This window comes from Sus scrofa, chromosome 2, assembly GCF_000003025.6.
Source record: "Sus scrofa isolate TJ Tabasco breed Duroc chromosome 2, Sscrofa11.1, whole genome shotgun sequence".
In the NCBI taxonomy this organism is placed as follows: Eukaryota; Metazoa; Chordata; class Mammalia; order Artiodactyla; family Suidae; genus Sus; species Sus scrofa.
Genome location: NC_010444.4, coordinates 78,010,265 through 78,125,046, shown reverse-complemented (window position 1 = coordinate 78,125,046; position 114,782 = coordinate 78,010,265). Strand labels below are relative to the sequence as shown.

At 47.8% G+C, this 114,782-nt stretch overlaps 2 protein-coding genes across 5 annotated transcripts; one reads left to right on the top strand and one right to left on the bottom strand.

The window, feature by feature from the left end:
- FLT4 (fms related tyrosine kinase 4) lies at nt 9,910–49,039 on the bottom strand. Its single transcript, XM_021084312.1, has 30 exons — nt 48,901–49,039; nt 33,898–33,994; nt 33,006–33,250; nt 32,696–32,808; nt 32,409–32,571; nt 32,069–32,208; nt 31,624–31,792; nt 31,193–31,310; nt 28,898–29,062; nt 28,655–28,816; nt 27,058–27,184; nt 25,937–26,045; nt 24,355–24,717; nt 23,964–24,110; nt 23,741–23,872; nt 23,474–23,580; nt 23,058–23,193; nt 22,493–22,597; nt 22,026–22,139; nt 21,746–21,834; nt 21,451–21,601; nt 20,625–20,719; nt 20,139–20,261; nt 19,041–19,152; nt 17,430–17,529; nt 17,043–17,148; nt 16,276–16,427; nt 15,098–15,218; nt 13,815–13,900; nt 9,910–11,853 (listed from the first exon to the last, which is right to left on the bottom strand). The coding sequence occupies exons 1-30, from the start codon at nt 48,965–48,967 to the stop codon at nt 11,658–11,660; spliced, it is 4,110 nt and encodes a 1,369-aa protein (XP_020939971.1). The 5' UTR covers nt 48,968–49,039; the 3' UTR covers nt 9,910–11,657.
- On the top strand, nt 49,102–105,471 carry LOC102162368 (nuclear envelope pore membrane protein POM 121-like). Of its 4 annotated transcripts, none has more exons than XR_002341719.1 (2): nt 49,102–49,294; nt 105,279–105,471. XR_002341719.1 is itself a non-coding variant. In XM_003123635.3 (2 exons), the coding sequence occupies exons 1-2, from the start codon at nt 97,926–97,928 to the stop codon at nt 105,280–105,282; spliced, it is 942 nt and encodes a 313-aa protein (XP_003123683.2). In that variant the 5' UTR covers nt 97,384–97,925; the 3' UTR covers nt 105,283–105,464. The 4 variants fall into 4 exon arrangements, 1 of the variants encoding a protein (XP_003123683.2); XR_002341718.1 differs by lacking the exon at nt 49,102–49,294 and adding an exon at nt 78,532–78,670; XR_002341720.1 differs by lacking the exon at nt 49,102–49,294 and adding an exon at nt 78,773–78,851.

Sequence of the window (114,782 nt, the reverse complement as noted above, 5' to 3'; positions counted from 1 at the left end):
GCATTCATGTGGTCTCCACGCCTCTCTTATATTTTGCCTTGACTGTTTTATTTGTATGTTTCAGTGATGGTCATTGTGGAAGTTAAGTTCAATAGACAAGGTGTTTTCAACTAGTGAAAATTCACTTTTCCAGGGATTTTCTGGAAGGAGTGCTGCTCAGGAGGCCAGGACAAGAGCAGATGCAGCAGGGCTGGGGAGGCAGCTGGCCACCATGGCAGCCACAGTGCCCCAGGGCCACTGCTCTGACCCGGCCCCTCCTGCAAAGGTGAGATTACAAGTTTCCTTCCTCTTAGCAGTTGGGGTAACTGCCTCTCTGCAGGCAGAGGGTGCCAGAGGAGAAAGCCCGAGGGTTTTCCCGAAACACCCGAGGCCTGTGGACTCCCCAGAGTGGAGACTGGTTCCGGGGCAATCAGGACAAGGAACACGAGCAGATAAGGAAATGTAGACACAGCCGAGAGTTTTCTTCAGTTTCAAAGCAAGGAGATTCTGTCTGCCCACCTTCCTCTTCTCTATGTTGGCATGAGTCTCCTACCATTTTCCCAGGCCAAACTCAGGGACCTGGTGTCCCTTGCACTGTGTCCCCTTCCAGGAGCACCTCCTCCACTTGGGATAGAGAGTATGTGCTCTGGGGAGAAGCTGTTTGGACAGCCGAGAATTGTCAGTAAAGTCGTGTGTGTGTGTGTGTGTGTGTGTGTGTGTGTGTGTGTGTGTGTGTGTGTGTGAGAGAGAGAGAGAGAGAGAGAAAGAGCACACGAGGGCGTGCACGCATGCACATACCTGTGTGTGTGTGTGCGTGTTGGGAGTGCGGTGCTAGTTGGTGCTGGAATGTTCTTATATGCCCTCTTGTCCCTTTGAGACGGGGACACAGGTCTCGAAAGAGCAGGTGTGGTTCATCCCAGCTTGGGGCGGAGGAGAAGTGTTGATTGTTCCCAGGCCCCCAACTGCTCAGGTCCAGCCACAGCTGAAGAGCCCGCCCTGGCAGCCACAGTGGTCTCTGGCGGAGGAGAGGAGTGTGGAAAGACCCGGGGGGCTGGGATCAGATTGCCCTTTGCTGTGGGGACTTGAGTCACAACTCTCTTCCGTTGATGTTTGGTTATGGGGATGGTGCAGGGGGCTGCACTCATACTGCTCACACACTGTTGGCTTCACCCAGACCCCATCGTCATTTGGTGCTCAGAGAGCAGCCCTGTCTGTGGAGCTTGGATAACACGACTCGCATGATTCTCAGTCGGAACTGGAACAAGGTTAGGATTCAGGGTGAGTGGGTCCTCAGAGTCGACATAATTACTGATCTAATTCATGCTTGTGGGGCTGCATCTCGGCAGCATTCCTTAGGACACAAGAAGCCACGGCCAGGGATTAAACCTTTGTCTTCACTGCTATTAGTTGAGTTTGTTAACCACTGAGCTGCAACGGGAACTCCAGGCTATAGATTTTTTATGGAGATGCCCTGGTCAAAACTTCTGTCCTTCTGCCCCATTCTGGTGACAGGGTCCTCATGGCTGCCCTATCCTGGGAATTCCCTTGAATTGTCTGTGCCCTGTTACCCTCTCTTTCCCCAGAGAGTCAACCTCAGACTCCAGGCAGGACATGGTGTTGGTGGTCACCTGGATGTGTGGGATAGGGAGGAATGGGGGCTTCAGCAGCTCCCCTCATAGGACCATCAAGCAGCCAGCTCTTTCCAGCCTTTGCCTGGCCTCTCCCCATTGACCCCCCATGGGGCAGTCCCTGTACAGACTGTGAGCTTCCCTGACCTTGGCCCTGCCAATCCCTCCACCCCAGGAAATGATTATCTTTTTGTTCATCTAATAAAGTTTTTAAGAAATTATTATTGAGATGACATACACATAAAATTTCAAAGCGAACCATTCAGTGGCACAATAAACTTTACTGAGCTTCAAAACATTTAATCACCCTGAAAGAAAACTCCTTACCCATTAAGCAATCCCTTCCTATTCCTGCCTCTACTCTGGCCCCTAGCAGCCAGCTATTGGTTGTATCCCTCTCTATGAATTTGTTTATTTTGGATATCTCATATTAGTGGAATCATACAATATACAAGCTATTAGCTGATTTCTTTCACTTAGCATAATATTTTTGAGGTTTATTAATGCTGTGTAGCATGTGTCAGTGCTTCATTTCTTTTTATGGCTAAATAATATTATATTGCAATTATATGCAATTTGTTTGCCCACTTATCCATTGATGGAAGGTCTTTCCACCTTTTAGCTCTTGTGAATGGTGCTTAGAGCTGCTAGCACTATTCACAATAGCCAAGACATGGAAGCAACCTAAGTATACATTGACAGATGAGTGGGTAAAGAAGATGTGTTTTATATATGTGCTTGTGTTTTAGACACACACACACACACACACACACACACAATGGAATATTACTCAGCCATAAAAAAGAATGAAATAACACCACGTGTAGTGACATGGATGCAACTGGAGATTATTATATTAAGTGAAATAAGTCAGAAAGCAAAAGATAAATACCATATATATCACTTATATGTGCAATCTAAAATATGACACAGGAGTTCCCATCATGGCGCAGCGGAAACGAATCCAACTAGGAACCATGAGGCTGTGGGTTCGATCCCTGGCTTCACTCAGTGGGTTAAGGATCTGGCGTTGCTGTGGCTGTGGTGTAGGCCAGCAGGTGTAGCTCCAATTAGACCCCTAGCCTGGGAACCTCCATATGCCATGGGTGTGGCCCTAAAAAGACAAAAGACAAAAAATAAAATAAAATAAAATAAAATACGACACAAATAGGAGTTCCCATTGTGGCACAGTGGAAACAAATCCGACTAGTATCCACGAGGATGTGGGTTCAATCCCTGGCCTCTCTCAGTGGGTCGGGGATCTGGCATTGCCGTGAGCTATGGTGTAGGTCGCAGATGCGGCTCGGATCCCGCATTGCTGTGGCTCTGGTGGAGGCCGGCAGCTACAGCTCCGATTAGACCCCTAGCCTGGAAACCTCCATATGCCTGGGGTGCAGCCCTAGAAAAGATTTAAAAAAAATGAATATAATCCAGGATGAACCATCATATGTATACATATACACACATATATACTTGTGTGTGTGTGTATTCACTACTATTACTTCTTTTTTGACTTAAAGAGAAATGAAAATGAAAATTTTTCCACAGCCCTAAGTGCAGCGGTGGTCTTCTGTCTGGGCACCTAGCATCTCACGGAGAAGCCATCAGCCCTAAGTAGAAGTAACAGGAGGACACCTAGCACATTGTCACAGAAGCAAGTCCCCTTTATGATCCCACTGTCAAAAACGATGCAGTTAAGTGTTGTTACTCCGAACTGGGGCTGGGTTCAGGGGAATCAGCGGCCCCTCTGCCTCCTTCCTTGGCAGTGATGCTGCTCCTGGCCCAGCACTGCCTGAGCTCATGCAGCACGATCCCTAGGCTTCTGGGGTATAAGGGCAGGTGCTGGGGCTCAGCTTCAGGCCCAGCTCTGCCACTGACATTCAACCAAGGTTTTGGGATTTTTATAAAGTCCAATCTACCCTCTGACATAGAGGGAAGGCTGTCCCAAATTGGTGAGCATCCTGCTCTTTTTCATGCTGGGACAGCTGAGAACAGACACGTGGTCATATTTGTCTTGCTGCCTCTAAGTCCAATCATTACATCATTTCCCACAGAGTAGCTGACCCCAACAGAGTCACCTCCCAGGACTCTCTGCCCTGGAACCCATGAGAGGCTGGCCTTGTTACCCCCGACCCTGTGGGAAAATCTTGGGAGCCCACCTGGGGGCGCATTCCACCACGAAGACAGGATCAAAGAAATCTGCCTGCAGGGAGAGACCAGAATGAAGGCCAGACCAAGAGAAAGCATCAGCAGTTGTCCCTGTGCTGTGACACAGGCATCGAGGTGGCAGCCCCTTCATGTTGGGTGGGGGCCACCTTGCAAGGTACCTCCTGCCCAAGGTCCCAGGAGCACCCTTATTCTCTTCTCATTCTTTCTGTCAGTCCAGCACCTATGTTTCTGAGCTGTCTGAGAGCCTGGTTAAGCAAATTGTTGGGCAAACTGGAGCAGATTGTGGACACCAATTAATTCCACCCCTCAGTGATGAGTGTGGCCACTCTGTGTGCAGCCGGACTCAGCCCATCCCTCATACATGTGAGCAGCTGGAGCCCCAGTTATATCGCAAGAGTTGTCTCTGAGGCTTCTCCATGCCCAACTTTTGCTTTTCTACAGCAACTCACTATTGTAACCAAGAAGAAGCCTGTGAGGCCTTCCCCAGCAGACCCCTACTCATGTCCTCGGACTGCCTTTTTGTCTATAGAAAAACTCCTGAAAATTTCAAATTAATCAGAGAAATGAGAAAATACAGAGAACAAGGAAAACAGATAAGCCTGGCAGAGTAACAATCGTCTAGCCTTTCAACAAAGCCAAGGAGTTCCTGTTATGGCTCAGCAGTGACAAATCCAACTAGTATCCATGAGAACACAGGTTCAATCCCTGGCCTTGCTCAGTGGGTTAAGGATCTGGCGTTGCTGTGAGCTGTGGTGTAGGTCGCAGATGCGGCTTGAAGCTGGCATTGCTATGGCTGTGGCGTAGGCCTACAACTGCAGCTCTGATTCAATCCCTAGCCTGGGAACTTACATATGCTGTGAGTGCAGCCCTAAAAAGAAAAAAAACAAAACAGTCAAGGACCTTTAGTTCTTCCTCAAGGACTATGGATAATATTCTGAGCCCTGTCCTTGGAGGTGTTGTTCAGGTGCCGAAGCCCTCACCAGTGGAAGAAGTCAAATCTATGGGGCCCACAAGCACGAAGACCTCAGACGGGTAGGAATCAGAAGGTTGATGACACTGACTCCCAATTACCTCACCACCAACCAATCAGGAAAGTGTCTACGAGCTGACATCACACCCTGCTCCTCAAACACTCTAAGACTCCTCACCACCCCCTCCAAAGGGGGCCATGGTCCTTGAGGCACTAGCGGGCTGTGTTCCCCTCCTGGCCCTGCAATGAAAGCCACGTTTCTGTTTCCTCCAACTCTGTCTCCACGTTTCTGTTCGGCATCGGTGTACAGAGACGGCTGACATTCCAGCAACACTATGGCATAGTCACCCCGTGTCTGTGAAGTTCCTCAAATATAAACTGCTCCTCTGTCAGTCTCTGAGACGGGTGCACACACAAGCCTGGAAACAGCTCCCTGGTGCCCTTCCTCATTCCCTCTACACTCCTTTCTCGCGGAAACTGGGTGTGGATGGGCCAGGAGCCCATTCCTAGGATCCTGGAGCCCCCCGGCCGTAGCCTGGTCTCAGAGACTCCTCTGCCCATATGGACCCCCGTCCCCTCCCAGGGAAGTCCTCCTGGGCCAGGACGGCCACGACAACCAACTAGGAGATGATCCCTCCCTCTCCTGTCCTGATGGTCTCCACACTCAAGGGAGTATGTCCAGGGAAGGTTTCTGGGCTTCTCCTGTACGGGTTGGCGTGGCTTGAAGCTGTCCTACCCAGGGGTCACGCCACGATCCTCTGCCAACACTCCACTTTGGACCCCTTCCTCTTCCTCATAGCTCGGGCTTCTGGGCCCTGGGGCTCCAGATGGTGTCACCATGGTGTACATTCCTGCCTCCATGGGCCCCTTCCCTTGAGTCAATATTGATCTGGCTCCCTCAGCCTCTTCCTTCTTCCCCTTTCCTATCCAGGGCCCCTTCTCCCCACAGAGCCCTGCCAGGGGGAGGGCAGACAAGGTCAGCTGCCATCCACATGGTTTTGCTACAGTGGCTCCCGGCACTGGTGAAGTGATGGAAAAGCCAAGTCCCCTGGCTTAAGCAAAGACTGAAATTCTGTTTTTTGATAGGTGTCCTCCCTGGGGTGACAAGCTGGTGGCCAGCAGTACCAAACCTCTGACACTGTTTCAGACTCAAGGGACAGGCTGCAGTGGCTATGGCCAAGTCATGTCCCATATAATTAGGTCCAGTTTATCTGTTTCAGCCTGGGCAAGAGTGGGGCCAGTGGACTGAAGGTGTGGCTGCCAGTGGTTCCCTAAATGGAATGGTATCACTGTCAAGAGTCAGAAGAAAGGCAGCTCAGAAAATGTCAGGGATTTCCCAAGGCCCCTGGGCCAGTTCCCCATGTATCTGAATGGCCTCCTTGGTCCCTTCCCATGCCTAATGCCCCTCAGAACTGACTAGCACCCTGTACAGCCTCCACACACTGGGGCTGGAAGCAGCTGCTGCCAGGTTAAGGGGTGGGAGTTGGTGGATCAAACCCCAAGGGATGTCCCAGCCCAGACTCAAGATCAGAACCCAACCCAGGCAGAGGTGTGCTCACTGCCAGCCCAAAGTGAGGGCTCTTTGAAGCTGAGTCAACAGCTTAAAACCTAAGGGTTTAAGAGCAGTCCCTTCTCTCACTACCATCTCTCACAGGCCATGGAGGGAACCATGATTCCTGTCTGTGCCCAAAGGGAGCCAGGCCCTCCATACTTGGGAAAAGGACCTGCCTCCTCCCAGGGGTCCCTTGCTGGCAGCCCTGCTGCACACACACCAGCTCTGTCGAACTTCTTTTTTTTTTTTTGTCTTTTGTCTTTCGAGGGCCACACCTGGGGCATATGGAGGTTCCCAGGCTAGGGGTCGAATTGGAGCTGCAGCTGCCAGCCTACACCACAGCGCGCCAGACCCAAGCCGTATCTGTGACTTACACCACAGCTCACAGCAATGCCAGATCCTTAACCCACTGAGTGAAACCAGGGATTGAACCCTCAACCTCATGGTTCCTAGTCAGATTTGCTTCTGCTGTGCCACGATGGGAACTCCTGTAACTATTTTTGTAGTGTTTCCCACATTTAAAAATAAAAAGAAGAGAGAAAATTTCATAATTCTCCAACACATTTAAAGTGATGCATGGACCTCAGGGTTTCAAGGTTGGCAGAATACATGGGAAAGTGATAAAAGAGATCAGAAGACCCACTTGTGACATTACCTTTGCGATTAGGAAGTAAGTCACACTAGAGACAAAATGATAGAACAGAGATATTAAATGGCCCCATCCTATATTGGGAGGAAAGGGTACATAAAATGGGAGCTTCATAATTTTTATAGGTCATTAAGAAAATATACCATGTCCTAGTCAAGGGTGCCATATCGGAGGTCAGCCTGTACCGGGGTCAGAGTGAAATGCATTGTCAGCGCTGATGAACTTCTGGCCTCAGCCCAGAGCTATGGCCCTGGAGCCATCTTGACTGGCCTAACTGGACCCTGTTTCCCCTGGAGGGCATCCAAGGCCATCAGAGATACTGCCCCACAATTTTGAAGGCCCTCAGTTCTCTGAGATTCTCCCTCAGACACTTTGTGTCACCTCTTCAGTATCTCTCCTACCCCCCACATTTGGTTTAATGGCAAACTTTACCACCTCTGGCTCCAGCAGGAAAGTAAAGGGATTTCCATCTTTCCCTGCTCTAAAGAGACAGCAGTGCACTCAGTCCACTGTGGTCCAGAGAGGAGCCACTCAAATGCACTGCAGCAGTGCCTGTAGTCAGTTGCTCCAGCAGATTCTCAAAAGGTACTCTCAGACTTCCAGAACTCCCCAGTTTGGTCTAATATAAGAGATACATTTTCTTCTATTAAAATCATGCTAATGCTAATCCTTCTAAAAACAGGCTTCCCACCTCCCCTCTCCTCACTGAAGGCTGCACGGATTAGCTGAGAATGACTCTGTCCCCATCTTCCCTGGTTGCAACCCAAAAAGTTTTCTTTGTGATTCCTGAGAGGGGCATTTGTAGGTGGGTGAGTTCTCATTTATTCTGCCACAGATGGATGGATAGGTGGGTAGATGGGTGGGTGGATGGATGGGTGGGTAGATGGATGGAGATGATGGATGGATGGGTGGATGAATGGGACAATAGGTATCTAGGGGATAGATGTGTGGGTGAGTCAGTGGAGGAGAAGGGTTGGGGTTGAACACCACTGCAGACAGTGTCTTTCCCAAATGACTTTTTTTTTTTCCCCGCCTGTGGCATACAGCAGCTTGATGTGGGATCTCATTTCCCAGACCAGGGACTGAACCTGGGCTGCATCTGTGATAGTACCAAGTCCTAATCACTAGACCACCAAGGAACTCTCCCAATTGACTTTTAGTTACTTTTGAAGGACATGACTAGGTGAGGGCAGTGCTTCCTCCTCCATGTGGTCACTCCTAGGAGCATTTCAGTTGACCAGGGCGGCAAGTCACAAATGGTTCCTCCTTCCATGTCCCAGAACCTAGGATGATATGTGTCTCAAAGCAGGGCCCAGGGGTTCTGCCTCCTGGGCCCTGGCCCATTGGCTTGCAGGGCCCGATGCCAAGGGGCAGTGATGACATCAGGACAGAATCAAGGGACACTCAAGTGTGCCCTTGGCCTGATTCCCCCTAAAGGAGGTGACTCATGACTCTCTGGTAGAAATGAATAGGAGTGTGGGGCTGGGGGAGAGGGGAGAGGTATTGGGACAGGGGACAGTGGGCACCCTGTGAAGGACTGGGGCTTAGAGGAGGAGCAGAGAGGGGGAGTTCCTGGGAGGTGGGAGGGGCGGAGGGACCCCGAGGTGGGAACACACTATTGCCTCGATACTCCCAATGCCCTGGCTGGCTGAGTTCCCATTCACACCTGGAGTCTCTGGTGCTCTGGGGAGTAAGGGCAGGATTGGGACCGGGGACACTTGGTGCAGCCAGGCAGGACCAGAGAAGCCCAGAAGTGTCACCCTACAAGAACTGGGCACAGTGGGGGCAGTTGTTCCCACCACACAAGGGCACACTTTGGGCATCCTGATGGCTGACACCTGAGTTAAGATGTTCATCAAGGGAAAGAGGGTAACTCCAACCAACAATATGGTACAGTTCAAATGTCCAAAACCAAGAGGCCTTTTCTTATTCTCAATTAAATTTTTGTAATGGTAACAACAACAAATCCACTACCACCAAAGGCTGCCTTTCTGGGGAGGGGGTCTGCCCAAGAGAGTTGAAAATGAGGCTGGGACAGAGGGTGTGGCAGTGGGGGGTTGGGGGAGGTGTAGCATCCAGCAGGCCCCTGAGTGAGAGAGGCCTCGAAAGGGTAGGCACAGGGCCTGTCCCCAGAGTGGCCTCTGGCCCCTGAACTTTGCTGGGCTCCTATCTACTCTGCTCTGCTATCGGCCCTGCCTGGCCCAAAGTTGGGTCCATGGGACATGGCTCGATTTCCTTCCTGAGTCCTTGGGACTGCTGCTGGGCAAGCCCTTCCCAAGAAGCCTGCTAAGGCTGTGTCCAGGTGGCCAGTGTCACGCTCCAATCTGAGGTCCCCTCTATGCCATCCACACACTTACGAATGGAGGTCATACAAACATTGCAGGGCAGGGCTGTGGAGGGCCCTGCCGCATGCTCCTGGCTGGAGCTCATCCTTTTGGGTGGATATTGGACCCCCTTATCTTAGAGTCCAGGTGGGCACTCAATCATTGAGGTAACTCTGGGCACACGCTGCACCTCTCTTGTCCTGCCCTAGTCCATGGTCTGTGATGGAGGCGGTCCTAGGCTTCTGCTCAGGGTGGTGAAACTTGGGGAGCTGGCAGCAGGGACCCAGCCTGGGCTGCACTCCCAGGCCCATGGGCTACTGGTGCTCAGGGCCTGAGCCAGCATTTGGCTCTAGTGGTGGGGACAAGGTGCTGTCACTTTATCCATAAAGTAAACATTGGGGGAGTGTGTTCCTTGTTCCCTCAGAAGCCAGAGGGGGTGCTTCTCAGTTGGGGAAACCCAAGTCCTGCATCCTGGTCCTTCCGGTGCCATCTGCTGGTGGCTTTGGGGGACTCCACAGCTGATGGGGAGAAAGGGCTGCTGCCCTTTGTGTGCCCTGTCCAGTGGCCTCGTGAGGCTGATCTGGCAAGAGGACGGCTGGAATAAAATCTTCATGGATAGCTGAGACTTAGCCAAGAACTTCATTATAACTCAAGACTGGCATCAAATTTATTATTATCTTTTGTTAAATATTTTATCTTTTCAGAGAACATGTTCTACAGAGGAAGGTAGGGTAGGTTTTCTTCCCAGGACATGTTTGTGTGTGCAGTTATGTGAAAGGAAGAGAGGTGACACAAACAGGTGGTACACATGTGGGGGGAGGGGGCGTCCGAAGCCCCAGGGTCCTGCACCCAAACTGCACACATTGCTCTTCTGATAGATAATGGCTTTTGAACTTCCACCAGGTAAACCTGCAACCCAAGCCTTACAGTCAGATGACATCAGAGGAGGAGGATCACTGGGGACACACCTGCATTCAATGTATCCTAAAGGAACAATACACAATGGTGTGGGGGGGAGGGGTCCGCTGGGCCAGCCCCTGCTCTCTTCACAGCGCCTGTCCTGCAAGCGTCTCATGGAGTAGGGGTCGGTGTCAATCTCTGTGGTGCTAACTGGGACAAGGGGCCTCCCAGGTCGGGGGTTGCGGGTGGAGAGGCAGTACGAACTAGGATGGAGCACCCTGAGGAAAACAGCTCCAGCCTCCAGAGGATCCTGTGAGGGCAGAGGCTTGACCTTCCAGGGCACGGATGTCAGGTACAGACTAGGGGGCAGAAGACACGGCCTCCCTGGGGTTATAGGAACATCTGACGATTGCCTCCTGGCACAGAGCAATGCTGGTGGGTCCTCTGGGCCAGCCCCAAAGCCTTCTTCAGTGGAACCCATGGTGTTTGCTTCTCATAAGGCTCTTCACAGCTTGGGAGGTGCCTCAGGTGACAGATCCAGGCCCCAGAGGGAAGAACCTGGTGTTTCTCAAATGGGACATTCTGGACCTTCAGGTGATTCTTCCAATTCTGGGCTAGGAGGTGGGGCTGGGGACCATCTCGAAAGAGGTGGCCACAGTAGGGTCTATTATGATAGCACTTGACTTGACTCGGGATGGTGGGGATCAGAGGCAAGAATCATCCAGATTCAGGAAGACCTTCCCTGGGCTCCCTTCAGGCTGAAGCTTTAAAAAGTAAATCCCTTTAGGCTGAAGTTCTAATGTAAAAAGCCAATGATGCAAAGTTCTCAACACTCAGGAGAAGAAGGCAGACTGTAACTCATGGCTTGGCACTGCAGAGACGCCTGCTCTGGGCTCTGGCCAGGTTCAGGAGAGGACCTCCCCTTCTTGCCCCACACAAATTCCTCATTCATTACTTTGAGCTGGAAATACAAGTGCCCTCTCTTCAGCCCTGGAGAAGCGAGTGAAGAAAGCTGATCCCAAGGGAAGGGAGGGCTGCGTGGAGGGGGCTGAATTTGGGGTGGAGGCTGGGAGACACAGTTCAACCTCCATCACCATACGACCCTCAGACCCTTGTATTTCTCATAAGAAATTAGGGATCACACCACCCATCATGGTGGGAGGAGGCATCCAAAGAGACTGCCTAGGAGCGTGACCAGCTCAGGGTCAGCCCCTGTGGACTTTGAGCTAAGTGGAGTCGGAATCTGAAGGGGAGAAGGGCCCCAGGGGTCTGCAGGGTGGCCTGGGCAGGCATGGTGATGGAGTGCAGGGCAGCCCTGGTGCCTAGATTTTGCTCTTCCCAGCTAAGGAGGAGGAAATGCCTCCTGGCTCGAACTAAAGAAGATGAGTTCCCAGCCTGGGCCTCTGGCCCTCTGCTCCCTTGCCAGGCATGGCCCCCACCGACTGTCAAGAGCCCAGGGTCCAGGGGGGCCTTGCCCAGAGCTGATTTAGTAGCTGTTGTCTGTGAAGAAGGGCACATGGGTGGATGGGGTGCTGTCGCCCTCCTCTTGTGGCCCTGCCAGCTCCCCGTACTCGCTGTTGTAGAACACCTGACCCCGGGCTCCCCGGTCTGGCCGCCGCCACCGCCCTTGGGGGTCAGGGTGCACTGCAGTCACATCCGCATTCCTGCCAGGTCCTTTACAGCTGCCAAGACAAGGAAGGTGGTGTCAGTAAGAAAAGAAGAGAGCTTGGAGCTGGGTCAGGGTTTGATCCGTATCACGAAGGACACAACCAGAGCCTCGAGTGGGCGCAAAGCCAATGGGAACACATACAGACTTGACTTAAACAGAAAAACAAACCCATGTGACTATTGGCAAACACCAGAGCTTTCTCTGTCCCAAGCCTGGGCGTGGGACAATGGAGAAGCCCAACTTCATCCCACTAAACCTACTTCTCTTCCAGTCTTGGCACGAAGCGCATCAACATGGTTCAATGGCTTAAGTGCCTGGGTGTCATCCTTTCTTCCCTTTCCCGCATCCCTCATATCCAGCCCATCCAGGAGTCCTGTCCTTTCTACTCTGCAATACATCCCGGCACTTCTCTCCATGCTTTGCCCCTGCCTTAGAGTGAGAGGCCCATCACTGCACATTCCTCACGGCTCTAGCTCATCTTCCTTCTCCCACTCATGCCTCCCTGTAGGCCAGTCTTCAGAGAACCTTCAAGTTTGACGATGTCCTTAGTCCCCTGGCTGACTTTCCAATGGGTTCCAGTCACTCTCAGAATAAAACCTGGAGTTCCCTTTGTGGCACAGTGGAAATAAATCCAACTAGGGAACATGTGGTTGTGGGTTCAATCCCTGGCCTCGCTATGTGGGTTAAGGATCCGGGCGTTACGATTCGACCCCTAGCCTGGGAAACTCCATGTGCCGTGGGTGCAGCCCTAAAAAGACAAAAACAAACAAACAAACAGAAAGAAGCATTAGCCAGAAACAATTTCTGCCAATGCAATTAGCATTCATTTTCCAAAACTAGTTTACTATTAGAGATCACCCAATAGAATCAATAAAAACACAACTGGAGGCCAAGATGCATGATATGTATGTGGTAACTGTCCCCAGGCATATGACCCCACAACCACCTGTGTTCACGTGCTGCAAACATGCCCTTCACAGCCTGCTGGGAAAATAACAGATAGTTGGTTTAAGGTGCAGAGGTCTTCAATCCCCTCACCCGAAAGGTAAAAAATGACATCAACTATCCTAACATGATACCAAGTCACACCTGTGGTCTAGGGCGCACTATTCAGTGACATCTTCACATACCAATTCCCAAACAACCCATGCAGAAGTCAAGATTTGCTCTGGAGAAACTATGTCAAAGGCACAGGTATCAAAGGTGGAGCTGAATGATCTGAACACGTGTCTTAAGAAAGTGGAAAAGCATTTTATATGATAGTGTAGGTCCTGTCATGTAAACAGCTATGAGCCAGTCAACTGATCAAATGAATGAGTAGACTTTTAACTATTTTATATATACCCTTCAAAGTTTAAATATTCAGAAATATTCAGATTTTGTGTTCTTGTGGGGTTGGTTTTTTTTTTTTGGTTTTTTTTTTTTTGGTTTTTTGGGTTTTTGGGTTTTGTCTGTTTTGTTAAGAGGAGGAAGCTATCTTCTTGGGCAAATAGAGCTCACTATCTATTCAGGTCGCCCTCTGTGCAGGTGCACAGGAGGATTTCTCTGGAACCACATTCCTATCAAAGTAGGGTGCAAGTCAGCTCTGGGTCACGTGATCTGCTGGCTCCTGTGGCCACCAGGCTAAGGGCTGGGGATCAGGGATGGTGCTGGGCTCCCCTGGCTGGGAGAGGGGTGGTAGGTGCCATTGGCATACTGCATCATTCTTGGTTTCACAAAGAGACGTCTTCTGAGCAACTGTCAAATGGAAGAGAGGGTTGGGAACCAGCCCCAGGTGCACTGGGTCAGGACGGTGATGGGGGAGGGAGGTCCTCTGGGGAGGCTGGTGGACTAAGGCCTCAAGTCTCAGGGCCTTGGACGCACAAAAAGGCAACACGGAACTGTGTAAGTGTCAAGTAAGAGAGCGACAGGTACATGCCAGCCTGGCCTCCTTCCCCTGGTCTCTGGCAGGGGAGGAGGCTCCAGACGCCTTACCTGAGCTTGCCTTCTTGTCTGTGTCTGTTCTCCAGCCGCTCAAACTCCTCAGAGGCCAGCACCATCCCACTGTCCGTCTGGTTATCCTGTGCAGAGAGAATAAGCCAAGGCTGTGGGATCCACTGAGGCATAAACCTTCATCGCACCCGACCTAACACTCATCCAGTGGGAAGTGTGGGGGAAATGGGTGTCCACTTGCTCACCAGAGCCTGCAGGTAAGGGTCACACGCCCTCACCTTGGAAGGAGAAACTGAGGCTTGCAGGGGCTGTGTATTGCTACTCAGGAGGGCAGCAAAACTGGGAGGACCCCCACCCCCACCCCTGTAGGGGGACATATAAGGCAGCCATGCAAACGGCACAGGCAGAGCAGGAGCACCAGGAGAAACAAGGAAAGTATCAAAAGAACCTGGCAGCTCACAGTATAGAAAAATGATCCTCAGACTCATGTAGTGGGGCTCTGGCACCCTTAGTGTGCATGGCATGGTTTTCATTTTGATTTACATGGAAGGGAACGGCACTCTTGTCAGAGCTGCCCCCGACTCCCCAACGCCTCCATCAGGCCCTGGGGACATGAGACAGGTCCACACAGCTCTGGTCCAGGGCTCTCACTGTGGCCCCTGCCAGCCAGGTGCTCCAGGTCCGGCTGCCCGGCTCTCTGGCGGGAGTCAGATGTCAGGAAGTCCTAAGGCCAGCAGCACTGACCAGCCCCATCTAGGGAGCCTGGGAGGCTGCCTGTGCTTTTATAAAATGGACATGCTGGCTGCAGCCTCAGGGAGCTGTGAGACATCTACTCTGCTTGACCGCATCTGAGGACACGGGTGGTGTTCCCGTGCCTCTTACCCCAGCCTCCTCCTCGAGTGACACCAGCTCCTTCTCTCTGGCCATGGGGCTCAGTGGCCACCCACCCAAGGGGGACCCTGACTCAGACTGATTCCGGGAGAACCATCTGGAAGGAGGAGCCATCTTTCCACTGGGTTTCCACTGAGGCTTCTACCTTGCCGGGAGAAAGTGGGCTGGGGTGCCAGGGAGTGGAGACCCCGTATAAGCGAGGAGGGCACAGGTGGGGGCAGCGGAGAAACGGTGGCACTGCGCAGGGGCTCAGACCCCAATGTGCCTGAGGCACAATGTGGATTTGACGCTTTCAAGGGACAATGGACTCCCTTAGGTGAGCTGGTTTCTGCTGCTGCCTTAGTCCTTCTTAATATCTGACTCCCTGCAGAGAAAGCCCTGGTCCCTGCAGAGGCCTGACCTGGGGTGCATGGCCACCCCCCCACCCCGCTTACTGCCGAGGCCTTATAGGTTGTCGGGGTCATGGGAAATTCTTCAAACGTTTTCATCCTGGAAGGACCCTGGGTCTGAGAACCTCTGGCAAGGCACCCCGGAAAGGACACACAGTTGTAATATCTGTGGAGAGAAAACAGAAAGTACTGGGAAATGTACCCCAGCACCCCTCTTGAAAGCTCTTCCCACCTCTCCTTCTGTGCCCCTCTCTAGGGAAGGATCCTAGGCCTGAGGTGTGAATATGGGGCCTGGACCTGAGTGCTGGTCTGGGCTCCCCCCCCAGCCCCCCCGCCACCCCTCCCTGAGCCATGACTCCTCTCCTGTGCAAGAGGATTGACCCTCCTGAGGCCTCTACTGGGAAGGGTGTGAAAGGTGAGTGTCACACCTAGGCTGAGTGTGACATGGAGCTGGAGAAAGACTAGGGGAGGCCCTTACCCCAGGATGCACCACCCTATGCAAGGGTGGTGGTTCTGGTGCCACAAAGCCATTGCCCGGCCTGCATGCACATGTGTATGCACGTGTGTGTATGTGTGTGCACATTTGGGTGTCTGTGGGGGCTGATGGAAGGAGCCTGGCAAGAACCAGCTGGCTCTACCTGAGTCCCAGGCCTGGCCCTGCTCTACAATGGGGCAGAGGAGGCAGGGAGTCTCGAGTGCTTCTCTCAGTATCACCAATGGGAATGTGGATACGTGACTTTCCTGGAGTATAAATTAGGCCATATGCTAAATCCCAGATACAGGTGAGTGAGTTGCCTGCCCTGCTCCCAGGGGCCCTGACAGTGGCCCTTGGAACCCACTCTTCTCCCTACCCACTTTGTTTTCTTTCCCTGCAGTGTGGAGCTGGCCAGGACACTGTGCCTGAGATGGCCTGCCCTTGAAATTGAAGGGGGCCTCTCAGGGGCTAGGAGTGCAGACCGAGAGAAGAATCCAGGAGGTACAAAGAAAAGCAAAGTCACAAGGCCACGTGGCCTTGGATGGGTCACAAAGCTGAGCAGGCCCACCAGGGCATCACTGATCCCGGCACTGTCATTTAAGGTTACTCTGCTCTTTAAATTAGTATACAATGGCCTCTCAAGTCTTTGGAGTTTGCCTTTCCTTGATGACTGATGGGATAAAACATACCATGTTCAAACTGCTTTCCCCCTGCCCCAGGAACCCTGGACCAGGGGAGGCTAGCTGACCTGGCAGCCAGGCTGTGCCGGTGCAGGCTCGGTGGGCTGTCCTCAGCGTCAGTGTCTGCCTCGGCGACATGCAGGGCGGTGGTGGACGCCTGCAAGAAGCTGCCCTCCTCTGAGCTCTGAGAGTCGCAGGGTGCCAAGCAGTCCTCCTCTTCCTGGCAGGAATGGCAGAGACAGCCAGGATTAGAGGCCCCTGTGTCTCCTTCAGCAACACCCCCCCCCCTCCATGCATGCAGAATGCAGGACTGCTGGAATTCCTGACCCGGAAAGTTCTGTGCTCAAGGAGCCTGGCAAACTGCCCGCACAGCCCTCCCAGGTGCCTCATTTAAAGAGGAGGCAGGCACAACAAGGGCATCCTCTCTCCAGAGCCCCGGCTGGCCCACAGCCTTAAGAACCAGTGCCAGTACTTCCCACTCTCTTCTTGGAGCAGAACGGTACCCCAAGTGCCAGTCTCCAGCCCCTGAGGCTGGGGCAGCAGGCAGCTCTCCCCTCCCTCCATCAGGTCCCAGGGCACCTGGTGTGACCCTGAGCTGGCTTTGTTCCCCACCCCTGTGGGGAGGGAGATACGAGCCAAAAGCGGGTGTGGGGCAGAGATGCAGAGGGAGGCAGGGGAACACATCACTGCTCTGTATAGACGAGGCTCTGCGCAGGCTCCCTGAGGACCAGCCCGGGGCTCCTTCGTGGGCAAAGTTGGGCTCTGACCATCTGTGACAGCCTCTAGGTTGGAGGCCAGAGGTTGCCATCGCAGGACAGGGAGAGTAGGTGCTCACCTGCCGGCTCCCAGCCTGGAGCAGGTCCCCCAGGATCTCCACCAGGTCTGAGAATGCGGGCCTCTCTTTGGGTTCTCCGGCCCAGCAGCTCAGCATGATGCGGCGTCTGCGGGTAGAGCAGGATGCTGGACTGAGGTCTGAGTGCAGCTCACATCCTACACCAGCAGACCCCAGCGCCCCTGCTTAACCTCCATCCCTCACACCCTCTCAGCCTCTCCCTCCCTCCGCAGGGCTTAGGCAGGGCTGTTCGGAGGCGAGCTGTCAATGGACCAGTGGCAGAGTGGCCTCTACTCCCGCCCCTGCCTGCGTGCCCCCTTTTCATGCCCTCTCCCCCAGGCCCACCCACTCATCTGGCCCCCAGATGACTCACGGCTTCCTGGGACTCACATGGCAGGAGTGGCCAGCTCTGGGGCCCTCATCCGGGTGCCCTCTTTCAGCCGCTGGCAGAACTCCTCATTGATCTGCACCCCAGGGTACGGGGAGGCCCCTGATGGCAGGAATAGGATGGGGGTGGGGTGAGTGGGGAGCAGACCACCACTGTTCAGCCCAGACCCCAAATCGCCTCTGTCCTGGCCCCCCCATGGCAGGGGTCTCATCCTGCTTCTCCCATCTCCCAGTGCTAGTTCATTGTTTTTGGCTGAGGACAGTGGCACCCACTTGCTAGGGTTGCCATGAGCATCAAGGGCTTTACAGACACGGCAGGGAAAATCCCAGCCCAGGATCCTCAGGGTCAGCAGAGCTTTGCTGAGCCTGTTGATTGGCCCCGTCACAGTGAGCCTACTTTGGAGAGGCCTGCTCTAGTGCTTCCCTAAGTCCTGTGGCTCGGCCAGCAAATAGGCCCTGGACCTAACCCTCCCAACCCCCCAGCCCCGCAAAGATCTTGTCTCTCCTGAACAGGGAAAAAAACAGCTCCAACAAGCCACGGAGCAGCAGGGCGAACCTTTAAAGACTAGAGCTCTCTCCCTCCCTACCTCCTGGCTGGCCTGTGGGGGATGCACAGGCTACCTCCTTCCTCTCACTGCATCTCCTGACACTGCCTGCTTACACCCTGACCACCTCCAACATGCAGGGCCCGTGGGCCTGGCTCCCCCCTCGTCCTGAACCACTGTCCTCTCAGGCCCACCTGCCTCTACCCCAGCCTGGCCCCTCTTGGCCCCTCTAGCTCACACACAGCACCATCTTTCTCGTGCTCTCCACGCTTTTTTTTTTTGGGTCTTTTTGTCTTTTTGTCTTTTTAGGGCCACAACCACAGCATATGGAAGTTTCCAGGCTAGGGGTCAAATTGAAACTATAGCAGCTGGCCTACACCACAGCCACAGCAATGCCAGATCCTTAACCCAATGAGCGAGGCCAGGGATTGAACCCGCATCCTCATGGACACCAGTCGGATTCACTAACTGCTGAGCCACGACAGGAACTCCTCCATGCTCTTTTATGTGTTGTGACAGCATTGGCCATGGTTGCCATTCAGTGTTTCCACTTTTCCACTTGTTCACTGCCTCACCCCTACCCTGGTGGCTGGGTGGTGGGGGAGGTGGGGAGGCGGAGGACTTCATCTTGGTCCCAACAAGAGCCCAGATTCCCATGGGGCTCGCACAGGTGTGGTCACTGGTCTCCTCCCAGCCGCTCCCCAGCCCCGAGAAGGCAGGGGCAGCGTCCCTAACAGCAGGTGAGGAAGGGGCCAGGCCACGGAGGGGGCAACCTGCAGGAACTCATATGGCCTTTCTCTCCAGGACCTATGGTGAGCCCAGGGGCTGCTGAGTGAATACAGGCCTCTGCCCTGGCCCTGGCTGGAGTGCCCTGCTTTGCAGCGGTGGTGCCAGGATGGCCCATGCTGGAGGTAAAGGGGAGAGGTGGGGGCTCTCCACCCACCTGCCTGGGAATGACCTGGGCTACCTGTTCCAGGTGCGCACCTCCAGGCTGTGCAGCGGGGCAAGGGATGTGACCCGGAGCCTGTCCTCCTGCCTTCCCCTCCCTGGGACCCTGCCTTGCACTCACCCAGGGAGAAGATCTCCCAGAGGAGCACCCCGAAGGACCACACATCGCTCTGCGTGGTGTACACCTTGTCGAAGATGCTCTCAGGGGCCATCCACTTCAGGGGCAGCCGGGCCTGTGGGAGGGATGGGTGTCCCCAGTGGGGGAGGGAAGAGAGGGAAGAAGCCAAACCTTCCGGCATCTCCCTCCTGCCCCCAGTCTCCCCAGGACTCTGGAGTCACGCCCCAAGAAAGTCTTCTGGTCACGTCCACCCTGTGTGTGTTCAGATAGCTCCTGTGTTCAGACTTGCCCTGTTCCCTCTCCTGCATCCCTCAGGTGCCTCGTGTCTTCCTTGAGGGCTTCTGTCCTGCTACTCTTCTCCTGGGTCCCTCTGGGCCCTCCTTCCCCTGTGCTCTCCCAGGGATAACTTGTAGCCCCTCCTCCAGCTCCAGACCCCTGGCGCCGGCACCCTGAAGAACCTGCTTCCCTGCACATTCTCACAAGCTCCACCTCTCTCCACTCACTCAAGTCCCCTCACTGGAACGCTGGCATCATCCCTGACCCCTCCTGTGGCTCCTGATGTGCCTTCTTCCGTCCTATGGCCTCTACCTGGGAGCCCTGAGGGCCATGGCCCTTCCTGACTAGCCTCTGCCTCCACCCCAGCACCCCCGCTCCCCTCTCCTCATAGCGGGGACCCACCTCCCCCATCACCCTCCCTCCAAACCTCTTCCTTCCCCCAGGGCAAACCCCTAGCCAGCTTTGGATGCTCAGATGCCTGACTGGCCACCTCTGAGCACCACCAACAAGACACGTTGCATCTAGTACCCAGGTTCTTTTCTGTGACCCTGCTACACCACATCTGTCTGCCTCTAAGAAAACACCACATGGGGTCCGCCTCTGCATGCCCAGCCCCCGTGGGCCAGGCAAGGAGAGTCAGTGCTCAGTTAATGGGCCAAGGTGCAGGGCCAAACACAAGCTCCAAATTGGAGCTTGTCCTGCTCCAGGTCCCTCAGTAGGGTCACTAGCGTCCCTGTAGCAGAAGCCCTCAGACCTTCCATGTGGACAGCAGTGAGTCCCCCACCCTGCTCCATCCCCCACCTTCCCTCCACGGCCTGCACTCACACTGCCCTTGCGCACGTAGTCAGGGTCTTTGTAGATGTCCCGAGCCAGGCCAAAGTCACAGATCTTCACCACATCACTTTCTGACAGCAAGATGTTCCGAGCGGCCAGGTCTCTGTGGATGCACTAGGAGTGCGAGGAGGTGCCATGGAGGGATCAGGGCAAGCCTCTGAGGCCACACCCACACCTGGAGCTCCAGGGTGCCCCACCTGAGCCCTGCTCTTTGGGGGCAGATTCCATCTGCCCCCATGACCCGCCACGGACAGAGCACGTGGAACTGTGGGGACAGCAGAGGAGGCTGCGGGGTGGGAAAGATCGATGCTATAGCCAACTCCCTCTGACTCGAGATCTTGGGAAGCCAATTCTACCCTTTGGACTCAGTTTTCCTCCTCTGCAAAGTGGGAGAGATGCGCCTTGACCACAGCTAGCTTGGCATGCTGGTGGGCATGCTGGTGGCTGAAGAGGCCTTTCTCCCCTCTGAAGAGTCACCTTGCGGGAGGCCAGGAACTCCATCCCTCGGGCCACCTGGAAGCTGTAGCAGACAAGGTCCTCCATGGTCAGTGGGCTCAGCCACAGGTCCTCCGCTGCACAAAGGAGTGAGGCTGGCTCAGGAGGGGTCCCTCCATGTGATTCCCATCTTCCACCCAGTTCCAAAGGGAGTGCTTGTTCACTGGGCCTGGCTGCGTCCTTCTTGGCTGCACAACAACCATGCTGCCTTCTCTCCTGCCCCTCAGCCTCCATTATCTCCGTGACACCCACTAACTACTCCCAGAGCAGGAATACTGTTGCTACACTGGACCTTCACCCCCACTACTTTTTTTTGTTTGTCTTTTTAGGGCCGCACCTATGGCATATGGAAGTTCCCAGGCTAAGAGTCAAATCAGAGCTGTGGCTGCTGGCCTACACCACAGCCACAGCAATGTGGGATCTGAGCCGTATCTGCAACCTGCACCACAACCTGGATCCTTAACCCACTGAGCAAGGCCAGAGATGGAATCTGCGCCCTCATGGATACTAGCTGGGTTCCTTACGGCTGAGCCAGGACGGGACCTCCCACCCGTGTTTCTTCTGCCCAGACTGCTCCCTGCCCTGTCTGCAAGGCAAATTCCAATTCATCTATAGATGCCCAAAGCAAACATCAAAGGTCTCTGTGAATATTGTCCCTGAGGGGTCCTCCCTTCCTGAGGTAGAGTGCATCACATGCTCTCCCATGCAAGCCCCTTGAGCAGGGCCCCGGGTTGGCTTAGCCCAGGGTCCCTGATCATAAAGTGTGATCCTTCCAACCATCTTGGCCCAGGGGAAGCCAGACTCTTACCTTCTTGGACCAGAGGGGCCCGCCCCGCCCCGCCCTTGCCCGTGAGGAGCTTCGTGAGGAGGGCCCTGTCGCTGGTCCCTGGCCTCCTCCTGTCAGCCTTGGCGCTCTCCACCATGGAGCGGAAGCGCCTTCGCTGCTCAAGGGTCTTCTCCTGCAGATGCACAAAGCGGGTCCGGGGGTGGGACAGGGGGCGCTTCTCATTTAGAGCCGAGGCACAGGCCCTTTTCCCCAGTCCACCTAGGCTCCCTGCCGGCTCATCAGCAGAGCTCTGGCCCCTGGCTGGGTGACCACCTACCGCGTAGGGGTTGAAGGCCTCCCGCTTGGCGCGTAAGAAGTTGGACAGGTTGCCGTACTTGCAGAACTCCACAATCACCATGAGGGGGCCTGGGACAGGACAGGAGCTTGGTGACCGAGGGCGCGCTGTTGGGAAGCACCGAAGCCAAAGCACCGCACTGCCCTCCGGAGTCCAGCCTCGTGCCCGCCCATTCGCAGCCCCACAAGCCCTTCCCACCCGGGAAGCCAGAGCAAGCGGTCTGCGGGCCTCGCCCTCCCCCCTGGGCGCCCGAGCTCTTTACCGTTGGGCTTGGTGCATGCCCCCAGCAGGTTGACCACGTTGAGATGGTTACCGATGTGGATTAAGATTTTGAGCTCTGACATCAGGGCGCGGTGCTCGCTGGCTGTGGCGCCCTCTGGAGGGAACATGGGGGCTTCGCATGGTTCACCGCGCCTAGACCCAGACTCTGCGCTGCTCTCCCTCTGGGTCACTAGCTTAGCTGAGGCTTGGCCAGCGCTCTTGCTGGTGAGGGCAGAGGGTCCCCAGCACGTCCCGCCTGCCCCTCTTGAGGGTTTAGGTGAGTCTGATAAGTACTGCTCAGAGGTGAGCCCCAGGCCTGGTGACTGATTCCCACCAGTTCGCCGAAGAAACTTGGGTAAGACTCTGGCTCTGAACAGGCTTCCCCTCCTGCACCAGGACCCCACCAGCCCACCCAGAGCTGCTGCTCCTCACCAGCTCAGCCGTCCCTTCTACCCACTGACCCCACACCTTTCAGCATCTTCACCGCCACAGTGTCACAGCTGCTGCCTTTGTTGATGCCAAAGGCCGAGGCTTCCACCACCTTCCCAAAGGCTCCATGACCAAGGACTCGCCCTGTGGGGACAGGGAGCGGGTTCCAGGTGAGCTGTATGGGGGTAAGGGTGGAGAGGATTGGGCAGCAGGGACAATCCCTGCAGAGGGCCAGGAAGGAAGGCCCAGGAGGGAGAGGAAAGTTGGGAGCCCCTGTGCCAAACAGGAAGTGCATGGGGAGTGGGAGCGGGAAGAGAGTGAAAGGAGAGGCAGACAGGAAGGCCTGCATCCTCTCCCAGCAGGTGTGAAGGGCCCACCCGGCTTAGAGCAGCAGGAAGTGACCTCCAGGGCCTGGGAATCGGGAGCCCCGATCATGGTTCTGGGAATGTATACCCAGATGGACAGGTGGGGCCAGGTGGGGGCCAGGTGGAACTTTTTGGCATGAGTTCTGAGCATGGAGGAATTTCAGGGCTCCAGCCTGCCCAGCCCCCACAGCAGCTGAAGCTGTCTCTGCCCAGAAGGACAGGGTGGGTGTGGGCCTCACCCAGGTGCAGCCGTTCCCGGGGGAACTCCCACTGGCTGGCATCATAGGACAGGTATTCACACTGCTCCTCCAAAGGTACTTCCCCAGGGTCCATGATGATGGACAGGTAGCCAGTCTTGATGTCTGCATGGGTTGGCTGAGGAGAGGGATGGGGACGGCTTATTGATTCGGCCATGTCACCCTGGCTTGAGTAAAACTTTGCCCAGAACAGATGGAATCGCCTTAGGGACTTTCAATACAGGAGGGGCCAGACGAACAGGCAGCCTCTGGTCCTGTAAGAGCCCAGCATGGAGGGGTCAGAGGCCTTCTGGGACACAGGCTTCCGGGACCATATTCCTTAACTTAAGGGCTGACCAGGGTGGGGAGAGAACCCAGGAGTTGCTGGGGAGAGGCTCAGCGGGGGAAGGAGTGCTCACCCTCCTCATGTTACAGAAGATGAGGAGGAGGAGGACCCAGAAGAAGACGGCGATCACTCCGGTGCCAACAAGGATCACGATCTCCATGCTGCCTTTATCTTCGGAGCCTGAGTGGGCAGAAAGGGGCTAGTGTGTGCGTGCGTGAGAGGGGAGAGGGTGCACCCTGAGGGAAGCACCCCTCCTAGTGGTCATGACTTGCAGTGAGGTGGCCACGAGAAGGTGGTGCCGGCAAAGGGTGGGTGGAGGGGCGTGAGGGGGAGGCCGGACCTTCCACCGCCACGCTGGCGGAGGAGTTAACGCAGCCCTTGGCGTTGCACACGCTGCATAGATAGCGGCCTGCGTCCTCCTCGCGCACGCGCCTGATGCTCAGCTTCTGGTTGGAGTCCGTCAGGTCGATTCCTGCAGGGGATTGGGTGGAGTTCGACTAGGTCTGGAGCCGTGGCCTCGTGAACTTCCGGAACCCGCCCTTTACCCGCGTCCACCCCCCTACCGGACTCTTCCGCCAGCAGCCTCTCATCTTTGTACCACACGATGCTGGGCACGTGCGCCCCGGCCACTGGGCACCGCATCTCCAAGGAATCACTCACGTTCACGAGGAGGTCCGTCAAGTTCTGTGTGAGCCGCGGGGCTTCCAGGGCTGGGGGCGGGGCCGAAAGAGAACTAAGGGGAGCTGCAGAAAGAAGGGCGCTTCGAGGTTTAAGCTGGGGGGGTGGAGGCGGGGGCGAGCAAGAGGTGCACCTCCGCAGCGGGGCTGGGAAGGGGACTCTCCTGCTGGTTCGGGCTTGTGAATGGACCACGCAGGCGCGTGCTGGCTGGGGCAGAAGTCTCCCTGGGAAGTGGCGCCCTGACCGACCCGACCCCCATGGCCTTGCCTGCCTCACCCTGCACTGACAGGTACTTCTTATGGCAGTGCTTGTCGTGGCTGCGCCGGTCCTGCACCTCGCACACGTAGTCGCCTTCGTGCTCAAGCGCCACGCTGGGGATGGTCAGGCTGAGTGTGGCGTGGCGCACCCCAGGTGCAGCCTCTTCCAGGCTGGCGGCCAGCGGCGTGGCGAAGAGGTGCACGTTCTTGCAGTCGAGCAGCAGCGGGTTCCCGTGTGCATCATGCAGCATGGACAGGTTGAGGCGGTACCAGCGCAGATGCTCGTAAGTGTAGTTGTCAGCCCGGCAGCTCAGGCGCACGGTCTGGCCCTCTAGGGGCTCCTCTGATGGCTCGGATTCTATGCTGAAGCCGTCAGGAATGGCTGGGGAGGGAGCAGGAACTGCTGTGACCTCGAATCCCTTGTTGTCTCACCTACCTGCCTGCCCAGGTACTCTCTCTTCCTTTCCCATCGGCGACTCACTCAGCTCTCAACCCAGGGTGTGCATTACGTGTGTGTGCGGGTCAAGAACACCACTCTCTCTGGAGCCTTCTCCCTCTCACTGACATGAGACCAGCTCTCTGAAGTCAGCCCCACCAGAGTCTCTTCCTGCAGTGCCTCCTTCTAGCTCTACAAGCTCCAACACAGGCTGCTTGCTGCCCCCACCTCTCTCAGGAGCCCAGTGTTTTTATTTTTATATTTTTTGTCTTTTTGCCTTTTCTAGGGCCGCTCCCACGGCATATGGAGGTTCCCAGGCTAGGGGTCTAATCGGAGCTGTAGCCGCTGGCAGATGCCACAGCCACAGCAATGCAGGATCTGAGCCCCGTCTGCAACCCACACCACAGCTCACGGCAACGCCGGATCCTTAACCCACTGAGCAAGGCCAGGGATCGAACCCACAACCTCATGGTTCTTAGTTGGATTTGTTAACCACTGAGCCATGAAAGGAACTCCAAGGAGCCCAGTTCGTCAATGAGTTTCTTGCTACCAGACCCAGTGGGGTCCCAAATCCACTTTCTCCCTCGCTGCTGACTACACTGCCCACCACTCTCCACTCCTTGAAACAATCTGGTTTCATTAGTTTTTGGCAAAGCCTCCCACTTTCCTCTTGTCCCTCTGGCTGTGCACTGTCAAGCTCCTGTGGGCTCCTCTCCCCTCCAAAGTGTTCTCTCTGGCTCCATCTCTCTTCTGGGTGCCCTCATCCACACCTCTGGGCCCCATGATTGTCTTCTTAGCATTCTGAGGTCACTAACATATTTGAAGATCTGAGGTAACTATGGACCTTCTCCCCAGTTTTCGTGCGGGATCTTGGGCTTGGGAAGGCCCAGGAGAAGTGGAGTTAGGTGGAGCTGTGGGGAACAAGAGGGTACCCCTGGGGGAGACACCTCCATCCAGACCTCCAGATGGTACCAGGCCATCCCAGTGGATTACCACCTCTGTCCATAGGCCTATAACCTCCAAATCTATCCCTCCTGCCCAGATGTCTCTCTTGGGTGCCTCAAGGTCTCCAGAAACTTAATGGGCAACATAATTTTCTCCCAGGCCTGTTCTCCTCCTGTGCCCTGGTTCCTGACCTCCCTCCAGGCCTGCCCAAGTCACTCACTGGTCACGTAGAAGTAGATGAGCCGCTCATCCTGGCCCACTTTGTTGAAGACCACGCACTTGTACATGGCAGACACGTTGGCATCCTGGATAACCAGCTTGCTCACCGTCTGGACAGGACATGTGTCAGGCATGAGGATCCATTTCCTTCCTGAGTTCCCCCACCCTGACCTCCTTGTTCTGCATGGAGGTTGCTGTGCCCACCAGAGTAATCGGGGAAAGTGAGGCTCTGGGCTGGAAATGACCTCAAAGACAGGACAAGGAATGGTGAGGCAGGGAGCAGATGGTGAGGCAGCATTAGGCAAAACCAGAGAGACCTCTGGCTGTGGATGAGCTCAGGCTGTGGCCATGCTGAAGTGGGGATAGGGGCCTGGTAGCACTGGGTCGGTCCAAGGCAGAGTTAGAATTCATGCTCTGGTCACATCAAGGGTCAGCCTCTGGTCCAAGGGGAGCAGCTGGTCACAGTGTGAGATCCTTGGGATGTGCCCACAATTGCCCCAGGGCTGCCCACAGCACTCTCCCAGTGCCCTGGGTAGTGTTGCAAGGAGAGGGGTTCCATTCCAGGGCTTCAGGCGGACCCTGGCCTGGGGGAGTAGGAAGCTTAGAAACAGAGAAGAAGAGGGCCATAGGCCCTGCCTACCATCCAAAGAGTCCACCCCCCCATCCCAAGCTGGGCACTTCCTGGCCAGCCTGGAACAGGAAGAGGCTCTGGAGGTGTGTAGGAAAACAGGAAGTGACTGTAGGAAGTGGGTGCCTTTGTTCAGTCCTTCCCCTGCCTGGCCTCTTCTAGGCATTGCCCCCAGGCCGGGCCAGCAGCTCAGCAGCCTTTGGTGGGGATGGAGCTGGGGCCCCAGTCCTAACCCTCCCAGCCCCGGGCAGCTGGGGCCCATGGCCTTGAATTACAGCTTCCCTGTTTGGGAAGCAGCTGGAGGTCCCCCCCACCCCCATCCCTGTCTGCATGCAGGCAGGGAAAGTGATGCCCAGAGACACTGCAGAAAGGTTACAGCCTCTCAGCTGCTATCCCCAGAGCTCTGCCAACCCCATGAAGGTCAGGAGAGGGCCCCACTCTGCCTGGCCTCCCTCCTTCTCCCGCAGCCACTCCGTGGCAAGGCTGGCCCGTACCTTATTCTTGCCCTCCACAAACTCAGTCCAGGTGTCCAGGCTCTCAATGGGGTTTATGGCATCCTGCGTGGTCACCTCCCTCCAGTCCCGGCACTGTGGCATTCGGTCTCTCTGCTGCCTCCGGTGGCTGCTGAAGACAAGGAGCGGCAAGGGCAGGTCAGGGATACAGACAGGGCAGGTCAGGCTTTTGTCCCACTTGGGGTCATCTTCTCATGTCGTGGTGGGTAGGCTGGCCCTTGGGCCAAAGTGAGCAAAGGAGATGGGGCTTTGTTTCTGAAACACTCTTCCGGGCCCAGCAACCTATCCTGCACAGGCTGCCAGACACAGCCTGCCCCAGTAGTCCAGGGCCTGTGCCTACAGTGCGCCACACCCCCAACTCTGTGGCTCTCCTCCAGTCTGCTGTGCCCCTGCCCCCACCTGTGTGTATCCCTTCCTGCAAAGTCCACCTGTATCTCCTGGGGCGACAAAGTCACACCACTCCTGCTCCAGGAAGCTCTTCCCCGCCCTCCCTCTTTCAGAGCTGCAGCCCTATCATGGGCTGGCTATGCATCCTGGCACCTTTGGTCTCCTGCTAGGATGGGGGTTGGGGGGAAGGGGCAGGCCTTGTCTCTCCTTAGTGGAGCAGAGCGGCAGCCAGGGCTCCGAGCAGAGCAAACCGTTAGAATATCAGAGAGAAGCACGTTGGGAGGTGCCAGCAGTGGCCTGCAGCCTCGTGGTCAGGAAGAATCTCTTAGGAGCCTTGAAGGCTGTGGCTTGGCTCAGGCCCACAGGCCACCCCTACTGAACCTCTCCAACTGACATGTCAGGGCCACAACCTTGCTGGTATGGCTGCCCTGTTCCCCTTGGGCCCCCAGCACCTGTTCCTACCCAGCCTGTGACCCTGCATCGTGCCCATTAGGATCTCTTGCTAGATGGCAAATGTGACTTGTCACATCCCTGCGCCATTCACAGGCTCTCTTGTGACTTCCAGACCACTGACCACCTTGGCGCCCTCCATTCCTGGCCCCTGCTTGTCCAGGTTGTCTCTGCCTTGAGTATTCTCTGTGCTCCTCTGTCCTCCTGTTGGTGCCCAAGGGCAGCACGGCCCAGCAGTTGGACAGGATTTGCTTCTTTTGCCCATGTCCTTAGGAACGTCACATCCCTTCTGTGTCCTCACTTTCCTCCTCTCTAAGGGGCCGGTCGTTGTGAGCATGGCACAGAGGAGCTGATGAGTTTGGTGTGCCTCGGGGCTCAGTACAAGTCTCACAAAACTAGCCCGAGTCTGCCTGTTTGTTGAGAGGTGTCCTCCTGGGGGCCCCGAGACATGTCCTTTGGTCCTCTCTAGATGGTGCAGTTGTGTGTCAGAGGGGAGGGGGCTTTGCTTTCAGGGAAGGTTGGTGGGGGCTGGACATCCCCAGTGTCCAGCCTGGCCTGACTGATATAAGGGAGGAATTGAGCCTTGCTCAGCTGAGATGAGATCAGGGATTGGCTACAGTTGAATCGTGTTAGCATTCAAGTTTAGAGGAGGGCTCTGGGGACAGGTGGAGGCAGTAAGTGGGGTTGGGAATGGGGGGTGGGGGATGGGAGGTAGGGGCGGACAGGGTAGAGCCACACTCACAGGCTGCGTTGGGTGAAGGTCTTGCAGGGCGTCCACGGCCGCCAGTGCCACTGGATCCCTAGTGGAGGGGGCACCCCGTAGGCAGTACAGGTGAGGGCCTGGCGACTGTGGCGGGAGTAGATGCTGGGGGAGGAGGCCTCCTTCTCGTGGATGTGGGGGGCACTGGGGACACAGGGAGCCAGCCAGTCAGCCAGCCTCCGCCACCACACCCCCCGTCCACCCACCAGCCCCTCTCCTGTCTACCCACCCATACCATTCACCACCAGCTCCAGGCTGATGTTGCGCCTCAGGCCGGCCGCGGAGTTCCACAGGGCAAGGGTGTAGATGCCCGCACTGGCCTCTGTCACCTCCTTGAGCACCAGAGCATGCGGGCTGTGGCGTCCGGACAGTGCCTTTCTGTCCTTATACCTGGCCCAGGAAGGGAGTTCAGGGGTCCGTGCACTCCTTCCCTGTGGCACCCTAGCCCCAGAATATATTGTCTGGAGGCGGGAGAGGCCAGGAGCAAGAGGCACCTCCTGCATTAGACCGGGAGGCTGCTGGGAAGCGAGGCAGGGGTATGCGCTGAGGCAGCTGACTGGAGTGGGGAGCAGATGGCCTTCAGGCCATGTGCATGGTCTCCAGGCTTGACCTGTTGGGTCTCACAACACCTACAGGCTCAGGACCAACTGAAGTCCCCATGGGGGCCTTGTCTCTTTCTCATAGGCTTCAGAGGTGTGTGCTGTGAAGGGGTAGAGGGGCAGTCCCTTGGGTGCCTTCCCCTGGTTTTCCAAGGAGAGACTCTGCGAGAAGCATAGCCCATGGGCACAGAGTGACACTGAAGGGGAGGCAGGGGAATGGCTCTCGGCTGCAATGCCAGAGCCCTACTGAAAGAGACATCACTTGCCTAGGATCACACTGCAGGGCAAGGCAGGGCAGGGCAGGGCAGGACCCAGGCCATGAGGCCTGCTGGGCTCTGGTGCAGAATCCTGTCTGCCATCTGCTGCATTTGTGATCCTAGGCAAAGGGCTTCACTGTCCTTAAGCCCCCATGTCCTCATCTGAAAACCAGGGAACCTATTTGCAGGTGCTCTCAGGTCTACCCAAGATAGAGACTTTAGTGTCAGACACACAGAGGCTGCTTTGGGAGCCAGGACTGGCCTGTCTACCCATGGATCTCCATCCATTACTTACTCATAATCATTCTATGATGACTGAGACAAGTGGGCCCCTTTGGGGCTATGGTCGTCACTAGTGCCCGGGGACAGGTGTCTCAGTGGACAGTGGGCCCAGCTAAGCACTCGTTGGAGGCAGATGTTGGCCAAGTGAGAAAAGAAAGGCCAGATGTGGTGGGAATGGTGAGAGGCAGTCAGTTACCTGAGGACCAGGCCTGGGCTGGATCCTCTATGCAACAGAGCCAGTTACCCTCCCAGACAAAGTCAGTACTGCTGTTCTTAAAGGGCAGGGGACAGGGCCCTGGGTGTCTCCACCCCTGTGAGGGAGGCTGGCAGACTGCATCATGCATCAGTGTCTCTAGAGACAAGTCCTGGTCCCATACCAGGTGCCCCAGTGGACTCCAAAGCCTATGGCCTCAGAGGTAGGGTCATAGCAAGCCCAGGCCCAGGGCATTCTGGGGCCCTCCCAGGAGAAGCCTGCTTCTAGCCTCTGGTCAGTGCAGTGGGTGCTGGCTAGGGGGCTTCTGCTTGCCCTGCTATAGGCTTGCAGAGAAGGTCATCCTGCCTGGCGGGAAGTGCCCCAGACCAGGAAGGCAGGACTTCTCTGGCCAGTTGTGAAAGGGTGGAGTAGACGCCTCTCAGGAGGCTCAGAGGTCAGGTAAGAATGCACTTCCTCCTTCCTGGCCTGTTGTCCTCATGTGTATGATGGGAGTCAGCCTAGTACGTGACTTCCCAGGGTTGGCCCATGTGGACAGCTCAGACGGCCCCAGAGTACATGGTGGGGTGCTGTACTTTCCTGAGCTCTCGGGGAGCACCTGGTGAGGGTGAAGCCACCACTGAAGGACCCCTCACTGACCCTTGGCCTACCCTGCAAGGGACACCTTACTCTGAGGTCAGAGTCTAGAACTCACTGCTGTACACAGCTCAGGCCCAGCCCAGCTCATGACCGTCTGGGAAACCCCTGTAACATCTCCGAAAGTCTGGTTAGAAGCATCCTGGGGTTGGCCAGCTGTTTGGAGAGGAGCCAAAGAAACCTGAAGCCATTCTTCTATGATACCTTCTACCTGCGGCCCTCAGGAGGCTGAGTGGGTGCAGGCAGCGACAGCTAGATAAAGCCCTGTGCTATGCCCACCCACATATAACGGGAGGCCGGTATTTACACCCTTTCAGAGTTTAGCAGTGATCCAGGTCACCCTTCTCTCTGGCCAAAATACGCACTTCCCTTAGAATATTCATCAGGGTTCCCCACGCAGGGCACAGGCCCAGAGGGGTCTCCATCCAGGTCATAGGAAGTGGGCCTTGATGGGGAGAATGCTGCCTGTCCCTCCCTGTGGTTCTTGCTTACACTGGACCTGGTAGGTAGTGATGGGCAGGAGTGAGGGAGGTACCATTGGAACTCCGGCAGGGGGTACGCGGCCAGCTTCACGGGCAGTTTCACCAGCTCGTCTCCTGCTGTGGCCTCCAGGACGGGACCCTTGAGCCACTCGACACTGATGAAGGGCTTTTCTGCCAGACAGGAGGCATCAGGGTAAAGCTGGGGCTGATGTCGCTGACCCGCCACCACGCAGGGATTCAGAGCCACCCTCAGTGGCCAGATGCCTGCAGGCTGGGGCTCACCCTGTCCTCTGGGGCATGGGAGCTGGGCAGTCTGTCCACTCGCGGCCCTCCCTTCCCACTGGCTGGACTCCACACTGCTCAGATGCACCACAGACCTTGACCCTGGGCCCACCCTGTACAAGAACCCTTGTTCCCCAGGCTTGATGACTAACACCCGCCCTAGCCCAGGCTATGCTGGGCACGATGACCTGACAGGCCGTACCATGCACAATGACCTCAGTGCTCTCCTGGAATTGCTGGATGCCATTGTTGGCCTGGCACACGTATGGGCCCAAGTCGTGCTGGCTGACGTTGTGGATGGTGAGGATGCTGGAGAGCTCCGTGTGAGTCTGCTGGGAGCGCCGCTCCGGCACCCACCTACCCCGCTCTGCCTGCCGGGGACCAGGGGAAGTGTAGGGTCAGAGCGGGCTGGCTCTGACAGAACCAGCCATCAGAGGCACACACCCTCATCCAGCCAGAAGTAGCAACAGAAGCCTTGTGCCAGACCCAGAGTTTTCCTTGGGATGGGAAAACTTCCCTATCAGATAGGGCTCCGGGGGCAGGACTGGCTCTGCACCTCCTCTACGTGTGTGCTGGACCAGGGTGGGCAGAGATGGGGATCCTGGGGATGGTTCGGGCACAGCTCCCAGCAGGGCTGCTGACCTCACCTGCTTCCCTGGATAGTCCCAGTCGAAGGTGACGCCTGAGTTGAACTCGGCCCACACGGTGCAGTTCAGAACCAGCTTCTCCCCAACCAGCAGTTCCAGTGATTTCTTGGGGAATAGCTGGATGTCATAGAGCTCGTTGCCTGGTGACACATGCACAGTGACCCCCATGCCTCTCATAGGACAGCACACACAGAGTGCAGGGCACAGGGTGCCCACTGATACTAGGAGCACTAAGGCACCTACAGCCCCATTACTGGGAACTGGGGGATCCTCATCCTCTTCCTGCAGTTCTCCTCCCAGGACATGGGGAGTGGTCCCTGAAGCCCCAGGCAGCCCCTACCTGTGATGTGCACGAGGAAGGGGTTGGATAGGAAGGCCTGGCCACCCCAGGAGGTCTCACACTGCAGGTACAGGGCGTCGCGCAGCAGCGGGGTGGGTACCCGCATGCCTCGGCGGTCATCCCACACCACCTCTTGCCCATCAGGTCGCAGCACTGAACTTTGCTGTAGGGACATGGTGGCTGTCAGGGCCCAGCTGCCCTCTTCCTCTTGGCTAGACCAGCGGCCACTTTCCCGGGGCCAGGGCTGGAGGCCCGGATCCGGGGTGGGGGTGGGGGTGAGCTTGTACCGAGCGCAGCGTGATGTTGAGGCCAGGGATGGACACCCGGCAGGGCACCCACATGGAGTCCTTCCTGTTGACCAGGAGTGTGTCCGGCTTGTTGATGAATGGCTGCTCCGGGTCTGAGGAGAGCAGGCAGGTTGTGGCAGGGGAAGGCAGGGTTCAGAGGGGTCTCTGCCCAGGCCTGGGACTGCAGGGCAGCCCCTGGGGGCCAGAGGATGGGGGGAGGGGAGCGGGCACCAGCCACCTGTCCAGGACCCAGGGCCTACCCCTGCCTCCTGAGTGGTTCTGCGGGGTGGACACTGAGCACCCCCCTCACCTCTCACGAACACGTAGGTGCTGGCTGCAGTGGTGCCCTCGATGCGGGCCTTGATGTACTTGTAGTAGCAGCGGTAGCTGCCTGTGTCATTGGCGTGGGCCTCCTGAAGCAGCAGAACCTTGCAGTAGGGCCGGGTGTCCGTGCCCTCACAGTCTCGCACGATCCCTGTGTCCTCACTATCCTTCTCCCCCATGACTGGTGCATCCTGAGCCCCTGGCCAGGCCCACTCGAGAGGGTGCTGCCCCCTGGCAGAGGATACAGGACATCAAGAGGGGCCCAGGTAACAGCCAGGGGAGACAGTCCCTGTGGAGCTTCCTTAGGGGCCGAGCCTTGCCCGTAGCTTATCTCACCCAGAGGTCAGAGCAGCCCAGCGTTTGGACACACACCATGAACTCAGCCCAGAGCATGGCGGTCCTGAGCTCCCAGGGGCCTCTGCCTGGGTCCCAGGCCTGCATGAGGCAGGCTTGTTCTGCAGAAAGGCCTGGGCCTCAGATCATAACATGTTTGGGACCAGCGAAAGGTGGCTGAGGATAGGTGTAGGCAACCTAGGGTCCATGTAGGATGACCCAGAGGGTGGGGATGGGGTGGCCTGGGATCAGTGTGGGGTGACCCAAGGGTGGATGCAGGGCATTTGATCTGTGGTCCATATGAAATGATGAGGGGTGGGTGTGGATGAGATGGCTGTGGGTGCATGGTGCCTGCGTCTGCAGGGCAGGGAAGGAGCTGGGCCTCTAGGCACCCACACTGAAACCACCGAGGGGCACTGCTAAGCCTAGAAGCCTCTCTGCCCTGGGGAGGAGCCACTTTCTGTGTCCTCTGCCACCATCTGCTTGGCCTTCTATAGTCTCCTTGACCTGCCGGGCTCCTGCTTCCCTGGCTGAGGGCTGAGTACCTGCAGGAGATGGACAGGCTGTCACTGGAGTCGATGATGTGTGTCTCTTCTGTGATGTTCAGGGTTGGGGGCGTCATGGAGTAGCCACTTGCTGGGCCTGGGGTGGGAGACAGGGTCAGAATTAGATTGTGAATTCACATGATGAAGTCGATCGGGCCGCTAAGGGGCCTTCCATGCCCACAGGAGCAGGCCCCTCCCCCAGGGCAGGGGCCACCTAGGCTCCTAGCCCTGAACAGTACCTATAAGGTCCCAAGACAACTGGTAACCTCCACCCAAGGCTGCCCGCTGCCTGTAGACTGGGCCCAGCCCAAGTGAGCCCCAACTGAGGCCTGGGCTGATCTGCATCTCTGGCCCCATGAGCTGAGCTGCCAACATGAAGTTGATGGGGGGACCACAGGCCTCATCCTACTCCAGGAGAGGCCTGGACTGCATCTCCTCGGCACTGTGACCCCCGCAGCTGCCTTCAGCTGCCTCGGCACTGTGCCTCTCCCATCTGCACAGCCACTGCTTGTGAGGGGGTCCTGCACAGTGCAGACCCTCCCCAGTCATGCCCAGAACCAAGGCCTCAGTTTCCCCCAGAATTCTGCCTGTGACTTCATCCCCTCCCATGTTCCACAGGGTCCGCCTCACAAGTCCTTGGTTCCATCAGTTTCTCTTCACCCCTGAGGTGCCCTCTGGTAGTTCCAGCGCCCCCGACCCCCTCCCCTGCAGGGCTGATCCCCAGACAAACAAACGACCGCCACACTTGGTTGAAAACCCTCCTGTGGGCCTCCAGGACCTTAGCCCTGCTGCCCATGCACCCCTTACTCCCCATCCTCCTCCCAGTAGGACAGTGTGTGTGTGTGTGTGTGTGTGTTGTCTCTGTGTGTGCGTCTGTATCTGTGGGTATAGATCTGTGTTGGTGGGACTGGTGAGTGATATGTGTGTGTGTGTGTGTGTCATTGACATGTCAGCATGTGCATGCACATGAACTTGTGTGTGTGATCCTGGGGGCAGGGGCAGGCCCCAGGGGAGGTCTGGACCTGGAACTCTGGCAGATGCATCCTGCCAGGACCATCCTGAGACAACAGGAAGAGAGGACTGCGTGGCTGGAGGCCCAGGGCTGCGTCCTGTCCCTCCCCCCAAGTCCCTGTCCTCCTGGGGGGCACAGCCCACTCTCCTGCCCAAGCCCCCAGTCCCACAGGTCCAGCTTCTCTGCCATCCCCAGTCCAACTCCCTGGGGCTTGGGGTCCTGCCCCGGCAGCTAACTATTGGAGGCAGAGCCCGGGGGGAAATCCCAGCTGTAGTTGGTTCTATACCACCCTAACCCCAAGCTGCCCTAGGAAGTGGCACCAGGATGGCACACCCCACACCAAGATCTCGTTTCAGCATCTTAGGAACAAGATGGCTGCTAGGGCCTGGCTGGCTTCTTCCTTCTATGCCTCCTGCTGGTCAAAGTTTTCTAGGTACCAGACCACCAGAGATCAGAGGCAGGATCCTGGCCCTCACCGAGCATCTGGTTCCACTATAGTCTAGTATAGACAGGGAAACTGTGGCCTTCCAGCTGGGCTACACCGCAGCCGTAAGAAGGTAGCCCCCTCATCTGGCCAGCTGCTGTGACCATTGTGAAGTCTCCTTAGCCTGAACCCAGTGCACCTCCACCTGGCACTCAAGATAGTAGCCCTACCCTGAGACCCCCAGTGGGACAGTGGCCTTGGGCTCTGCCCCAAGGGACCTTCTCCATGTGGGCTCTGCTGCCAGTCCACTCCTCCCCAGGGAAGGTACCAGCCCCCCAATCACACCACCCCATCATGTACCCTCAAGGCTGCTGGAGGCTCCCCTCTGGTGGTGAGGGACCAGGAAGGAATCCAAAAGAATACCTCTAAGATGGGCTTCGAAGGAGAAATAAGATTTTCTAGGCAGTGGAAAGTGAATAAAGCCATGCCAGGCAGATTGGACTCTGAGCTACAGAAGGAGGGATGATGGACTTGGGTTTGGTCCTATGAGGAGATGGATGAATTGGCTCTTCCAGTGGAGCAGTTAGAGCTCAGGCCTGATATGGGCACCAGAGGGGAGAGGTGCAGCAGCCAGGACCCACTTGCCCTGGGTCGTGTATGTCCCATGGTGGGCCTGCAGCATTGCCCTGGGGAGGCTAAGCAAGGGTTCCCTTCTCTGGATGAACTGAGGGCACACACTGGCACTCCTGGCTATGGAGCTGTGGCAGTTGTCAGTCCAGCTACCTCGGGTGGCTCCCCTTTGCTTCCAAGTTAAAGTGGGGGACCCTAGGCCTCCCCCTACCACCCACTCCCCTTCTTTCCAGCTTCAACTCCTGACACATCTGAGAAGCATAGACCTCTCACTATTGTTCCAAAGTGCCAGGCTTTTCATCTCTCTCTCGCTCGCTCTCTCTTTTTTTTTTTTTTTTTTTTTTTTGTCTTTTTAGGGCCGCATCTGTGGCACATGGATGTTCCCAGGCTAGAGGTTGAATTGGACCTGCAGCTGCAGGCCTATGCCACAGCCACAACCATGCCAGATCTGAGCTATGTCTGTGACCTCCACAGCTCACGGCAAGGCCATATCCTTAACCCACTGAGCAAGACCAGGAATTGAACCTGCGGCCTCATGGATACTAGTCAAATTCGTTTCCACTGAGCCATGATGGGAACTCCCAGGCTTTTCAAATCTTGAAGTCTGTCTTTCCACATCTTTTTGCCCTGGACGTTTGCAGCTCCTTCCCTTTTGTGAAGCTCCCTTTCTAGGGTCCAGTTCAGGAGTCCCTTCCCCATGAGACAGTCACTGTTATGCAGGTGGCCTCGGCCTCCTAGGCTCCTGCTATTAGGACCTCATGGGACTGAACTGTGGTTTTTCTGCTCACATCTGAACAGAGGCCGTGTTTTATTCATCTTCCTGACCTCAGTGCACAAGAGGTGCTCCCCAAGATTGAGGGGATAGATTCGAAAGTGATAGGATGGCTAATGGATGATCAGATGAATGAATGGATGGATTTGTGGGAGGGCGTGTGTGTGAGTGGATGGGTGGGGAAATGGAGCCTATAGGAGCTTCCTCCCTAGAGGCCTCTGTAACACCAAAGGAAGCGTCTACATCGCTACTAAAACGTGAGGACCATCCACGGTGTTTGCCAACCCTTTCACCTGCCTGAGGAAGCCTCTCCTTTGTTGCCTTGTGCCCTGAATTTCCCCTGTGTTCCTGTTGCTTCACTCATTTTCACTCACTTTGACTGGGCCCTGTGTGCCTAGCAGACTTCCCTGAAGACCCCCGTGCGCTCCATCCTTCCTGCCTTAGCCTGAGCCCGGCTTTCTGAGGACACCATGGCCCCAGGGCAGTTGTTGCTCCCCATTGCACACTCCTGGCACTGGAGAACTCCTTGTGGCCACTTCCCCTTTTCTGACGGCACCTCCCGCTCTCCCCTAAAGCTGTCATCAGCTGCCATGCTGGTCACTTCCCCTGATTCTCTGCTCCTGGCTCTCCAGGCCCCTCCACCCCAACTCACCCCGTAACTTCAGCATCCACGCAGATGACTCACCAGAGCCCTGGCCTTTGTGGTCCTCACCTCCACTGTCCTCCCTCCTCCCTGAGCCCCTCACTTCGTGGGCACACCTAACTAGAAGCTGCACCATCATCCTCTGGCACTTGTCTCCCTGCCTCCTCCGCCTCCTGCTGGGTGCCCTCGTCCCACCACGGCTAAGTCCTTCAACCTCATCAAAACGCTGAGACCAAGGACCCCTCCCCATGGCTGCCGCCTCCTAGCCTCACCCCTTTGGGCACTGCATGGCCCACAGCCCGTCATTCTGAATGCTCCCCTGCCTCTTGCTCGCCACCCCAACCCTGCGGCACCCGTGTCCCTCAGCAGCTCAGCATGCAGCACAAAGCCACACCCCATATGCTGCCTCCCCTTTCTTTTCCCATTGGCACACCCTAATTGGTCCTCGTGCTGAAGTTCAAGGTGTTCCCTCCTCCCTCACTCTCAGCATTAAGTAAAGCATTTGATGGAGATGCCTCATCTTCGTACATCAATATCTCACCCTTGCCCTGGGCCCTGGAAACTTTCTGACATCCCTGCTCCCGAGGCCAAGCCCTCCATCATGCTGGGGGATCCCAGCCTCCTGGACCAGATTCCCTGCAAATAATTTCTTTCTCTTTTCTTTCTTTTTTTTTTTTTTTTTTCTTTTGTCTTTTTAGGGCCACACCTGTGGCATATGTAGGCTCCCAGGCTAGGGCTCAAATCCAAGCCACAGCTGCCGGCCTACACCACAGCCACAGCAATGTGGGATCTGAGCCGCATCTGCAACCTACACCACAGCTACAGCAACGCCAGACCTGTAACCCACTGTGTGAGGCCAAGGATTGAACCCGCATCCTCATGGATGCTAGTCGGGTTTGTTAACCACTGAGCCACGACAGGAACTCCCAGTTTCTTTCTCTTCTAGTCACTAATTTTTCCCTATAGAATCATCTCCCATCTTATAAACAAACAAATGAACACTCCCAATTCCTTGATCCTATATTCCCTTCCCCTTTTCTATGCCCCTTGGTAGCCAAAGCCATGCTCCCTGTCCACTTCCTCCCATATTTGGTCATCCCCCACCCCCAGAGGTGCAGCCCCCATCCCTGCTTCATGGAGCCACTGGTCAAGGCGCCATGACTTCAGCGCCCCAGAGCAGAGCTGCTCCTTCTGCTGGCTCTGCTGAGCTCACTTTCCCCTTGTCCCCCATCCCCCTTGCCCAACACCAAATGCTGGTTCTTGCCCTCTCTTCACTACTGGTCTCTCACCTAAGTGGCCATGTACCTCCAAAATCTCTAACTCCAGCCCAGACCCTTTTTCTCAACTCCAGGCTTAAGGATCCAGCTGCCACTTCACTTGGCCAGCCCACAGACACCCAGAGCTCCACATTTCTGACACTGACCTCCAGGCTCACATCTTTCCCACTCCTGCCATATGGTTTCTCCGTGATGGTTCCCGTCTTCCCAAATGGGAGTGCCTGTGGATGCCCACCTCTCCCACCCAGCCCATCCATCCACTACCAAAGCATCTCAGAGGCAGCCCTGGCTCTCCTGCTGGGGTCTACCCAACTGCTCTCACACCCAAGTGGCCCCCTGGCCCACTACTGCCCTCCTCCAGTCCTTCACACAGTTGTCGATGATAGTTTAAAAACTCAAAGAAGCCAAGTCATGCTCAGGCTTAAATCTCAACAGTGACTTGCCACCTCCAGTGACTTGTTGGGTTTTGAAGGAAAATCCTAACTCCTCACCATGGCTTGGCCCCCACCCCACACCCTCACGGTTCACTCTTGCACCCTGTTCTCATCCTCCAGCCACCGTGGCCTTTAGGCTGTTCCGTAACATGCTGTAGTCCTGTATACACGCCTCTCCTCTCGACTTGCCTTTGCTCACATGCCTTGCACAACTTCTCACCCTTGGGCCTCACCTTAGACACCTCCTCACCCCCTCCAAAACCTAGGTTTTTCTTTAAGCTCCAACTTAGCCTCCTTCTTGTCACAATGTGTGATTTGTTATTTATTTACTTAAGTTATATTTTTCCATTTCCTCCGCTAGACAGTAAGTTTCAATGGGGTTAAGACCGAAACAGGAGTTTCTGTCATGGCTCGGTGGAAATGAATCTAATATCCATGAGGACGCAGGTTCCATCCCTGGCCTCGCTCAGTGGGTTAAGGATCCAGCATTGCTGTGAGCTGTGGTGTAGGTCGCAAGGTGGCTCAGATCTGGCATTACTGTGGCATAGGCAGGCAGCTACAGCTTCGATGTGATCTCTAGCCTGGGAGCCTCCGTATGCTGTGGGTGAGACCCTAAAAGACAAACAAACAAAAAAGACCACAACAGTCTTTTCTCCTCCACTCCATGCCTAGCACTGCACCTGGCAGAGTCAAGGCTCCATAAATACTTGTCGAATGAATAAACAAATGGATGGAAGAGTCAAAGGATGGTTGGATGGAATGATGGAAGGGCAGATGGATGGACAGATGGATAGAGATGGGTGGATGGAAGGAATGATGAATCAATGGATGGGTGGATGGAAGATGGATGATGAATGGCTCACTGGTTGGCTAAACAAACCTCTGAGGTCTTCCTTTGGATTGGAACTGTGTCAAACCTTGGTGTTCCTTTGGACAAGACATTTCCAGTTTTAAAGGCCAAGCTCCCTGGTGTCCACGTGTACCCCAGGCTGCTCAGCAGCTGGGGCAGATTCTAGCCTGAGGGCTACCATGCCCAGAGGCTCCATGCTGCCCTACCCCCACCTGCAACCCCGAAGAAGGTGCATCCTTCCTGCCTGGCTGTTGTCTGTCCCTGCTGTCCTTCCCTTCCCGAAGCAGGAAGCACTGTCATCCTGGCCTCTGCCGCACTCCCCCTGCCTTCCTGTTCCTGGCCCAGGAACTTGCTTCTTCCTTCCCCTGGCCAGCGGCCCTGGCCCCCTAGCCTGTGCGGAGCAGTCAGGGCAGGCGCCAGGCTGAGGTCAGGGAGGCCAAAGTGCACACCTCCTCTTCTCTGTGCTGTCAGCAGCCTTGGGCAGCAGGGACCTTGGAGTCAGCCACAGGCGCTGGCCGTGGGAGCAGCAAACTGGGATCCTGGGTGAGGACAGGCAGGAAGGGTGGGAAGTCCTGTGGGGGAGACCCGGACCACAGCCCAGCAGTCACTGCCTTGTTTGATCCTCACACAGCCTGGTCGGGGGGGTGGGGGTGGGGGGATGAGGGGCCACAAGTCCCGTTGGCAATGAGGAAACTGAGGCTCTGGGCTCCACATCAGAGGTAACCAGCAGCTGTGCAAGAGCCCAAGTTTGACCAGGTCCAGGCCCATCCCTGCCTGGGACCCAGCCCTCATAACTCCCCATCTCCTCTCCCACTGCCAAGGGTGCCTGCCCCTCTGCCTCCCTGCTCCCCAGCAGTCTCCTTTCTGCCATCCAAAATGTCCCTCAGCCCAAAGGACACCTTCACTGGCCTCTCATGGCCCCCTGGAACTGAGCACACCCTTGGCCTGGCTTCCAGGATGATGCCCCACCCAACAGGCCCCCCTCCCGGCCAGCTTCACACCCCAGTGCTTCTGCCACATGGTCAACACACCGGCCACACCCAGCGTCCAGCTGCTGAGCACACCAGGACCTCGCCCACCACGCAGGGAAGGGTGGTGTCTTTGGGTGACTCCTGGGGACCAGGAGGTCATGGGCGCATGGCCCTGTCCTCAGGTCCAGCACAGCCAACCCATGGATGATGTCAGAATGGTGTGCAAGCTCAGGGGTCCCCCTCCATCCTCTGGCCGAGTGTAGCAGTAGTGGTCATTGCATTTGGCAATTCCTTACTTTAGGCCCTGTCATGGTCATTTGGTGGGTGACAGGGATTATAAGAGCAGTCCTGCCAGTCTGGCTCACGTTCTCCTTAGCAGTTGTGCCCTGGAGGGCAAAGGCAGCCAGGGGCCAGGCTCCCTGAAGACTAGAGGCAAGCCGAGGGGACAGCACTGGGGCAAGTGAGGCCGGGTTGGGTCCCAAGGCTGGGCAGAGTGGGAGAGCTTGCTCCTGGGCCTTCTCCTTTCACTCTTGGGGTGAAGCTGGTGCATAAACCTTGGGGGAGGTGCGGCGATGTTCTATTTCAGAGACCCCACCCCCACCCCACTTGGCTGATAGCCTCTGTGCCTCCAGCGGGCAAGGGTGAGGGTCAAGAAGCCATCAGACCTCCCACCTCCCTCCCTGTAGGACTGAAAGGGCCAGGATGGGAGGGCCTGTTCAGGGAGTGTGCTCAGAGCCCCAGGCCCAGTGGCGTGTCCCACAATGCCACTCTGACTGTTGACCTTGGGCAAGTCAATTCCTCCCTCTGAACTTGTGGAATGAGAATGGCCCACAAGATTATTGGGGACCACAGACTGCAAATAACAATATCACACAAGAACCATCATAAGAAAAAAACTGCTGCTGGCTCAGGCACAAGAGGCCCATCACTATCACTGGCTGCTGAGTGTTTTGCCTGCCACAGCGGTTCCATCTCGCTCTGACTTAAGGCCATGGTCATAGTTCGGGGGTGGGTGGGGGTGGTCGGAGAAAGCCTTGCCAGTCGGGAGGGGTATGTGTGTGAGTTGAAATGGGCTTTAGAGACTAAATAGGAGCTTGATGGCCCAGGAGGAGGGCACAGGATAGAGGGATATGTGCAAATGCCAGGGAGTCCAGGTAACCTTGGGCTGTCAGGTAGGTGGGAACAGGTGGAGCCTGGTGTGGGGCAGTGAGGCCACAGAAAAGGGCCTCGGGTTGCAGGCCCAGCCTTAGGCTCTTGGCTGGCTTACTAACTGGAGCTGGGCTCAAGGTGGGCTTCCTCCTCCTACAGGTGGCACAGGCCCAGGGCTCAAGCCCACCCCTGAGCTCCACCCCCCCTTCCCTGGCAGCTCTCCAGAGCTCCAACCCTAGGGGGCCCTTCTTCCCAGGTGGCTCCTACCAGGCGCCTCCAGCCTTCAGACCGAGACTACACCCACCCTCAGGGAAGACAATGAGCCACAGGGCCCAGAAGTGTCCCCCACGCCAGTTGAGCAAGTGTTAAAAGGATAGAGAATTCCCAGTGTTGGCAAGGATGTGGACAAGCAAACACGCACAGTAATAAAAAAAAAAAAAATGCTCATACACTTTGACCCCAAATTCTGCTTACCCCAATGCATCCTGTTAATGACATGTAAGCAGGTATTTAGCGCTTTGTGCATGCCAGCACAGACTATATGCTTGTGCCCACCACACCCCTCTGTTGCCCCGAGGTGGGTACGATTCTTCTCATTTCGTAAATGAGAAAACGAAGGCATAGACGTTAACTTGCTAGTCAGAGATTATCTTTGGGGGACAGGATTACGGGAAACTACTGTTTACTCTGTACATCCTCAGAACCAGCACCAAAGGCAGGGTGGCTGGAAGCACCGGGCCTGCCCCTCTCCTTTCCCTGCCACCCTGGCCAAGCACTTTGCACTCACAGAGCCCAGACGCTCAGGGGTAGACGCCATCCTGCTTGAGTGCCACCCCTGGACATTCTGGGGCTGCCCTTTCCAGTCTTTCTCCTTGCCACCCCACTGTCTGGCTGGCTTCCCTCCCCTGGCTTGCCATGCCATCGTCTCCCCACTGACCCAGGCTTTTTCCGGTGGTCAGAGGATTCCTCCCCCCCCTTTTTTTTTTTTGCTTTTTAGGGCCACGCTGCCAGCGGCATATGGAGGTTCCCAGGCTAGGGGTCAAATCAGAGCTGCAGGTGCTGGCCTACACCACAGCCACAACAAAGCTGGATCTAAGCCGGGTCTGCAACCCACACTGCAGTTCATGGCAACACCAGATCCCCAATCCACTGAGCGAGGCCAGGGATCCAACCTGCATGCTCATGGATACTGTTGGATTCGTTTCTGCTGTGCCACAAAGGGAACTCCCAGAGGATCCTTTTAGAACACAAACCCCTCTCCTGCTTAAAACTATTTCCTGCCCCTCTGCTGCTTGGGGATGGAATCTGAGCTTCTCGTGTGACTCTCCAGTCACCTTCATCACCTGGTGCCAGCTCCAGTTCCATGTCACAGACTTGGGTCCCCTCCTTTGGGCCCCTCTGCACATTTCCACAGCTTCATGCAGTGGCCAACTCATTGCACTTGACAGTTCCTCAATGCAAGGATAAGAGCTTTTCCAGGGTGGCATCCCCAGCATGGAACTTGGCCCTCGATTGCCCTTGACTGACTTTGAGGATCCCAGGAACACAAGGACAGAACATGCAGTGTGTGGACCAGTGTGGAGGTGCAGGTGTCCAGCATTGAGGCAGCCACATCTGCCAGGGGTAGCCTGGGGAAAGCAGTGTGTCTAGGGACGTGCTGCTTTTGAAAGCTCTCTGAGACATTTGAAAATGTCCATGAGGTGGTCAGAAATATAGGACCCCACATGCCTGCCTATCTAGCGCTTTCTCTGGGGAATGTGGGCAATGCCTGCCATGCCTGCCCCTTCTTACCCCTTGGCTCCTGTGCCCTCTGGCACCAGACACCTGTCACCTCCCTCAAAACTGTGCTAGTATCTAATGAGCCATTTCACCTCTCTGGCGTTCATTTTCTAATCTCCAAAATGGGCACAGTAGCCCATATCACAAGGTTAAAATCATCACACACCCTAGTGTGAAAGAAATTTGATTAACTGCTTTACACCGAGGTGTGGCTCCCTGGTAGACAATCTAAGTGTGTGTGTGTGTGTGTGTGTGTGCGTGTGCGCGCGATGAGTGCTGCTTCATACGAATAAACTTCCATTTGGTGGAATTTAGGGTAGCTTTGAGGATGGTGCTTTAGGTTGGGTGAGGCTAAGAGCTTCCCCTGAACCTACCCAGAAGCCTGTGTTCTGAGCTCCCTGGACATACAGGGAGTGGGAATGAAGCCCACTCTCCTACCTCAGTAGACCCCTCCCACTTGGAGCAGCACCCCCCTCTGCCTGGAGTTCTCAGTAGCTTCCTAAAGGCCAGGTGAAGAGTGTGTATCTGGAGCAGGAAAAAGGTCATATGCTGGGGCTGGGGTATGTGACAAGTGCAGACTGGGTGGATATGGGGCTACAGACACCCTTGGGACCCTAGCAGGAGGGTACCATCAGCCCAAGAGGCTGGGCCTATCCCTGGGGGACCACGGAAGGCTCAGATCTGTGTTTTAGGCAGTTCTGCTGAAGCAGCAGAGAGGCAGTTTGGAGAAGCAGGGAGTGCTGGTGAGGCTGAGTGGGAGCAAGGGCTGTTGAGTAGCCCCTGGGGGTGAGGTGGGGAGGAGGGGGTACCCTGGTAGATGTGGAGCTCCCTATGCAGCACAGCTGTGAGTGTAGCCGGCCATGCCAGGCAGTTGCTCTGGACTTTCTGGGGTCAGGACTCTGCTCTGTGGCGGCAGGACGGGCGGTGTTATCAGACAGCCCAGCTGGCTCGGAGGTGGCCCCCCAGCGCTGCTAAATCGGGGCCATGGGCTCCTGCCGCAGGAAGAGGGAAATGCAGGCAGGATGTCCTCTCCTGTGGCCGACAAGTCCTTTCCCATGAACCCATGCTGACCTCGCCAGCCACGTGGCGGGGCTCCCCAACTTGCCACCCTACCCTGTGCCTGCTCACCAGGCCACCTACGCCCTGGCCAGGCCCAGGGCACCAGAGCCAGGCAGAAGCACGCCTGCTGTCCGCCACCACCGCCCCCAGCCTCAGCTGCAGCCAGCGCCAATGCCCGCACCTTCCTGCTCCTAGACTTCTCCTTTTGGCGTGACCGGAAAACTGAGATCCCAGAGGAAGCCAGTGTCTGAAAAGGATCGAAAGTCAGGAGTCCCTGGCTCCAGCTGGACACGTTGGCCATGTCTTGCTTAGAGCTCGGTGCAGGGAGTGTGACGGGCTCTTCAGGCCCCTCTCTGTACCCATCTCCCTCCCCAGAGTACATCTCACAGGGCTTTGTGGCCTGGGCTGGGCCCTGGTGGAAAGAAATCTGCAACGCAGGGGGAAAATGCCCAAGCAGCAGCAGGAGGGGTGTAAGCTAGACATAGAGAAGAACTTCCCCTCGTGGCTGAGACCCCACTTAATTTCTCTGGGTTCCCTGACTCCCCTTTGCACCATCACTCTGAAGTGCTCCCCACTTTCCTCCCTCCTGCAGTTGCCTCCCCAGCGGAGTGCTGCATCTTTCCCCACATTTGCTCCTCTTCCTAGGGTCCCCCACCCCCTGTAAACAAATTTCAGGACCCATTCTGTTACTTAAGCTAGAGATTGGCACTTGTCCCTCTCTCCCCACTGTGCCCCACCGCCCCTTCCCTGGGGTGCAGCCTCCTTGCCGTGGGCTCACATCTTATCCCTTTGATGATTCCTTCAGGGATCTGACCAAGTGGCTCCTTGCTCAGAGCCTCATCTTTCCAGATGTGCTGCTGGTTCCTGCCACCTCCACTTGTCTGTCTCCTCCATCCCGACTCCCCGTGCTCCCACCTCCTGGAGTCTAGCCTCATCTGATCACCATCTGACTTTTCTGCCTCTGGGCCTTTGAGGGGCTTTGCCCTACTTGGAATTCCCTTCTCTGGAGTCTGCAGACCCTCCAGAAAGCCCCAAGTTGGAAGCAACTCTATGCCCACAGCCACCAGCTGGGTATCAATGGGGCCCCTGAGCACTTTCACCCCTGGGCTACAGACGTCTGATGCCACGTTTGTGCCCCTGATAGTCTGGCCTCAGGAAATTCCGGCAGGATGGACTTGGTCCAAATCCTCTTTGGGCCACCCTGAACAGACACCATAGTTTTCAAGTTGCCCAGAACTGCAGTCCCCTTCCTTGGGTTGGGGTGCCACTGCCCAGGGTGGGGACGGTATAGCAAGGAGCTGGCTAGGCAGTCCCCTTGTTACACCTCATGCCCAGCCTGGTGTCTGGCCATATGGACACTGTGCTCTGGGGAGGCAGAGCACCCTTCAGCCACTCTGACCCAGTGCCTCTGGCATGGCAGGTACATGAGCAGGACCTGCATTCGAGTTCCCAGATCACTGTACTGGGTCAGTGGTCCACAGGCACTCAGTAAGATGGGCCCAGCCCCCACATTCTGCCTGTACTGACTTGCATCCCCACCTAACCCCCACACCTCTGTCCACACCTGGATCTGGCTCAGGGCTGTTCAGCAGGGACATGGAAGAGCTGAGATGGCTGTGTGTGATTCAGCCCCTAGCAGCAGCCTCAGGCCAGGCCAACCAAGCTTCCTAGCAGCTGCCTCCTTCCCCACATGTACCTAAGTTGACTGTCCACTGACCAGAGGTGCAAACGGCCCCTCTCTAGACTAAGCCCCAAGAGACAAAGCCTGTTGAAGATGACATCTGCCACCTGCTTTGTCTACAAGGACACTGTGGGCCAAAAAGTCCAGCCCCAAGCATAGGCCCTCAGCACTTGCCAGCCTATTGTACTGCTGTGCATGGGGAAACTAAGGCACAGAGAAAGGAAGAAAGGGGCCCAGGCCACACAGCAAGGAGTTTAGGAGACAGGACTAGGACAAGTCTGGTTCTGGGACCAACATTAGTTTTTAAGGGTCAGCTGCAGAGTCCCCAGGCTTCTCCCCTGCCAGTGTTTGGCCTCCCACTCTGGCTGCACTGACACCTGGCTGCACTGGAATGTGTGTGCCTCTGCTCCAGCAACCACATCAGGGTGGGAGCTCCTCAGGTCCTCCTCGGCCCAGAAATGGGTGGAGCAAATGCAAAGCTCAGGGAGGGTGGAGATGGACTGTTCTCCATGGGGAATCTCCCCAGCAGCCATGCCCTGGTTCAGCCTGGGCCACCCTCCCTCCATGGGCCCTCTCAGCTAATATTCTCTCTTCCCTTTTACTGCCCAACTTTGGTAAGAACCACGGCACTCACTCTTGGACTGACCTCATCCTCCTTCTACCTCCCGTTCTGCTCCACCCAGGAGCACCAGGATACCAGCCTCTCCTGGTTTCCCTTACACCTCACATGTGGAATGTTTCCCACCCCTCTGGAAGCCTCTCCCTCCTCTGGTTCCCTCCTTGGGGGATGGGAGTCCCATTCTGGAGCCTTTGCTCTGCTCCCTCTCCAGCTCCCCAACCCAGCCTCTCTCCTGAGCCTTGGACACTACACTTAACTCCCTTTTGGATGTTTCCTCCAGGGGTGTCCTCTTGCCCCTCAGCCCCGAAGTCCAACCAGGGACCCATTCACTTCTCTTCCCCTACTCTTTCAGTCATTCAACAAACACATAATGAGCACCTGTGAGAGCCTGGCCCTAGGCAGGGTGCAGGGGAGCGAAGAAGGGCTAAGTGGTAGCCCCTCCACTCAGACCTGCTCTGCTTTGAGCTCAGACAAATTCTACCTCCCTCCTCCTCCCCACACCTCCCTCACCTCCCCTGTGCTCAGCCCTTCAGCCTGTGTAGGCACAAAGAACAGAACTCTGTTACCCCAAAGATCTGAGTTGACCTCTTCTTACTCCCAGCCTCCCGAAGAGCTTGGGGAAATGACACCTGTGCTTGGTCTAAATGTCCCAATTTGTAAAATGAGTCTAACACTCCCTTGTGAGGATTAAAAGAAATGAAGCCAGTATTCAAAGCCCACAGTGTTAAAAAAAAATAGTGAGGTCCCCATCTCTCCCTCAGACCTCCCAAAACTCCTCAACTACTAGGGAACCCATGACCTTTCCTCTACCCTCTGATTTCCAGGGTCACCAGATCTTGCATGGTGACCAGTTCATCTTCCCCTCTTTCCTGATGCTTTAATCCTGACACCTCCATCCAGCCATACCCTTCTGCTCCCTCTCTCATCCTTCACATTCCCTTCCCTCCAGCCCCTTAGTGGTAACCTCGCATCAGAAGCCGGACCTCGCCTCTCCTTGGCCATCCCCACCGTATGATCCAAAATCCTTAGCGCAGCCTTCAAGGCTTCGATCCCCTTAAACAGGGTGAGGGCCGGCCACGCCGATCACTTACCTCGTGATTCGCTTCAAATCCCAACAGGTACCATCTGCACCCAAACCGCCCGACGGCGCCTATCTCCCACGGTCCCCAAGACCCTGCCCCCGCAGTCCCTGGCCTGGGGAAGGTGGACACTAACTGCAAGTTCCCTCTGGGGGACAGCTGGAGCTCCGACAGGAGGCGTCGGGAAGTGCGCACCCAAGTCTGTGACCCCAACGGGACTGCAATCTTCAGTGTGCATGGGTCGGAGGTGCCTAGACTCCGCCGGGAAGCGCGTAAGCAAGAGAAGGATCCAGGCTGAGGATGCAGCACAACGGGGCCCAGCTCCAAGGGAGCTGAGCCATAGACGGTGGAGCGAAGTCTTGGACCCGGAGAGCGATCTCTATGCCCGGCGCCCCGTCCCCGCCCTTTCCTTAAACCGGCGGGCCCCAGCCCGAATCGGATCGTCGAGCTCTGTGCAGGTTCTGGGGCCTGTATCCCTGGCTCCCGACCCTGTCTCCCCTCTTGCCCAAGGGTCCTGGTGGCCCTGTCTCCCGCCTGTCTCCCGTCGGTGCGGTTCCACCGTACGCCCAGGGAAAGCGTCCCCCCTCGAGGCTGGCTGAGCAATGAGGCGGGCGGAAGGCTCACCACGCTTGCTGTCGAGCAGTCCAAGGAAGAGCCACAGGCGCAGGCATAGCGCGGCACCCCGCTGCATCTCCGGCCGCTGTGGCACTGGTCAGATGCGCGAGCGCGGCTCGGGGCTGTGATTGTGGGCTCGCGGCGCGGCGCGGGCGGGGCCGGGGCGGGGCTGCGGCCAGAGCCGGGGCGGGGCCGGGGGGCGGGACTCCAGAGGCGGGGCCAGGGGTCTTGGGCTGCAGTCGTACCTCAGTCCCGCCCCCAACCAATGGAGTGTCCGGCCTAGTTCTGAGGGTGCTGGCAGTGCACCGCGGAGGGAAGGCTGGCTCTTGGCGGCCCCACTTCCGAGTCAATGGCAGTCCTTTAGGCCCGCCCCAGGGCCTCTCCGAGCAGGCAGAGGATGCAGGTAATGTACCAGTTCTTTACTGTGCGTTAAAATGGTTGCACAAAAATGTGGCAGCACGTATTTTTCTGTAATTTTCTTTAGTCAATAAATACTATGTTTAAAGTAAGAAAAAAGAGCAATAAATATAATTTAAAGTAGGAATATGTCAAATCTTTGAGAACATTCCACAAACTTTATACCTTACTGTGTCCGTAGTGTAGATAGAGGCTGTATCCTTGGTCAGGCACCCAGTGAACCAACCTCCATCCTGCAGGCATGGGCTCCTCCTTAGATCTCCAAATAGTTTTGCTCAAAGCTCATTCATAAGTCCTTTTATCAGGTGACACTTTGCTCTCTGACTTGGCAACCTCACAGACGTCCTTTCTCTTTTCAGTTCTGTCTCTAGAATTTTCCTATTTAAAAACAAATCCCATGATGATGGCTATCTCCCTCTTCTGCTTTTCTTGTACTTCACACTTTTATTATCCCCCACCTCCAGGCCCCCACAAAACTCCCTTCATCCTTGCCCAAAACCATTGTTGATAATAACTGTTACCAAATCTCAAGTGCAAGTAAGAATGGAATATATTCAGTAATAATCACAAGTAGGTGGTGATAGTTTAGATGATTTAATAAATAATGTTGGGGAAAGTTAGCAACCAAATAAATGAAATTAAATATTTTCATCAACCTTTTTTTTTTTTTTTTTTGTCTTTTTAGGGCTGCACCCATGGCATATGAAGGTTCCCAGGCTAGGGGTCAAATCAGAGCTGCAGCTGCCAGCCACAGCCACAGCCACAGCCATGCCAGATCCGAGCCACATCTGTGACCTACACCACAGCTCACGGCAATGCCAGATCCTTAACCCAATGAGTGAGGCAAGGGGTCGAACCTGTATCCTCATGGATGCTAGTCAGATTTGTTTCCTCTGAGCCACAACGGGAACTCCTCCTCAACCATTTATTTATTTTCTTTCAATTTTTTGTTCAGTTTTAACATATGGAAAGTATATATCCATATATTATAAATGCAAAATTTAAAGCAAACGCTATGTTTCAACCCTATATACCTTCAGATCAAGGTATATAGACAGACCCTAGCTTTTCAGAAGCCTTCCCTTTCCTATCACTACCCTCTACCTAGCCCTCAAATTCTGGCTCTTCATTTCCCTGCCTTTATCATCTATTGTCCAAAGGTGTTCTGCTTGTTTTTTTTAATTGTATTTAAATGGACTCATTGCACATGTATTCTTTTGCTCAGCATCTTTTGTGAGATTCATGTGTACTGCTATGAAGACCTATTTACTTCATTCATTTTCATGGCTGCATAGTTTTCTGTGTGATACAACATAGTTCATTTGTCCATCTATTGTTGATGGAAATTTGAGTTGTTATCAGCTTCCAACTTTTGCTGCTGCAAACATGCTCTTGTATGTTTTTTGGTGTATATATATATATATATATATATATGCCTTATTCTCCAGTAGAATAAGACATATATATACTTACACTTCTAAGTCATAGTATATGTATCTTCAACTTTGTAGACAGTACCAACTATTTTTTCTTTATCTGTACCATTTTGCATCCCACAGCAGTGTAACTAGTTCCCTGTGCTCCACATCTTCACAGACATGTATTGCCAATTTTAATTTTTTTTTTTTTTTTTTTTGTCTTTTGTTGTTGTTGTTGTTGCTATTTCTTGGGCCGCTCCCGCGGCATATGGAGGTTCCCAGGCTAGGGGTTGAATCGGAGCTGTAGCCACCAGCCTACGCCAGAGCCACAGCAACGCGGGATCCGAGCCGCGTCTGCAACCTACACCACAGCTCACGGCAACGCCGGATTGTTAACCCACTGAGCAAGGGCAGGGACCGAACCCGCAACCTCATGGTTCCTAGTCGGATTCGTTAACCACTGCGCCATGACGGGAACTCCCCAATTTTAATTTTTAAATTTAGCCATTTTGGTTGGTTTAGTGGCATCTCATTATGTTTTTCATTAGCTTTTCCCTAATTAATGTTGAGATTGAGCATATTTTCATTTTTTTCTATGTAAAAAAAAATCGGGGGGGGGGCACAACTGTGGCATGCATTCCCAGGCCAGAGATCAAACCCATATCACAGCTGCAACTCTCATCACAGCTGTGGCAACAATGGATCTATAACCCGCTAAGCCACTAGGGAACTTACATTGAGCGTGTTTTTATGATTGTCCATTTGGATTTCAAGTCTTTTTTGCTCCTTGATACTGCCTATTATCTTTCTCTTCTTGATTTGTAGGAGTTCTTTATATATTCTGGATATGAATCCTTCACCAGTTCTGGCTATTATTGCTGTGTATCTCTTTGTCTTCTGACTTTAGGGTTTATGGTATATATCTGTTAAGTCATAGCAATTTTCCTTCAAGTAATAATATACCCATTCATGTTTAATATAAAAACCTTACAATAGTTTACCACCATTCTTCCTTCTCAGCCTTTATGCTGTTGCTGTCAATTAATTTCAATTTGTGCACATCATAAACCCTATGGTATACTGTCATTACTTTTGTATAAGCAGTCATTTATCTTTTAAAGCCATTAAAAGAAAAATATTATATATTTATCATTTCTGGTCTCATATCTTCATCAGAATCAATTAATTTCCTTTTGCCTAGAGGACTTCTTTTAACATTTCTTTTAGTGTGGGTCTTCTAGTGATTAAGTTTTTCAGCTTTGGTGTGTCTGAAAAGTATTTCTATTAACAACTAGGTACTATCCCAATTTACTAAGACTGTCTTCATTATTTTTTCACCTTTTTATTAAATTTTTTTTTTTTTTTTTAGGGACACACCTGCAGCATTTGGAGGTTCCCAGGCTAGGGGTCTAATCGGAGCTACAGCTGCTGGCCTACACCACAGCCACAGCAATGCCAGATCCTTAACTAATTGAGCGAGGCCAGGGATCGAACCCACAACCTCATGTTTCCTGGTTGGATTTGTTTCCGCTGCGCCATGACAGGAACTCCCTAAAAAAATAATTTTAAAAATATCTTGTGGTCAAATACACAACAGAAAATTTAGAATCTTAACCATTTTTAAGTGTACGGTTTAGTGGCATTAATTCATATTGTTGTGTAACCATCACCACCTTCCATCTCCAGAACTCATTTCATCTTGTAAAACTGAAAGTTGACATCCATTAAACAACAACTTCCCATTCCCTCCACCCTCAGCCCCTGGCCTACCATTCTGTTTTCTGTCCTCATGAATTTGACTGTTGGAGGTACCTCATATAAGTGGAATCATACAGTATTTGTCCTTTTGGAATTGCCTTATTTCACTCAGCATAATGTCCTCAATGATCATCTGTGTGCCATAGTTTCCTTACTTTTCAAGGCTTACTATTCCATTGTGTGTATATAAATATTATATGCTATGTATATATAGCACATTTTGTATATCCTTTCATCTATCAATGTATATACCTGGTTATTGTGAATGACACTGCTATGAACATGAGTGTACATGTATATATCTCTTTTAGTTCTTTATTTCAATCCCTAAAGGAATTGCTGGATCATAGGATAATTCTATTTTAAAATTTTAAAGGAACTTCCATACTGTTTCCACAGCAGCTATACCATTTTACATTCCTACTAACAGTGTACAAGGGTTCCAATTTCTCCACATCCTTGCCAACCCTTATTTCTTTTTTTCCTTGTCGTAGCCATCCTCATTACTGTGAGATAGTATCTTCTTGTGGTTTTGGCTTTCATTTCCCTAATGGTTTGTGATGTTGAGCATGTTTTCTAGTACTTATTGGCCATGTGTTCATCTTTGGAGGAATATCTGTTCAAGTCCTTTGCCCATTTAAAAACTGAATTTTTTCCCTTAAGTTTTTTTCCTAGTGTGTTTCATTTGGATTGTTACTATTGCTGTTTTTCAAATTCTCTGGTTTTTTCTTCTGCCAATCTTCTATTTAACCCTTCCAGTGAATTTTTTATTTCAGATAAAATGTTTAGCTCCAGGATTCCATCTGATCTTTTAAAATATTTTCTGTTTCTATGCTCATTATGTTCATTTATTTTCTCTTAGAGTTCTTCAATGTATTTATAACTTTTAAAGTCACTGTCTGCTGATTCCATCATCTCTCTCATTTATGGGTTTGTTTCTGCTGACTGGTTTTTCTCTTGATTTTGTGTCATATTTTCCTGCTTCTTTGCATGTTTAGCCATTTTTATTGGATGTCATTTTAATATATTTTTTTTTGTCTTTTTGCTGTTTCTTGGGCCGCTCCCGCGGCACATGGAGGTTCCCAGGCTAGGGGTCCAATCGGAGCCGTAACCACTGGCCTACACCAGAGCCACAGCAACGCGGGATCCGAGCTGCGTCTGCAACCTACACCACAGCTCACGGCAACGCCAGATTGTTAACCCACTGAGCAAGGGCAGGGACCGAACCCGCAACCTCATGGTTCCTAGTCAGATTCGTTAACCACTGCGCCACGACGGGAACTCCTCATTTTAATATTTTAATTATGAATGTCTGGGTTTTTTATGTTCCTTCAAATGGTATGAGTATTTGTTCTGGTAGACAGTCAAGTTACTTGTAGATCAGCTTGTTTCTTTTAATTTTTTTTTTTTTTTTTTTTTTTTTTTTTTTTGCTTTTTAGGGCTGCACCCACTGCATATGGAGGTTCCCAGGCTAGGGGTCTAATCAGAGCTACAGCTGCCAGCCTATGCCACAGCCATAGCAATGACAGATCTGAACCACGTCTGCAACCTACACCACAGCTCATGGCAACACTGGATCCTTAACCCACTGAGCGAGACCAGGGATCCAACCTGCAACCTCATAGTTCCTAGTTGGGTTCATTTCCACTGTGCCATGATGGGAACTCCTTAACACTTATTTTTAAGCTTTGTTGTGGAGATGTGGTGCCCTTTTCATAAGGCTTTAATATTCTAAGCTATGTTACCTCAACTCAGTAGGTCTACCATGCTTTATTTGGGTTTCTTCTCATATCATGATCTAGAAAGTTGAAAAATTTATATGACTCATCCAGCCAGAAAGTTGATATATTTGTAGAACTCATCTGGTTATTCAAAATCTGGAAAGCATTGTTTGGTATATTTTGTCCAGTTTTCCAGTTGTTACTGGTAGGATGGAAAATTTGCCATGATGAAAGGGGAAGTCTTCTCATTTTTGTTAAATTTGCATTTATGTGTATATTAGTTATTCAGATATGTTCTGTTCTGAAGTGTCCAGTTCTTTTGTCTGTTTTTTATGTGATGGCTTTTTGCTGTTATCTATATAACTTCCTTCTATATTTTTGAGTACAAATCCTTTGATGGGCATTTACATCACAAAAATTCAGTGACTTGGAGTTACCATGGCACAGTCAGTTAAGAATCTAACTTCAGTGGCTCGGGTCACTGCAGAGGTGTGGGTTCTATCCCCAGCCGAACACAGTGGGTTAAAGCATCCAGTGTTGCTGCAGCTGCAATGTAGGTCACAGCTACAGCTCAAATTCAGTCCCTGGCCTGGGAACTTCCATATGCTGCAAATGCAGCCATAAAATTAAAACAAACAAACAAAAAACTTCAGTGACTTGCCCTTGTATTATTTTAGCACTATCTCTGATAAATGGAAGTTATTACTTTTAATGTAATACATTTTATAATTTTTTCCTTTTGTGCACTTTTTGTGTGTTCTATCATAAATTTTTTCTGCTTATTCCAAAGTCATAAATATATTTTCCTCCACTTTTTTCTCAATGTGTTGATTTTCCTATTCACATTTAGATTGATACATCATCTAGATGTAGGATTGGTATCAATATCTTTCTGTATAGCTATTTAATTGATTTAGTATAATTTATGGAAATAACCAGCCTTTTCTCACTGCAGCACAGAGGCACATTTGTCATAAACCATATCACCTTATATGAATGGACTGTTATGCTTCACTTGTCTACTTGCCAATCTTGTCCCATTACCACACATTTGTAATTACTTTGGCTTTATAATCACTTAATATGTAGTAGTGTTAGTCCTTGAAATTCATGCTTCTTTTTCCAGAGTATCTTACTTTTTATTTTATTTTTTGCATTTCCATATTAATGATAGAATCTGCTTGTTAATTTTCAGAAATGAAAAATATACTAGAACTTTGCAATTACATTGATGGACTTAGAGGGATTATTGTCTTAACATTTTTCACTTACGAATAGGCTATATTCATCCATTTATCTAGTTTTCTTTTATTTCTATCTATAATATTTTGTGGTTTTGATTTACTTTGTTGTAATTCGTATCATAGCATTTTCTAATTCCCAGTGTCATTTCTTCTTTGAACCATGTCATTTAGAAATATGTTGTTTACTTTACAAATACCTGGGGATTTTTGATTTTTAGTTTAATTTTCTGTGACAAGAGAATGTATTCTCAGTGATTTCGAGCCTATGAAATTTTTTGAAACTTGCTTTTAGGCTCAGCATGTGCACATTTATTATCTTGGTAAATGTGCCAGCCTTGAAAAGGTTGTTTGGCACTATATATGGCACCTAAATCAAGTTGTTTAATCATGCTGTCCAAATCTTCTATATCCATAAATTTCTGTTTATTTGTTTTATTATTCTGTCAGTTACCAAAAAGAGATATGTTAAAATTCTAATTGTAATTAGGGCTTTTCAGTTTTCCTTTAGGTTTGTTAATTTTTGCTTTATGTAATTTTAATATATATTGTTATATGTTTAAGTATTTTCTTTCTATGAGTTAATGAAATGGGTTTTTCTTTGCTTTCTCATGGATCAATCAGGTATTTTGTATTGTTACAATTTTTTCTCTTTTATTAATGTGATAGATTACAAAGGTGGCCACCATCCTTTATTTCTCTCTGTATGCATGCCCTTTACAATGTGACTTGGTAGCTCCTATCATTAATTTTATGTATTTTGAAATAATATTATTAGGGATATGCAAATTTAAGATTTTCACATCTTCTTATTGAACAGACCCCTTGAGCTGTATGTATATTTGTAATTTTTAGCCCTTATAATACATGTTAACTTAAAGTATACTTTGAAATTTTTATAGCCATATCAGCTTTCTATTTGTTATTATTTGTGTAGTTTATCTTTTACTATCCTTTTATTTCCAACCCACAATCAATTCTGCTTTAATGGAACATGTGAGATCCTAAATGTCATCATGCCACATAAAAATCTCACAATAAAAACCAGAGTGTATGGGGGAACAGAATCAGGGGCATAACCCTCAAAAAGTTAATCAGGGACACATAAAAAAGATAGGAACCTAGTAACAATGTTAGTACAGATTTACCGTCATGGCAAAATCAAAAGCTCTATGGACACTGGCAAAAACTGTTTAAAAACAAACATTTAAAGTCTCTAGGAACGGTCTGAAGCATTCAGGAAAGAAAGAAACATTTATTTAATAAAACCTGCTAAAACTTGGGAGAAGTGAAAGTGAGAACAGTGAGAGTCTGTGGCAACTGAACCACGACTTGCTTCCTCCCTCCCTTCCCCCAGGTCAGGGTACTGGAAACTCCACTCCAGATAGGTGCAATCAAGAACACAGGGATCCTCTCCCTCAGTCCCCAACTGGAGGTTCAGGAGGAGCACAGCATCAGCATTTCTCATCCTTCCCTTGGCTAACCATTGCGGAGGTTAATTTCCTGGTGAACACAGTCAAGAGTTGGGGGCTCCCATATTCTGTCCAGTCTTCACTTGTGGAAGAAAGGCTCTACCTTGAATGGTCCCCTGAGAATACAGTGACTTGATTGCTCTCACCCCAGCTAGCATGTAAAGTGGAGGTTCCATTCCAGGAAAGGCAAACCCAAAAGACCAGAGCCTGCAGCTCCTCTCTTCTTCTGTGGTGCACTCAGTTCTTTTTCTCAGAAGCATGCCACTGTCCCAACTCCCAGCTCCAGAGCTGTGGCTCAAAGTTTTTGCCAGAGGGAGAAGCAGGCATAAAACAGAATGCTTTGAAGCCCTTTCAGAAAGAACTGAGCTTATTTGCAACAGAAAATAAGGCTGATCAAGCCTAAGGGTGTGCTAAGAAATAATGGAGGTTGTGGTGAAAAACAATGAAAAGGGACACTGCCAGACTTATTAGAAATATAAGCTAAACCGGGGAGTTCCCGTTGTGGCACAGGGGAAACAAATCCGACTAAAAACCATGAGGTTGCGAGTTCAATCCCTGGCCTCAGTGGGTTAAGGATCCAGCGTTGCCATGAGCTGTGGTGTATGTAGGTCGCAGACGTGGCTCAGATGTGGCATTGCTGTGGCTGTGGAGCAGGCCGTAAGCTACAGCTCCGATTAGACCCCTAACCTGGGAACCTCCATATGCTGCAGGTGTGGCCCTTAAAAAGATGAAAAAAAGAAAAAGAAAGAAAAGAAAGAAAGGTAAGCTAAACCATAGGGTGCTTAGTTTACCAGAGAGAACCAGGAAATGAGACAGCTAAGAAGAGCCCTCCTTAAGCTCTTTGCTGTCAGAACAAGTCTGAAACACTGACTTCAAAATCTATTGCTGTAAAGGAACCCTGTAAATTTAATTTGATCAGTCTCTGCAACAATTTAAACCCCAGGACATTTTTAAAAACAATAGAGCAATCAGTCAGCAATTAGTGAAGCTTAACATCTGGGTGTGCGCAGGGAAAGAGACAGAGGCCAAAATCACTATCTTCCCAGGGTGACTGTGCAGATGCTAAAGCCTTCACCCTCCAGGGAACAATATCAGAGGCTTCACACTGAGGGGGAGAAATTGACTTTGCTAAAATAATCCAGTGAGTCACTAAACAAATAAACAACAAATAATGACAACAAGTCCTGGGATGGGGGAGGACAGAGATCAGTACTCAAAGTTGCTACAATATGCTACATAAAATTCCTGGTTTCCAACAAAAAATATTGCAAGACATGGAAAAAATTAGGCAAAACTGATGCTTACATGGAGAAAAAAATCAGGCAAAAAAACTGCCTGGAGAAAGAATATTATGTCTGATTTAATAGACACTGCCTTCAAAGTAGCCGTTTTAAGTATCTTCAAAGAACTAGGAGAAATCATGCTTAAAATAGGTATGATGAAAATGTCTCATCAAATAGAAAATATCAATAAGAGGTAGAAATGATTAAAAGGAATCAAATGGAAATTCTAGAGCAGAAGAGAACTGAACCAAAATGAAATGGAAAATTCACTATAGTAGGCTCAACAGTAGAAGTGAACTAGAAGAAGAAAGAATTAGTGAATTTTGAGATAGATCAATAGAAATTATATCATCTAGAGTAGAGAAAAAAGAATGAAGAAAAATTAACCGAACCTCATAGAAATATGGGACAACATAAGTGCATCAATATATGTGTAATGAGAGTTCCAGACGGATTTGAGATAGTGAAGGCATAAAAAATATTTGAAGAAGCGATGGCTAAAAATTTCCCAGATTTGAAGAAAAACCACACATTTAAGAAGCTTAATGATTTATTAGTAGGATAGACACAAAAAGATTCAAAAGCAGACACATCATAGTAAAAATTCTGAAAGACAAAGACAAAAAGAAAGTCTATAAAGCAGCAAGAGAAAAATAAAAAAATCACTTACAAGGTAACCCCAGTAAGATTTCTTTACTTCTCAACAGGAGCAATGGATGCCAGAAGGCATTTGGATAACACAGTCAAAGTGTTCAATGAAAAAAAAGTCAGCCAAGAATCACATATCCAAGAAAGCTGTATTTCAAAAATGGAGACATAATACATTCTCATATAAACAAAATCTGAGAGAATTTGTTAGAAAACCTACTTTAAAAGGAATACTAAAGGAAGTTCCTCAGGCTAGAAGCAAGTAATCTCAGACAGTAATTCAATTGCCCATGAAAAAACAAATAACAGGAGTTCCCATCGTGGCTCAGTGGTTAACTAAGAACCATGAGGTTGCGGGTTCAATCCCTGGCCTTGCTCAGTGGGTTAAGGATCCGGCGTTGCCGTGAGCTGTGGTGTAGGTTGCAGACGCGGCTCGGATCCTGCATTGCTGTGGCTCTGGCGTAGGCCGGCAGCTACGGCTCCGATTTGACCCCTAGCCTGGGAACCTCCATATGCCGTGGAAGCAGCCCAAGAAATGGCAAAAAGACAAAACAAAACAAGTAACATTAGTAAAGGTAATTATATAAGACAGTAAAAATGCATATTTCTTTTTCTTTCTACTAACAGATCTAAAAAAACAATTGTGTGAGATAATTTGTATATAATTGTGTTTGGGGCTTTTAGCATATAGAAGTGCAATATATTAGCAATAATAGATCAAAGGAACAATATGAGAAAAAAGCTGCATTGGGCTGAGGAATTAACTCCAAACATTTAACTTGAAGCCACAGAAATAAATGAAGAGAACTAGAAATGATAAATAAGAAGGCTATTATGACAAAAGCTATTAATTATATCCTTGATCTCTTTTCTCAGCTGCTTTAAAAGACCTAAAATTATATAATTATAGAATATATTGTATTTTTAACATTTATAGTTGAAATATGTATAAAAATAATACCACAAAAATGAGCAAAAGGAATAGAGCTATATAGTAGTAACATTTCTCATTGGAATTGTTACTATATATCTGAGTACACTGTGATTGACTAAGATGTGGATATAAGCCCAAGAGCAATCATTAAGGAAATAACAAAAAAATGCAAAAATCATTAAAGAATTTAAAATGTTACACATATAGGAGAGAGGACAAGATGGCGGAGGAGTAGGGAGACACGCTCGCCCTCTCCCACAAACACAACAAAAAAAGCACATCTACAGAATAAATGACTCACACAGAACAGCAACCAATCGCTGGCAGAGGAACCTAAACTCCAATAATGGCAAGAAGTTCGTGACATTACTGGGCAGAACGGGAGAAAAGAGGAGAGTGAGAGAAGGTGAATCTGAACGAGACAGGCACTCCCGAAAGGGAACTGCGGAGGAGAAAGGGTTCCCACACCCTGGAAAGTCACCTACCGGGGGAAAGATCAAACAAACCGGAGAAATCTCCAGATGCAGAGAAGAGTGTAGCAGTAAGTTGGAGTACGGAAAAGCCAATCAAGAACCCAACGGACCATCTGAACTACGGGCACAGTCACCAAAAATTGAGACGCCTGGGTGGGGGCTGGGCACCGAGACCTCGCCTCGGAAGGTTAGTCCCCGAGAAAGGGCCGGGGGACGCCTGGGTGGGGGCTGGGCACCGAGACCTCGGCCCAGGAGGTTAGTCCCCGGGCTGGGGGGCGGGGTGGAGCGGAAACTGCTTGGGAGGTCTAGAAACCATTTGACGGGGCAGAGACTGCCTGGGAGACTAGAAAACAAAGCTGTCGCAGAGGAAGGGAACAATACTCTAGGGGCGGGGAAGTGGAAAGCCGAATCAGAGGGAACCTGGGAGAAGAGCCTGGTCTGTGCCCGTGCTGGGGAGGGGAGAGAAGAAGGGGTGGGTCCCTATAGAATACCCCCCACACCACAGCAAGCTTACAGGCCCACTAGCTAGCTGAAAACTGTGCTGCCCAGTGCATTCCCTCCCCCACCCCCGCCACCCCCTACGCTCTCGCCGAACCTGGGGCTGCCTGCCATCCAGGAGGGCTGGCCTCAACAATTGCCTGAAGCCTACCACTGCAGGGGCTGTCCCTGCACAGGTCTGCTTGCCCTTTGGAGGGGCTACACTTCCGCAGAGCAGCACCAAACACCACCAGCCCCCGAGAAAAGGCCTGCAGCCCAGAAAAGCTAGAACAAGCCTAGCCAGGCCGTGAATAGATCGGCCTAATTCTCGGACGGTTTTTCTGAGTCAGGCTGCCCCAGGGAGGAGCCTCTTGGGTCTCCAATGGCCCTGCTACCCACCCAAGCCCCCAGGGGGTGCTGAGACCTAGTGGACCAGCTGCATAGGACTGCCAGCTCCAGGCAGGACCCCCTGCAGCCCAGAAAAGCTGCAACAAGCCTGGCTGAGTCGGGAAAAGATCTCAGACGGTCTTTCTGAGTCGGGCTGCCCTGGGGAGGAGCCTCTTGGGTTTCCAGTGGCCCTGCTACCCGCCCAAGCCCCAGGGGGTGCCCCACTCCCGCAGAATAGCTGCTCAGCACCACCAGCCCCCTGGAAGAGCCCCTGCAGCCCTGAAAAGCTGCAACGAGCTCGGCCAGATTATGAAAAGATCCGCCTACATTCTCAGGCTGTCCTTCTGAGTTGGGCTGCCCTAGGGAAGAGCCTCTTAGGTTCTCAGTGACCCAGATAGCTGCTCCAGCCCCCAGGGGGTGCTGCACTCCTGAGGAACAGCTGCCCAACACTGCCAACCCCCTGCAAGAACCCCACAGCCTAAAAACACCAGAGCAAGCTCTGCATGACTAAGTGAAATCTGCTACCATCGTGGTGTGGACCTCCCAGTCCTGTCTGCCCTCAGGAAGCCCTCCTTTGCTTCAAAGAAACACTATTAGCCCCATCAACACTCCAGAAAAGCCACACTGCCTCAAAAAAGATTGACCAACAATGCCAGCCCTCAAGAAGTAATCCACGGCAGTGACAAGGCAAACACTGCCCGATAACAGAGAGTACAACTCCCTCAGGAGAAAGAAAACAACAAGCAAGATGAAGAAGCTGAGAAACCACCCCCAGTCAAACCAACAGGAGAACTCACCTAAAACAGTCAGCAATGAAACAGATCTCTGTAGTCAGACAGACCTGGAGTTCAAAAGAGAAATAGTGAAAATACTGAAGGAATTAAGAGAAGATATGAACAGTAATGCAGATACCCTCAGAAAGGAACTAGAAAATATAAGGAGGAGCCAAGAAAAACTAGAACATTCATTTGCAGAGATGCAAACTGAACTAGGGGCAGTAAAAACCAGAATGAATAATGCAGAAGAACGAATCAGTGATATGGAAGATAGAATAATGGAAATCACTCAATCTGGTCAACAGACAGAAAACCGAATCAAAAGACTGGAAAGCAATATAAGAGACCTATGGGATAATATAAAGTGGGCCAATCTACGCATAATAGGAATTCCAGAAGGAGTAGAAAAAGATAAGGGGATGGAAAATATATTTGAAGAAATTATCGATGGAAACTTCCCAAATCTAAAGGATACTGGGTTCAAGATACAAGAAGCACGGAGGGCCCCAAACAAACTGAACCCAAACAGACCCACACCAAGACACATCATAATAACAATGGCAAAAGTTAGTGATAAAGAGAGGATCCTAAAGGCAGCAAGAGAAAAACAGAATGTTACCTACAAGGGAACCCCCATAAGAATATCAGCTGATTTCTCTACAGAAACACTACAGGCCAGGAGGGAATGGCAAGAGATATTTAAAGTGCTAAAAGGAAAAAATATGCAACCTAGAATACTCTATCCAGCAAGAATATCATTTAAAATAGAAGGGGAAATAAAAATTTTTTCCAACAAACAAAAACTTAAAGAATACAGCAACACAAAACCCAGGTTAAAGGAAATATTGAAAGGGTTTCTCTAAACCAAAAAGAAAGGAAGGAAAGGGAAGAAAAAAGAAAAGAAAAAAAAAAAGAAGAAGAGGAAGAACTAGGACTGAGGAAACTGCAATCAGAGAGCAGTCACTCAAATAAGCCAGCATACAGATTTAATCATGAACATGCTTCAAACAAAATAAAATTAAAAAGAAAAAAAATAAAAAAGAGTCATCAAAACCATAAAATGTGGGCAAGGGATGTTAGGAAGTAAATAACCCTTTTTGTTTGTTTGTATGTTTCTCTTCTTAATTTTAATATAGTAATGAAGTGTTTGAACTTACAGGACCATCAGGCTAAAACACACAATTATGGGAAGGGGTTAGCATATTTAAAAAACAGGGCAACCACAAGCCAAAACCAAATATTGCATTTGCAAAAAATGAAAAAAAAATACACTCAAGCAGATAACAACAGGAGACCATCCAACCAAAAAAAAAAAAAAAAAAGAAAAAGAAAAAAAAGAAAGGAAGAATGGAGAACCATAGAATCAACTGGAACACGAGGTTCAAATGGCAATAAATAATCATCTATCAATTATCACCTTAAATGTCAATGGACTGAATGCCCCAATCAAAAGACACAGAGTGGCTGAGTGGATAAAAAGGCAAAAACCTTCAATATGCTGCCTACAAGAAACTCACCTTAGGACAAAAGATACATATAGATTGAAAGTGAAAGGGTGGGGAAAAATATTTCACGCCAATAGACATGACAGAAAAGCAGGAGTCGCAACACTCATATCAGGCAAAATAGACTTTAAAACAAAAGACATAAAGAAAGACAAAGAAGGACACTATTTAATGATTAAGGGATCCATCCAAGGAGAGGATGTTACTATCGTCAACATATATGCCCCAAATATAGGAGCACCCAGATACATACAACAAATATTAACAGACATAAGGGAGATATTGATGAGAATACAATGATAGTAGGAGACCTTAATACTCACATCAATGGACAGATCCTCTAGACAGAAAACCAATAAAGCAACAGAGATCCTAAAGGAAACAATAGAAAAGTTAGACTTAATTGATATCTTCAGGACACTACATCCAAAAAAATCAGAATACACATTCTTCTCAAATGCTCATGGAACATTCTCAAGAATCGACCACATATTGGGACACAAAGCGAATCTCAATAAATTTAGGAGCATAGAAATTATCTCAAGTATCTTCTCTGACCACAATGCCATGAAATTAGAAATCAACCATGGGAAAAGGAAAGAGAAAAAACCTACTACATGGAGACTAAACAACATGCTGCTAAAAAACCAATGGGTCAATGAGGAAATCAAAAAGGAAATTAAAAACTACCTTGAAACAAATGATAATGAAGACACAACCTCTCAAAACCTATGGGATGCTGCGAAAGCAGTGCTCAGAGGGAAATTTATAGCAATACAGGCCTTTCTCAAAAAAGAAGAAAGATCCCAAATTGACAACTTAACCCTCCACCTAAACGAATTAGAAAAAGAAGAACAAAAAAGTCCTAAAGTCAGCAGAAGGAAGGAAATTATAAAGATCAAAGAAGAAATCAATAAAATAGAGACTCAAAAAACAATAGAGAAAATTAATAAAACCAAGAGCTGGTTCTTTGAAAAGGTGAACAAAATTGACAAACCCCTGGCCAGACTCACTAAAAAGAGGAGAGAAAGAACCCAAATAACCAAAATTATAAATGAAAAAGGAGAAATCACAACGGATACAGCAGAAATACAAAAAACCATAAGAGAATACTATGAACAACTATACGGCAACAAGTTTGACAATCTGGAAGAAATGGACAATTTTCTAGAATCTTACAGCCTGCCAAAACTGAATCAAGTAGAAACAGACCAACTGAACAGACCAATCACTAGAAATGAAATTGAAGAGGTCATAAAATCACTCCCTACAAAAAAAAGTCCAGGACCAGATGGCTTCACAGGTGAATTCTATCAAACATATAAAGAGGAATTGGTGCCCATCCTCCTTAAACTCTTTCAAAAGGTTGAAGAAGAAGGAATACTCCCAAAGACACTCTATGATGCCACCATCACCCTCATTCCAAAACCAGACAGAGATACCACCAAAAAAGAAAACTATCAGCCAATATCATTGATGAATATAGATGCAAAAATTCTCAACAAAATCTTAGCCAACCGAATCCAACAACATACCAAAAAAATTATACACCATGACCAGGTTGGGTTCATCCCAGGTTCACAAGGATGGTTCAACATACGCAAATCAATCAGCATCATACAACACATTAACAAAAAAAAAGTCAAAAATCATATGATCATCTCAATAGATGCAGAAAAAGCATTTGACAAAGTTCAACATCCATTCATGATCAAGACCCTCGCCAAAGTGGGTATAGAGGGAACATTCCTGAATATAATCAAAGCCATTTATGATAAACCCACAGCAAATATAATACTCAATGGGGAAAAACTGAAAGCCTTCTCACTCAAATCTGGAACAAGACAGGGATGCCCACTCTCACCACTGCTCTTCAACATAGTTTTGGAAGTCCTGGCCACAGCAATTAGACAAACAAAAGAAATAAAAGGCATCCATATAGGAAGAGAAGAGATAAAACTGTCACTGTATGCAGATGACATGATACTATACATAGAAACCCCTAAGGACTCAACCCCAAAACTACTTGAACTGATTAATAAATTCAGCAAAGTAGCAGGATATAAGATTAACATTCAGAAGTCAGTTGCATTTCTGTATACCAGCAATGAAACATTAGAAAAGGAATACAAAAATACGATACCTTTTAAAATTGTACCTCACAAAATCAAATACCTCGGAATACACCTGACCAAGGAGGTAAAGGACCTATATGCCGAGAACTATAAAACTTTAATCAAAGAAATCAAAGAAGATGTAAAGAAATGGAAAGATATTCCATGTTCCTGGATTGGGAAAATCAATATTGTGAAAATGGCCATACTACCCAAAGCAATCTACAGATTCAATGCAATCCCTATCAAATTACCCATGACATTTTTCACAGAACTAGAACAAACAATCCAAACATTTATATGGAACCACAAAAGACCCAGAATTGCCAAAGCAATCCTGAGAAACAAAAACCAAGCAGGAAGCATAACTCTCCCAGACTTCAAGAAATACTACAAAGCCACAGTCATCAAAACAGTGTGGTACTGGTACCAAAACAGACAGACAGACCAATGGAACAGAACAGAGAATCCGGAAATAAACCCTGACACCTATGGTCAATTAATCTTTGACAAGGGAGGCAAGAACATAAAATGGGAAAAAGAAAGTCTATTCAGCAAGCACTGCTGGGAAACCTGGACAGCAACATGCAAAGCAATGAAACTAGAACACACCCTCACACCATGCACAAAAATAAACTCAAAATGGCTGAAAGACTTAAATATACGACAGGACACCATCAAACTCCTAGAAAACATAGGCAAAACACTCTCTGACATCAACATCATGAATATTTTCTCAGGTCAGTCTCCCAAAGCAATAGAAACTAGAGCAAAAATAAACCCATGGGACCTAATCAAACTGAAAAGCTTTAGCACAGCAAAGAAAACCAAAAAGAAAACAAAAAGACAACTTTCAGAATGGGAGAAAATAGTTTCAAATGATGCAACTGACAAGGGCTTAATCTCTAGAATATATAAACAACTTATACAACCCAACAGCAGAAAAGCCAATCAATCAATGGAAAAATGGGCAAAAGACCTGAATAGACATTTCTCCAAAGAAGATATACAGATGGCCAACAAACACATGAAAAAATGCTCAACATCGCTGATTATTAGAGAAATGCAAATCAAAACTACCATGAGATATCACCTCACACCAGTCAGAATGGCCATCATTAATAAATCGACAAATAACAAGTGCTGGAGGGGCTGTGGAGAAAAGGGAACCCTCCTGCACTGTTGGTGGGAATGTAAACTGGTACAGCCACTATGGAGAACAGTTTGGAGATACCTTAGAAATCTATACATAGAACTTCCATATGACCCCGCAATCCCACTCTTGGGCATCTATCCGGACAAAACTCTACTTAAAAGAGACACATGCACCCGCATGTTCATTGCAGCACTATTCACAATAGCCAAGACATGGAAACAACCCAAATGTCCATCGACAGAGGATTGGATTCGGAAGAGGTGGTATATATACACAATGGAATACTACTCAGCCATCAAAAAGAATGACATAATGCCATTTGCAGCAACATGGATGGAGCTAGAGAATCTCATCCTGAGTGAAATGAGCCAGAAAGACAAAGACAAATACCATATGATATCACTTATAATTGGAATCTAATATCCAGCACAAATGAACATCTCCTCAGAAAAGAAAATCATGGACTTGGAGAAGAGACTTGTGGCTGCCTGATGGGAGGGGGAGGGAGTGGGAGGGATCGGGAGCTTGGGCTTATCAGACACAACTTAGAATAGATTTACAAGGAGATCCTGCTGAATAGCATTGAAAACTATGTCTAGATACTCATGTTGCAACAGAACAAAGGGTGGGGGAAAAATGTAATTGTAATGTATACATGTAAGGATAACCTGATCCCCTTGCTGTACAGTGGGAAAATTAAAAAAAATAAAATAAAATAAAATAAAATAAAATGTTACACATATACAAATATGTAACTTAAATGTTACATAAGTTTTCACTTAATGCAAAAGAAGTAGAGGAGCAAGAGAAGAACAAAAAAGATATGAGACATATGGAAAAAATAGATGGCAGACATAATCCAACTGTATCAATAATAATGTTGTGAATATCTTAAATAATCCAGTCAAAAGGCAGAGATTGGAGTTCACGTCGTGGCGCAGTGGTTAACGAATCCGACTAGGAACCATGAGGTTGCGGGTTCGGTCCCTGCCCTTGCTCAGTGGGTTAACGATCCGGCGTTGCCGTGAGCTGTGGTGTAGGTTGCAGACGTGGCTCGGATCCCACGTTGCTGTGGCTCTGGCGTAGCCCGGTGGCTACAGCTCCGATTCAACCCCTGGCCTGGGAACCATATGCCGCGGGAGCGGCCCAAGAAATAGCAACAACAACAACAACAACAACAAAAAGACAAAAGACAAAAAGACAAAAAAAAAAAAAAAAAGGCAGAGATTGTCAGACAGAGATCCAATTATATGCTATCTGTAGGAGAGCACTTTAGAGTCAAAGATTAAAAGTAAAAAGATGTATCATGTAAATAGCAACAATAAGAAACCTGGAGTTGGTGTTCCTTGGTGGCTTAGTGGGTTAAGGATCTGGTGTTGTCACTGCTATGGCTCAGGTTGCTGCTGTGGTGTGGGTTCAATCCCTGGTCTAGGAACTTCTATATGCCATGGGTGCAGCCAAAAAAAAAAAAAAAAAAAAGACAGAGAGAGAGAGAAAGACGGAGTGGCTATGTAATGTCAGACAAAACAGACTTTAAAACAAATACTGTCACTAGAGATAAAGAGGAACATTTTAGAATGATTAAAGGATCAATTCATTAGGAAGATATAACAATCATAAATGTAGATGCATCTAACAGCAAAACATCAAAAACGGGAATAAAAAAACTAACAGCAATAAAGGGAGAAATAGACTATTAACAACAAAGTTAAAGATTTTAATAACCTGTTTTCAATATGGGTAGAACAAGAAGGCACAAGCTCAACAAGGAAAAATAAGGCCTGAACAACACTATAACCAATTAGACCCATAGAACTTATATAACACTCCACCCAATAGCAGCAGAAACATATATTCTTCTTAAGAGCACATGTGAGAGTCTTCAGAAGAGATGATATACTAGCCTTAATAGACAACCCTGAATAAAATTTTAAAGGATTGAAATTATACAAAATATGCTTTCTGACTACAATTAAATGAATTAAAAACCACAGAAAGAAATTTGGGAAGCTCACAAACATGTAAAAATTAAATAACACATTCCCAAATACCATATGGATCAAAGAAGAAATCAAAAGGGAAATTAGAAAATACCCAAAATGAATGAAAATGAAGACACAACACACCAAAACCTATGGGATGCAGCTAAGGCAATACTTTTAGAAAGAAATTTATAGCTGTTAATGTCTGTATTAGAAAAGAAGAAAGAGCTCATCTATAACTAATCTTCCACCCTAAGACACCAGAATAAGAACACACGGAGTTCCTGTTGTCGTGCAGTGGTTAACAAATCCAACTGGGACCCATGGGGTTGCGAGTTCGATCCCTGGCCTTGCTCAGTGGGTTAAGGACCCGCCGTTGCCATGAGCTGTGGTGAAGTTTGCAGACGCAGCTCGGATCCTGCGTTGCTGTGGCTCTGGTGTAGGCCAGCGGCTACAGCTCTGATTCAACCCCTAGCCTGGGAACCTCCATATGCTGCGGAAGCGGCCCTAGAAAAGGCAAAAAAAAAAAAAAAAAAAAAAAAAAAAGACAGAACACACTAAGCCTAAAGCAAGAAGATGAAAGGAAATAATAAAGATTAGGGTGGAAAATAATGAAATTAAGAATAGACAAACAAGAGAGAACATTAATGGAATCAAAAGTTGATTCTTTGAAAAGATCAACAATTTGACAAAACTACCTAGGCTAAGAAAAAATGAGATAATGCAAATTAATAGAATCAGAAATGAAAGACGGGACATAACCACTGACCACACAAGGAAAACAAAGGGATTATGAAGGAATATTATGAGGAGTTGTATGCCATTAAATTAGGTAACTGTGATGAAATGGACATTTCCTAGAAAGGCAAACTACCAAAACTGACTCAAGAAGGAGTAGATAATCTTAATATACCTATAATAAGAGATTAAATTAGGAATAAAAAAACTGCCTACGAAGAACTCAAGCCCAAAAGGCTTCACTAGTAATTTCAATAAAACATTTAAAGAATACTAGTAGTTCACAAACTCTTCTGAAATGTAGAAGAGGAGACACCACTTTCCAAATCTCTTTCTGAGGCCATTATTGTCCTGATACCCAAACAAGATAAAAACATCACAAGAAAAGAAAACTACAGCTCAATCTCTTTTATGAATTTAGATGCAAAAATGCTCAACAAAAGGAGTTCCTGCTTTGACACAGCAGGTTAAGGATATGGCATTGTCTCTGTGGCAGCTCAGTTTCAATAGTTAAAAATAACTGTGTACTATGACAAGAGGGATTAATTCTAGCAGTGCAAGGTTTTAACATCTGAAAATCAACTAATGTGGTACACATATCAAGATACTAAATATTGGGAGTTCCTGTCGTAGCTCAGTGGTTAACGAATCCGAATAGGAACCATGAGGTTGTGGGTTCGATCCCTGGCCTTGCTCAGTGGGTTAAGGATCTGGCATTGCCGTGAGCTGTGGTGTAGGTCGCAGACTTGGCTTGGATCTGGCATTGCTATGATTGTGGCATAGGCCGGTGGCTACAGCTCCGATTAGACCCCTAGGCTGGGAACCTCTGTATGCCGTGGGAGTGGCCCTAGAAAAGGCAAAAAGACAAAAAAAAAAAAAAAAAAAAAGATACTAAATATCAAAACCCACAATATCACCTTAACTGATGCAGAAAGTACATTTGACAGAGTTCAACACCCTTTCATAATAAAAACATTAAAAAAAATAGGAATAGACCTGAACTTCCACACCCCAATAAAGGGCATTTATGAAAACTCCACAACTAACATTAATTTTTTTTTCTTTTTTTCTTTTTGGCTTTTTAGGACCACACCTAGGGTATATGGAAGTTCCCAGGTTAGGGGTCAAATTGGAGCTACAGCTGCTGGTCTATACCACAGTCATAGCAGCATGGAATCTGAATGGCATCTACAACCTATACCACAACTCAGAGCAATGCGGGATCCCCGACCCACTGAACGAGACCAGGGATTGAACCCCTGTCCTCATGGATACTAGTTGGATTTGTTTCCGCTGAGCTACAATGGGAACGCCCTAACATCATTCTTAATGATGAAATACTGGATAATTTCTCCCGTAAATCAGGAACAAGAAAAAGATGTCTACTCTTATCACTTCTATTCAACATTGTACTAGAAGTTCTGACCAAGGAGATTAGGCAAAACATGAAATAAGGGCATCCAGATTGGGAGGGAAGATGTAAATTTTCTCTATTCACAGATGATATGATCTTATATATAGAAAAGCCTAAGTATTTTCCTAAAAAAAAAAAAACTATCAGAACCAATAAACAAGTTTAGGAAGGTTATAAGGTATAAGATCACTGTACAAAAATCACCTATATTTCTATAGACTATCAGCGACCAGCTGAAAATGAAATTAAGAAAACAATTACAGGGAGCTCCTGTTGTGGCATGGCAGAAATGAATCCAGTTAGTATCCATGAGAATGCAGATTTGATCGCTGGCCTTGCTCAGTGGGTCGGGGATCTGGCATTGCTGTGACCAGTGGTGTAGGTCGAGGATATGGCTCAGATCCTGAGTTGCTGTGGCTGTGGCTGTGGCAGGCAGCTGTAGCTCCTATTCTACCCTTAGCCTGGGAACCTCCATATGGCGCAGGTGCAGCCCTACAAAAGCAAAAACAAAAAAAAAAAAAAAAAAAAGAGAGAGAGAGAGAGAACAATTGCATTTATAATAGCATTAAAATAAACCAAATATTTAGGAACAAATTTAACAAAAGAAGTGGAAAACTTATAAATTATAAGACATTGGTAAAATTTTAAAGAAAATCTAAATAAATGGATATATATTTCATGTTCTGGGATTGGAAGGCTTAATAATGTTAAGATGACAATACTCCCCAAACTGATCTACAGTCAGTGTAATCCCTATCAAAATTCAAATGGCCTTTCTGCAGATATGGACAGGCTAATATTAAAGTTTATATGAAAACTCAAGGTACCCAGAATTGCCAAACAATCTAGAAAAAGAACAAAGTTGGAGGACTCACAGCTTTGTTTTCAAAACTTATCACAAAGTAACAGTAATCCAGACAGCGTGGTCCTTATGGTAGACTTAAGGACCAATGGGATAGAATTGAGAACCAGAAATAAACATTTATCCATTCAATTGATTATTGACAAGTTTGCCAAGACCTTCAGCGAGGGGAGGAATAATCTCTTTGGCAAATGGTGCTCAGAAAACTGGATAGTCGCATGCAAAAGAATAAAGTGGGACTTTTACCTCACATCATATGCAAAAGTTAACTCAGAGCTCTCTGGTGGCCTAGCGGGTTAAGGATCCAGCATTGTCACTGCTATACACGGGTCATTGCTGTGGCATGAGTCTGATCCCTGGCCTGAGAACTTCTGCATGCTGTAGGCATGGCCAAAGACAAAAACAAAAATTAACTCAAAATGTACCAAGAACAAAATATAACAATCAAAACAATAAAACTCTTAGAAGAAAACATAAGGGTAAATCTTGAATTTGTCAATGAATTTTTAGCTATGATACCAAAAGCATAAACAACAGAAGAAAAACATGGATAAATTGGGCTTCATCAAAATTAAGAAATTTTGTGCATCAAAAGACACTATTAAGAAAGTGAAAAGACAACCGGAAGAAAATATTTGCAAACCATATATCTACCTTATAAGGGACTTCTATCCAGACTCAATAAAGAACTCATAATTCAACAATAAAAAGACGAATAATCTGATTAAACATGGGCAAAGGATCTGAATAGATACCTTTAAAAAAAAAAGAGCTACAGATGGCCATTAAGAACATAAAAAGATGCTCAAGATCATTAGTCATTAAGACATTGCAAATCAAAATCTTGCCTACTAGGCTGGTCATAATCAAAACAATGGAAAATAAGTTTTGGTGAGAAAGTGGATAAATTGGAGTCATCACACCCTGCTAGTGGGAACATTAAATGATGCAGCCACTTTGCAAACTCTTGGGCAGGTCCTCATCCTCAAAAAGTTAAACCACATGACCCAACAATTTCACTCTTAGGTATATGTCCAAGAGAAATGAAAACATATGTCCACACAAAAACATATATACAAATGTTCAGAGCAGTACTATTCCAGAATAGCCCAAAGATGGAAAGAAGCAAATTTTCAGTTGATGAATGGATAAAATGTGGATATCCATACAATGGAATATTTTTCTGCTCTAAAAAGAAATGAAGTACTAATACCTGCTGCAACATGGGTGAACTTCAAAACTTTATGCTAAATGAAAGAAGCCTATCACAAAAGACTGTGTGTTTTATAATGCTATTTACATAAAATATCCAGAGTAGACAAATGTATAGCAAGAGAAAACAGTAGTAGTTGCTTAGGGCTGGGGGATGGGAGCATAGGAGAGTGATAGCTAAAGAGCATAAGGTTTCTTTTCAAAGTGATGAAAATTTTCTAAAATTGATGGTGGTGGTGGTGGTGGTGGTTGCACATATGCCTGAATATACAAATGCCGTTGAATTATATACTTTAATTGGATGAATTATATATTTGAATTACTAGCACTGTTTTGTACCCCTTAAATGACAAAAACATATTCAAACACTACAATAAGTATGGCATTTTACTCTGAAGAAACTTTAAAGTTGCTTCTGGAAGTGGTTGAAGGAAGGTTATCTGAAATCAGATGGGATGGAGAGTTGCCACACCAAATGTGAATAGGTATTGCACATAACACACATGGCGAAATGATATAGCTCATAGGTGATGGAGGTGTGAGCATTTGTGCTTTTTGTGCACTTCTACATATTGAATCAGCTGTAACTGGTTATACGTTTTGGCATTCACTAGTGTTTTTTGCAAATGAAGTCACACACACATGAGAAAATGCAAAATTCTTTTGCATATATATGTATCAGTTGTGTTGGATCAAAAGCAAATATTTACAGCAAGCATTATAATACAATTGACTGTAGCTGTTTTTATATCTAAAATATCTTTGATAATCAGCATGTAGTTAGCTTAAAAATACTATACTGACAAGCTTTTACTTTAGTTCATTTACTTTTAATAGAATAACTAATACATTTGGGTTTATGTCTACCATCTTGCTTTTTGTTTTCAGTTTGTTTCATCTTTTTATTGTTGATTTATTTCTTCTTACTTTTTATGGATAATTTTGTTTTTGTTTTTGTTTTTTGTTGTTGTTGCTGTTGTTGTTGTTGTTGCTATTTCTTGGGCCGCTCCCACAGCATATGGAGGTTCCCAGGCTAGGGGTCGAATCGGAGCTGTAGCCACCGGCCTACGCCAGAGCCACAGCAACGCGGGATCCGAGCCGCGTCTGCAACCTACACCACAGCTCACGGCAACGCCGGATCGTTAACCCACTGAGCAAGGGCAGGGACCGAACCCGCAACCTCATGGTTCCTAGTCGGATTCGTTAACCACTGCGCCACGACGGGAACTCCTGGATAATTTTTTTAAATAGAATTTTTAAAGAGTAGTTTTAGATTCACAACAAAATTGAGTGGAAGATACAGAGATTTCCCACATACCCTCTGCTCCCACACATGCATAGCCTTCCCTATGATTAATATTACCCACCAGAGTGGTACATTTATTAGCACTGATGAATATACATTGACACGTTATTATCACCCAAATGTACTTTACATGGGTTTAGACAAATATATAATGACTTGGAGCCAACCATTACAGGGTGTTTTCACTGTCCTGGGAAAGCCTGCGGACATAGGTGGACAGAAAGAAGTGTAGGGATTGGAGTAGGATTATGATGAGACCTGGTTCCTCCAGAGGGACTTGATGGCCCCATTACTTGGGCCTTGGCCCAGGACAGGGTCATGAGATGATGGTTGGGGGGAGATATCTCAGGGCATAGAGGCAGTAATTTGTTTGCTTGGGGAGTGGCCCAGGAATAATGTGGCCACCACAGAGATGCCCATGTTCAGCACACTGCTGGAGCCCCCTAGCCTGTGGAGAGTAGAAAAGCGAGGGCCGGTGGCCATGCCTACCTTGTACAACACACGCCAGGAGGGCTGAGGAGGGGGCCCGGGACTGCTTATCAAGACTGATTTTTCCCTTAGACGTGTGCGTGTTCTTGGTGCCCATTTATCTAAAGCGAAATGCATTTCTGCTATCTTTCCTAGTCTTCACATCATCTCTTCTATCTCACAGACTCTCTTGTATTACAGCACGGCATACCATGGTACGTTTTGTCTACCTCGGGTCGTCTTACCACATGTAATTTCAAGCACTGCTTCTCATATTTCTCAGCTCTGGCATGAGCACTGCCACCTAATGGATACAAGGCTTACAGTGGGATAAGAAATTTAAAACAACATAGTCACAGAGACCATTTGCAGATGGTGAGATGCCGGGACCCAGCCTTCTAGTAATAACACCCTAAGCAGCTGTGGCAACTTGGTTGCTGCATAAATGGCGCCACTGTGTGGCCATATTGTGCCATGTGACCAGGCACTGAAGATTGGTGATCTTTGAAAATCACTGCCCCAATTAATTTTTTAATTTATTTTTTCCCATTTTTAAAAGTTTTATTGAAGTATGGTTGATTTACAATGTTGTGATAATTTCTGCTGTACAACAAAGTGATTCAGTTACACACATCCATTCTTTTTCAGATCCTTTTCCCATATAGATTATCACAGAATATTGAGTAGAGTTCCCTGTGCTATACAACAGGTCCCTTTTGGGCAGTCATTCCACATACCTCAGTGTGCATATGCCAGTCTCAAACCCCAGTCCATCCTTACCCACCCCACCTGTCCCCTTTGGTAACCGTAAGTTTGTTTTCAAAGTCAGTGAGTCTGTTACTGTTCTGCAATAAGTTCATTTATATCCTTTTTTAGATTCCATACATAAGTGATATCATATGTTTGTTTTTTGCTGTCTGACTAACTTATGATAATCTCTAGGTCCGTCCATGTTGCTATAAATGGCATTATTTTATTCTTTTTTATGGCTGGGTAACATTCCATTGTGTATATGTACCACCTCTTTTTTATACAGCATATGTGGGTCTTATTTTTGTATCCATGCCTTTTGGTTGGAGCATCTAGTCCATTTACATTTAAGGTAATTATTGATATGTATGTTCTTATTGTCCTTTTGTTAATTGTTTTGGATTTGCTTCTATTGGTCTTTTTTCTACCTTTCTTTTGTTGTCTTGTGGTTTGATGACTATCTTTAGTGTTGTGTTTGGATTGCTTTTTCTTATTTGTGTCTGTATTGTAGATTTTTGGTTTGCAGTTAGTTACCATGAGGTTTTGATATGAGTCTCTCTCTCTCTCCCCCTCCCTCTCTCTCTCTATATATGTGTATATATGTATATATGTATATTTGTGTGTATGTATACACACACACACATACATACATGTGTGTGTATATATGTATATATACACAGGATAGTTTAAAGTTGCTGGTCTCTTAATTGCAAATGCATTTCTAGGATCCTAAATTTGTACCCTCCTCTTCTCATGGTCATATTTGTGTGTGGATAATTTCCTACCTTTATTAAAGGTTTGCCTTTACAGGTGAGCCTTGTCATTTGGAATTTTCTTGTTGCTAGTTGTGGCCTTTTCTTTTCCATTTAGAGAAGTTCCTGTAGTATTTGTTGTAAGGCTGCTTTGGTGGTGGTGAATTCTCTTAGCTTTTGCTTGTCTGTGAAGCTTTTGATTCCTCCTTCAAATCTGAATGAGAGCCTTGCCGGGTAGAATATTCTTGGTGATAGGATTTTCCTTTCATCACTTTAAGTATATCATGCCACTCCTTTCTGACCCATAGAGTTTCTACTGAAAAATAAGCTGATAACCTTAGGGTTCCCTTGTATGTTATTTGTTTCCCTTCCCTAGCTGCTTCCAATGTTTTCTCTTTTGTCTATAAGTTTGGTCAGTTCTATTAATATGTGTCTTAGGGTATTCCTCTGTGGATTTACTCTATATAGTATTCATTGCACTTCCTGGATTTGAGTGAGTGATTCCTTTCCCATTTAGGGAAGTTTTCGGCTATAATCTCTTCAAACATTTTCTCCAGCCCTTTCTCTCTCTCTCCTCCTTCTGGCACCCCTAAAATGCAAATGTCTGTGCATTTAAAGTTGTCGCGGTGTTCTCTTAGACTGTCCTCAATTCTTTTCTTTTCTTTTTTTAAAATTAAAGCTATTGGAGTTCCCGTCGTGGCTCAGTTGTTAATGAATCCGACTAGGAACCATGAAGTTGCAGGTTCAATCCCTGGCCTCGCTCAGTGTGTTAAGGATCCAACATTGTTGTGAGCTGTGGTGTAGGTTGCAGACGCGGCTCGGATCCCGCGTTGCTGTGGCTGTGGCATAGGCCGGCGGCTACAGCTCCGATTTGACCCCTAGCCTGGGAACCTCCATATGCTGTGGGAGTGGCCCTGGAAATGGCAAAAAGAAAAAAAAAATGACAGCCGTTTATTTCAGGTTCTCTCTTGTCTTTTTTTTTTTTTTTTTTTTTTTTTTTTTTTTTGCGGCATAGGCAGTACGTATGTGGAAGTTACTGGGCCAGGGAGCAAACCTATGCCACACAGCAGCAACCAGAGCCATAGCAGTGAGAACGCAGGAGCCTCAATCCACTAGACCATCAGAGAACTCTCTGTCCTCAATTCTTTTCACTCCTTTTCTTTTCTTTTTTTCTTTTTTTTTTTTTTTTTTTGTCTTTTTGCTATTTCTTGGGCCGCTCCTGCGGTATATGGAGGTTCCCAGGCTAGGGGTCTAATCGGAGCTGTAGCTGCCAGCCTACACCAGAGCCACAGCAACTCGGGATCCGAGCTGCGTCTGCAACCTACACCACAGCTCACGGCAACGCCAGATCGTTAACCCACTGAGCAAGGGCAGGGACTGAACCCTCAACCTCATGGTTCCTAGTCAGATTCATTAACCACTGCGCCACGACAGGAACTCCTCACTCCTTTTCTTTATTCTGTTCCACGTCAGTAATTTCCACCAGTCTGCCTTCCACCTCACTTTTTAGTTCTTCTGCCTAAAAGAAGACGAGCTAAAAAGCTATTATGCTATTTGCTCCTTCTAGTGAATCTTTTTAGGGCCATACCCATGGCATATGGAAGTTCCCAGGCTAGGGGTTGAATCAGAGCTGCAGCTGCCAGCCTGCACCATGGTCACAGCCACAGAAATGCAGGATCCAAGCTGAGTCTGTGACCTTCACCACAGCGCACAGACAGCAACAACAGATCCTTAACTCACTGAGTGAGGCCAGGGATTGAACCCAAGTCCTCATGGATAATAGTCAGGTTCCTTACCACTAAGCCATGACAGGAACTCCCCTTCTAGTGAATTCTTTATTTTTGGTTATTATGTTGTTCATTTCTGCTTGTAAACAGAAATCTTTAACCCTTCTATTTCTTTGTTAAACGTTTCTTGTAACTTATCAATCTTTGCCTCTAGTTTTTTCCCAAGATCCTGGATCATCTTCACTAGCGTTACTCTAAAGTATTTTTCATGTAGAAAAATCTCCACTTCACTCAGCTGCTGTTCTGGGGTATTGTCTCTTTCCTTCATCTGGGTCCTATTTCTCTGACTTTTCATTTTTTATAGCTTTTTGTGTGGTCTCCTTTTTGCAGATTACAGAGCTGTATCCTCGCTTGCTTCTGGTGTCTTCCCCCTTGTGGGTGAAGTTGATACAGGGCCTTGTTGCAGGCTTGGTGGAGCTGAGTCTTATGCCTCTTCTGGGTAGAGCTTTGTCTCTGGATGTGATGAGAGGCAGCTGTGGGCCTGGGAGGACTCTAGGCAGCCTGTTTGCTGATGAGTAAAGCTGTGTTCCCACCCTGTTTATTGTTTTGGCCTGGGGCTTTTCGGCGCTGATGGGTGGGGTCAGATTTTTCCAAAATGGCAGCCTCCAGGGGAGCTTATGCTGATGATTATTTCCAGGACCTCTGCTTCCTATGTCTTGCCCCCACAGTGAGCCACAGCCACCACCACCTCTCCCCTGCTCTCCCAGGAGATGCTCCAAGACCTGCAGGTAGGCCTGAACTAGATTCTTATGGAGTCCCTGCTTTTCCCTGGTGTCTGGTGGATAGGGAACCCTGTGTGCATTCTCCATGAGTGGAGTCTCTGTTTCCCCCAGTTCTGTGGAGCTCCTGTGCTCAAGCCTAACTGGACTTCAATGCCAAATGCTCCCCCTCCCAAGGCCAGACCCCCAGGTATGAGAACCTGACATGGGACTTGGAACTCTCACTCCTATGGGATATCCTCTGTGACAGAGTTATTTCCCAGTCTGTGGGTCACCCACCTGGCAGGTATTGGATTGCCTATGTCATGAAAGCACCCCTCCTACCATCTTGTTGTGATTTCTTCTTTGTCTTTGGGTGTAGGATATCTTTTTTGGTGGCTTCCAGTCTATTTTGTTTATGGTTGTTTAGCAGTTAGTTGTAATTTTTTTTTTTTTTTCTGAGAGGAGGTGACTTCAAGTCCTTCTACTCTGACGTCTTGTTTCTGTTAAGATAGTCTTTTCAATAAGTGGTCTGGGAAAATTGGACAGTGTGCCCTTGGCTGTAGGGACTGTAAGCATGGGAACCCTGGCCCTGGGCAGCTCCCTCCCAGCTCTCCTTCCTGCCTAGCCCCTAATTTTTTTAATTTAGAGGGATTTGTGTTATCTTAAAAAAAAATATGTGCACAGGTGAAGATTTATGATTTTTAGTATGAAATTTCAAATTTACATACTTTAGAAGAGTGCATAAGGATAGACTTGAACTTTGAGACGAGCTGTGTAGATGATGTAGATAACGTGTCTTTGTTCTTTCCACCTGTGCTGGGATGCCCAAAGAAGAAAACCCCTCATTAGAGCAGGTGACAGTAATGGTCATTATATTGATCAGGTACTGACTGTGGCCAGCCTCCCTTCTAGGCAATCCATGCTTTTATTTGATTATTTACTTATTCATTCAAAAATTAGCTCTTGTGGAGTTCCTGTCGTGGTGTGGCAGAAATGAATCCAACTAGGAACCATGAGGTTGCAGGTTCAATCCCTGGCCTCACTCAGTGGGTTGGGGATCCAGCATTGCTGTGAGCTGTGGTATAGGACGTGGCTCAGATCTCATGTTGCTATGGCTGTGTAGGCCAGCAGCTGTAGCTCGGATTCCACCCCTAGCCTGGGAACCTCCATATGCCGCAGGTGCAGCCCTAAAACAAAACAAAAGTTAGCTCTTGTATTCCTACTGTGTGACAGGCACTCATATACAGGGGTGAATGAGTAGGAGCTCCTTACTCCTATATAATATACTGGTTTCTTCACAATCTTATAGGTAACTATCTCACCTGTAAGCAAAGATACTACTTAGTTACCTGTAAGATAGATACTATATTAATCTTTGCTTTTCACTTTGGGAAACTGAGTCATAGAGCAGTGAATGCCTCACCCCATGGCATCAGGTCAGTGGTTTGAAATTCCCCCTGACATACATGGTCTCCAGTGGTGGCCATCTCCTGGGGCATGGATGACACAGTGAGAAAGGGCTGCATGTGTGAGAAGCACTGCCTGGCACACCAGGAGATCTCCACGTCTCCATTGTCTGTGAATTTTCCACTCCCTCCCTGAACAGTTTCTGTGTAAAGATCTCCCGAAGAACACCTATGAACAACCCATTAGGGCTACCTAGTGGGAGCCTGAAATTGGCAGGGCCTTGAGAGGTGACTCAGCTCTCCCTCCAACCAAGCTCAGCACCCACTGCTGAGGGCTTCTGCTTTGGCTTATATATGTTCAATTTCAGAGGGCTCAGCCTTGTAAAGCAGCTGATGAAACAAGCCAAGCTTCCTTTTTTTTTTTTTTTTTTTTTTGGCTAGGTCAGTCACATGCAGAAGTTCCTGGGCCAGGGATCAAACCTGTGCCACAGCAACGACAACTCCAGATCCTTAGCCTGCTAGACCACCAGGGAAATCCAAGCTTCCTTTTATATTTGAAGAAAAACACCGAAGTTCCATACAAAAGTGAATCTTCATTTTCAATTAGTGTTTTATCCACTCATGAAATTGAGACTTAGGTATTTCTTTGGCAAAAATGCCACATACTTAAAGACATTCAAGCAGCCCCTTCAGATCTTCAGAACTGTCAAACTCTATTATCTATGATATATTTTAAAGTTGCATATGAGCTAAGTCTGTTTCCAGACCTTCTGCTCTATTCCACTGGTCTATTCATCTATCCTTGTGCCAGTACCAAAGTATCCTAATTATTATGGCTCCAAAATAAATCCTACTTCTGGTAGAGCAGATCACACCTCTTTATTTTTCTCTTTTGGAAGTCTCTTATGATTCCAAATACATTTTTTGTGTCTGTTTTTTTGTTTGTTTTTAACTTTTATGGCCACACTCATGGCATATGGAAGTTTCTAGGCCAGGGATAGAGTCCAAGCTACAGCTGCAACCTATACCACAGCTGTGGCAATGCTGGATCCTTTAACCCACTGTGTCAGGCTGGGAATCGAACCTGCACCTCTGCAGCAACCAGAGCCACTGCTGTCGGATCCTTATCCCACTGTGCCACATCAGAAACTCCAATTGTGTGTCTGTTTTAAGATAGGTTTTATTGGAGTTCCCGTCGTGGCGCAGTGGTTAACGAATCCGACTAGGAACCATGAGGTTTCGGGTTCGGTCTCTGCCCTTGCTCAGTGGGTTAACGATCCGGCGTTGCCGTGAGCTGTGGTGTAGGTTGCAGACGTGGCTCGGATCCCGCGTTGCTGTGGCTCTGGCGTAGGCCAGTGGCTACAGCTCCGATTCGACCCCTAGCCTGGGAACCTCCATATGCCGCGGGAGCGGCCCAAAGAAATAGCAAAAAGACAAAAAAAAAAAAAAAAAAGATAGGTTTTATTTAGGTATGATGAGGTGACTATTGATAAGATCCTAGGAGAGAACATACTGCCACACTGTGAGGGCCACATAGGGAGGTACGGGGGTCAAGCAGGAGGCAGAAAGAGGCGGGAACTGTGGACAGGAGCCTTTATTGTAGTTTCTGCAGGAAGAAATGAGTGAAGCAGGGTAAGCAGGTTTAGGATTGGCCAGCTTGAACAATTTCAGTGGGCCCTGGGGTTTAGGGATTCACCTAGTTGTCCGGTACTGACTTTGGGTGATTAGGACAAGTGGTCCAGGGTTCGAGAGCTATAGAGGAGGTGGATTGGGTCATTTGAATATGAAAGAAATGCTGTCAGATGAGGTGTTCATTATCTCTAGGAGTTGGCTAACCCTGGGAAGGGCAGTCACTCCAGGGTCAAAAAGACTTCAGATATCAAAGATCAGAATCCAGGAAATAAAAGACATGATTAATACTGTATCCATTTAAAAAATTTATTTTAAAATTTACCTACAATAAAATTATGTGATATATACTTTTATAAATTTTTAAAATGCATAGATAGGTATATCAACTACCATAATCATGATACACAACAATGCCATCACTTTCCAGAATTCTTTATGCTGTCCTCCAGCCCCACCTCCTGGCAACCACTAATATAGTTTGCCTTTTCAGAATGCAATCACACGGTATGTAGGTAAGCTTTGGAGTGGCTTCTTTTACCTAGCATAATGCTGTTGAGATTCATGTAAATTATTGTATCAGTAATTAGTTCCTTTTTTAATGAGGTAGAATTCACATAACAAAATGGACTCTTCAAACCATTTTAATCTGTACAGTTCAGTGGGATTTAATACTTTATAATGTTGTGCAACCACCAGCCCTATCTAGTTTCATAACATTTTCATCTGCCCTAAAGGAGATGCTTTACTTATAAGCAGTCATCTCTCTTCCCTCTCACCCTGGCAACCACAAATCTACTTTTAATGTCTTTAATTTGTCAATTCTAGATATTCATACAGATAAAACCATATAATTTGTGGCCTTTTGGTCTGGCTTCTTTCACTTAGCATAATGTTTTGAGGTTCATCCATGTTGTAGTGTGTATCAGTAACTTCATTCCTTCTTGTGACTGAGTAATACATTGTATGGATAGATCACATACTTGCTTGTCTGATCATACATTGATGGATGTGTGTCCACCTTTGTGAACAGTGTTGCTGTGAACACGTGTGTACTTGTATGTGTTTGATTACCCATTTTCAGTTCTGTTTGGCACATACTGAAGAGTGGAATTGTTGGGTCACCTAGTAATTATAGCTTAATTTCTTGAGGAACCATCAAACTGTTCTCTACCACAGTTGCACCATTTTACATGCCCACCAGCAATGTATGAGGGCTCCAGTTTTTCCATGTCTTGGCCAACATTTTTTTTTTCTTGATTATAGTCATCCTAGTACATAGTGTCTCATTGTGGTTTTGATCTGCATTTCCCACATGACTAACCACATTGAGCATCTTTTCATGTGCTTGTTGGTCATTTGTATATCTTCTTTGGAAAAATGTCTATTCAAATCCCTTGCCCTTTATTTTTTCTTTTTAGGGTTGCACCTGCAGCATATGAAAGTTCCCAGGCTAGGGGTCGAATCAGAGCTGCAGCTGCTGGCCTATGCCACTGCCACAGTAACGCCAGATTCAAACCACATCTGCAACCTAAGCCACAGCTTGTGGCAAAGCCAGATCCTTAACCCACTGAGCAAGGCCAAGGATCAAACCTACATCCTCATGGATACTTGTCAGGTTCTTAATCCACTGAGCCACAATGGGAACTCCCCCATTTTTCAATTAAGTAGTTTGTCTTTTTTTGTTGTTGGCTTGAAGTTTTTGTTTGTTTGTTTGTTTTTGGGTTTTTTTTTTTTTTTGTCTTTTTGCTATTTCTTTGGGCCGCTCCCGCGGCATATGGAGGTTCCCAGGCTAGGGGTTGAATCGGAGCTGTAGCCACCAGCCTACGCCAGAGCCACAGCAACGCGGGATCCGAGCCGCATCTGCAACCTACACCACAGCTCACGGCAACACCGAATCCTTAACCCACTGAGCGAGGCCAGGGATTGAACCCGCAACCTCATGGTTCCTAGTTGGATTCATTAACTACTGCGCCACGACGGGAACTCCTTGAAGTTCTTTATATGGTTTGGATACTAGAACTTGATAATCTTCCATTGTGCAGATTATCTTTTCCCTCTCGATAGTGTACTCTGAAGCACAAAATTTTTAATTTTGATAAAGTCCAGTTTATTTTTTCTTGTTGCTTATGCTTTCGATGTCATATCTAAGAAACCATAGTTAAACCCAAGGTCACAAAGAATTGCCCCTTTTATTCTATGAGTGTTATAGTCTTAGCTCTCCTATTTAGATATTCGATCCATTTTAAGTTAATTGCTATTTATCACGTGAGGTAGGAATCTAATTTATTTATTTTGCATGTTGGATATCTACTCATCTCAGTACACTTCGTTGAAGAGACTATTTTTCTCCATTGATTTATTTTGGACACCCAAGTTGAAAATCAATTGACTACAAATATATGGATTAATTTCTAGACTCTCAATTCTGTTTCATTGATCTCTATGCCCATTCTTATGCCAATACCCCACTGTGTTGATTACTGTTGTTTATAGTAAGTTTTGAAAATAGGAAATGTGTGTCTTCTTTTTCTTTTTCAAGATTATTTGGCTATTTAAGTTCTCTTGCAATTCCATATGAATTTAGGATTGACTCTTCCATTACTTAAGAAAAATGGCCATGGGATTTTAGTAGTGGTTTCATAGACTGTATATTGCTTTGAGAAATACTGATATAGTAACAATATTAAGTCTTCCATATCATGAACACGAGACATCTTTTATTTATTTAGGTCTTTAATTTCTTTAGCATGTTTTTCAGTCTTCACTGTGTATAATAAGACCTTCTTAGCTGAAATTTTTCCTATGTATTCTTTTTGATCTATTGTAAATTGTTTTCTAAATTGCACTTTTGGATTGCTCATTACTATTGCATGTAAATACAACTGATTTTTGTGTCTTGACCTTGTAACCTGCAACTTTGCTAAATTAAATTATTAGTCTCAATAGCTTTTTTGTATGTCTGTGTGGATTCCTTTGGATTTTCTGTAATAGGACCATGTTGCTCTCAAATAGAAATAATTTCAGTTCTTCCTTTCTAATTTGAATGCATTTTATTTTTCTTTATGACCAAACTAATCTTGCTAGAACTTCCAGTACTATGTTGAATAGCAGTAGTGAGAATGGGCAGCCTTATGTTCCTGATCCTAGGAGAAAAGCTTTCAGTCTTTCATCATTTTAATTGAATCAAAGTTGATTTACAATATTATATTAGTTTTGGGTATATTGCAGAATTTTTACAGATTATGCTCCATTAAAAGTTATTATAAGACAATGGCTATAATTCCCTGTTTTTACAATATTCATGTTGCTTATCTATTTTACACATAGTAGTAATTTCCCTTCCCCTAATTTCCCCCTTGCTTTCCTCTATCCTTTGGTAACCATTAGTTTGTTTTCTTTGTGAGTCTGTTCTGTTTTGCACATACATTTGTTTGTATTATTTTTAAGATTCCACATATAAATGATAGCATACAATATTTGATTTTTTCTGTCTGACATTCCACTTAGCATAATATCTCTAGGTCCGTCCATATTGCTGAAAATGGCAGAATTACATTATTTTTTTATGGCTGAGGAATTTTCCTTTGTATATGTATATACACCACATCTTTATCCATTTGACTGTTGATGGGCAGTTGGGTTGCTTTCGTATCAAAATGTCAAAAAATATTCTGCCTACATTTTCTTCTAGGAATCTTATAGTTTCATGTTTTACATTTAGGTCTTTATTCCATTTAGAGATTTTTTTTTTGTATATAGTGTGAGGAAATTTTGTAATCTCATTGTTTTACATATAGCTGTCCAGTTTTCCCAGCACCACTTGTTGAAAAGACTATCTGTTCTCCATTGTATATTCTTGCATCTTCTCTCATAGATTAATTGACCACAGGTGTGTGGGTTTATTTACGGGCTCTCTCTCCTGTTCCATTGATCTATGTGTTTGTTATTTGTGCTAGTACTGTGTTGTTTTTATTTCTATAACTTTGCAGTATAGTCTGAAGTCTGAACAGACATAAAGGAAGAAAAGTCAATAACTCCATATTTGTTCATCATGAATGGATGTTAAATTCTGTCAAGTTCTTTTCCTGCATTTATTGAGATGATCATGTGATTTTTATCCTAAGCAAGGCCAGGGATTGAACCCACATCTTCATGGACACCATGTTAAGTTCTTAACCTGCCAAGCCACAATGGGAACTCCTGATCCTTTTTATACATTGTTGATTTCAGTTTGCTAGTATTTTTGAGGATTTTTTGTATCTATATGAATAAAAGATATTGGCCTATAATTTTCTTTTTTTGTGGTATCCTTGTCTAATTTTGGTATTATGGGAATAGGAGCCTTATAGAATGAATCGGCAGTGTTGAATCCTCTTTAATCATTTGGAATACTTTGAGTAGAATAAGTATTAATTCTTCTTTCTATGTTTAGTAGAATTCCTCTATGAAGTTGTGTGGTCCTGGACATTTGCTTGTTTTAATTTTTTATTATTGCAAATTCAATTTCGCTACAAGTGATTGGTCAGTTCAAATTGTTTACTACTTCTTGATTCAGTATGGCATATTGTATGTATCTGGAAACTTATCCTTTTCTTCTAGGTTGTCCAATTTGTTACCATATAACTGTTCATGGTATTTCCTTAAGTTTTTTGTTTATCTATGGTATTGGTTGTTGTTTCTTCTCTTTCATTATTTATTTTGTTTATTTGGGTCCTCTCTCTTTTCTTCTTGATGAGACTGGCTAAAAGTTTATTAATTTTATTTTGAAAAAACCAGCTTTTGATTTCATTGATTTTTTTTCTATTTTTTTCAGTCTCAATTTTATTTATTTATTTATTTATTTATTTATTTATTGTCTTTTTGCCTTTTCTAGGGCCACTCCCGCGGCATATAGAGGTTCCCAGGCTAGGGGTCGAATCGGATCCATAGCCACCGGCCTGCATCAGGGCCACAGCAACGAGGGATCCGAGCCATGTCTGCGACCTACACCACAGCTCATGGCCACGCCAGATCCTTAACCCACTGAGCAAGGCCAGGGACTGAACCTACAACCTCATGGTTCCTAGTCGGATTCGCTAACCACTGCGCCACGACGGGAACTCCTCAATTTTATTTATTTCCTAACTGATCTTTATTGTTTCCTTCCCTTGGCTGACTTTAGGCCTTGTTCTTCATTTTCTTGTTGTTTGATATTTTTCTTGTTTCCTGAGGAGGGACTGTATTGCTATAAACTTCACTCTTAGAACTGCTTTTGTTGTATCCCATAGATTTTTTAGTGTTGTGTTTCCATTTTCATTGTCTTGAGATATTTTCTGATTTCCTCTTTGATTTCTTCATTGACCCATTGGATTTTTTAGTAGCATGTTGTTTAGCCTCCATGTGTTCATTCTTTATTTTTCTTTCTGTAACCGATTTCCAATTTCATACCACTGTGATTGGAAAAAATGTTTGACTTAATTTGTTTTCTTAAATTTGTCAAGACTTGTTTTATGTTGTAGCATGTGATATGTTCTGGAGAAAGTTCCATGTACAGTCGAAAAGAATGTGTATTCTGCTGTTTTGTATGTAAAGACCTGTAGATATGTATTAGGTCCAACTGGTCTACTGTGTCATTTAGGATCACTGTTGTCTTATTTATTTTCTGTCTGGATGAACTGTATAAGAAGTAAGGTTTTAGGAGTTCCCACCATGGCTCAGTTGTCATCCATAACAACACAGGTTTGATCCCTGGCCACATTCAGTGGGTTAAGGATCCAGTGTTGCCATGAACTGTTGTGTAGATTGCAGATGTGGCTCAGATCTGGCATGGCTGTGGCTTTGTTTTAGGCCAGCAGCTGCAGCTCCATTTCAACCCCTAGCCTGGGAACCTCCCTGGCTAGGGGAGTGTGGCCATGAGTGTGGCCCTAAAAAAACAAAACAAACCAATGGAAAAAAAAAAGAAGTAGAGTTTTAAAGTCCTCTACTATTATTATATTATTGTCAACTTCTCCTTTTATGTCTGTTCATATTTAGGTTCTCCTGTATTGGATGGATAGCTAACAGTTATATCATCTTATATTGATACCTTTGTCATTAAATAGTGTCTTTTGTTATAGCCTTTGTTTTAAAGTCTATTTTGTCTGATAGGTATATTGTTACCCCCATTTTCATGTCACTTATGCTTGTATGAAATATCTTTTCCCATCCTCTCACTTTTAGTCTGTGTGTATCTTCACTACAAGAAGTGAGTCTCTTGTAGGCAGCATATTGAAAGGTCTTGTGTGTGTGTGTTTTTTAATCCAATCAGCCACCGATGTCTTTTGACTAGAGCATTTCATTGATATCTAAAGTAATTACTGCCATTTTATTACTTGTTTTCAGTTGTTTTTGTAGTTCTTCTCTGTTAATTTCTTTATTTTTTGTTTCTTCTCTTGTGGCTTGACTATTTTCTTTAGCAGTATGCTTTTTCTTTTTGGTATTTGTGTATCTGTTGTAGGTTTTTGTTTTTGTTTTTGTTTTTGCTTTTTTGCTATTTCTTGGGCCGCTCCCACGGCATATGGAGGTTCCCAGGCTAGGGGTCCAATCGGAGCTGTAGCCACCATCCTACGCCAGAGCCACAGCAACGTGGGATCCGAGCTGCGTCTGCAACCTACACCACAGCTCACGGCAACGCCGGATCGTTAACCCACTGAGCAAGGGCAGGGACCAAACCCGCAACCTCATGGTTCCTAGTCGGATTCGTTAACCACTGCGCCACGACGGGAACTCCAAAGTAATGTACTTTTTTTTTTTTTTGTCTTTTTGCCTTTTTCTTGAGCCGCTCCCGCGGCATATGGAAGTTCCCAGGCTAGGGGTCTAATCGGAGCTGTAGCCGCCAGCCTACGCCAGAGCCATAGCAACGTGGGATCCGAGCTGCATCTGCGACCTACACCACAGCTCACGGCAACATCGGATCCTTAACCCACTGAGCAAGGGCAGGGATCGAACCCGAAACCTCATGGTTCCTAGTCGGATTCGTTAACCACTACGCCACGACGGGAACTGTTGTAGGTTTTTAACATGGGGTTCATATATGCTGACTCATAAGCACATCAACTTGCTTAAACTGATAGCCATTTACATTCAAACACATTTTAAAAGATTTACATATTTTTGCAGTGTGTATATGATAATTCCCAACGCCTTAATTTATCCCTCCCCACCCTTTCCCCATAAATTTGATTTATAAGTCTGTGGGTCAATTTCTCTTTTATAATTTCGTTTGTATCTTTTTTTGTAGATTCCACACATAAGCTATATCATATTGTACTTGTCTTTATCTATCTGGCTTCTCATAGTATGATAATATTTAAGTTCATCTATGTTGGCACAAATGATATTATTTAATTCTTTTTATGGCTAAGTAATATCCCATGGTATAAATATACCACATCGTCTTTATCCATTCATCTGTCAATGAATATTTGTTGCCTCCATGAGTTGGCTATTGTAAATAGTGCTGAAGAACACTAGGATGCATGCATCTTTTTGAATTATAGTTTTCTCAGATATATGCTCGGAATTGCAGGATCATATGGAAACTTTTTTTTTTTTTTTTTGTCTTTTGTCTTTTGCTGTTGTTGTTGTTGCTATTTCTTGGGCCGCTCCCGCGGCATATGGAGGTTCCCAGGCTAGGGGTTGAAACGGAGCTGTAGCCACCGGGCTACGCCAGAGCCACAGCAACGCGGGATCCGAGCCGCGTCTGCAATCTACACCACAGCTCACGGCAACGCCGGATCATTAACCCACTGAGCAAGGGCAGGGACCAAACCCGCAACCTCATGGTTCCTAGTCGGATTTGTTAACCACTGCGCCACGACGGGAACTCCGGAAACTTTTAGTTTTTTAAGGATCCTACATTTTGTTCTCCATAGTGGCTGTATCAATTTACATTAGGAGTGTGGGAGGGTTCCTTTTTCTCCACACTCTCTCCAGTGTTTATTATATGTACACTTTTTGATGATTGCCATTCTGACTGGTGTGAGGTGATACTTCATTGTAGTTTTGATGTGCATTTCTCTAATAGAGATATTGAGTGTCTTTTCATGTGCCTTTTGACTATCTGTATGTCTTCTTTGGAGAAATATTTTAGGTCTTCCTATTTTTTTATTTTCATTTTTTTTTAAATTTAGAGCTGTAAGAGCTGTTTGTATATTTTGGAGATTAATCCCTTGTGAGTCACATCACCTCCAACTATTTCCTTCCAGTCTTTAGTTTGTCATTTGTTTTGTTTATGGTTGGCTTTGCTGTGCAAAAGCTTTTAAGTTTAACCAGGTCCCATTTATTTTTCCTTTTGTTTCCATTACTCTAGGAGGCAGATCCAGAAAACTATTGCTGTGACTTATGTCAGAATGTTCTACTTATGTTTTCTTCAGGAGTTTTTTTTGTTTGTTTGTTTGTTTGTTTTTTGTCTTTTTGCTATTTTTTGGGCCGCTCCCGCGGCATATGGAGTTTCCCAGCCTAGGGGTCCAATCGGAGCTGTAGCTGCCAGCCTATGCCAGAGCCACAGCAACGCGGGATCCGAGCCGCGTCTGAAACCTACACCACAGCTCACGGCAACGCCGGATTGTTAACCCACTGAGCAAGGGCAGGGCTCGAACCTGCAACCTCATGGTTCCTAGTCGGATTTGTTAACCACTGCGCCACGACGGGAACTCCTCTTCTGGAGTTTTATAGTATCTGGTCTTAGATTTAGGTCTTTAATAGATTTTGAGTTTATTTTTGTGTATGGTGTTAAGATAATGTTCTAACTTCATTCTTTTACATGTAGCTGTCCAGTTTTCCCAGAACCACTTATTGAAGACACTGTCTTTCCTCCACTGTGTGTTCTTTCTTCCTTTGTCATAGATGAGTTTACCATAGGTGCTTTGGTTTATTTCTGGGCTTTCGGTGCTGTTCCACTGATCTATATTTCTGTTTTTTTTGTGCTGGTACCATACTGTTTTGGTTACTGTAGCTTTGTAGTATAGCCTGAAGTCAGGGAGCCTGATTCTTCCAGTTCTCTTTACCTTTTTCAATATTACTTTGGCTATTTAAGGTCCTTTATGTTTCCATACCAATCTTAAAATTTTTTGTTCTAGTTCTGTGAAAAATGTCATAGGTAATTTGATAGGGACAGCATCAAATCTGTAGTTGCCTTGGGGTATAGTCATTCTGACAATACTGATTTTTCCAATCCAAGAGCATGGTATATCTTTCCATCTATTTGTGTGATCTTTGATTTCTCTCATCAGTGTCTTATAGTTTTTGGAGTACAGATATTTTGTCTCCAGGAATGTTTATTCCAAAGTACTTTATTTTATTTTTTTGATGCAATGTTAAATGGGATGGTTTCCCTAATTTCTCTTTCTGATCGTTGTTAATATATAGAAATGTAATAGATTTCTGTGTATTAATTTTGTATCCTGCAGCTTTACCAAATTCATCGACTAGCTCCAACAGTTTTCTGTAATGTCTTTAGAATTTTCTAGGTATAGTATCATGTCATCTGCAAACAATGATAGTTTCACTTCTTCTCTTCCAATTTGGATTCCGCTTATTTATTTATTGGCTTTTTAGGGCTGCACCTGTGGCATATGGAGGTTCCCAGGCTAGAGGTCGAATCAAAGCTGTAGCTGCTGGCCTACAACACAGCCACAGCAACATGAGATCCGAGCCACGTCTGCAACCTTATTACCCTACTGTTACATGGATATACTCACCAACTGGAAATTCTCTGAACTCCATACTATTGAGATTTTTCTGAAGGCTTCTTTACAAAGGCATGATCAATTATTAACTTCATTTCCAGCCCTTTTCTCCTCTTTGGAGAATAGCAAGTAGGCCTGAAAATTCCAAGCTTTCTAATTATTTTTTGGCCTTTAAGTCTCCATTCAGGAGCCATCCAGAAGTTCACTCAGTCACTTCACTGGAAAAAAAGATGCTTCTATCAAGAGCAGTGCCAGGATTAGAGACAAAGACAAAATATATATTTCTTGTTATAAATCATAATATCACATCTTGAGTTACATAAATATTTCTTAGATATAACATCAAAAGAACAAATCATAAAGAAAATGATTAATTGGACTTCATCAAAATTAAAAATTTCTGTGTTTCAAAAGAGACTATCAATTAAGCAAAAAGATAAGCCATAGATTGGTAGGAAATATTTGCAACTTATTTATTTGATAAGGGACTTGTATTCAGAATTCATAGAGAACTGAAACTTGGTGATAATAAAAATGATCCAATTTAAAAAATGGGTAAAATATTTGGATAGATATTTTGCCAAACAAGAAATCTGAATGGTCAATGTCTTGTGTGTGTGTGTGTGTGTTTGTGTGTGTGTCTTTTTACAGCCACACTATGGGAGTTCCCATACTAGGGGTCAAATCAGAGCTGTAGCTGCTGGTTTACATCACAGCCACAGCAACAGCAGATCTGAGCCACATCTGGAACCTATAGCACAGCTCATAGCAATGCCAGATCCTTAACCTGCCGAGTGAGGGCAGGGATGAAACTCGCATCCTCATGCATACTAGTTGGGATTGTTAGCACTAAGCCACGATAGGAACTCCTGGCCAGTCTCTTTCGAGGATGCTTAATATCATTAGTTTTTAGGGAAATGGATATTAAAACCACAATAATATGCCACTTCTCACTCACTGAGATGGGCACAGATGGAGACAAACAATAGAAACTGCTGGTAAGGATGAGGAGAAGTGGAGGCCCTCAAATATTGCTGATAGGAATTTAAAATGGGAGTTCCTTTGTGGCAGGATCTCCAGGATCTGGTGTTGTCACATCAGGTTGCTGCTGTGGCACAGGTTCGATCCCTGGCCTGGGAAATTCCACTTGTAGAGAGTGCAATCAAAAAACAAACAAACAAACAAAAAGCAATAACTTAAAATGCAGCAACCACTTTGAAAAAACAATTTGGAAGTTTCTTCAAATGTTAAACATAGATTTTCATTTGGATTTGTCATCCAACAATCCTCTCCAAAGAAAAAGTGTGTCCCCACAAAGACTTGTATGCAAATGTTCACAGAAGCATTGTTTACAATAGCCAAAAAATGGAAACAATTCAAATGTGCATCAACTGATGAATAGGTTAACAAATGTGGTATACATATACAATGGAATATTTTTAAGTCATAAAAAATAATGAAGACAAAAGAAAGACCACATGAAGACATAGGAAGAAGCCAAGGAGAAAGGCCTCAAAAGAAATCAACGCTGCCTGATACCTTGATCTCAGACTTTTAGCCTCCAGAATTGTGAGAAAATAAATTCATTGTTTAAGCTACCCATTCTGTGGTACTTTGTTATGGCAGCTCTAACAAAATAGATTTTGGTACCAGAAAGTGGGTATTACTGTAACAAATACTTTGAATGTGGAAGTGGCTTGGAACTGGCTAGTAGGTAGAGGCTGAAAGAGCTTTGAGGTGTATATTAGAAAAGCCTAGATTGGGAGTTCCTGTCGTGGCACAGCAGAAACAAATCTGACTGGGAACCATGAGGTTGAGGGTTCAATCCCTGGCCTTGCTCAGTGGGTTAAGGATCTGGCATTGCTGTGAGCTGTGGTGTAGGTCACAGACGCGGCTTGGATCTGGCGTTGCTGTGGCTGTGGCGTAGGCCGGTGACTACAGCTCCAATTAGACCCCTAGCCTGGGAACCTCCATATGCTGTGGGTACAGCCCTAAAAAAAAAGGACAAAAGACAGAAAAAGAAAAAAGAAAATCCTAGATTGTCTTGAAGAGACTAAATATGGTCATTAAAGGTGATTCTTCTGAGAGCTCGGAAAGAAAGAATCATAATGAAAGCTTCTATCATTATTATCTGTTCATATATATGTGCTTCTATTGCATATATCTATTCACATATATTTCATCATGAACAGAATGTTGATACAAATACAAACATTAAATGTGCTTCTGAGTAATTCTCAGATGGATATGAGAAAAAAGTTATTGGAAACTGGAGGAAAAGCAGTCCTTGTTACAAAGAGGCAGGGAACTTGGCCAAACTGTGTTCTAGTGTTTTGTGAAAAGTAAAACTTACAAGTGAATATTTAGCTGAGGATATTTCTAAGCAAAATGTCGAAGGTGTGGCCTAGTTTCTCCTTCATGCTTATAGTAAAGTGTGAGAGAGAGAGAGAACTGAAAGAGAAATTATTGTGCAAAAAGAAACCAGAACTTGAAGACTGAAAAATTCTCAGCGTATTCATATTGAAAAAAAAAAAAAAAAAAGGAGTTCCCGTCATGGCGTAGTGGTTAACGAATCCGACTAGGAACCATGAGGTTGCGGGTTCAGTCCCTGCCCTTGCTCAGTGGGTTAACAATCCGGCATTGCCGTGAGCTGTGGTGTAGGTTGCAGACGCGGCTCAGATCCCACGTTGCTGTGGCTCTGGCGTAGGCCGGTGGCTGCAGCTCCGATTGGACCCCTAGCCTGGGAACCTCCATATGCCGTGGGAGCGGCCCAAGAAATAGCAACAGCAACAACAACAACAACAAAAAAAAAAGAGAGAGAGAGAGAGAGAGAGAGAGAGAGAGAGTATATTCAGAATTGAACACCAAAGACATGGGTAGACAATCTTTACTAAAGAGATTATGAGCGTGTGATGTGGAGTCAATCAACTATCTCAGCAGAAGCACTGACAGCTTAGATTGAAGAGGACAGAGGTAGGATGAAATGAAGGAAGACTGTCATTATGGGGACTTCCACTGGCAGGGAATGGGACGACAGCTGTCAGGATGCAAATATGCATCATCCTTTGAGTATAGGAAGGAGTGACTCTGGAGGTGGGTCAGAGGTCAGCAAGGCTGCTGCTTCTACCATGGGTCCTGAGGGCCCAGGACCAGGCAGCAGGACTGTTTCCTCATTGATTCTGGAGGGTTTAGGGACACAATCCAGGGAGGAGGGGGAAGAGCCATCACCCTTATTGATCTAGAGGACAGACAGAACATTCAGCCAAAGAGGATTTTATTCTTTTTTCTTTTGCTTTTTAGGGCTGTGCCCATGACATATGGAGGTTCCCAGGCTAGGGGTCGAATTGGAGCTACAGCTGCTGGCCTAAACCACAGCCACAGCAACACAGGATCTGAGCTGTGTCTGTGACCTACACCGCAGCTCACAGCAACCCTGGATTCTTAATCCACTGAGTGAGGCCAGGGATCGAACCTGCAACCTCATGGTTTCTAGTCGGATTTGTTTCTGCTGCTCCACAATGGGAACTCCCGGATTTCATTCTTGAACCTTGAAATCTAAAGGAATTTTCCATAAAAGTTTCTTAAATTTAGCCCTATATATTAAAAGTCTGTACATGTAAAAAAAATAACATAAAATAAAAAATAAAATCTGTACATGTGTTCTCTAGAAAGACTGCAGACTGGGGAGTAAAAGACAGGAATTCTAGTGCTAATGTTGATATAATAACCTAAATCTTTGTATAAATTAAAAATCTAATAGAATTTGCCCTGATAGATTTTGGATTTGATTAGGACCCGCCACCCTTCTTTCCAATTACTCCCTTTTTGGAACAGAAATGTCTGTCCTATACCTGTCCCAAGTATAGGGAGCAGATAACTTGTTTGATTTCATAGGTTCACTGTTTGAGAGGAACTTTACCTCAAGATGAATCATACCTCTAGTCTAACTCATGCCTGATTTAGATACTATTTAGATGACAATTTATTTTATTTTATTAAGCTGAGTATTTTTAAAAATTTTATTCAAACATGTTATTAGAAGATAGTTGACTTACAATGTTGTATTAATTTCAGGTGTATAGCAAAGCAAATCAGTTATACATATTTATTTTTTTCCATTTTTTCCCCATATAGGTTATTTCAGACTATTGAGTAGATTTCCCTGTGCTATACAGTAGGTCCTTGTTAGTTATCTATTTTATATATAGTAATGTGTATATGTAAATTCCATCCCCGTAATTTATCCCTCCCCTTTAGTACATATGCTAGTACAAAGATGAACCTCAAAAACATGCTAGTGAAACTAGACATGTAAGAGTCTATTTATATGAAAGGTGCCCAGAAAAGGCAAATTAATAGAGACAAAAATTACATTAGTGGTCACACAGGCTTGTAAGAATGGGGAGTAATTGCAAGTAGGCATGAGTTTTCTTTTTGTGTAATGGAAGTGTTATGAAATTAGATATTGATGAAAGTTAACATACTTTGTAAAGTTACTAAAAATTCTTGAAGTGTAATCTTAATATAGGTGAATTTTATAGTATGTAAATTAGACATACTATATAAAGTATTTAACAAATTAATGGTTAAAAGAAATTCCTTAAGCTGGTACTCGGTGGATGACAAAATTTAATGTGTATATATTTAAGATTTATTTCTTCAACTGAAAAATGGATTACCTTTAAATACCTAGAATAATTCCATTCATACTGTGGTAGTATATCCACCTATCATGAATTTTTCTCTTATTTCATTTTAAAAAGGGCTTTGATGCACTGCAGGCAGGTAAAACACTGGGAGGCTCAGTCAATATTGTTAAAATTTTTTGCATAAAAATGAAAGTCAAACTCCTGAATTTGAGAACCTGCTAGTATATTGTGTTAAAGTATAGCCCTTTGGATTTTGGTTACACAAAATCATATTTTCCTTCTTTGCTTGCTGAGAGCAGCACTAACTGGAAAAAATCCTTTGAAAAACTACCTGGCCTAGTAAAAGGTCACAGGCCATTCACTAAGTAACAACAATCCAAAAGAAAGCAAAATGATTTAAAAATAAAACAAAAAACAACCAAACCAAGGAAGTGGGAGTAATTACTAAAACATCAAAAATTTTAAATAGTCCGAACATTCTAATGTGTTCACTATTCAACTGATAATAACTTTTGTCAGAATACTTACAGGAGGCCAAATTCTGAGTTCCTATTTGAATAACCAGGTCACCTCTCCCATCCTGCAGACAGACTTCAGGAAAAAGAATGACACAAAGGGAGTTCCCTTCGTGATACAGCAGAAAGGAATCTAGGAACCATGAGATTTCGGGTTTTATGCCTGTCCCTGCTCAGTGGGTTAACCATGCAGCATTGCGGGGAGCTGTGGTATAGGTCGCAGACGCAGCTTAGATCCCCCATGGCTGTGGCATAAGCCAGCACCTCTAGCTCCGATTAGACGCCTAGCCTGGGAATCTCCATATGCCTAGGGAGCGGCGCTAAAAAGAAAAAAAAAAAAATCTTTTGAGAGGCAGAAAACAAAGATGAAGGTGATGGGGCAAAGCATGAGCTTCAAAACAGGAATTCAAGTTTTCGGTGCCAGGTAACAGAGCTCCTGGGTGTAGAGCTTCTTAAAAAAAGATAACAATTCTCTACATCTAAGTTCTGAGTTCTGATCATTATAAAACTGTTTTGGAAGCTTTACTTCCCAGGGAAGGGGAGGAGGAGCCAAGAATGGGTACCTCGAAAGTAAGATTCTCTGGGAAAGGAAGAGGACAGAGGGGCAGCGCATCCGCTCTGGCTTCTCACATCCAGCAGGTTCCCTCCTGCTTCCTGGACTCCTGGGTGGCTATGCCACGCCACAGGATCTGGGCGCCGTGGATTCTGACTGGCTTTCCCATGAGGTATCCACGGACGGAGCAGGATGCTGATCCGAAGCTCCCATCTCAAGTAGGTGAGCGTTGCTGAGCCCCCAACCTTTCTTGGCAGGGGAAACAGCGCCCAGAACGGTCCAGCGATGGAGCTGGGAGCTGGCCACAGAGAGGTGGTACCCCGCGTGCCAGCCCCAGCGGCCGGCAACGGGCAACCGCTATCTAGAAGCGCCCTAGGTGCGCGTGCCCTTGTCTCGTGCAGGCCTTGCGCGCTCCCATTCTTCGCTCAGGCGTTCCAACAACACGTCACAGGCGGCACACCCAACAGTGAGCGTTTCCCTTGGAGCCTCTTAGGCATTAACGGAAACCTCTCTGAGCGTCTGAGTCCATTTGAAGGACCCGACTGATGCAGAATTGCGCTCCATAGGCAATTACCTGAGCCGGTCTCGTCCTTGCGCGCCGTCCTCTGCTCTGTGGGGCAGGGACCTGCTGGAGAGACCCGAGTGCCTTGAGCCCGCGTACCCTGCCCTCCGTGTTCACTTGGGAGCTCCAACCCTACACCTGACTCACAGGCTGTCGTACGAGGATCTTGTGGCTTCACCCCGTCGTCGTCGGTACCATCGGCGGTTTGTCATTGTCCATCCGTAGCAATATCCAGCCCAGCAAGCCCGGTGTTTATTTATGGGGATCGTTCCCTCAGTGCCCAGGAATGGCCCTCAGAAGCCACAGCTGTCTGCTTGCAGCTCCAAGATGTCCTGCACCTCAGTGATCCTGAAGATGGCATCTGCAAAGGGCAAACTGATGCTCCATTTGGCTCTGAAGCAGACAGTCATCTGCGTGTTGTCTTCCTTGTTTGTCCACTTCCCAAACCTTTGTGTAAAGAAGACTCTGGTGAAGGCCCTTGAAGAGAGCAGTCAACCAAGAGCCAAGAAAGAGAAAGACCTGGAGGCCTTGGTTGAGAGTGGAAAAGGGCTAACAGAGCAAAAGAAAGGACACTCAGTCCTCGAGAGTCAGGACGAGCAGAGAAGGGGCTCGAACCGTGGGGGAAATTCACAGTCCGCATTTAGGTGCCTGATGGTCAACGGGATCCTCTCTTCCTTTGTGCCCAGGCCTGGGCCTCTGAAGAGAGGCTTCTGTTCCAAGGGCTCAGAAAATACCCTGACTAGGAAATCCCAGACCTACTCTCTGAGCTCATGCAGCAAACAAAATACCATCACCAGTTCATACAGCTCCACTAGAGGTTTCCCACAGCTGCAGAGAAGCAGTGCAGGCTCAGCCAGGCTCCTGGGCCCAGCTTCATTGCATCCCCATGTGCCTGCAGAGAAAGCCAATGAGGAAAGCCAACAGTCTAGCCCTTCAGCCTCAGCAGGACCACAAAGGAAGATCAAGCATGAAAAGGCTGCAGATGCCCCCTTAGGGCAGAAACAAAACTTGAATTGCTCACAGCCATCTGACAACTGCAGGCCCCTGAAACGCAAGACTCCTTTGCTGCTGCCCTCCAGGCCAAATGACCCACTGATCCTGCCCCCATTCCCCCAGCTAGGTTATCAAGTCACTGCTGAAGACCTTGACTTGGAGAAGAGAGCTGCAATCCAGTGGATCAACAAGGTCTTGGAAGGGTAAGACAGAGGCCGCCTTAGACTGCAGAGCCCCTCAGCTTTCCTGTTCCTCTGCCCTACCAGGCCCCAGCACTAATTCACAGCTGAGGAGCTTCTGGAAGATGCAGAGCTCCTCAGGCCCATTGGCCTTCCTGTAGTTGGCTGGAGCAGTTGCCTCTTTGAGCTGTTTGTCTTGGTTTTCCCTGTTGTTTTGCTCTATCTGGCTGTAAAAAATTTGTTCCCTTTCCCTGGCCACGAGGGTCTGTCTCCAGTACTCTACTACTCAGTCCCTCTTTGGTTCCTTAGAGGAACATTGAAGGACACCATCAGAGTCCAGCTTTTCCCTTGAGGAAGCCCAGGGTGCTGGCTGCTGCTCCTGTGGGCCCATTCTCCCCATCAAGTCATTTCTCTCCAGAGAAATTGTTCTATACCTGTCATCTTTCTGTCAGATATGCCCCGAGAAGTTGAGCAGCTGGAGGTTATTAATCTGGCCCACCCCAGTGGTCAGGATCCTTGCAATAGAAGAGGGTAGCTTTGACCAGTTTTCCTCCAGGCAAAAGCTGGCAGGATACCCATTGCTGCTATAGTTCCCTTTTCCCACCTTCCCCACTTTCTTAATTGGGCCCTGATCCATCCTTCTTAGAATCTATATATTCTCTCTCTTAACATCTGGTACCACATAAACAGTTAGTTGATGAACAAAATAATATATATAACATACATATGGTTATATATATTTTTATGTGTCATATATTTATAAAGTCATGTATTATGTAGTAAATATTAAGTGTATATTATATGCGTATATTATATACATGATGTAACATATAAGAATAACTAGTACATGTGTATTATATATGATATATTACGTATGTATATGTATTATGTATTCATGTATAATGTATATATGTATGTATAATTAGTATGTGATTATAATTTATTACAATACAGAATGTATATATTACAAGTATATATTACATACATATATGTAATATATATGTAATGTATGCAATAATGCATATTACATATTTGTTTATAATACATATACATATTCATGTTTAATATATTGTGTATATAATATATATTATATAATAATATGTATTGAATATATATATGACTTTTTGTTAATTTCAAATAGTCCTATCTTTTCTTTTTGAATTCACAGTGGAGGAAGAATTGACCTGTATGAGTAGCCAGACTTAACGCTTTAGGTTTTCGGTGGCCCAGCTGGGAAAGCTTGAACCACTTTATGCCTCTAAATGCTGGGTCCTGATTTCTGTGTTTTGATAGGACACTTGACTTTTCCCTCTCTGCTTCTCACCTGCCCACCTGCCATCGTCATGGGTTGGATCATGCCTAGTGTATGTTAGGAAATGACTTGTGACAACTTTATTTTTTTTTAATTTTAAATTTGATATAATTTTAGACTTACAGGATAATTGCAAAAATAGTACAGAGATCCCTACCTAGTCTTCATCAAGCTTCTCCTAAAATTAACATCTTACAGGACAATTATTAAAACCAGGAAATTGACATAGTTACAATGCTATTAGCTAAACTTCCGATTTAATTAGATTTCCCCAGTGTTTCCAGTAAAATTTTCTCTCTATACCAGTGTCAGTCCAGAACCCCACATTTCATTTAGTTGTTAGGTCTCCCTCATATCCTCCAAACTGTGGCCATTTCTCTTTTTTTATTAAAGTATAGTTGATTTACAATGTTGTGTTAGTTTCAAGTGAACAGCACAGTTATTCAGATATATGTATTATATATGTGTGTGTATTTTTTTTAGATTCTTTTATAGGTTATTACAAATATTGAATATACTTCCCTGTGCTATATACAGTAGGTCCTTGCTGGTTATCCTTTTTATATGTAGTAGTGTGTATATGCTAATTCCAAACTCCTAATTTACTCTCCCACCTTTCCTCTTTGGTAACCATAAGTTTGTTTTCTATGTCTGTACATATACTTCTGTTTTGTAAATAAGTTCATTTGTGTCTTTTTTCTTGATTCCACATATAAGCAATATATGATATTTGTCTTTCTCAGTCTGGCTTACTTCATTTAGTATGATAGTCTCTAAGTCCATCCAAGTTGCTATAAATGGCATCATTTCATTCTTTCTTATGGCTGAGTAATATTCCACTGTATAAATATACTACATCTTTATCCATTCATCTGTTGATGAACATTTAGGTTATTTCCACATCCTAACTATTGTAAATAGTGCTACAACGAACACTGGGGTGCATATATCTTTTCAAAATATGGTTTTCTCTTGATATATGTCCAAGAGTGGGATTGATGGGTCATATGGTAGTTCTATTTCTGTTTTTTTAAGGAACCACCATACTGTTCTCCATAGTTTTTTGTATAAATTTCCATTCCCACCAATGGTGTAGGAAGGTTCCTTTCTCTCCATGCTCTCTCCAGAATGTATTATTTGTAGAATTGTTGATGATGGCCATTCTGACCAGAGTGGGGTGACACCTCATTGTGGTTTGGATTTGCACTTCTCTAATAATGATCTATGTTGAGCATTTTTTTCACGTGCATGTTGGCCATCTGTATGTCTTTGGAGAAATGTCTGTTTATGCCTTCTGCCCAATTTTTTATAGGATTATTTGTTGTTTTGATATTGAGCTATATGAGCTGTTTGTATATTTTGGAAATTAAATCCCTTGTCTGTCGCATCATTTCCAAATATTTTCTCCCAAAATATTTTCTCTCAAAATTCATTTTGAGTTTATTTTTGTATGTGGTGTTAGGGAAAGTTCTAATATCTTTTTTTTTTTACATGTAGTTTCCCAGTTTTTCTAGCATCACTTATTGAAGAGACTTTCTTTTCTCCATTGTATATTCTTGTCTCCTTTATCATAGATTAGTTCATCATAGGTGTGCAGGTTTATCTCTGGGCTTTCTATCCTGTTCTGTTCATCTGTGTGTGTTTTTTGTGCCAGTGCCATACTGTTTTGATGACCATAGCTTTTTAGTATAGTCCAAAGGCAGGGAGTCTGATTCCTCCAGCTCAGTTTTTCTTTCTTCAGATTTCTTTGGCTATTCAGGGTCTTTTGTGATTCCATATAAATTTAAGAATTTTTTTTCTACTTCTGTGAAAAGTGCCATTGGTAATTTGATAAGAATTGCACTGAATCTGTAGATTACCTTAGGTAGTATAGTCATTTTGACAATATTGATTCTTCCAATTCAAGAACATGGTATGTCTTTCCATCTGTTTGTGGTATCTTCAGTTTCTTTCAGTAGCATAATTTTTATTTATTTTATTTCATTTGTCTTTTTGTCTTTTTAGGGCTGCACGCATGGCACACAGAGGTTTCCAGGCTAGGGGTAGAATCAGAGCTACAGCTGCCAGCCTATACCGCAGCCACAGCAACATGAGATCCAAGGCACGTCTATGACCCACACCACAGCTCAAGACAATGCCAGATCCTTAACCCACTGAGCAAGGCCAGGGATCAAACCTGCAACCTCATGGTCACTAGTCAGGTTCATTAACCACTGAGCTACGACAGGAACTCCAGTAGCATAGTTTTTAGAATACAGGTCTTTTGCCTCCTTAAGTAGCTTTATTTCTAGGTATTATATTCTATTTTATGAGATGTAAAATGGTATTGTTTCCTTAATTTCTCTGTCTGATCTTTCATTGTCAGTGTATAGAAGTACCACATATTTGTGTATATTAATTTTTTATCCTCAAGTTTATCAAATTCATTAATGAACTCTAGTTTTCTGGTGGCATCTTTAGGATTTTCTATATATAATATCATGTCACCTACAAATAGTGACAATTTTACTTCTTTTCAATTTGAGTTCCTTTTCTTTCTTTTTCTTCTCTGATTGCTATGCCTAAGACCCCCAAAACTGGCAAGAGTAGACGTCCTTGTCTTGTTCCTGATCTTAGAGCAAATGCTTTCAGCTTTTCCCCATTGAGTATGATGTTAGCTATGGGTTTGTCATTTATGGCCTTTATTATGCTGAGGTATATTCCCTCTATGCGCACACTTCTGTGAATTTTTATCATAAATGGATATTGAATTTATGCATCTATTGAGATGATGATATGGTTCTTATTTGATTTGTTGTGATGTGTCACACTGATTGACTTGCAGATATTGAAAAATCCTTGCATCTGTGGGCTAAATCCTGCTTGATCATGGTATACAATCTTTTTAATGTATTATTTGATGAAGTTTGCTGGTATTTTATTGAGGATTTTGTACCCATATTTATTAGTGATATAGGTCTGTAATATTCTCTTTTTTGTTATATCTGTTTTTGATATCAGGGTGATGGTGGCCTCGTAGAATGAGTTGGGAAGTATTACTTCCTATGTATTTTTGGAATATTTTCAGAAGGATAGGTGTTTACTCATCTCTAAATGTTTAGTAGAATTTGCCTGCAAAGCCATCTGGTCCTGGACTTCTGTTTGTTGGGAGTTTTTTTTTTTTTTTTTTTTGTCTTTTTGCCTTTTCTAGGGCCACTCCCTCAGCATATGGAGGTTCCCAGGCTAGGGGTCTAATTGGAGCTGTAACCACCTGCCAGAGCCAGAGCCACAGCAACACAGGATCCAAGCCATGTCTGCAACCTACACCACAGCTCATGGCAACGCCGGATCCTTAACCCACTGAGCAAGGCCAGGAATTGAACCCAAATCTTCATGGATACTAGTTGGGTTTGTTACCACTGAGCCACGACAGGAACTACTCTGTCCTTTTTTTTTTTTTGTCCATGTTTTCTCAGTTCAGATTGAGCAACTTCTGTTGATTCATTTTCAAGTTTATTGACCCTGTATTCTGTCATCTTTACTTCTATTGAGTCCATCTAGCAACTTTAAAAATTCTAGTTGCTGTAGTTTACAGGTAGCTAATATCCATTTGGTTCTTTTTTGCCCATTTTGTTCCTTTTTAAAACTTTTATCTGGAGTTCCCATCATGGCACAGCGGAGGTTGTAGGTTTGATCCCTGGCCTCGTTCAGTGAGTTGAGGATCTGGCGTTGCCATGAACTGTGGTGTAGATCACAGAGGCAACCTGGATCCTAAATTGCTATGGCTGTGACATAGGCTGGCAGATGTAGCTCCAGTTAGACCACTACCTTGGGAACCTCCATAAACCATGGGTGTAGCCCTAAGAAAGCAAAAATAAGTAAATAAATCTTCTATCTTATTGCTTAAATTTTTAATTTTTTCCATTTGTTTCAAGAGGATTTGTAATTGATTATTGAAGCACAGTTATGAAAACTGATTTAAAATTCTTGTCTGACAATTCTAATATCTAATGCATCTTGGTATTGGTGTCAGTTGTCTTTTCTCATTCAAATTGTGGTTCACTTACTCAATATGAGGAATGATTTTCTGATGTATCCTCAGTATTTTGGTTATTATGTTTAGAGACTCATATTTCATTCTTCTATTTAGCAGGCAATTTTACTGTTTATATTTAGCCTGTAAGTTGACCTGTCTTTGTGTAGTTTAGTCTTCAGAGCCCTGCAGTGCTGTTCTGGTCTCCTTCATTCTTCTGAGGCTATTGTCAATTCCTAGTACTGTATGTGGGGACATAAAGTATTCCTTGGATCGCCTAGTGTCCCTAGGCAACCTACTGTTGAACAGGGGGTGGAAGCCATTGTTCCTGGGTCTCTTTATGCCACTAGTAGAGGTCAGGGAGACAAGGGCTTTGCTGTTGCTGCTGCAGTGGGCAGTTGGGGCTGCTTGCTGGTGATTCAGTTTGAAGTGTGGGTTGGGACACTCCACTCAGTCAGTTGGGCTTCTCCTTTCTTATCCTTTGGCCAGAGAGATGGTTTTTCTTTTCGTTTTTTAATATACTTATTGGTGGGAATTCCCATTGTGGTGCAGCGGAAATGAATCCAACTAGCGTTGCCATGATCAGTTCTTGGATCAGGGGTCGAATCAGAGCAGTGGCTGAGGCCTGTGCCACAACCACAGAAACACCAGATCTGAGCTGCATCTGTGACCTACACAGTAGCTTGTGTCAATGCCAGATCCTTAACCCATTGAGCAAGACCAGGGATCAAATCCACATCCTCAGAGAAAACATCAGGTCCTTAACCTGCTGAGCCACAATGGGAATTCCTTCAGTAGTTCTTCTAGTAAGGCTGTATAGAAGTAAGCTCTCAATCATTTACATCACCAATGGTCATCTAAAGACACTGTAAGTTTTGAGTCTGTTGGGCAAGTGCATTTCCATGAATAAGATTTCGTGTTCTGGTTTCAAGGTCATTTAAATGTGAACTCTTAACATCCCAGCATATGTCTTGGTAAAGTATTGATCATCTGTTTACTTACAGCTAAAATGGGGATAGTCATAATCGAGTGAAACAGTAACCATGATGTCAGGTACATTTATTATACCTTTTTAGTCCTCTTCATGTAGTTACCATTATTTTTGTCTTTTACAGATGATGGAGCTAAGATCCTGAGCAATCAAATAACTTGAGAATGGTGATCTCATGATTCATCTGCATAGGAGCTGACCCTCTAACATGAGTGCCTACCTAGGTTGTATACTGTTCTTGTAGTGCAATGTCACATTCCATGCATGGTCAGTTTGATACTTAAATAAGATAATCATCTAAAATGCTAAATGTAGTGTCTGACTTATACCTAAGTGTTTCGAACATATTATCTCTTATTATGACTTGTTCTCCCCTCTGTTGACCACACTGTGGTCCACCCAGCCTGTTGTGAGTCCTTCTGCTTTCCTTGGCCATCATGAAAATGCTCATGTATCGGTTGAGGTGCTGGTTCAGGATGTTCCTCAAACAACTCCATTTCTCAAGGAGCCATGAGCAGTGCAAGTTTCCATGCAAAGCTCAGAGGAAGTGCCCCTTCCTCCTTTTGGAACCCTTTCTATATCATGCCACTTGAGCATCTGTATTTGTGTCCAGAGCATCAAAAAAAAAAACCCTTGTCAGCGACGCCATCAACTTCAGCCTCTGATCCCCCTCTCTACATAAATGCTCAAATCAGATGTGGGAGACCAGGTTGAGGACAGATGCCAGTCCACCATACTTCACACATTCTCTGCTTTCTCTCTTTCCTCTGTTCCCCCCTCCCCCAAATTTCACCTGTTTTCCTATCCTGCTGTCCCAATTCCAGCCACTCATCTTCTCCATCACCAGCTTTATCAAATCCCATTTAGTTTACTGCTCTAGAATAGTGAGAGCCACAGGGCAGAGCTTCAATTGTTTGAGAGAATAAGGGGCCTGAGACTTGATATTCTAAAAGAAGAGGGGAAGGCTGAGGTAAGATGTGACACTGTGACTGGAGCAGAGGGCTGTGAGGCCAGTGCTAGAGGAGGGCTAGACTGTTCTATCCTGGGACAGGGAGAGAGCTGGTGAGGAGAGAATCTAATGTTAGATGGAGAGAAAACTGATCGCACCCTAAACCATCCCTTATAGGTCCCTTCATGGGTATGGAGGAGGAGGAATTCCCATAGCAGCCTATCCTGGGTGAGAATTACTCTCTGTGGATTGACAGACATCAGATAGACCCTCACTAGTTAGGGTTGAAGCCTGGCATTTGTTTCCTAACAGCTGATGCTGAGGATCAGGGGATGGAAGCATCAGGGGACCTAGAGGGTTGCTTATGGCCAAGACTGCTTTTTTTACCCCCTAACAGGTATCTTATAGATATGCAGCAGACCATCCCTCAGCTCAGGGCCTCAAGATATGATAGGTGATTCAGGTGTTACAGGCCAATCCACAGGCAAGGGGAGTATCTAGCATAATTTAAGAGATCCTGAGCTCCTGGAGTGATAACCTCCTGGAAGTGGCAGATGCTGACCTAGGGTAGGGGCCCCCACTGCTGCCACTTCTACATGGTCTCCTGCAAAGACAATACCCTAACTTCTATATGTGACTCTCTCTCAGAGGTCTTAGATTTATTATCTGAGATATTGACTTCTGTATTGTATTCTCTTTTGCCTGTTGTGGCCCTGCAGGGCAGGGTCTAGCTCTTTGCTGAAGGATGTGGGTATCATTTATATTCCTCATCTTGTAAGAATATGGAAAGGTTGAAGAGCAGGAGCCAGGCAAAAGAAGGAGGCTTGGGGACCTATGATAGCTTCCCTATGAGATCAGTAGGGTCAGAAGAGGTAGGTGCCCCTTCTTTGAAAATGTATTTCAAAATCTTTTTCTCTCCTCTGTCTGCCTTTATCCAACGTTAATGATATTCTCATATGAATGTATATGTATAAACATAAATGGCACATAGAAAAATTAGTCACCTTTTTTTTACAAAAATGGTATTATAAAGTATGCACACTTCTGTGCATCTTATTTTTTCTTCCTTAACAACATCTAAGAGCTTTGCATGAATCAACTGTTAAGGATATAGCACATTCGTTTTTAAGACTCTAATCTTGATACCAACCTAAGCCCTAACCCTAAGGTCTTAAATTTAAGGCCCTTATCATGAGGCCTTAGCTCAGTGCTAAGTCTAGCCCTAATTCTAGGCCTTACCAGAACCTCAATCTCCAGGCCCTAATCCTATAAACCCTAATATGGACTCCAAGGTCTTAATTCATGTGGAGATAAACTTCCATGTACTCACTCAGCTCCTCCCTATTTAGGAACATCAGGAAATTTTTTGCAATTTAATCTTTGTATGTGATCCTCACTTAGTGGTTATTTTCTTGGAATGGATATCCAGGAATGAGATTAATAGGTCTAGGAGGAGATGTATTTTAGTGTTATTAGACACTGTCAAATTGCTTTCCAAAAGAGACTGGAAGATGGTTTCCTCTGGGACCTGTGAGGGGACCCATTTTCTTATGTCACCGACCTGAAATAGAATTTATCATCTCGAACTGCTCCCCACTTGAAGTAGCCATTTAGATGGCTAATGGGGGTGGGAGTAGGGAGGGAACAGCCCTAAACCTTAAAGCTGTTGGGGCTCCCAAGATCCACATCCACAGAAAGGAAGAGGGCTTGGGAAGAGGTGGCTCCACCTTCCATGCTAGACTTTTCAGAAGGTCCCTGGCAGCTTCCCCCCTCCTGGAAGTGAGGCCCTGGGGTGGGGCGTCAGACTGACACAGGCTGTTGGCTCATCACAGGATGAGGAAGAAAAGCTGTCTCCTGCTGCAACCCTTAAGCAGGGCTCTGACTCTGAGCCCTCACTGACTTATGCTCAGAGACCTCACAGCCCAAATTTCTGGAGTCCAGGATGAGCCCGACTGGAGGGATCAGGTCAGGGGTGCTGTGGACAGGAGCTGCTCCTCTGAGTTGGCTGCCACGCATGTTAATACTGGAGCGTACCTGTTTCTTTGGGGGTGGGAAATCCAAGAGAGAAGGGGGAGAATTTGGCAACAAAGAAGGAGGCCAGAATAGACCAGAAGAAAACCAAAGGGAGAGGCAGGATGAGGAAATTTCCCTTTTGCCCCCTTTTGGCTGTAAAATAATTAAATTAACACAAGACAGATTAACAGGAGAAAAAATTTTAATTGATATGAACAGAGGTCCCTTAGACATGGGACCTCTTCCTCTCCGAGGGACCAAAATAGGCTGTTTGTATATCATTTTTTTTTTTGACAGTTTCTGAAGAATTAACAAAACAAAGGGTCCTGTGCTTGGGATAGAAGACTAATGACAAAGTTAACGAACTTAACATGTCTTTCTTATTCTTGAATTCCTTAACTCTGGTGATAAGGATGCTTTTAATTCTTCAGGTACAGGGAGGATAATTTCACATGGGGAATTTATTTCTTGTCTGGGTTGAAAAGGAGGTGGGGGGGAGTTCCCATCGTGGCGTAGTGGTTAACGAATCTGACTAGGAACCATGAGGTTGCGGGTTTGGTCCCTGCCCTTGCTCAGTGGGTTGACGATCCGGCGTTGCCATGAGCTGTGGTGTAGGTTGCAGACGTGGCTCGGATCCCGCGTTGCTGTGGCTCTGGCGTAGGCCGGTGGCTACAGCTCCGATTCGACCCCTAGCCTGTGAACCTCCATATGCTGCGGGAACGGCCCAAAGAAATAGCAAAAAGACAAAAAAAAAAAGAAGGGGGTGTGGGCAAGGGCCTTGGGGTCTCTCCTGTCTGCTCCCCACTGATCTAAGCCTTCTAGCTTCCCCTGCTGGTCAGGACCAGGAGAGACATCAGTCCAGCAAACTGGCTCCCTGTTCATTTGCATACACCCCGACCCCTCAGAGAGCCTCCTTCACCCAACTCTTAGAGAGTAGGTGCAGAATTTCCTGCTAGGGCAAAACCTGAGTGCCCAAGTGGAAGTCCTCTCCTTCTAGGATATGAGGAGGGAGAAAGGCCGGCCATACTGGGACCTGAATCCTCCCTTTCCATCAATGGATGAGGCAAACACATTTTTTTTTTATTTTTTTGCCTTTTTGCCTTTTTTAGGGCTGCTCCCATGGCATATGGAGGTTCCCAGGCTAGGGGTCAAATTTGAGCTGTGCCCCCAGCCCACGCCAGAGCCACAGCAACGCGGGATCTGAGCCACGACTGCAACCCATGGCTTATGTCAACACTGGATCCTTAACCCGTTGAGCAAGGCCAAGGATTGAACCCACAACCTCATGGTTCCCAGTCAGATTCGTTAACCACTGTGCCACAACGGAAACTCCGAGGCAAACACATTTTAAAAACATCTTGGGAGTTCCCATTGTGGCTCAGCAGTAAAGAACCCATGACTACTATCCATGAGGATGTGGGTTTGATCCCTGGCCTCATTCAGTAGGTTAAGGATCCAGCATTGCAGTGGCTGTGGTGTAGGTCACAGATGTGGCTCAGATCTGATGTTGCTGTGGCTGTGGCGTAGTCCACCAGCTGCAGCTCCGATTCAACCCCTAGCTTGGGAACATTCATATGTCGTGGGTGCGATCCTGAAAATCAAAAAATTAAAAAAATTTTAAAAGCATCTTGAAAAAGGATAAAAGTGGAGAATTTCTAGGGAAGAGAAACAGAGAACAGAACAAAAAGGAGGGTGACAGAGTGAAAAAGGCAGGGGAGATATAAAAGCAGGGCTGCCCGTCCCCACCCATGAACATGCCTGGGAGGCTGCCTGAAAGGCCCAGCTGGGAGAGGAAAGCCTTGAGGGTCTCAGGATCAGCCTTTCCCAGCTGGAGTCATGATCTGGGAAGTTGGTGGAAGATAAAGGAAAAATCAAGGAGAGCAACAAGTTGGGCTCTGGGGCACAGGCAGCCAGTTAGTGCCTGCAGTCTCCAGGAGGGAGCAGTACTGGGAGTTCTGGGAGGTTGGAGTGAGCTCTGTGGCCCTCAGGTAGACTCCTGTGCAGCTTGGTTTGCCCAGAATGAAAACATCCTGAAAGGGGTGGAAGTGAATACTGGAGAGAAGGGCACAGACCCTACAGATACTCAGCTACTGTCTCCCTGAATTTCCAGTTAGTTTTTTCTCTCTGCTGAAAGGACAGATATTTATGTTACAGAGCTTCCTGATGTACATAAAAGCCACAGATATGGCGCCTTTAGGAAAGCTGGGCCACCGTCAAGGAGGTAAGAGGAAGGGCGCAAATCAGTCTCTTCAGTAGTAAGGTGAGGATCATATTTCAGAGTTAGGGTTTAAGGCAGGGGAAAAATAGGGTTGCCTAACAAGGTTTAAAGAAGTGATCAATTTGGGTGAACAAGCAAAAGAAGGGCGTAATATTACTACATGGGTCAGATGTGCACTGGGCGACTTTGAGAGAGGCAGCTGGCCCACCGAAAGGTGCAGGGTGGTCATCAGAGTGCGAGGAGGAGGGACCTGGGCCTTCAGGTGAACCTGGCCCGTGCCCTCCATCCCTGGGTTTGGGCGGGAGGCGGGAGGACAGGCTCGGTGTTGTCATTGGAGAGAACGGCCGCCAGAGGGCGCCCGAGCACGGGCAGAGCCCAGCAGCTGCACGGTCCTGGCATGGCCCAGCCCAGGGCTGGGGTTCCAGACGGCGGGGGTGCATGTCCCCGGGCCGAGCATTGCGAGGAGGGCTCGGTTCCAGGTCGCCTCCGGCTGTCGGGTCTAAATTCGCTCACGCGATAGGAGGGCCCTCGTTCTGCCTTCCCGTCTGTGAGTGCCTTTCCGGCAGCTCGGAGAGAGAGCCCCAAGTCCAGAACCGTGCACGAGGGCCTTTGGAGTCTGCGGAGGCGGACATGCCGAGCCCCAGAGGCTTGGGAGTGCATGCCGGGTTTGCTGTGCTCCAGGATGAGGCTCGCGCGGTGTCCAGCCCCTGGATGGCTGGGCTGGTGGTCGCCACGGGAGAGTGCCAGAGCCGCGGCGCCTGGCTCGGCAGGTTGCACCCGTCCCGCAGGCTTGGCTCTTGAGGGTTCTCTGAAAAGTGTCTCCTTCCCCGTTCGATCGGCGCCTGCCCCCTCCTCTCGTTCACCGCCGAGGTAGAAACTCGCACCTCGGGCCAAGCCACAGAAATGCAGAGGGGTGTGTGAGTCCCTGACCTCTGCTTCCCCGATTGGGAGTGGGTTCGGCTCAGTGACTTCGAGGAGGCGGGCAGGATTGGGAGGAGTGAGGGCCATGGCCGGCCTGGAGAGAAGAAGAAGCCCTCTGGAAGGCGTTCGGTTGTTCATGGAGGGAGGCGGATGCAAGCCACTGCCTTGGGCGCGCAAGACCAGGGCAGTCCCTTCCTAGGTTTGTCCAGGAGGCAGGAGGGAGGGCTCGGAGTTGTCATCAGAGAGGGTGGCCGCCAGAGGGCGCCAAAAGCGCAGGCCGAGCCCAGCAGCTGCTTTGGCAGAGGCACCTCTCTCTGGGCTCGGGGATGCGGCTGGTGGGAGATGGGGACAGGTGGATGGCCTCCCCGCCCGCCGCCCCCGGCGCCCCGGGAGGTGTCTGGCGAGAGGGGGGTCCCTTAGAGGCTGCAGCTGGCTCTCCGGTGCAACCTGGCTCACCCGGGAAAAGGGACAGGGTTCCGCCTTCCAAATGTTTGGGTCCCCTTCAGTCGGCTGAGCGGACCGAAAGCAAGCCCATAGTATTGGCCGATGGGGGCTCGGGGTTCAGGTGGCCTTGGGGCTGTCCGGAAGTGGAACTCGGAAGCCGTGGGCAGCTGGCTGGAGTCCTGGGCACGCAGCCTTCCAGAGTCCAGGTGTTTGGCATCTGGAGAGCTGGGCTGCTGGTCGTGAAGGCAGAGGGAGTGGGAAAGCCGACGTCTTTGGTGGGCGGGCTCTAGTTCTCCCGGAGGCCTCTCTCTCCAGGGGGTTCTGACCAGTTCCTCAGTTTGAACCGCAGCTGAGCCTCTCCCTCCCTCGTTTGGTGCTCCCACGAAGGGGAGAATCTTCCCCGAAGCCAGGCCACGGACAATACGGGGTGGCGAAGCCCCATGGGGTGGGGGCGGGGTTGGTGTGGGGGTCTGGGGCAATAATGGGCAGCCGGCTACCTGAGTCTCCGTGGGTTCTCCTGTTGGCCTCGAAGGTGTGCTGACCGGTAGGGTGGGGGGAGGGAGGGAGGAGACTTGGAGAGAGCCATCTCAGCCTGCGTGAAGCCTTTGCTCTTTCGAGGGGGCGGGGGAGGGGTGGGCCAACTCAGGCTCACGGGTGCGTGAGGGCCGTGTCAACGAGAACCGGGTGGGGCCCGGAGGCAGAAGGTTCGGACGTGAATGGCTGGCAGTGGTAATGGCGGTTGGGGGCCCAGGAGCCCTGACCTACCCAGCTGCTGTTGGGTGTTGGCCCTTCCCGGCTCCAAGAAGGGGTTTGGAGGCGGTGCTGGCAGCACCTCGGGGCCATGCCCGTCGAGGGAAGGTGAGTTGCAGGTGGCTTCTGACCCTCAGGACCGACACCCCTCTCCTGAGAGGCGGGTGCGTGGGTCTTCCTAATGCACGACTGGTGGGTCCTTTCCACACGGGTCACAGAGCCCAAGACCAGGACCATTCGACAGGCGGTGGGGGTGGGGGTGGGGGTGGGTGGGAGGCTTGGGGTTCTCCAGCAGCTGGTACAACCCTAAATGCCCTGCACCCAAAGGTGTTTGGTTTGAGTTTGGGCACGTCAGTTTTGGAAAGTCAGGCGTTTGTGCGGTGTGGCATCCAGAAAGCAGTGTGCTTCTGGACCAGAGCGGAGTGTGGCCAAGTGGTGGTTTTGGCTGGCCGGACCGTGCTGTGCTGATCCCTGGGGTCCAGCTCTCCAACTGCTCCCCAGAGCGCCCTTTGTATTTATCAACCTGAGCCGCGGCTTCCCGTTACTTCAGCCCGAGGAGGGAAGAATTAGCTAGAGCTGGGCCGAGTGTGCTCAGGCAGGCAGATGAGTTTCCAGCTGGTGGGCTGACTTGCAGTGGGGTGGGCTGGTGTCGGTAGGGGAGGGTTGTTTGGCTAGAGGGGGCAGGAGGGAGTGCCCTGGGTGACTTTGAGAGAGGCAGCTGGCCCGCCGAAAGGTGCAGGGTGGTCATCAGAGTGCGAGGAGGAGGGACCTGGCCCGTGCCCTCCATCCCTGGGTTTGGGCGGGAGGCGGGAGGACAGGCTCGGTGTTGTCATTGGAGAGAACGGCCGCCAGAGGGCGCCCGAGCACCAGCAGAGCCCAGCAGCTGCACCTCAGGCCAAGACGCAGAAATGCAGAGCGGTGTGTGTTTTATTTACATCCTTTTTTTTGTTGGGATTGTTTTTTGCTGTTTTAGTAGTTGGTCTGTTTAATATAGCCTGTTGAATCACATTTTTTTACTGAAGTACAAATCATTAGCTCTTGCAAATGTTTGTTTTTCACCTCATTGTGGTAGACGGTGAAGATCCCTCCTACTTTTCCTGACCACACCTCTAGGCTCATATATAGGAAGGATCTTGGATTGATGCAACCCCTTGTATGTTACCAGAGTTTCTGGGTGTTTACAAGTTGATTCTCACTCTCAAGCCCCCATTGATTTACCTCTGTGCAATGACATACCTATGGCTCTAAATCTGATATATATTTTCTGTCTGGTTGGATGGCCCAGGCACCATAGTTTTGACATAGTCACCATGGTCAAAATGCCTTTGCTTAGCACTGGGCAAGACTCTGAACCCAAAATCATCTGTCTTTAACCTTGGGTTTGCAGTTTTTCAAGCTGACTTGTCTGTTGGGTCATGTTGAAAAGGGGTCGGTTTTTCCTGAATGTAGCTCAGAAACATTTTGATATATTAGTGGTCAGCTCTGGGAATCCCTGTGATTTTTTTCCATCAAAGGTCCTCCCCAAGGTTCTTGCTTCCCTTTCCATCTCACCCCCTTCCTCATCTACCTGAACCCTGTTAGCGGGACCGATCTGAAAACTTGCAATGTGTGGGGCAGGGAGGTTTACTGATTTCAGTCTGGGTCACAGGGCTAAAGAGTGCTGATTGATTTCAAGTCTCATGGTATTGAAAATGTAAGGCCGCTGACAGATTTCAGGTAGTGGGCTGATCTAAGGTGGGGTGAGTGCACTGGGTGACTTTGAGAAAGTCATGACTCTGTCTGTAGGGCATTTCCTTGGGTTGACAGGAGATCTGGAACGAAACCCAGCTTGAAGGCCAAGGCCAGTTGTAGCCCCAGGGCTGCTGAGGAAGAAAGGGCGAAGGGCTGAGAGGTGGTGTCAGAGCCGGTGGGCACCAGGTGGCACCAGAGCACAGGCAGAGCCCTCTGTGCCTCTTTGGCTGCACCTTCAGGCTCAGAGATGGGGTGGAAGGTGGGTTGGTGGAAACCCCAGGACATGCCCAGTGTTGGAATTTATATCAGGGCATCTCTGACTCTCGGGCCCAGTTGGCTCACCTCAAGAAGAAAAAACATATGTGCCTTCAGCATCAGATGGGTGATTCCAAACTGGTCGAGTGTCCCAGGGGCCAGAGAGTTTGAGGAGATCTCTGGGGTCAGACCAGCCTTTGTTTTTGAAAGGCAGGATTCTGGACCCACAGATATCTGTCTTGAGTCTTGGACTTAACATTTTCAAGCCACTGGCTTTTGTAAAGTTGTCATCTGGGAAAAGGAGCCCGTGGTCATGAATGGAGCTCATAAAACTGTGCTAATTTTGG

What these genes read in the sequence shown, in the direction of transcription:
- FLT4 (XM_021084312.1), bottom strand. Translation starts at nt 48,967, where the DNA reads ATGCAGCGGGGTGCCGCGCTATGCCTGCGCCTGTGGCTCTTCCTTGGA. An exon ending in ACTGCTCGACAGCAAGCGTG is followed by an intron (nt 33,995 to 48,900) that starts GTGAGCCTTCCG and finishes CTCCCACCCCAG; the next exon opens with GCCCAGCAAGTGGCTACTCC. An exon ending in TCAACATCACGCTGCGCTCG is followed by an intron (nt 32,572 to 32,695) that starts GTACAAGCTCAC and finishes ATGTCCCTACAG; the next exon opens with CAAAGTTCAGTGCTGCGACC.
- LOC102162368 (XM_003123635.3), top strand. Translation starts at nt 97,926, where the DNA reads ATGGGGATCGTTCCCTCAGTGCCCAGGAATGGCCCTCAGAAGCCACAG.